This window comes from Borostomias antarcticus (genome assembly GCF_949987555.1).
Source record: "Borostomias antarcticus genome assembly, chromosome: 23".
NCBI lineage: Eukaryota > Metazoa > Chordata > Actinopteri > Stomiiformes > Stomiidae > Borostomias > Borostomias antarcticus.
In genome coordinates this window covers 1,410,836-1,523,335 of record NC_140256.1, presented here as the reverse complement: position 1 = coordinate 1,523,335, position 112,500 = coordinate 1,410,836, and the positions used below count along the sequence as shown (strand labels likewise).

At 47.1% G+C, this 112,500-nt stretch overlaps 8 protein-coding genes across 9 annotated transcripts in view; 4 read left to right on the top strand and 4 right to left on the bottom strand.

Annotated features, from left to right (window-relative positions):
• Nucleotides 1–22,610: 22,610 nt before the first annotated feature.
• On the bottom strand, nucleotides 22,611–25,852 carry tmem127 (transmembrane protein 127). Its single transcript, XM_084457174.1, has 3 exons — nucleotides 25,191–25,852; nucleotides 24,658–24,822; nucleotides 22,611–24,132 (listed from the first exon to the last, which is right to left on the bottom strand). Exons 1-3 carry the CDS (start codon nucleotides 25,426–25,428, stop codon nucleotides 23,822–23,824), a joined length of 714 nt encoding a protein of 237 aa, XP_084313300.1. The 5' UTR covers nucleotides 25,429–25,852; the 3' UTR covers nucleotides 22,611–23,821.
• A 311-nt stretch (nucleotides 25,853–26,163) lies between these two features.
• Nucleotides 26,164–32,716, top strand: ciao1 (cytosolic iron-sulfur assembly component 1). 2 transcript variants are annotated; one of them, XM_084457172.1, is made up of 8 exons: nucleotides 26,164–26,382; nucleotides 26,423–26,759; nucleotides 27,922–28,070; nucleotides 28,379–28,490; nucleotides 29,537–29,625; nucleotides 30,283–30,475; nucleotides 31,826–31,910; nucleotides 32,021–32,716. In XM_084457172.1, the coding sequence occupies exons 2-8, from the start codon at nucleotides 26,624–26,626 to the stop codon at nucleotides 32,253–32,255; spliced, it is 999 nt and encodes a 332-aa protein (XP_084313298.1). In that variant the 5' UTR covers nucleotides 26,164–26,382; nucleotides 26,423–26,623; the 3' UTR covers nucleotides 32,256–32,716. The 2 variants fall into 2 exon arrangements, with proteins under 2 accessions (XP_084313298.1, XP_084313297.1); XM_084457171.1 differs by having other exon boundaries at nucleotides 26,164–26,759.
• Nucleotides 32,717–32,941: 225 nt separating this feature from the next.
• snrnp200 (small nuclear ribonucleoprotein 200 (U5)) lies at nucleotides 32,942–54,014 on the bottom strand. The gene is made up of 44 exons (XM_084456799.1): nucleotides 53,801–54,014; nucleotides 52,879–53,042; nucleotides 52,618–52,789; nucleotides 52,301–52,493; nucleotides 51,865–51,920; nucleotides 51,679–51,777; nucleotides 50,882–51,034; nucleotides 50,676–50,775; nucleotides 50,168–50,304; nucleotides 49,950–50,030; nucleotides 49,561–49,734; nucleotides 49,010–49,147; nucleotides 48,546–48,701; nucleotides 47,757–47,927; nucleotides 47,055–47,248; nucleotides 46,235–46,508; nucleotides 45,831–45,941; nucleotides 45,326–45,457; nucleotides 44,521–44,709; nucleotides 44,060–44,257; nucleotides 43,406–43,558; nucleotides 42,817–42,897; nucleotides 42,435–42,518; nucleotides 42,240–42,346; nucleotides 41,949–42,067; nucleotides 41,653–41,807; nucleotides 40,960–41,149; nucleotides 40,665–40,838; nucleotides 40,196–40,356; nucleotides 39,603–39,830; nucleotides 39,107–39,298; nucleotides 38,511–38,689; nucleotides 38,214–38,365; nucleotides 37,982–38,090; nucleotides 37,761–37,869; nucleotides 37,391–37,580; nucleotides 36,728–36,892; nucleotides 36,087–36,208; nucleotides 35,826–35,969; nucleotides 35,203–35,379; nucleotides 34,462–34,622; nucleotides 34,024–34,105; nucleotides 33,627–33,719; nucleotides 32,942–33,482 (listed from the first exon to the last, which is right to left on the bottom strand). The coding sequence occupies exons 1-44, from the start codon at nucleotides 53,843–53,845 to the stop codon at nucleotides 33,333–33,335; spliced, it is 6,414 nt and encodes a 2,137-aa protein (XP_084312925.1). The 5' UTR covers nucleotides 53,846–54,014; the 3' UTR covers nucleotides 32,942–33,332.
• A 1,501-nt stretch (nucleotides 54,015–55,515) lies between these two features.
• slc20a1a (solute carrier family 20 member 1a) lies at nucleotides 55,516–60,993 on the bottom strand (the record flags this gene model as incomplete). Its single annotated transcript, XM_084457532.1, has 10 exons — nucleotides 55,516–55,671; nucleotides 55,818–55,902; nucleotides 56,036–56,221; nucleotides 56,366–56,837; nucleotides 56,948–57,145; nucleotides 57,297–57,416; nucleotides 59,540–59,636; nucleotides 60,079–60,164; nucleotides 60,376–60,516; nucleotides 60,645–60,993. The coding sequence occupies 10 exons, from the start codon at nucleotides 60,991–60,993 to the stop codon at nucleotides 55,516–55,518; spliced, it is 1,890 nt and encodes a 629-aa protein (XP_084313658.1).
• A 6,031-nt stretch (nucleotides 60,994–67,024) lies between these two features.
• On the bottom strand, nucleotides 67,025–70,717 carry vgll4l (vestigial like 4 like; the record flags this gene model as incomplete). The annotated part of the gene is made up of 5 exons (XM_084457379.1): nucleotides 70,636–70,717; nucleotides 68,969–69,092; nucleotides 68,598–68,838; nucleotides 67,470–67,554; nucleotides 67,025–67,341 (listed from the first exon to the last, which is right to left on the bottom strand). Exons 1-5 carry the CDS (start codon nucleotides 70,700–70,702, stop codon nucleotides 67,025–67,027), a joined length of 834 nt encoding a protein of 277 aa, XP_084313505.1. The 5' UTR covers nucleotides 70,703–70,717.
• Nucleotides 70,718–73,155: 2,438 nt separating this feature from the next.
• Nucleotides 73,156–82,205, top strand: syn1 (synapsin I; the record flags this gene model as incomplete). The annotated part of the gene is made up of 13 exons (XM_084457534.1): nucleotides 73,156–73,454; nucleotides 74,265–74,322; nucleotides 75,450–75,541; nucleotides 75,730–75,886; nucleotides 76,379–76,468; nucleotides 78,426–78,488; nucleotides 78,594–78,736; nucleotides 79,097–79,171; nucleotides 79,255–79,357; nucleotides 79,441–79,590; nucleotides 79,779–79,848; nucleotides 79,932–80,514; nucleotides 82,070–82,205. 13 exons carry the CDS (start codon nucleotides 73,156–73,158, stop codon nucleotides 82,203–82,205), a joined length of 2,019 nt encoding a protein of 672 aa, XP_084313660.1.
• Nucleotides 82,206–95,089: 12,884 nt separating this feature from the next.
• Nucleotides 95,090–98,332, top strand: unm_hu7912 (un-named hu7912; the record flags this gene model as incomplete). Its single annotated transcript, XM_084457053.1, has 1 exon — nucleotides 95,090–98,332. The coding sequence occupies one exon, from the start codon at nucleotides 95,090–95,092 to the stop codon at nucleotides 98,330–98,332; it is 3,243 nt and encodes a 1,080-aa protein (XP_084313179.1).
• A 2,718-nt stretch (nucleotides 98,333–101,050) lies between these two features.
• Nucleotides 101,051–112,500, top strand: part of gapvd1 (GTPase activating protein and VPS9 domains 1) — a 27,330-nt gene continuing 15,880 nt past the window's right edge. Inside the window, exons 1-7 of the mRNA XM_084457664.1 lie at nucleotides 101,051–101,183; nucleotides 107,556–107,772; nucleotides 108,284–108,551; nucleotides 108,936–109,511; nucleotides 109,776–109,859; nucleotides 109,998–110,132; nucleotides 110,785–110,977. Of these exons, the coding sequence (XP_084313790.1) occupies nucleotides 107,588–107,772; nucleotides 108,284–108,551; nucleotides 108,936–109,511; nucleotides 109,776–109,859; nucleotides 109,998–110,132; nucleotides 110,785–110,977 (1,441 nt within the window). The 5' untranslated portion in view covers nucleotides 101,051–101,183; nucleotides 107,556–107,587. The remainder of the gene's footprint in view (nucleotides 101,184–107,555; nucleotides 107,773–108,283; nucleotides 108,552–108,935; nucleotides 109,512–109,775; nucleotides 109,860–109,997; nucleotides 110,133–110,784; nucleotides 110,978–112,500) is intronic.

Genomic DNA, 112,500 nt, shown 5'->3' with positions numbered 1-112,500 from the left:
TACACACACACACGCGCGCAAGCACACACACACACACACACACACACACAGACACACACACACACACACACACAGTCACACACACGCACGCACAGTCACACACACACAGTCACACACACGAGCACACACACACACACACTCATACACTCTTACACACAGTCACAGTCACACACACGCACAGTCGCACACTCTCACAAACACACACACCCACACACAGTCACACACACACTCTCTCTCACACACACACACACACACACACACACATACACACACACACACACACACACACTCTCTCACACACACACACTCATACACTCACACACACACACACACAGTCACAGTCACACACACACGCGCACAGTCACACACACACACACACACACACTGATCAGGTTGCAGGTGTGTGTTTGGACAGTGTGGGAGAGTAAGCAGGGATGTGTTTGGGTTAAAAACACGGTGTTGCTTCAGGTTACAGATGATTGTTGATTAGTCAGACGTGAGTCTTCAGTAGGAGGATGTGGGATCTGGAGACACGGAGCAGGTGTTCCTCATGAGGCAGGATGCTTCACACCGTGGATTCTGTTACATCTGAGGTCTAGTTACGCGACACTCAGACGCCTTAGATGTGGTTACTGGTTACATTCAACAACATGAAGAAGCACCAGCGTGAACCACAACTCAGTAACAATCTGATCATGTCGGAAGGAACGTAGCATCAACAGAAGTTCCAGATTGATCAGTGTCATATACAGGAAGTAAGTAAGTCCCTGGAACATACTAGCGTCATGTCCAGGGGGGTGGACTTGTACATCAAGCTGTCTCACGCTACAGAAACAGGAGATGGGCAGGAGCCTATCTCCTGTTTCTGTAGCGTGAGACAGCTTGAGTGTGTGTGTGTGTGTGTGTGTGTGTGTGTGTGTGTGTGTGTGTGTGTGTGTGTGTGTGTGTGTGTGTGTGTGTGTGTGAGTCTATGGGCCACTAGGCCAGAGAAACATTGGTTCTCAAAAGGCTTACTTACTTACTTATATACAGTAATGGTGCGTTCGTTTATAACTGGGAGGTGGCAAATTGCGACTTGCTACTAGGAATTATTAAATAAAACACCGCATGAACTCGCACTTCCTCGTCGCAAATTCTGATATGTTTCTCAGCCCCCAGTTGCTCGAATGCACTAGATATAACTAGGTAACTGTGATATAATGGTATATAGATATAACTAGGTAACTGTGATATAATGGTATATAGATATAACTAGGTAACTGTGATATAATGGTATATAGATATAACTAGGTAACTGATATAATGGTATATAGATATAACTAGGTAACTGTGATATAATGGTATATAGATATAACTAGGTCACTGTGATATAATGGTATATAGATATAACTAGGTAACTGTGATATAATGGTATATAGATATAACTAGGTAACTGTGATATAATGGTATATAGATATAACTAGGTAACTGTGATATAATGGTATATAGATATAACTAGGTAACTGATATAATGGTATATAGATATAACTAGGTAACTGTGATATAATGGTATATAGCTCGAATGCACACAGGTCGGAGGTAGGTATTTTGCAACTTGCGACTTGCCACCTCTGACCACAAACGAACACACCATAAGCACTGTTGGAACATGAACTTGTCTATAACATGAATGATCTTTCACCGGTCACTTTCTGCTCCAGCCCCTCCTGTGTTCATCAAGACCCCTCCTGGCTTCGTGGAGGTTCTGCAAGGAGACCCTTTGACCCTCAGCTGTGGGGCTCATGGGAATCCAAGACCGACGGTAGTCTGGATCAAAGATGACACCCCGATAGTGAAACATGAAAACATAAAGGTATTGGCTGGCGTGAGCGTTGGATAAAATATGTAGTTGTATGCAACTTTAACTTTAGTCTTGTGTTTAATGTTTCCTCTAAGTGTTACTTTACTGTATTAACCTTTCATGACCCCCCGTCCCTCTCTCTCTCTCTCCCTCTCTCTCTCTCTCTCTCTCTCTCTCTCTCTCTCTCTCTCAATCTCTCCCTCTCTCTCTCTCTCTCTCTCTCTCTCCCTCTCTCTCTCTCTCTCTCTCTCCCCCCCTCTCTCTCTCTCCCTCTCTCTCTCTCTATCTATCTCAATCTCTCTCTCTCTCTCTCTCTCTCTCTCTCTCTCAATCTCTCTCTCTCTTTCTCTCTCTCAATCTCTCTCTCTCAATCTCTCTCTCTCTCAATCTCTCTCTCTCAATCTTTCTCTCTCTCTCTCTTTCTCAATCTCTCTCTCTCTCTTTCTCAATCTCTCTCTCTCTCAATCTTTCTCTCTCTCTCGATCTTTCTCTCAATCTCTCTCTCTCGATCTTTCTCTCATTCTCTTTCTCTCAATCTCTCTCTCTCAATCATTCTCTCTCTCTCGATCTCTCTCTCTCTCTCTCTCTCTCTCAATCTCTCTCCCTCTCTCTCTCTCTCCCTCTCTCTCTCTCTCTCTCTCTCTCAATCTCTCTCCCTCTCTCTCTCTCTCCCTCTCTCTCTCTCTCTCTCTCTCTCCCTCCCAACAGGTGCTCAATGGCACCTTGTCTCTGGTGTCCGCCGATAGAGAGACATCAGGAATGTATACGTGCCACGTGTCTAACTCAGAGGGGAACCTCACCCATGTCACGCAGCTCCAGGTCAAAGGTCAGTGTTATACTGCCCTCTGACCTTCTGGGAGAGACAACCTCTCCCATCTCACCTTAAGAATCTTCAAGGGTTTTGTCTTATCTTCACATGCATTAGTCCCTGAGCTCTAAGCATGGGCTTAACAAGACTAGCACTTAATTACAGAGCAACAAACCCATATGCTTTGCAGGAACAGATCTATCTTGGATTATTAAAGGGTAGATTCTCCTAGTCTGACCTGCTCAAGGGCTTAAAGATCACGCCTTTTATCGCTGCAACAGTTTGATCGTCTGGTTTCCTGGTTCGACCACCATATACTGCTATAGGCAATGGGTACCATTTTTATAGTCTTTGGTGTGACTCGGCCAGGGGATCGAACTCCCGACCTCCCAGTCTCAGGGCGGACACTCTAACCACAAGGCCACTGAGCTGAGATCTTCAGACCAGTCTATCTTTGATGTAGATCAGTGTGACTCACATTTGTTACATCACAGCCTGTAGGCCGAACGCAAACATATGAAGTAACCCACAATCTCCCCGTGTGAAAACAGGTCCTCCAATCATCATCCTCTCTCCCGAGGACACGACCCTCAACATATCCCAGGATGCCCTGCTGCAGTGCCAGGCCGACGCCTACCCCTCCAACCTGACCTACGAGTGGTGGAAACGGGGGGAGAACGTCTATCATATAGAGTGAGTCGAGTCCTGTGAATCCCACCTCCAAACTCACGCTTCAGTGGGCCTGCTAATGAAGGCAGGGATAGTTTATTTGTATAGCACATTTCAGCAACAAGGCCATTCAAAGTGCTTTACATGAGACATTAAACGCATCAAGACAAAGTGCAACACATAAAAGGTCATATAACACAAAATGCAAAAAAAAAAAGACATTAAAAAACAAAATACAGGAAAAATAAAATACAGGAATAAAAGTTACAGTGCAGTGTATGAATGAATAATTATTTGATTAAATAAAAATATATTTGTGTGAATATTAGAAACAGATTAATTTCAAATTGGGCGCTTTATACCGTCTGCCCGAGGGCAAAAGCTCAAATTCAGCGTATAGGATATGAGATGGGTCAGACTATTCCCTGTGTCTGCCTGGAAACAGACTTCTCGTATATAGACTGGAGGGTCTGGTGCTCCTCCCTCCCCATGACTTTCATAGCAGTCTGTACCAGACGAGCAAGCTTAGATTTGAGCTTGACAGTGGGATTGCCATACCATGCAGTCATCCCATACCTAACTATGCTCTCTACTACATCCTGGTACTGGGCTAGAGCAGCCTATCAGAGCCTTAGTGCTTAGACCTATCCTTCTACACTCTTCTCTGTGAGAGACAGACTCTCAGGGGGAGAAAAAGGGATAGATTTTTTTTTACTGTAATTTTCTACTCTAATTGCAGAATGGTTGGAGAGAGAATAGATGGGTCGGTCGATCTCGCCCGCCCTACCATCAGCCTGTCCGCCTACGCGCCGTCATCCAATTCTTTCAGCAATAAAGATGTCTTCTTTGTGGGGATTTTTTTAGCACTAAATTATGTCATTAGTCACTTGTTTAGAAGGGGGATGCACTTGTGGGTTCTGGCGAGTAGAAGTACACTGACTACCTACATTAAATGTAATTATTTCAAGATGTGAGACTTTGGATAAAAGTGTCTGCTATGATTGTAATGTAATGAGTTTGTTGAGTCTTTGTCGAATAATAGTCTTTGAATTTCTTTGTGTCTTCGTGGAGATCGTTGAATCTTTGTGACTACAGTGTGGTGGAGACTGGGGAACTCTGTCCTAAAGTTGAGAGGATGTTTGGTCTACAGTATCTGGGCATTCAGGCCAGCAAGTCCCATACTTTTTGTTGGAATGGCTCTTGACCTCTGACCTTTGAGGCTGACACCCTGGTGGTAATAATGCAACTTAGCTGCAGGGGGAGCAGTCTTCACTTGCCCCTTCTTACCAAGGCTGAGCCTCAAGTCTTGGGTATCTCATGAGTCAGTCTCACAACACTGCGCTCAACTAGAGACATTCATCCAGGTTTCATTGCTAAAAGTGGGTTGAAACAATTTGAGAGAAAACTGCATTGCAGAACCAATCTAACGTCTTTAGGTCCTTCCTAATGGGGCGGTGAATGTTTTGTTTTGATTCTCCATTCTTGTTTGGAGGACATCATTTCCGGTATGATGGGTCTTTCACCCAACTGGAGATGTTGTCAGGGCCTCTGATTGGTAACATCGGCTTTCAGCACTGTTCTAGCAACAATTTCCAGTGGAGATGTCTCCAGATTTTCAGAGGTGATCTCCAAAGTCTGGCATCACAAGACTAAGATTGAAAGTCTGGTGTTTTGGGAACTTTTGGGTGAGCAGGTCACATTGGTTTGGCTCTGCTCTTCCTTGGGCTTCCTCAATGCCTCATTTGACCTTCTCGCCTTCCTGGTGGACGAGGAGACCAACAGTCAGTCCTCCCCTCCTTATATCCTTATAGCTCCCTACAGGCTCAGAGTGGCCGGTGCTACTAGCGCTCTTAACATAAGTACTTTGCTCTTGTCTGCTTTGATCGTAGGCGTCGGTTGGACCCAGGTCTACCACTAACATTAGTGAGTTTGGGACCATCACTTATTTCTGATAACCTCTCTCCCATGGGGCACAAGTGGCATCTTCTCAGGAGACCTCATTGTTTTGACAACACATGTAATCCTTAGACAAAGGAGCCGATTGGCATAAAGACTACAGGTCAACCGTAGCTAAGCCAAGGTCAACCGTAGCTGGTATGTGTGTAATGCAACTAACCGCTTATTCACCTGTCTAAAAATGCTCTACTGAAACATGATCCTTCACACTTGACTACTACTACAAAGAAATCTTCCAACTGAAACCGTGTTGTTCATTTGGTTCTGTTCTGTTCCTCAGGCATCTCAAGGCGCGTGTAAAGATCCTAGTCGATGGCACACTCCTTATCCCCAACATCATCCCAGAGGACGCTGGGAATTATACCTGCACACCAACCAATGGGATACTGACCCCGCCCTCTGCCTCCGCCCACCTCAAAGTGAAGCGTAAGAGCTTAATTGCTACATTATCCTTTTATCTTCCGGGAAGTCTGGTGAAATTAGAAAGTAACAAAGCTTGTGTGTTTCCTGTCTGTTCTAGACCCTGCCCGGGTGGGTAGGATGCCCAGGGAGACGTATTTACCGACGGGCATGGGGGGGGTCATCGTCTGCCCTGTCCAAGCCGAACCCGCCATGCTCTACGTCAACTGGACCAGAGATGGAGACGTCCTGAACCTTGACAGTGTAAGTTCTCTCAGGGAAACGTCGGCCCCCCTCACCAGGAATGTGTCTCACCTGGTCTGCCTCACCTGGTCTGTCTCACCTGGTCTGTCTGTCTCACCTGGTCTGCCTCACCTGGTCTGTCTCACCTGGTCTGCCTCACCTGGTCTGTCTGTCTCACCTGGTCTGTCTCACCTGATCAGTCTCACCTGGTCTGTCTGTCTCACCTGGTCTGACTCACCTGGTCTGCCTCACCTGGTCTGCCTCACCTGGTCTGTCTCACCTGGTCTTCCTCACCTGGTCTGTCTCACCTGGTCAGTCTCACCTGGTCAGTCTCACCTGGTCTGTCTCACCTGGTCTGCCTCACCTGGTCTGTCTCACCTGGTCTTCCTCACCTGGTCTGTCTCACCTGGTCAGTCTCACCTGGTCAGTCTCACCTGGTCTGTCTCACCTGGTCTGTCTCATCTGGTCTGTCTCACTTGGTCTTCCTCACCTGGTCTGTCTCACCTGGTCTGCCTCACCTGGTCAGTCTCACCTGGTCTGTCTCACCTGGTCTGCCTCACCTGGTCTGTCTCACCAGGAATCTGTCTCACTTGGTCTGTCTCACCTGGTCTGCCTCACCTGATCTGTCTCACCTGGTCTGTCTCACCATGTCTGCCTCACCTGATCAGTCTCACCAGGAATCTGTCTCACCTGGTCTGTCTCACCTGGTCTGTCTCACCTGGTATGTCTCACCTGGTCTGTCTCACCTGGTCTGTCTCACCAGGAATCTGTCTCACCTGGTCTGCCTCACCTGGCCTGTCTCACCTGGTCTGTCTCACCTGGTCTGTCTCACCCGGTCTGTCTCACCAGGAATCTGTCTCACCTGATCAGTCTCACCAGGAATCTGTCTCACCTGGTCTGTCTCACCTGGTCTGTCTCACCTGGTCTGTCTCACCAGGAATCTGTCTCACCTGGTCTGTCTCACCTGGTCTGTCTCACCTGGTCTGTCTCACCTGGTCTGTCTCACCTGGTCTGTCTCACCAGGAATCTGTCTCACCTGGTCTGTCTCACCTGGTCTGTCTCACCTGGTCTGTCTCACCTGGTCTGTCTCACCAGGTCGTCTCATCTCACGTTGTCTCTCCTCTCCTCAGTTCCCTGGCTGGGTGGTGACCAGCGAAGGCTCGGTGTTGATCGCCACAGCCAATGACGACGCAGTGGGCGTGTACACCTGCACGGCCTATAACAGCTACGGCTCCATGGGCCCGTCGGACCCCACCCAGGTGCTCCTGCAGGTAGGGCTCCTCCTCACACCCCGGCCTCACACACACTATATACACTCACACACACTATATACACTCACACACACTATATACACTCACACACACTATATACACTCACACACACTATATACACTCACACACACTATATACACTCACACTATATACAGTACACTCACTCACACTACACACACTCATACTATATACACTCACACACACTATATACACTCACACACTATATACACTCACACACACTATATACACTCACACACTATACACACTCACACACACTTCATACACTCACTCACACTACATACACTCACACACACTATATACACTCACACACACTACATACACTCACATACACTAGATACACTCACACACACTATATACACTCACACACACTATATACACTCACACTATATACACTCACACACACTATATACACTCACACACACTATATACACTCACACACACTATATACACTCACACACACTATGTACACTCACACACACTATATACACTCACACACACTATATACACTCACACTATATACACTCACACACACTATATACACTCACACACACTACATACACTCACACACACTACATACACTCACACACCCTATATACACTCACACACACACACTATATACACTCACACACACTATATACACTCACACACACTATATACACTCACACACACTATATACACTCATTCACACACTATATACACTCACACTATATACACTCACACACACTATATACACTCACACACACTATATACACTCACACACACACTATATACACTCACACACTATATACACTCACACACTATATACACTCACACTATATACACTCACACACACTATATACACTCACACACACTATATACACTCACACTCACTACATACACTCACACACACTATATACACTCACACACACTATATACACTCACACACACACTATATACACACTCATACTATATAAACTCACACTCAGACTACACACACTTCCACGTCTCTCCCCTGCAGGACCCCCCCTCGTTCCGGGTCTCTCCCCTGGCTGAGTATCTCCAGGAGGTGGGCCGAGAGCTGCTCCTCCCCTGTGAGGGCAGCGGAGATCCCGCCCCCAACATCACCTGGAGCAAGGTGAGGACAGGAGGACACACCTTTTCAGACTGACATTCAAACACTTGTGCTGAATAATATATATTTTTTAATCTCTACTTTTTTTACTGACCTTTTTATGTTTTTTAAACATATTTTATGATATTATGATTTTATGATGTTTCTTCTTTTTTTGTACGGCGCTTTGGGTTCAAGAAATTAGCTTAATAAATCTGATTTATTATTATTATTATTATTATTATTAATAATTATAATAATAATAAACATGACTAATATTAATAATTATAATAATAAACATGAGTAATAATAATTATAATAATAATAAACATGATTAATAATAATAATTATAATAATAAACATGAGTAATAATAATAATAATAATAATAATAAACATGAGTAATAATAATAATAATAATAATAAACATGAGTAATAATAATTATTATAATAATAAACATGAGTAATAATATTTATAATAATAATAAACATGAGTAATAATAATTATAATAATAATAAACATGAGTAATAATAATTATAATAATAATAACCATGAGCCTCCAGACGCGTCAGCTGTGTGGAGCCTCTCCCCTGTGTCTGGTCACGTGTTTCCCTGACCCCCGCGCTCTCTCTTCCCCTCAGATCGGACGGTCTCCCCGCTCCGCGTACACGGTGCTGTCCAACGGCTCGCTGCTCCTCCGGCCCCTCGGGAAAGACCACCAGGGAGGCTGGGAGTGCTACGCCACCAACCGCGTGGCCACCGTCAGCACGGCCACCGTGGTCCTGGTGTTGGGTGAGTCCCCCTGGACCCCCGTCATGGGGACACCCTGACCTCTAGACTAGCTGCTCTGGACCCCCGTCATGGGGACACCCTGACCTCCTGACCTCTAGACTAGCTGCTCTGGACCCCCGTCATGGGGACACCCCCACCTCTAGACTGGCTGCTCTGTTTAAAGTCGCACTGAAATGAAAAAAGCATTCTGTCCCATTTTGGTTCACATAATTGGTCATAGTGTTCACCTATTTAACGATGTATGCCAAAACAATTACAAAATTCTACTTTTGTTGTAATCTTATATCAAAGTATATAATTTCTTACTTCCTGGAAAACGGTAGGTCACGTGCAATGAAGACAACAGGTACCTTAGATTTTAGGCCAATAATCTCACGACATCCACCCGTCAATCAACGCTATCCTTCTATCGGATCTGTCTAAAGTTCTTAAAACCCGTCCACTTGTCAATGTTCCAATCAAATTCCTCTAAACATTATGTTTGACGGAAATACGTCAAACTACGGAAGTTAGATGATCTCAAACGTCCGTTTCAGTGTGACTTTAAGTGTGAAGTCTCTTTCTTCCATGCAGGCACAAGTCCTCATGCGGTGTCGTCGGTGTCGGTCAGTACTGGGCTGAACCAGGCTAATGTCTCCTGGGAGCCCGGCTTTGATGGAGGATATTCACAGAAGTTCACCGTCTGGTTAGTAGTACATCTCGCTGTTTCTCACAGTGATAACGAATTCACTTTATCAGAATCAAATCAAATCAAACTATAGTGCATTTCATACACAGAGGCAACACAATGTGCTTTACAGAGAGCAATGGGAGGGTGGGCATTGGTCCCCCCCTACATATTCCAGAGGGAAGCAAAAAAAAAAACAGTTTCACCCGGGGGCCAGAAAAGTGAGCTGTAAAAATTCTTCCCTGACCTCTCTCAACGAGACGATCGAGCTCCTGGAAAATATTTGTCTATTGGCTAAGAACATATGCAGAGCAGTAAACATGGGCTAAATACTACATAAGAGAGACACGGAATCTGTGGTTTATTAAAACTATTCTTTCTTTCTTTCTTTCTTTCTTTCTCTCTCTCTCTCTCTCTCTCTTGCTCTCTCTCTCTCTCTTTCTCTCTCTCTCTCTCTTTCTCTCTCTCTCTCTCTCTCCCTCTCTCTCTCTCTCTCTCTCTCTCTCCAGGGTGAAGCAGGCGTCCCGAGGGAAGCATGAGTGGTCATCTCTGGCCGTGCCCCCGTCAGCGGTCCACCTCCTGGTGACCGGGCTTCTCTCCGGAACCAGCTATCAGATCAGCGTCCTCCCTCAGAACAAGATGGGCTCCGGACCCTTCAGCGAGATCACCACCGTCAGGACGCAGGGTCAGTAGCAGCGCGACCACACCCACTGACCTCTGACCGGTCTGCCCTCTGACCGGTCTGCCCTCTCACCCACTGCCCTCTCACCCACTGCCCCCTCACCCTCTGACCTCTCACCCACTGACCTCTCACCCACTACCCTCTCACTGGTCTGATCAGACTCATTCAGTTTGATTGTACCGTGCGAGTCTAGACTTACCTAATCTACCTACCTACCTAATCAAGACTGAAGATGTTTCTTTTTGCCGCTGCTTTTTATTACTCATCATCTCTGGAAATGAGGGAAACCTCAGAGATTTTTCGAGTCTAAATAAAGTTTAAAAAATATATATATATAAAAAAATAAATATTCATTCATATAATGCACTGCAACTTTTATTCCTGTGTTTTATATTTCCTGCATTTTGTTTTAAATGTCCTTTTTTGCATTTGGTTTTATATGACCTTTTATGTGTAGCACTTTGTCTTGATGCTTTTTAATGTCTCATATAAAGCACTTTGAATGGCGTTGTTGCTGAAATGTGCTGTATAAATAAACTAGCCTTGCCCTGCCTGTCCTCTCCAGCTGTACCCACGGAGCCACCCACCGTCGTGACAACCCTCCCCATCCTGGACCCTCCCCTCACCCTGTCAGCCAATAGGACTCTGCTGGGCGTCCTGCTGCAGTGGGCTCCGCCCCTGTCCCTGACCACGCCCCTCACTGGATACGTCCTCCAGGCGCGGAGGGACCTGGGCCCGTGGGTCATCCTCAACGCTTCTGTGGGAGCCAATCACAGTCAGCTCCTGGTGCGAGGGCTGCTGAGGGTGAGAGACTACTAATGTGAATGGAAAACACTCGTTACCTGACGCCAACGACCTCACAACATGTAGATGTTTAATGAACCCAGTTTTATTTTTTTGTGCCGTTTTATTTTCAGTCATTTATTCTACTAATGATTATGTTCCAATGATTTAGAGGTGACATGGATTTTATCTATTTGGATTTTATTCTACATGTTCACCTGCACAATCTCTTTACTTTCTGTTGTTATTGTTGTTCTCTGTTATACAAACGTGCAAATAAATAAATAAATCTTAAATCTCCTCTCCGCCCTCCAGGACTCCATGTATGACCTGAGACTGATGACTCGCAGTAACGAGCTACTGAGCGCGCCCAGTGAGTCTGTCAACGTGTCAACTACAGGTTAGTATCATTACCGAGACCGTTCTAAGCAGCCATGCCGATGCCCTTCGAGAGACAGAAGCTTGCCTCTCTCCCGGGCTGAGACACGTCTTCGCTGACGCACTGCGCCCAGTCTCGGGCTGAGAGACGTCTTCGCTGACGCGCCGCGCCCGGTCTCGTTGCAGGGATGGAGATGTACCCGCTGAGACCCGGCTTCCTGGAGTTCGTCCCTGAGCCCCTATTGGCCGGCGTGCTTGGCGGAGTGTGCTTCCTGTTCGTGGCCATCATCCTGTCCTTGGTGACGGCTTGTTTCATGAGTCACAGGAGACAACGCCGGCGCAGGAAGAGGAGAGGAGGTACAGAGAGAGAGAGAGAGAGAGAGGGGGGAGAGGGAGGAGAGAGAGAGGGAGAGGGAGGAGAGAGAGAGAGAGAGAGAGGGAGGCGGGGGGGAGAGAGAGAGAGAGGCGGGGGGGGAGAGAGGGAGAGAGGGGGGAGAGAGGGAGGAGAGAGAGAGGGAGGAGAGAGAGAGAGAGAGAGAGGCGGGGGAGAGGGGGGAGAGGGAGGAGAGAGAGGAGAGAGAGAGAGGGAGGAGAAAGAGAGAGGGAGAGAGGGAGGAGAGAGAGAGAGAGGGAGAGAGAGAGAGAGATGGGGAGAGAGAGAGAGTGTGGATAAAGACTGTGATTAACGTTGATCCTAAGGGTTATTCAAGTCCTTCCTACGCCTGCTAAGTTAATGTATATCACTCCATCTTTTTGTTCATTGGAGTCGTGCCGTTGTTTGATCTTATCCCCCTCCCCCATCTTTCCAGATCTTCCCTCTGCTTTCCAGAAGAGTCCGTCATCAGAGTAAGTGTCCCTCCCTACCTCACCTGTCCGCTCTCACCAATACCTCCCTCATACCTCGGCTACTCTGGTCTGTTTCAAACCACCAAATATGAGTAAAACAATCGCTGTGTCTCAAGCTCATCTGAATCTGTTTTGTTCATCGTCTCTCTCTCTCCCTCCCTCTCTCTCTCTCTCTCCCTCTCCCTCTCTCTCTCTCCCTCTCCCTCTCCCTCTCCCTCTCCCTCTCCCTCTCCCTCTCTCTCTCTCTCTCTCTCTCCTCTCTCCCTCTCTCTCTCTCTCTCCTTCTCTCTCTCTCTCCCTCCCTCTCTCTCTCTCTCTCTCTCCCTCTCTCTCTCTCTCCAGAGCTCGCTCGGCCTCCGACAGCCCCGACAGCGTCCTGAAGCTCAAGCTGTGCCCTCCGCTCTCCTTCTTCCCCCACGCCTCCTCCTCCCAGTCCGACCGCTCCTCCTTCGATAAGGGCAGTCGAGGAGAGTACCAGGATCAGAGGAGGCAGCTCCTGTCCAGCTCCTCCCCCCCGCCCCACTACACCCTGTTCGAGAGCCACCTGGGAGGCCACGCCCCCTCGCCGTCCGCCCTGGAGTCCATATCCAGAGGTCCAGACGGACGCTTCCTCGTTCAGCCGTCGCCGGAGGGTTCGAGTCCCACCGACAAGAAAGGCTCGAAGAAAGACTTCCTGCAAACCGGCGGGGTAGGAAGTGTCGCCGGGAGTAACCGGACGTCGTTCAGGGATTCTCCCAAGTCTAGCACCCTGAGCTCTGACGGAGGGGGGCAGAGGGACTCCCCCCTGGTAGCGGACAGCGGGGACCACGGCAAGCTGCCCGCATCCCCAGGGCGGGTCAAGGCCATGGCCAGGAACCTGTCCCGCGGCTGCTTCTACTCGGACGACGAGCAAGGCTCCGAGGCCCTGCTGGAGAGAGCTAGCTTCTACTCCGATAACAGCGAGAAGAGACCGGGAGATTCGGCAAGAAGGTACCACAAGCCCCGTGAAGACGACCCCCGCCCCGGCGTGGGCTGGAGAGTCCGGCCAGCGGTCAGGGAGAGAGACCGGCCTCGACACTCGCACTACCAGCCTGTGGAGAGAGAGAGCCGGCTGACCAACGCCAGCACGCTGATGTCACAGCTGGACAGCAGCGAGCTGGAGAGGGACAGCCTGAGTAAGTGTGTCCAGCTGGCCCAGGAGAGGGAGGAGATGGAGAGGGAGCTGGAGAAATACACGGCCGGTCAGAGGCGGACCGAGCAGGCGGTCAGCCCTCACGGGGATCTGGACCGGGCCGGGGCGGAGTCGCCTGCCAGGAACCCTCACGGCGTCCCGTTGCGCCCCCGCCCCTCCGGGCGGACCAACCGTGTGTCCGACTACAGGAGAGCCTGTTACTTCGGGAGCACCAGCAGTCCGATGGACCGCCCCCCGTCCGGCCACATCCAGTGGGACATCAGTCCGGTAGCGTCCATCACCAGCCTTGTCCCCGCTCAGCGCCCGCTAGAGAGCACCACGCCCCGACGCCAACACCCTCACACCCAGCGCGCCGGGCCCACGCCGGAGGACTCGCCGCCCGCTGACTCCTCACGCTCGCCGGTCACTCAATGCACCTCGCTGTCCCTCCTCTCCCCGAACGCTAGCGCGGAAAGCCCGCCTCTCGGCGCCGGAACGCCCGGACAGCTCAGCAGAACCAGGTCCAGGAGCCCGGAGAGAGAGCCAGAGGTGTGTCGGGGTCGGTCCACGCCGGACGAGGCCAGGAGGGAGAGGGCGGGGCCGGGGGGCGGCCCCTATTCTCGCGGCACACAGCAGCTGGTGGAAGGTGTTACTACCAGAGAGAGGGATGCTAGTCGGGGTCAGTTGTACCAAGACGGTCGGTCAGAGAACAGAGAGACCAGCGAGAGAGACGACCCTAGAGAGAGAGAGAACCCGAGTCCGTCTAGCTATGCTACTTTGCCCTACGAGCTTCACAGAGGGGCGAAAGCGCAAAGGCAAGACGACAAGTGTGGGGACGACCGTCACAGTCTTTCCTACGGCGAGATGGAGAGAGAGGGTGTGCGAGCGCGCTCCCGGAGGAGCGATAAGTGTCTGTTCGGCGACAGTCCCAGCAGCATCTCACCCTTGACCCTTCTGGAAGAGTGCGATAGCGACCAGTTTCATTTCTCCGTCAGCAGGATGTCAGAGTCGTTCAGGAACAAACCGGCCGCCCCGCCGACCAGGATGTCCCCGATGCAGACGAGCGCCATCCTGGAGTACCTGAGCCTCCCAGGGTTCATAGAGATGAGCGTAGACGACCCTGGCGATGAGAGCGAGCTTACGGACGCTACCTGCCGGAGCGCAGAGTTACATCCAGGGAGATCTCCGGTCGCTAAGCTAGACGAGGTTCTGGAAAACTGGGATGTTCATGTTCGAGAGAAACGAGAAACTCCCTCAAGCCAAAAGTCTGTTTCTTTCGAGGTAACCCCCTCAAGTTCAACTAAAAGCTATGAAAAGCAAGAGTACAGTCATACTCTCCAAGGGGATGCGAGAGATTCACGCCTCAAAGTAGCATATCCAGACAAACAACCTGTTTTTGGTCAGAAGGCTGTGAGCTCAGAGAGAGCTCAGTCCAGAACGGGTCCAGGTTCAGCCCAGACATTGTTTAGCGCGGCTAAAGGCGCGGCCGACCGTTTTGAAGACAGACCGGAGTCACCCTCAGAACATTCCCAAAGATATTACGCTCAGGGCAACAGGACACATCAAAAAACCTCACAGATCTACCAAGCCCCTGTTCCGTTCATGAGGAAGTCTCTCAGCATCGGCCCCTGTCGAACCCTGTCAGGTTTGGGACAGCCACGCCCTTACCTGAAGAAATCCATCAGCTTGGGCTCGCAGAAATGGGAACACTTTGAGAGCCTGTATCCTATTAGGACTTATATCTCTGAGAAATGCTACTGGGACCAGTTCCCATACCCGGACGTCCGGGTCAAGTCCTACAGTCTGGGTCGCAGCCCGTGTTCCTTCCCCAGGCCCGGGTTCTCCTGGAGGGAGTCGGGTCCGGCCCAGCAGCCCGGCGCCGGCAGCTTGGAGAGGCCTCAGCGTATGGACAGATCCCAGACCAGCCCTCCCTACCTCACCACGTCCATGTACCCTCCCAGGCAGATCTCAGGCTCTGGTAGACGAGAACTCGCCGACCCGCGTCGACAGGCCGCCGCCTTCCCTGACCCCTCTAGGTGGCCCGCTACGTACCATGAGGTCCTGAGGTCTGCGCAGCACAAGTATGTCCCCATGGACTCAATACCCCACTACCCACCCAGGCCAGGTTCCAGGGGCCCCCCAGACACGTCGATACCCCACTATCCACCCAGGCCAAGCTCCAGGGGCCCCCCAGACACATCGATACCCCACTATCCACCCAGGCCAAGCTCCAGGGGCCCCCCGGACTCGTTGATACCCCTCTATCCACCCAGGCCAAGCTCCAGGGGCCCCCCAGACTCGTCGATACCCCACTATCCACCCAGGCCAAGCTCCAGGGGCCCCCCAGACACGTTGATACCCCACTATCCACCCAGGCCAAGTTCCAGGGGCCCCCCAGACACGTCGATACCCCACTATCCACCCAGGCCAAGCTCCAGGGGCCCCCCAGACACATCGATACCCCACTATCCACCCAGGCCAAGCTCCAGGGGCCCCCCAGACTCGTTGATACCCCTCTATCCACCCAGGCCAAGCTCCAGGGGCCCCCCAGACACATCGATACCCCACTATCCACCCAGGCCAAGCTCCAGGGGCCCCCCAGACACATCGATACCCCACTATCCACCCAGGCCAAGCTCCAGGGGGCCCCCGGACTCCCGAGAGCCTCCCAGGGTCCCTCCGAGGTCCTACCTGCCCAGGATGTACAGCTGGCCCTCCCCCTACCACGCCTCCATCCCCCCCAGAGACGTGGAGACTCAGAGGGAGGGGGAGAGGGGGCCGGGGAGGGGGGCGGACCCGGAGGTCCGGGACAGCAGGGAGGGGGGCCGGGCCAGCTACGCCAGCCAGAGCAGCGGCAGAGGCAGCGTGGGCCTCCTCCGACAGTCCCTCTCCATCACCCCCACCCTCCTCAGCTCCCCAGAGACCACCGAGGAGGGCGAGAGACACCGAGCCGGAGCGGAGCTACGAGAGGGGAGAGCGAAAAGGTGACACCCCCGCCTCACTGGCCACAACCGTCACAATCACAACAGAGGGATTTGAGGAAGCCATTTTGTCATTCATTGATTTCACTGATCATTCATTTATTTATTTATCGCCATTTGTCCTGTGCTTGTTTGACGCTTGTTTTGTGTGTCTGTCATTAGAAGGAACACATCAGTAGATGAGAGTTATGAGTGGGATTCTGCTGATGTCTGTGTGGACTCGGAAGTCCTGGAGGTCACTAGTCTGGGTCAGACACAAGCAGGGGGGGGGAGGGGCAAGGGGGAGCTTAGACACGACCGACCCCGCTCTGCGGCTGACCTCCAGGACCCTCACAGGAAAGGTGAGACCAGACTCCTCCCTCACCTCACCTCACCTCACCTCGCTTCCGTCTTTGATATCGTGCGTGACCGTGGATGCATCTGGTGCTCTGTGTTGTGGTTGATGTGAGCTTGACTCATGACTCCTCCCCCCCCCTCTCAGGCCCCTCCCCCTCGGTCAGTCCTCCAGCCCCCACCCCTCCTCGCTGCCACTACGGCCGCTCGCTCAGCGAGGCGCGCTTCAACGCCCTCCGCCTGGAGTACTGGGAGTACCAGCGGAGTCAGGAGCCACGCCCTCCTCCTCCTCTTCCTCCCGACAGCGACTCTGACTGCAGCTCCGCTCTGCTGTAGACCCGGTCCGTTCCTCCATCTCTCCCCTGCTCTGTGACCCCCTCCTGACCTCTCACCTCCCGCTCTGTGACCCGTCCCTGACCTCTCACCACCCTGCGCTCTACCTGCTTGCTGTCATCTCTGTGGTGTTACGTTCTCAACGGACGTTTAGCGTGTCACTACATTTTCTTCTTCCTTTTTTCTCTTTTTTTTTCCAGAAAACAAGTTTATAACATCTTTGTACATTTTGGGTGCATTAAGTAGCTGAGCGCTCACTCTTAGAACGCTCACTCTTAGAACGCTCACTCTTAGAACGCTCACTCTTAGAACGCTCACTCTTAGAACGCTCACTCTTAGAACGCTCACTCTTAGAACCCTCACTCTTAGAACGCTCACTCTTAGAACCCTCACTCTTAGAACGCTCACTCTTAGAATGCTCACTCTTAGAACGCTCACTCTTAGAACGCTCACTCTTAGAACGCTCACTCTTAGAATGCTCACTCTTAGAACGCTCACTCTTAGAACGCTCACTCTTAGAACGCTCACTCTTAGAATGCTCACTCTTAGAACGCTCACTCTGAACGCCGAGCGGTTTTTAAAACCACTTAACCGTCTGCTCTAACCCAGCGCTGAGTTGCTAGGAGACGAGAACTTTTCACCTGTTGTCAATCATGTGTGATTAGCGAGCAGCGTCCCGACGATTCCCAAGACAAAACACACCCCTTGTTTTTTTTCTGCTCAGATGATGATGATGATGATGACGTGGTGTTTGACTCAAACAGGTCATAGTTCAAAACTGCCCACTTGTGCTCTGAGCAGATCAGTCTGAGCGTAACTGAGCAACCCGTTAAGTGTGTTCTGATCACTGATCGCTGACTGAGCGTTCAGCTACTTAACGCGCCCGTTGTCTCGCCTGCACACAGAGTGCGTTCTAACAGTGTGCTGCTGTTTACCTTTCTGTGTTCCAGGCATTTCAAAGAAAAGAACCAAATAGTTCCCCCTCATATGTCCAGATGACGCAGATCTGCACCTGTGCTGTCGAACCTCACTGGATCTGGTTGACCGAGACACCTCATCTTCTACAGAAGTCCAAGTTCTCTGAGCAGCTCTCTCATAAGACGACAGTGTGTAAGTGTGAGCGAGAAAGAGACAGCCTAGCTGCTCATGTTTCACACATCATAACGGCATGCCATATGCTTTTATACCCTGGTGTTGTGCCATGATTGTTTACACAGAAGTTCTTGTCCCTCATGTGAGCCTGTTATCTCATGCTGGATGTGTTTATTTCATGGAAGTATTCATGTGTTTAGGGCAAAACTGATAAGGGACAGCTTTTGATATGAATCTGATGAAGTGAGTTTAGACTTTTGGTACGCCTAGACAATCAAACACAGAATGCTTTCTCCACAAACGTCTTGTGGCTCGCATCTGTATTTGAAGGACTCAATATAATCTACCCAAGGGACGTTACTGTCTATTCCTTGAACCACTGGTCTTTTATTGAAAGTGGATGAAAACATTGGGGTGATTCTTTTCAAGCAGCTCCTCGGTCTAAGTAAAACCAGTAAAACCAGTAAAACCAGTGTGTGACAGTGGTTGGCTCTGTCTGTGTTCCTGGTCCAAACCGCAGATCCCAACAGTGAGGATGTGCTTCCCTCTATCGCCCCCTCCAGGTGAATGTCATGTACTGCAGTGTGAGCCTATATGGTTCTATCTGCATTGTTTATTATATACAGTAGGTAGCTGAGATTTTCTCTTTATTCTTAATAGAACAACTTGCAAATACAAATGGGCTGAAATAAATGACAAGAATGATTAAGGCAAATTCCCTGGCGCCGGCACTGTAATGAACCATAAACACTAGTGAAATCATTCACCCCCCACCTCTGTTTCTGCTTTCTTATGTAGATTCTCCTTATTTCAGTCTCCTCCTTCTTTGTTTCTCTTTAGATGATCACATAATGTACTAACACACATATGTACATTTTACTTACTCTCAATATTTTTCAGATCATACTAGTTTTTCAGTGGACATAATATCTGCATGTTTTTATGATGTCAGGCGACCCTTCAATCTACTGTGGGAATTATTTCATCACCTGAAACCTGTCGGATCAGATTTATCTCTTGTATATTTAGATCATAAGTATTGTCCTGTGTGAATGCCAATACAGTTGATGTTACACACGGCCTCGAATAACAAATATTTGAAGTTAAACAATGAAATTATTGTGTGAGATCATGATCATCTGTACTTTTGTTTGTGTTTTAAACTTTGGTATTGCAGGCATATCTGAGCATTTGTGTATATTTATTAAGGTGGGTTTTAATACACGACAATGTTTACAAGATCACATTATCGATGTGAACACAACACTGTGAATATATTCCATTAAGATGACTTTTAATGTTTGAATTAGGAGTCTCTTTTTATTGTTGTAAATGCCCAGATTTTTTTGCGTACTGACAAATACTGTACTTTTGTACTTACACTGGTGGGCTGTTCTACAGTGACCAAGAGAGATCTTTTTTAATACACTTTCGTAAAAGTGCAGAAACAAAGCCTGTATTATATTGATATTGCAGCTGTAAATCTTCACTTGGAGTAAGATTGCATTTTCAAAGATGTATTTTGATGTTTTGTACAAACTGGAAATTTTTATATCCTGTCATTTGGGTGTTTGTTTTCTGTCATTTTTATATGTTTGTACTGAATAAATTGATTTATTCTGAATGTTCCAGGAATTGTCTCATAATTTGACATGGATCTTGTATTGCATTGAAAACAACAAGTCTTTGTAATCTTGAACGAATATGTTTTCATTCATGTCTTCTTTCTTACGCGTCTCACTAAGTAGTGGAATCATACAGGTCATCCTATCGACTTACAGGACTCCTTCTTTGGGCTCAAACTCACTCAGTTTTATTCATCCACAGAGGCCTCATGATGCCAACAAGAATGGCAACAAAAATGTTTTCATTGGTATTCAGCTTATTAGAAAGTATCTCAGGGCCCTGAGGTTTAGTTGTTGACATACTGTTTGGCTGAGAAGAGATCTCTCTCTTTCTCATATCGTCCATCACGTGTATCTGCTGCTGGTTTGGAGCAAAGATCTGGAAGCAAGCCCCATTTCGGCTGAGATGATACATGGTGCTGAAAACAAACCTTGAACATATAATAATATTCAAGTCCTGTTGGCACTGCAGCTCTATTGCTTTCCATCTCCACGGTCCAAGTGATATGTAAAATAGGACTTTCCACAACAGAACCATACTTGCTATGCTGCCTGGTGGTTATCGGTTCCATTCCCCTAGCCTGAGAACACCTGGGGTGGCCAGGGGGCTCGCTGACATCATCAAGGCTACTTTGAACACGGCTACTTCACAGAATGATTCTTGGCGCCAAACATGGGACCATCTGCCAGTTCTTCTCCCCTGCCTGCCTTATGATTGAGCCTGTAGAGTGATTGAATTTCACTTACCACTGCAGTGTTAGTGTGTCCCCAGTTGTCCCAGTCTCCCCCACAGCCTGCCGGGCAGAGGGGCTGATGGGAGGGGAACAGCTGCCGTGTGCTTCCCAAGCAAACTCCTCCTCTCCTCGATGCCAGCATGATTCAAGTCTGATGAGGAATGCATGTGTCTCTCAAGTGATGCATTCCATTAACATTCCAGTCATTTAGTTGAGGCTTTTATTCAAAGCGACTAACAATAATTGCACTTTACGTAGGAAAAGCCAATGTACAACTTGTCAGAACTGAAAGTGCATCTCCTTTCTAAAACAACTAAGAGCATAATCTAGTGCTGAAGGCAAAGTGCAAGAATAGCAATCTAAAATACAATAGGTGCTTGAGAGGGAGGATCGTGGTAGTACTTCTTGACGAGATGAGTTTTGAGCCTGCGGCGAAACTCTGCTGACCTGATTCAACCAGTCCCGAGGTAGCAGAGCGTAGTGGTCAGGGGGGGGTCTAGGGTTTGACCATGGCCTGGAGGTAGGAGGGAGCTGTTCCCTTCATTGCCCTGTAGGCTAGTACCAGAGTTTTAAGGAGAACTTGGGGTGGTTGAACACCAGGCGAGCAGCATCTTTCTGGACAAGTTCCAGGGGTTTAATGGCTGACGCCGGGGCCCCAGCGAGGAGGGAGTTGCAGTAGTCCAGGCGGGAGATGACCAGGGCCTGGATGAGCACCTGCGCCGTTTCATCAGTGAGGAAAGAGTGAACCCTCCTGATGTAGAGCAGGAATCTGCAGGAGCGTGTGACGGATGTGATATGTGTGGAGAACGACAGCTGGTTGTCCAGGGTCACACCCAGATTCCTTAGGTCAGAGGAAGGACCCGATGGCCCGATCCTGGCGCGGGAACAGCCCTGCATGCAGCTGCTCGGCCATGGAAACCCGGAAACCCACAACATTCAGCTCCCGGCACACAGTTCTTGTGCTGATGTTTATGACAGAGGAGGTTTGGAACTCTGCAGTTATCGAGTCAGCAGAGCGGTGGAGATTTTTACGCACCATGCATGATCGTAGGGTCGGTGGTTCGAATCCCGGCTCCTCCTGACTACCTGTCGAAGAGTCCTTGGGCGAGACACTGAACCCCAAATTGCTCCCAATGAGCAGGCAAGCGCCTTGCATGGCAGCTGCCACCATTGGTGTGTGAATGGCGCTCCGGGCCAATGTAACAACTGGATGGGGAGCGCGTTACAAATGCAGTACCTATACCTATGCGCCTCAGCACTCAGCGACCTCACTCTAACTTTACCTGGTCTGACACTCTGGGACTGAGTTGCTGTGGTTCCTAAACCCTTCAACTGTGCAATAATACCACTTAGAGCTGATCATGGAATAGCTAGGAGGGAAGACATTTCATGAATTGACTTGTTGCAACGGTGGCATCCTATTACAGCACCACTCTGGAATTCAGTGAGCTCTTTAGAACCACCCATTCTTTCACTAATGTTTGTGAGGCAGAGTGCATGGCTAGGTTCTAGATTTTATACACCTGTGGCAATGGGACTGAATTAGATACCTGAATTCAATGATTAGGTTTGACCCAATACTTTTGTGCATATAGTGTGCGTATACACACACACACACACACACGTGTAAAAACACAATTAGTAACAAAAGTTAAAATAGACTGACATTCAATTGAGACATGTAGGCTAGCATCTGGAACTATAGGACATTGTGGGTAGTGAGGGAGATCCTCATTCATTCACCACAGCTCTAGAACCTCACAGTCTTTTGAGAGACTTTCTTGAGAGACTCTTTGAACGCTCCTCGACAATCTCATCCCAAGACTCGGTGCCTTAGATGGATTTGCATTTCTGCTTTAGATATAAAAAGATACAAGGCAAAAATGGACATATCTTTTTATTTTGAATATGACCAGCTTTATATATAAACAGTGCACAATATCTTACATAACATCTTAACACAATGATGAAAGTACAGCAAAATTTTGAGGGAAAAATTAGACATAAAAAACATAAGAATGAGAATATGAAATTAACAATAGGACAAATTATCAACTACTATTACAATTACATTATCTTTAAAAAAAGAAGAATATGGACTGGTTCCCAACTTGCAATGCTTCCATGTAGAAATCATCCAAAATGATTAATCCGACTCACCATCCAGAACAGGAGAAGACTCAAGCACAGATAACACCCCTGATAAATCACTGATCACGACTAACAATCATCATTTAAGTGGGAGATTTGGCCTCTAAGCCCAATTCAAGTGAATCAACGATGACTTTATACTTTATGCATTTCTCACATAACCTGGTAAACCTATTTATTTCCATCCCAAATGCAAATCTCTTAAAAATCCAAATGAAATCAAAGCCTTACACACACACAGCAAAGGAAGAACACATGTTTACATACCACACAAGGGACACAACAGTTAATAAATAAAGGTCAATTTAAATGAAAATAAATGTTTAAAAACAACAGTGTCAGTGTACTCTCAGCACTTGTGTTACTGATAAAATCAAATCATATTCAAATGACCATAAAAACAGCACTTCACTGAAATTAACCATACATGAAACCGTTTGATGTTCTGTGGTCATTCAACTAACAGCCCACTTTGTTCAAAATTTGGCATCTGTCAAGCTGTGACTTTCACACTGTTATTGGACATTGAGTCTTAAACCACTATTTTTCAGTAAACCAGAAGACTTATTTCGTACAGCAAAGCATGAAACAACGCCCAACATAGTTTAGATTGCTTTACATGTAAGGATCGGATCCTAATTGCCATTCACATGCAAATTACTAAACGCAAAGCTTCAGTGGTGAAAATAAGAAACGTGTGTAGATTCTCTGCCACCACAGAAGAAGAACGCTTTCATGCACTCAAGCACCAACAATGACAGACAGGTGTGGTCATTGTGTTGGTTATGGAAAGAGGAGGATTTGCGGAGAATATCCATTTTGGTAGTTACTGGATCATGTTTTTTTATGTGTTTATGTATGCTTGATGAGAGGCCAATAGTGGTGCTCGTAGAGAAGCATGGATGTGTGTGTGTGTGTGTGTGTGTGTGAGAGAGAGAGAGAGAGAGAGAGAGAGAGACAAGGCCAAGCTGTCTTACATTAGGGCGTGTACGCAGGTGGGGGCTGGAATTGGTTGGCAATGTCATAATCGGCAGGATATGTCTCACTGCTCTCCTCCATCTCGGAGAGCAGCTCCAGGGCCTGCTCCTCCTCCTCCGTGGGGTAATGGCGCAGGAGGTTGGCGGCCGTGGCGAGAATGGAGGCCCCGCCCGCTCCCGCCACCAGGTAGAAGCTGATGGCGAAGGTGACGTATATGAAGGAACCGTGGTACTTCTTGTGCTGCTGCTGTAGTGAGAGGATGAGCTCCGAGGCCCAGTAGCAGAACCCGATCACAGTGGCGCACTGGAGAACTGGAGAACCGATGAGAACGCAGACGTTAGACCTCCACGGAAACGACCACCAGCTACACAAAACATTCAAACTCATTAGACGTTTTTAGCTTTAATTTTAAAAAAAATCTACTACTGCTACTTTTTCCAATTCATTATTTCACCATAACAGGGGATTATTTGTTCATTTTCGCTCCCTAATAAAATGTTCCATCTTTGTGTCTAATTATTATTATTAGGAGAGAAAATGCCATCTTTGTACAACTATAAAAAAAAAAAAATACCATGCTTGGGGGGTTGGGGGAGCTAAAATATTTCAAATTACCCAAGAGGGGGTTGACTGAACATGTTTGGGAGCCGCTGTTCTAATCTATTCATACCAGTGAGACCAGTGAGATTCATACCAGTGAGACCAGTGAGATTCATACCAGTGAGACCAGTGAGATCATACCAGTGAGACCAGTGAGATCATACCAGTGAGACCAGTGAGATTCATACCAGTGAGACCAGTGAGATTCATACCAGTGAGACCAGTGAGATTCATACCAGTGAGAATGTGGGCGAAGGCGTATCTGCGTGTGATCTTGAGCGCCGGGTGCTTGGGTCCAAACACGTCCAGCAGGAAGGCCGTCAGGCTGCACAGAATGCCCAGGAAACAGAAGGCAGCGATGACCCTCAGCAACAAGATGGTCTGGGAGTTCACACAGTAATCTGAGGAACAAAAGAAGAACAAAGGTTGATTCTGACACCTGGTGGCGTTCACAGCAGATCTCGGCAGCCGTTTATCCCACTGAGCAAAGACACGTCTAAAAGACGTCTTTTAGACGTCTTTTTTGTCTTTTTCGGACGTCCAAAGACATCCAATTAGGATCCAGAATGAATGTTTTTTTTAACGTTCAGATATTGAACCCGTTTTGCACGTCCACAGACGTCTTAGAGGGGTCCAAGCCAGACGTGTGAATATTGAGGGGTCCAGCAGACGAACACACGGGGTTCAGGACCTACGGACGTTATTAAGACATGATCTGAACGTCTCCCTGACGTTGCGTGTTTGCTGGGATGTTGCTGATGATACTCACCTTCCAGGAGTTTGGGGTCGATGTAACCCAGAACATCAGCCACTCCCAGCTCCTGTCTGGGGCAGGTCCCCCCATGGACCCTCAGCCAGGCCGGCTCGGCCAGGGCGGTGCACAGGGCCGTGATGGAGAGGGCCCCGGGGAGGGCCGAGGCCAGGCTCCGCTCCGGCTGCTTGGGCAGGGGGGCCCCCGCTCTCCTCCGCCGGGTCCCAGGGACAGCAGTACCCGGGGGTGCATACATGGTTATCCAATCTCCTCTCTCACTATCAGGGTTGAGCTGTTACAGTGGGTCAGCTATCACCTTTGAGCTGGATACAGACTCTGAAACACTCAAATAAATAATAAATAAATAGACTAGCTAGACCAGCTAACTGTTTTCCATTCACAATCCTGCGTGATTTAAAAATGACACAGATAAAAGCGTGAATGTAAGAAGAGTGTTAGCTTGTAGCTTGCTAGCCGGGCCTGCTGTTGTCTGTCTAACTCGCTCTGGAACTAAAATATACGGTTTTATCCGCAAACTAGTTAACTTTGATACAAAGATGAGTTGTCCACGTCCATGATCAATCAAACATAGTGGTACAGTTCCAAAAATACCAGTTAAAAATACCAAAATGAAGATTTGGTAAAAACACAAACACAAAAGCTCAGCTCAGCTTCCTGGATTTCCTTGTTCATCCTCTTTCTTCTTCTTCTGCTCTGCACCACTGTGCGCATGCGTGTTCCGGTTGTGATTTACTGCCCCCTAGTGGTGAGAAATACAGAATCACGTGACCGGTACAATAACCGCGTGATTTTTTTTTCCCAACCCACTTCTGCCATAACCACGCCCCCGCGAGTTTTCATTGGGTTAGGGTTAGGGTTAGGGTTAGGGTTGTCCAATGAAAACTCGCGGGGGCGTGGTTATGGCAGAAGTTGGTTGGGGAAAAAAAATGACGCACAACAATAACCAAAGAAGAAGAACTGAATCAGGAAGTGATGAACTCGCTAGACCGCTTCTGAAAAAAACACACAAAAAACATCCTCATTCTCATAAGATTTCATATTAGTTGGATTAGTGACTGGTGGCAATTCTCGTTGTTGTTGTTGTGCATCTTAATCGAAGGAGATAAATTGTTAACCCAATCTTAGCAGCACATTGTGCCTGATTTCTACCAGTTGTGATTAGCCTGCTAGGCTAGGCTAGGCTAGCTAGGTAGGACAGACAGGTGGCTAGGCTAGGCTAGGCTAGCTAGGACAGACAGGTGGCTAGGCTAGGCTAGGCTAGGCTAGCTAGGACAGACAGGTGGCTAGGGTAGGCTAGGCTAGCTAGGACAGACAGGTGGCTAGGGTAGGCTAGGCTAGCTAGGACAGACAGGTGGCTAGGGTAGGCTAGGCTAGGCTAGGACAGACAGGTGGCTAGGCTAGGCTAGGCTAGCTAGGACAGACAGGTAGCCATGACGTCATTAGCCCTGGTTCAGAGATTCATCGCCCATCCAGACTCCAGCTGCTGGTATGTGTCCTGGAACACCAGGGGAACCCTGCTGGCCTCCTGTGGGGGGGACCGGGCCATTAGGATCTGGGGGAAAGAAGGTAACTATGGCCTTAATGTACCAGGGGATCTAACTAGTACCAGGGGATCTATCTAATACCAGGGGATCTATCTAATACCAGGGGATCTGGCTAATACCAGGGGATCTAACTAATACCAGGGGATCTATCTAATACCAGGGGATCTATCTAATACCAGGGGATCTGGCTAATACCAGGGGACCTAACTAATACCAGGGGATCTAACTAATACCAGGGGATATATCTAATACCAGGGGATCTATCTAATACCAGGGGATCTATCTAATACCAGGGGATCTATCTAATACCAGGGGATCTAACTAATACCAGGGGATCTATCTAATACCAGGGGATCTATCTAATACCAGGGGATCTAACTAATACCAGGGGATCTATCTAATACCAGGGGATCTATCTAATACCAGGGGATCTATCTAATACCAGGGGGTCTATCTAATACCAGGGGGTCTATCTAATACCAGGGGAGCTAGCTAATACCAGGGGATCTGGCTAATACCAGGGGATCTAACTAATACCAGGGGATCTGGCCTAAATGTACCAGGGGATCTATCTAATACCAGGGGATCTAACTAATACCAGGGGATCTGGCCTAAATGTACCAGGGGATCTGGCCTAAATGTACCAGGGGATCTAACTAATACCAGGGGATCTATCTAATACCAGGGGATCTATCTAATACCAGGGGATCTGGCCTAAATGTACCAGGGGATCTATCTAATACCAGGGGATCTATCTAATACCAGGGGATCTAGCTAATACCAGGGGATCTATCTAATACCAGGGGATCTATCTAATACCAGGGGATCTAGCTAATACCAGGGGATCTGGCCTGAATGTACCAGGGGATCTGGCCTGAATGTACCAGGGGATCTGGCCTAAATGTACCAGGGGATCTGGTGTAAATGTACCAGGGGATCTATCTAACATACTGTATGTTGTAGTTATGGCTTCATATGCAGTTCATTGTTTAGCCTAAGTTGTGAAATTGAAAGATCTAACTGTTTTATAATGATGACTAGGACAACCAGTGACATTGCCCACAATTGTGGAAACACTGGTATTGTTGCCTTTTTTAATTTTTGTTGTATGTGTTTTGTAATGGACCATGAGTCTGCATAATAAAAGTTGATTGATTGATTGATTGATTGAATTATGTGCGTAGGTGACTCGTGGGAGTGTAAAAGTGTGCTCCAGGACGGACACACGCGGACGGTCAGAAAGGTCGCATGGTCACCGTGTGGGAAGTACCTGGCCTCGGCCAGCTTCGACGCAACGACCTGCATCTGGAAGAAGAAAGAGAATGATTTTGAGGTGAGTAGATTGAGCATGAGCTTGAATCCTGCAGGCTACAGTAACTGCCTTGTACTGTATTTTGTAACTGCCTTGTAATGTATTTTGTATGTCGTAATTGCCTTGTATTTTGTATGTATTGTATTTTGTATGTCGCTCTTTCTTCCCTTTTTATGTGTTATTTGTATTGTAAAGCGCTTTGTGCATTCGTGCTGTGAAAGGCGCTATATAAATAAAACTTACTTACTTACTTACTACAGTGTATCACGTGGATAGGGGAGCAGTCCCAGGTTTGCGTGGTTGTTGTTAAACGTGTGTGTGTCTTCCAGTGCTTGACTGTGTTGGAGGGCCATGAGAACGAGGTGAAGTGCGTGGCCTGGGCCCCGTCCGGGAACATGCTGGCCACATGTAGCAGAGACAAGAGTGTCTGGGTCTGGGAAGGTCAGTGTTTCATCAACATCACATTATCACATTCATCACATTATCACTAATGGCTGGAGGGTAGGAATCACCTGCACCTACATTGCATACCAGAAAACTCACAATCTAGTAGTAGGCCAATGCTACCTAATTATACACGGCAAAGTTTGGTTTATACTAGTCATTCCACATGAGGCGCACACATCGATATCATTAGTAATATTATGCTTATTTTTAATGATTCCCTGTGCTGGTTTTAGGAATGTACTGTATGTTGTGTTGTGCTAACTTGTGTTGATTGTTGAGCCAGTCTAAGATGATTTTCTGTCACGTGTTTTCTGAATCTTAACCTGAATCTGAATAATTGTTAGGCCGTGGGCCGTGGCTATACAGTATGTACGGCAGCAAGTGAAAATACCAACATGCACACTCTCACACTGTTGTGGTGCTGGGAGTAAATCCCCTTCAAAGTGTCAAATGAACAATAACATACTCCCACACACACTTTTTCACTGCTTTTTAATCAGTCAACGTTTCGGTTTCTACCTTCATCAGGACAGATTTTTATATGTACGGCAGCAGCGGCACCTTTTAGCTTTTGCACTCAAATAGCACATATGCATCTCTATCCACTCATGGAGCTGTTATGGTATCCACAAGCCTGGCATTGCAACCCTTATCACGTGATCTCACAGGCTGTTTCTGTATCGTGGAGAGAGATCACATGATTCCACCCCACTCCCCCCCCCCCCCCCCCCCCCCTCTTCCTCCCCCCCTCCCTCTTCCTCCCCCCCTCCCTCTTCCTCCCCCCCCCTCCCTTGCCCTCCTCCTCTTTACTCACCCAGCAAGCAATCGCTCCGTTGCTAATTACATTCTGACAATGATGTAGAACTCTACACCAGGCAATCGAACAACTTCACCACAGCATCAGTTAAACCGGCACCATGCTACTATTCCAGATCCCTTTTGTGTTCAGTTAGACAACACAGTTCATCGGCCTCATCCGCTATGTTGTATGGCACTTCATCCATTCACATATCGGCTGGCTCTTTTTTTTGTCTTCACAGTGGATGAGGACGATGAATATGAGTGCGTTAGTGTGATGAACTCACACACACAGGATGTCAAACATGTGGTTTGGCACCCGACCCAGGAGGTATGGCGTCCTACTTTGATTTGAAGATTTGATTTGATGAACTCGATTCATGTTTTTTGTGTGTGTTGCGTTTCTTGTTGAGTTGATTGCTGTGCTAAATGATGCTCCTTATACCTGGAATACTCTACAACACACTCTAAAGCTTGAGGTACTTCAATCAATCAATCAATCAATCAAAACTTTATTTGTATAGCGCATTTCATACCCAGATGCAACACAATGCGCTTTACAGAGAACAAGGGAGGTGGGCATACGACCCACCTCTACATATTCCAGAGGGAAGCAAAAAATCTGTATCACCCGGGGGCCAGATAAGTGAGCTGTAAAAATTCTTCCCTGACCCCTCTCAACAAGGCGATCGAGCAAGCTCCAGAGCAATCGAGTTTAAATCCATAGCTCTTGACATTTGTACTTCGACCTGTAACTGTTTTTAATAATAATAATAATAATAATTATTACAATTATCATTATTATTGTGTATTGCATTTATTCTTTTGTTATTTATGTATTTGTGTGAACCCGTCAACACTGTAAATGAGGGAGACCTCAAGTGCTTTACAAGTATAAATAAAGGTTTGAAATGAAATGAACATCTTCCCCCCCTCAGACTGCTGTATTTAATGTATGTACTGTATTTACTGTATGTTCTCTCTGCAGCTCCTGGCCTCGGCCAGCTATGACAACACCGTGTGTGTTTACAAGGAGGAGGACGATGACTGGGAGTGCAAGGCCACTCTGAAGGGACACACCTCCACCGTCTGGAGCTTAACCTTTGACCCCAGCGGCCAGAGACTGGCCTCCTGCAGTGACGACCGCACGGTGAAGATCTGGAAAGAGTGTCAGCCTGAGGGTGAGCTGGTGGTCATGGTTCAGCCTGAGGGTGAGCTGGGGGTCATGGGTCAGCCTGAGGGTGAGCTGGTGGTCATGGTTCAGCCTGAGGGTGAGCTGGTCGTCATGGGTCAGCCTGAGGGTGAGCTGGGAGTCATGGTTCAGCCTGAGGGTGAGCTGGTAGTCATGGTTCTGAGGGTGAGCTGGTGGGCATGGTTCAGCCTGAGGGTGAGCTGGTAGTCATGGTTCTGAGGGTGAGCTGGTGGGCATGGTTCAGCCTGAGGGTGAGCTGGTCGTCATGGTTCTGAGGGTGAGCTGGTAGTCATGGTTCAGCCTGAGGGTGAGCTGGTAGTCATGGTTCAGCCTGAGGGTGAGCTGGTAGTCATGTTTCAGCCTGAGGGTGAGCTGGTAGTCATGGTTCAGCCTGAGGGTGAGCTGGTAGTCATGGTTCAGTCTGAGGGTGAGCTGGTAGTCATGGTTCAGCCTGAGGGTGAGCTGGTGGTCATGGTTCAGCCTGAGGGTGAGCTGGTAGTCATGGTTCAGCCTGAGGGTGAGCTGGTGGTCATGGTTCAGCCTGAGGGTGAGCTGGTGGTCATGGTTCAGCCTGAGGGTGAGCTGGTAGTCATGGTTCAGGCTACATGTGAATGGAGATGAGACTAGATAGATAGATAGATAGATAGATAGATAGATAGATAGATAGATAGATAGAGTAGATAGATATAGATAGATAGATACAGTAGATAGATAGATAGATAGATACAGTAGATAGATAGATAGATAGATACAGTAGATAGATAGATAGATACTGTACTTTATTAATTCCCTTGGAGAAATAGATAGATAGATAGATAGATAGATAGATAGATAGATAGATAGATAGATAGATAGATACAGTAGATGGATAGATAGATAGATAGATAGATAGATATACTTTATTAATCCCCTTGGAGAAATTCAATGTATCTAACTATGAAGGGATTGATATAGCACAGGGGTTCTCAACTTTTTGTAGCTTAAGGCCCATTTTTTAATGTTAAAATAATTCCAAGGACCACCTTCCCAAATACATGAGGTCCGTGGGAATGTCTGCTTGCTACGTTAGCTGAACACATCGTCTCAATGGATGTCATTGGTGCGGTGATATTCAAATGTACCAGGTGATTTATTTATATGTGAATTCTTGAATACATTTAGATATAAACATAACTAGCTTTGTAAATTACCAAACTTTTATTATATTTTTTTCTAAGCATTTGGCAGTAGGCTACCACTACCTCTGCGGCCCACTAGAGGGCGCTCTGCGGACCACTGGTTGAGTGGCTGGTGTAGCATGTCCATCCCTAAGCAAAACCCTCATGCGGATGTTTTCCAGATGACAGTAGCAGCACAGACGGGTCGTGGAAGTGTGTGTGCACCCTGTCTGGGTTTCACGGACGTGCGGTGTACGACATCGCCTGGTGAGTGCATCGTCCTCCTGCCTCACGAGCGTTTGAGAAGCTGAAAACACAGTTACAACACACCCCCCCCCATGTCAACTTAACTAAGTCAGTGTTTTAATTGCCCTCAGGTGTCCACTGACCGGCGCCCTGGCGACTGCGTGCGGTGACGATGGCGTGCGCGTGTTTAAGGAGGACGACGCCACCGACCCAGACCAGCCCTTGTTCTCCCTGTCGGCCCACGTGGCCAAGGCCCACAGCCAGGACGTGAACTGCGTGACGTGGCACCCCAGCGAGGCGGGGCTCCTGGCCTCCTGCAGTGATAACGGGGAGATAGCGGTGTGGAGATACCAGCCAGAGGCCTGAAGAGAGACCAGTATTACTGACCTGCTAGGATAGACTTGACCAGCGGATTAACCTTAGACTGAACTAGTACTACGTTCAAGGGAGCCACCAGCACTCATTTAGTTACTCTTGGAGATGGAGACTAGATAAATAGATAGACAGATACAGAAGATGGATAGACAGACAGATACAGTAGATACATACAGTATCTATCTAATAATTACAGGCTCATCCCTGTAACAACCAGTGCTGAGTCTAGGTGAGGAGATACATGTTTTATATCAAACTGGTAATGGGATAGAGCTGCATGGATTCCTGCCTCAGTCTAATTTTGTATTCAATTGAATGTAATCTGTGATTGGGCTTGTTTGAATTTCATAACATGTTTGCTTAATACCATTGATGTGCTTTGCTAATGTGGATATTCCAATAATGATACAATTTCACAAACCTGTCATTAAATATTAAATCGGCTGGGTACATTAATAAAACACATCTGCTCCTTTATTTGGGTGCATTCAAACCTTAAATTCTGTCTGATTATTATTTTTATAAAGTGTTTAACCCTTATTTTACCAGGGGAGCCCATTGCCTGGTAATATTCCATTGAAAGCAGTCATGTACAGTAACAGTATTGTGGTTTTCAATGTCTCAAATTACACGTTACTTATTTATAGTCCAATGACTCGATCAGGTTTATTTTTTTATTGCAAAACAGTCAAAACAGCAAATTACATTGAATAAAATTCTATTAGACCAATCTTATCTAATAGTTGTTTTTGTTTGTTGCAGATGTTGGAACAGTTAAAGTATACTAAGTGGTGACAAAACTTTGATATTCAATCCAGTTATTGTCTATAATAGTAAGCAGACTGTCATACATGTTATGTACATTATAACCCCAGACTGACGGACAGTACACACGTGATTTAAACGCAGAAAAAACAATTCTAGCCTTACAAAATAGTGGACTTGCCAAAAGCTAATAATAATAATGATGGCCCAAATAACCACAAATAAACATGACTCCATTCCTTATCTACAGTCACAATGTTGTACTGATCCCTGTTCATATGTAGACATCAGGTGACCGTCTGCTCAGTCCGAGTCGCTGTCCCCTTCGCTGTCGGCCTCCTTCACATCCACGCTGAACTTGTACTCCTGGTCGCAGCCCATGTAGGCGTCGCTCATGAAGTACAGGGTGTAGTTATGAACCCCCAACACCGGCGCCACAAAGTCCAGCTTCACCTACAAGAGAGACCAGAACAGAGTGATACTAAGACACTGGGTTCATTCACAGATTTAGATTTCTTTTTATATCCACTGCTTTGTCTGAGAGGTGAGAGGTCAAAGCGATGTGTGTATCAGAGCCTGGGTTGAGAGGTCACTGACCTTGGCCTTCTGCTGCAGGGTCAGCCTCTTGATGGAGATCAGGCTGTTGGACTTGGGGTCCCCGATCACCACCCACCAGCCCTCCTCACGTTTCTAAAACACCACCAGCCAACCGGTAAACATCAACAAAGAGGCTCCACACCTCCAAATTTAAAAGATACAAATCTTTGGTTGAAGATTTCATATGTATGCATGTATATGTTGTTTGTATGTGTTGTTTTGGTATGTTGTCTTATGTTTTAATTATGTGTGTAATGGTTGTTTTCTTTGTATTTGTGTAATATATATTTTTTTTTAATTTTATTTATTATTTTTATTTTATTTTATTTTATTTTATTTATTTATAAATAAATAAAAATAAGCCACAACTCTTGATAATGACCAGAACTCTACATACCTGTGGGAACAGGGGAGCGATGACTGGACCAGTCACCTCCTCCTCTCTCTCCAACTGGACCAGAACCAGAACCGGACCACCACTGAGAACACAGAGTCAACACATTATATATCAGCACATCAGAATCTAACCATGAATGATTCCCTGCTATGGTAAATGGACGGCACTTATATAGCGCTTTTCCACCTTAGCGGCACTCAAAGCGCTTTACAATGACCTCTCATTCACCCATTCACACACATTCACACACCAATGGCGGTAGCTGCCATGCAAGGCGCTAACCTGCTCATTGGGAGCAATTTGGGGTTAGGTGTCTTGCTCAAGGACACTTCGACATGTGGACAGTCGGAGCTGGGGTTCGAACCGCTGACCCTTCGATCATTGAACGACCCGCTCTACCAACTGAGCTACAGCCTCCCGGTCAGACGGCTGGATTACCTCTTGATGTTGTCCTTCTCGGACACCTCGTAGGACAGCTCGATGTTGGGGTAGCGGTTACAGAAGCGCGCCACGTCGGCGATCTGGGGGTCGGAGAGCTGCAGCAGGGCGCTCCGCTCGTCGTCCTCCATCTCCATGATGTCGAAGATGCTCTCCACTCCCTACGAGGGGGCAGGCCGGGTTTAAACACACAACATCCTCACTGGATCCCTCTGGAATATGTAGGGGGGGGACCTATGCCCACCCTCCCATTGCTCTCTGTAAAGCGTGTTGCGTTTAGGGCTGGGTTTAAAAAATCATTGATTCTGAAGCGATTCTGAATCAAATGATTCAGAATCGATTCATGAATCCCAAAATCGATCTTTTATTTAATGAATGAATGAATAAATGAAGGAATGAATAGTTAATTCATTCATTCAATGATTCATTTTTGGAAATCAGTATCGATACCCAGCCCTAGTATTGATGTGTTGCATAACTTGGCAGTCATGTAATTAAGGTTACAGAAAAAAAAAAAAAGTTTTTAGTAACACTAACCGAATCGATATTGAATCGAATCGAATCAAATCGTGATAATCGATTCTGAACCTTGTAAATCGTAATCAAATCGATATCCAGCCCTAGTTGTGTTGTCTCTGTGTTTGAAATGCACTATACAAATAAAGTTTGATTTGATTTGTAGCAGCACCATACACAATACAACAGCCATGGGCGTGATGGAAACAGACTGGTTGGCCTCACCTTGTCTGTGCAGCGCTTGATGTGTTCCGAGGTGAAGAAGGGCAGCTGTTTGAGGTACGAGTCCTTGGACCACATGGCCTGGGTGACCATCTGGGCCAGCTCCATGGCCGCCAGCGCCGGGCTCAACCAGCCGTTACTGGACAGCACGTCCACACACGCCTGGATCAGACGCACCGCCTGCACACACACAAAACACACACAAAATTCGGGGTTCAGTGTCTTTGCCCAAGGACACCTCGACATGTGGACAGGAGGAGCTGGGATTTGAACCGCCGACCCTGCGATCATTGGACGACCCGCTCTACCAACTGAGCTACAGCCGCCCCACATTCACCCCTCTCAGACACGCAGAGTACACCCATCCACCCACCCACCCACCCATCCCTCCCTCCCTCCCTCCCTCCCTCCCTCCATCCACCCACCCATCCATCCCTCCATCCCTCCATCCATCCCTCCATCCACCCACCCACCCATCCCTCCATCCATCCATCCCTCCATCCATCCCTCCATCCATCCCTCCATCCATCCCTCCATCCATCCCTCCATCCATCCCTCCCTCCATCCATCCCTCCATCCCTCCCTCCCTCCCTCCCTCCCTCCATCCATCCGGCCTCCTCGCTCACCTTCCCCAGGATCTCCTCAGTGTCAGACTGGAGCTCAGCGCTCAGCTGCATCCTGGACAGGTGGGCCTGGAGCAGCAGGTTGGTCTTCACGTGGGGGTCGTTGAACTTGGGGTTGTTCAGTTTGTGGGGCACCTTCTGGGCCAGCTGAAACAGAACCCCCCCACACCCAACTTCATTACTATCCAGTACCCGGTGTGTGTGGAATAATCTTGCGTGAGAGTGGATATCAGGTTGTGTGTGAAGGCGGAGGCGTGTGTTCACCTGTCTGAGCAGAGTGTCCTCGTGGTGACGGATGGGGATGTTGTTGTACTCTGCGGCGTTGGAGATGATCTCAATCAACCCGCGGATCTTCGTCTTGGCGTTCAGCGACATGCTGAACAGCTCTGTCGTGCAACGGAAAAGAAAACAGCGTTGGTTACGGCGTGTTAAGTGGCGGATGGCGGTGTGGTAGGACGGGCGCACCAGTAGGGATGCACCGATTGCGATGGCTGATGCCGATGGCCGATGTTTATTTAATTTAATTTTTATTCCCCCTTTTGTGGCAGGGAAACAAAGAAATTAAGTGTTTGGTTCCAAAACGCCGATTTTTATTTCACTTTAATTTGAAAGCAAACTACACGTGCGTTTGTGGCGTTACGTCACGGATCTTCTCCGAATCTGCAGCTGGGTAGGCTACGTTTTGCAACAAAAAAGACGTAATTGTTGCGACAGAACATCGGCCACTACCATCGGCGAATGTCATTTTATTTGCCGATGGGCCGATGGCAGTCAACAAGGCCAACATCGGCCGATGCCGATGTTCGGCCGATGCATCGGTGCATCCCTAGTGTTAAGTGGCTCTACATCCTGGTACGACGGACGGCGGTGTGGTAGGACGGGCGCCGCGCTGGAGCGGTCCTCACCGATGGTGGTGTAGTTGATGTAGTAGTACGCTGCGATCATGCCCAGATTGAGCGGAGCCACGTCCATCTCGTCCTCGATGCTGATGCACTTGGACTGCTCCAGGTCATGCAGGGTGTGCTCCACCAGCTCAGACAGGTGGTCCGACAGGTGACGATGAGACATGCCTGGAGGGAGGGAGGGGGGGGGGGGGGAGGGAGAGAGAGAGAGGGAGGGAGGGACGGAGGGAGAGAGAGAGAGAGGGAGAGAGAGAGAGAGAGAGGGAGAGAGGGAGAGAGGGAGAGAGAGAGAGAGAGGGAGAGAGGGAGAGAGAGAGAGGGAGGGAAGGAGGGAGGGAGAGAGAGAGAGAGGGAGGGAGGGAAGGAGGGAGGGAGAGAGGGAGGGAGGGAAGGAGGGAGGGAGAGAGGGACAGAGAGAGAGGGGGAGAGAGAGGGAGGGACAGAGGGAGGAACAGAAGGAGGGAGGGAGAGAGAAGCAGCCAGATTTAAGACTCCAACAATATACATCCTTCGTGTCCAGAAACGTCATGGAAGTACTAGTGGCCGATCCCTCCCCCTCGTTTCCCGGGGAGTGGGGGTGGTATGGTGGGGTGGTATGGTGGGGGTGGTATGGTGGGGTGGTATGATGGGGTGGTATGGTGGCTAGCGGTGTGCGTGGCGACTGACCCTGCAGGTTGTAGTAGTTGGGGTTCTGAGTCATGCGGCGGTAGAGGAACGTCCAGGTCAGGTAGTCCACGGCGTCCTGCTTGTTCTCCACCGTCTTGGTGACGATCTCGGCGTTGAAGTGGTCGTGGAGGCAGTGGTCCAGATGGGACTCCACGGGCAGAGGCTCGTACAGGAACTTCTTGAAGAAATCCTGGAGGAGAGGACAGACTCAGTCTCAGACGGGGCAGTGACAGACTCAGATGGAGAGTGAGACAGAGAGGGGAAAGTAGGACACTTCGACAGGAGGAGCCGGGATTCGAACCGCCGACCCTACGGTCATTGGACGACCCACTCTACCACTGAGCCACAGCCGCCCAAAGTGTGTTGCTACCTTCTTGGAGCCCTGGCACATGATGACGCAGCGCCCCTCGTCGTCTTGGAGAGGCCGGTTGGCCTTTCCCACCATCTGGAGCACGTCATAGATGGGATAGTCCACGTACCTGGAGGACGGGGGGGGGGGGGACAGCGTCACTCACAGGCATTGTTATGTAGTCGTCAACAAACGGCGTTTATCGGCAGGATACCGCCTCTAAGTCCAGGAAGAGAACGTACGCGTGGATCTTGCCGTTGTAGTACTGGGTATCCATGACGACGACCAGGTGAGCGGAGATGTTGGTGCCCCAGCAGAGAGAGCGTGACGCCACGACGACCTGGACCGCACCTGCACACACACAGAGGACCGGACACAGGAAGTGAGCCGAGGTGACCGTTACGCCACAGAACCGGACTTCCGGTTACCAAGCAGCAGCGACCGCTCTTAAAACCCTGGAGGGGCCAGTCGTACCAGAGTTGAAGAGCTGTTCCACTATCTTGCGCTCCATGGTGGACAGGCCCTCGTGCAGGTAGCCCACGCCGTTGGCCAGCGTCTCCTTCAGGGTGGGGTCGCCCACCTTCTCCAGGAACGGCGCCAGGTCCTTATCTGTGCAGTGCAGGAACCTGAGGAGATTTAAATAAAAACATCCGTTAACAGCTTTGAAAACCGGTCACCGCTCAACCTCCCGTGACTCAAGACTCGGCGTCGGGGTTTTCGGCGAGTCGGTAGCGCTACTCTGGGCGGGTCGGGCGAAGGTCAAGCGCTGACCTTTGGGGGACCACGTCGGCGGCGCAGAAGGTGAGGATGTCGATGGCGGTGAGGCGCGTCTGCCGGCGGGAGGGCACGAACACCACGGCGGGTTTGGAGGGCGAGTGCTTCATGATGGCGTGGTACACCGGCTTGGCCATGGACAGCAGGCGCGTCTGGGTGTGACTCACGTTGAAGCCCTGGCAAATGAGAGGAGGCGGTTAGACGGACGTTTCGGGACATAAACATGGTGATAACGGTGGATGTGGTTGGGGACCAGGTGGTTTGGATCTTGTTGGGGACCAGGTGGTTTGGATCTGGTTGGGGACCGGGTGGTTTGGATCTGGTTGGGGACCGGGTGGTTTGGATCTGGTTGGGGACCGGGTGGTTTGGATCTGGTTGGGGACCGGGTGGTTTGGATCTGGTTGGGGACCAGGTGGTTCTGAGCCCAGTTGGGGACCAGGTGGTTTGGATGTGGTTGGGGACCGGGTGGTTTGGATGTGGTTGGGGACCGGGTGGTTCTGAGCCCTGTTGGGGACCGGGTGGTTCTGAGCCCAGTTGGGGGCCGGCTGGTTCTGAGCCCGGTCACGCCGGGGGGGGAGGAGTGGGTCACGGACCTGGATGTGCAGCTCCAGAGGAACGGGCCGGACGTTGGGGTGGAAGTTGAAGGTGGCCGTGGTGCTGCAGCCCAGCCAGTGGGCCACGTCCTTGGCGTTGGACAGGGACGAGCTGAGCGCCACGATGCGGATGGGCCGCTCGATCTGGGACGAGATGTACCTCATCCTGGAGCAGATCACCTCCAGCACGGGCTGGGGGGGGAGAGAGGAGACATGGATGTATAAGCATCGACTACAGACGACTTCACCGGAATATTCCTATCAAGCACAATAGTTATATTGCTTCAATGGAAGTTTACTTTGTTTATTTTGACGGGACAATAATAATGATAAACACAGATACATGAAATGGATGCATTAAAAACATCTATACATGACAATGTGTAAAAAAAGCGGGATTTAGCACAAGGCTATATTCCCTCAGTAGTCCCCGACATGGAAGCACTAAAAATGGAGGGAAAAACGGTTCTCTCTGCATGTGAACGCGTGGCCGTACCCCGTTATCTCCTCCGATGAGGTGGGTCTCGTCCACGATGAACAGGCTGACGTTCTGCACGTTCTTCCTCTGCTTCCAGCGGCGGGACAGGATGTCCCACTTGTCCGGGGTGCTGACGATGATGTCGCCCTTCCCCAGCAGCTTCAGGTCCGTGCTCGTCTCTCCGGTCAGCAGAACCACCTTCTTGTTCAGAGCGTCCTGGAACTTCTGGTGCCAGTCCACGAACACCTGGACGGACAGGACTTCTGCTTAAGTGGCGAAGTACTAAAAACTAAAATACATAGGGAACTGGAAAAGCCAGCTAGTTAAAGCTAACTGTGCTAATGCTAACTGTGCTAACGCTAACTGTGCTAACGCTAACTGTGCTAACGCTAACTGTGCTAACGCTAACTGTGCTAACGCTAACTGTGCTAAAGCTAACTGTGCTAACGCTAACTGTGCTAAAGCTAACTGTGCTAAAGCTAACTGTGCTAACGCTAACTGTGCTAACGCTAACTGTGCTAAAGCTAACTGTGCCAATGCTAACTGTGCTAACGCTAACTGTGCTAACGCTAACTGTGCTAACGCTAACTGTTCGCTCCCACAGTCAGTACCTGTTCAGCCAGGGCCTCCATGGGGGTGATGTAGACACAGCGGCCCTCCACGTTGTGCAGAAGCATCCTGAGGATGGCGAACTCGGCGCAGATGGTCTTCCCACTGCCGGTGGGGGCGCCCACAAACACGTTGTCGTCGCTGTTGTACAAGGCGTTAAACACTGGAGGAGCAAAGCACAGTCCGAACCGTTAGTTCATCTGACAATCAAGGCCGCCATCATGTTTACATTACAGTCATTTAGCAGACGCTTTTATCCAAAGCGACTAACAATAATTGCATTTAATGTAGGAAAAGCTAATGTGCTACTACTTGCCAGAACTCACAATTGCATCTTCTTTCTAAAACGAGTGACTAAGAGCATCATCTAGTGCTGAAGGTTGATTAGAGATTCTTGAACAAGTATGTTCAAGGTACATGACCTTAAGGGAGGGGCGTGGCGAGTGCGTTTGAAATGGTGTGTCTCTTTACCCTGCGTCTGGATGGGGTTAAAGAACGGGAACTTGTTCTGGTAGAGGGTCTCGAAGGCGGCGTTCCGGAGGGCGGTGACGGGCAGGGGCTGCAGGTCCAGCAGCTCCGTGGGGGGGGGGTACTTCTCGGGCAGGATCAGGTGACGGAAGGACACCGGCAGCTGGGTCTCACAGGCTGGGAGGAGGAGGAGGAGAAGAGGAGGAGGAGGAGGAGAAGAGGAGGAGGAGGGTGAGATGGAGGCAGACCACATGCAGGACCATCCTAGTCGGACGTTTCTAACGAGGACGTCACTCACAGAGCCAGCGATCGGACGCCACGCGGATGAAGTACTGCGGCGGCAGAGGCTCGAACACGGGTACGAAGAAGGTGACCAGGTGTTCGTCCTGGGCGTACTTGGCCTTGAGCAGGAAGTACTCGTGGTGGAGGATGACCTCGCTGTCCACGTCCTCCACCAGGATCCAGAAGGCCTCTGACGAGCCATGCACCTGCGGGAGGAGAGAGAGAAAACCAGAGAGGCTCATGGGAACGCTCATGTGACTCAGTAAACAGGTACAAACCCTTAAAGGACCATACCGGTCTAAATAGGATTTGATCTACTTAAACTAGTCACCCAACGTATATCACATAACCGCAATCCATAATCCATTTCCTAAGTAAAGCTCAGGTTAAAAGATTATTTTCGTGTTTTACTTACATTTCAAAAGCTGAAAATTATTTGAAACTGAGATGAGTTTGTCAGCACAACAAGGGAACAATTTAAAAATAAGTTTTGAAGCCATCACGTTCAACTTTTGAAATGTAAGTAAAACGTGAAAATGCAAACATCTTTGAGCGTAAGCTTTACTTCGGAAAATGGATTGCGGTAATGTGATAAACGTTGGGTGAGTAGTTGTAGGTAGATCACATCATATTTAGACTGGTATGGTTCTTTTAAGACTAGACTACGACGACCGGTATTCTGATTCCCGGCTTTCGGCGTTTCGCTGACCTTGTCGTCCCACTGGAAGTCGGGAGTGATGGTGAGCTCCACCTTCAGCGTGGAGCGCGTGATTGGCTGCAGGTGCACGGCCAGGTCCAGCTTGGGGAACTGGTGCACGTACTTATGGATGGTCTTCCCCATCTTTGGCATTCGGATCAGCTCACCTGGGGAGGCGGGGGGGGGGGGGGGCAGAGGGACTGTCAATCACCAGCAAAGCTAGGAAACCAACAGGGAAAGGATGGTGTAGTGGTGTTGGGGGGGGCGGTCGGCGTAGAGGGGTAGAATATTCGGGGGAGCTTGCTGACCGATCTCGTTGTGGTTGAGGTCGTAGAGGCGCTCGAAGGGGAAGTTTTTCTTCTCGATCTTCTTGATGACCTCCTCTGGCAGCTTCCTGAACTGGCGCAGAGGAGACATGGACTGCCACCTGAGGGGGAGCGAGACACGAAACTAAAGACGGAGAAGACCAGCGAACCTCCCGTTCCCGACACGCCGTTAGCATAACGCAACACACGGCGTTACGCGGGTGGTTAGAAAAAGCATCGCAGAGGACGTTTGTGAATTTAACCGGGCGAAAACAAAAGCCATGGCTGACTCACATCCTCTTGTCAATCATCTTGCAGAGGTTCATGGTCTTGTCTGTGAGCTGGGCCCACCCCCGGCTCAAGACGATCTCAAAGATGGCCCTCATCAGCCGCCCGGCGCTCTGAGGACAGGAGAGGACGGTCAGCTTTACGAGGACACAACGACGCTGTGAGGCACACGGGAAAACGACGGACGCCATTTTGAATTACCTGTGTGACGTAGACCATGTCGGCCATGAGGGCGAAGCCCTCCAGCTTGAGCTGGGAGATGTAAGCCTGGAGCAGGACGTTGATCTGGAACGACAGCACGCAAATCTCAGGGATACAGAAGTACTATGGTACTAATGATACAGAAGTACTATGGTACTAACGCGTCACGGCGTTGTCTTTAATAACTACACGTGACCTTTAAAAGGAATGAGCACAGGCATACTCACTATCATTTTGGAATTTTTAAATTGATATTTATAACTGTTTTGTTATTGTTGTAACTTTGTAAATATTGTGTCTGTGTTTACTTGTTTTTAACCATGAACGGTGGGTGTTATGAAAGGCACCTTGAAAAAAAATGCATTATTATTATTGTTGTTACCTTAGCGCTGGGCTCCTCGATGCTCTCCTTCACGGGGATGGGAACTCGTTCCAGAAGCTTCTGCAGCTCCAGCTTCTCCTCCTGGGAGAAGAACCCACACATCAGTGTTAACGGTCACAATGTATGGATGTGCTGAGTAGGGCTGGGTATCGAGTCCAATTTCAAGAATCGATTTGATTCCGATTCACAAGGTTCAGAATCGATTATCACGATTCAATTCGATTTCGATTCGGTTAGTGTTACTAAAACCAGTTTTTTTTTTTTTGCTGTAACCTTAATTACATGACTGCTAAGTTATGCAACACATTAATACTAGGGCTGGGTATCGATACTGATTTCCAAAAATGAATGAATGAATGAATCATTGAATGAATTAATGAACTATTCATTCCTTCATTTATTCATTCATTCATTAAATAAAAAATCGATTTTGGGATTCATTAATCGATTTCTGAATCATTTGATTCAGAATCGATTCAGAATCGATTTTTTAAACCCAGCCCTAGTGCTGAGTGTTTCCGCTGCAGTTATTTTGGCGTGGCCCCGAATACCCGCCCCCTGCCCCCCTGCCCCCCGCCCCCCCGCCCACCTCTCTGACGGTGATGTTCCTGAACTCGGAGGACAGGGAGAAGACGCGGAAGAGCTCGATCTCGCTGAGCGTGGGCTTCAGCAGCTGGTTGTAGGTCTGGATGGAGTCGTGGGTGATGTAGAAGTGGCTGGCGATGCGTCCCAGGTCTGTCACCTGCAGGGCGGAGAACCAATCAAACAGAGCCCAGGGGGTGCAAACCCAACGCTGCTGTAGCCTCATCTAGCTTCTGGCCGTAGATTAGATTAGGATTTATTTTTCTAATTATTTGTCTTGGGCATAGAAGAGTCGTGGCATAACAGCAACATATACACATAAAATACATATAGAACAAAACATTGTTCAGCATCACACAGAACTCACTATATATTGTATACACACACAAAATAAGTGTCTCATAGATCTATCCATTAGGGAGCTTAATTGAAGCTTGATTGGAGCTTACAAATGAGATTTTATACATATTTAGTCTACATGGTGTCAGCCTCTATCTTCTACCTGAGGACATCAGCTCAAATCCCTTGTGGAGGACATGGTTAAGGACATCAGCTCAAATCCCTTGTGGAGGACATGGTTGGGGTCCCCAACTATTCTGAGGCCCCGCCTCCTCGCCGTCTCATCAAACAGAGAGAGTACAGAGTGTTGAGGTCGGTGTACCTGGAAGCTTCCGGTCCTCTTGTCGTACTTGACCAGGCTGTTCTTGTCCAGCACGTTGGCCGCCGTGTGGACCAGGTCCATCCTGCGCCTCTCCAGCAGGGGGTCGGCGCTGCGGTCATCGTGGGAGACCCCGTACAGGGTGGGGTTGCGGAGCATGCGCACGTACAGGTAGGTGTATCCCAGCCAGTTCACCGCATCCTGGCGCCAAGCAAGAGAGAAAACACCAGGGATGAGTTTCCCAGAGGCATCGTAGCGCTACGATGAACGCCGTAGCTTACGATGAACGCCGTAGCTTACGATGAACGTAGCGCTACGATGAACGCCGTAGCTTACGATGAACGTAGCGCTGCGATGCCTCTGGGAAACTCAGACCAGAGTTCTTGCGGGTCTGTGTGCGGTTGGTGTGTGTAATAATCGTGTTTTGTGTTCTTGGCGGCGTGCGCGGGGTTCCGCCCACCCACCTTGGCGTTCTGCACGTTGCCCAGCACGATCTCGGCGTTGAGCATGTCGGGCAGCTTGGACACCATCTGGCTCTCGATGGGCAGCTGCTGGTTGAGCAGGGACAGGTAGTACTGCAGCTCGCCGTGGGACGTGATCAGGATGCCCTCGCCCTTGGTGTCATACTGAGGACGCCCCGCTCGCCCCAGCATCTGAGACACGGGACAAGGACCAATGACCTTTTCAATATTTTTCGATTTTTATTATATTAGTTCTAAAATGTCTTTCTATATGATGCATTTGACCAGGCTTTAACGTCTAGCCCAGGGACTGCAGCTGAACATTATCAACCCTGTTAATGCATATTTACAGTTGTATTCATGCTTCATGTCTATCACAGTGGATTGGTATGGACTGTCCCTGCTCAAATAAACTCAATAAAGTCAAGTAAAGTACTTTTCTTTATAACTGTGAGTGACAGCGGTCACACACACAGAATAACACTTTTAATGTCTTTTTCTTTTTCTGTCTTACTTTATTTTATTGTGCCGTTTTATTTTCAGTCATTTATTCTACTAATGATTATGTACCAATGATTTAGAGGTCACATGGATTTTATAACCCTTTGGGGTTTTCTACATGTTCACCTGCACAATCTCTTTACTCTCTGTTGTTATTGTTGTTCTCCGTTATACAAACGTGCAAATAAATAAATCTAAATCTAAATAAAATAACTGGAAGGAGAAAACTCTAGTCTCTACTAGGAATAGTTGTGCATGGAGGCTGACTCTGTAGTTCTGTGTCCAGCGGGTCCAGAATCTGACTGACCTGGAGGATGTCCAGGGCTCCGAGCTCGGTCCACCTGCCCTTCTCAGGGCTGTACACCTGTGTGCCTTTGATGATGACCGTGTGGGCGGGCAGGTTCACGCCCCAGGCCAGGGTGGCCGTGGACACCAGCACCTGAAAACAGAACGGACTCCTGCGTCATACTTGGTAAATATATATAATGGTAAATAGACTACACTTTTATAGCGCTTTACAATGGCCTCTCATTCACACACACATTCACACACCAATGGTGGCAGCTGCCATGCAAGGTGCTAGCCTGCTCACTGGGAGCTATTTGGGGTTCAGTGTCTTGCCCGAGAACACTTCGACATGTGGACAGGAGGAGGCGGGATTCGAACCGCAGACGCTACGATCATTGGACGACCCGCTCTACCACTGAGCCACAGCCGCCGTCACTTACTTCTCGACCGCGGCAAAGCGAGCTGAGAGAGAACAGCCGAGAGAGAGAGAGAGAGAGAGAGAGAGAGAGAGAGAGGAGACTGACCTGAATGTGGCGATCGGCAAAGAGATCCTCCACCAGCGTACGGTCGACTCTGGTCATCCCGGCGTGGTGGATCGCAAAACCGTAGGGGAGCAGGTCCTTCAGCTCCAGGTTCTGCCCAAATTAATCAGAAAAACTGGATTTATTTCTAAAGCACGTTTAAAACGACAGCAGTCGACCAAAGTGCTGTACAAAGGTGGATCCTGGGTAAAAACATCTCTCAACAAAACAAGGACATTTCTCAGCCCTTCTCAAAGACAGGGACGCCAGCGTTGTGGGCATGACTCAGGTCCCAGGGTCGGTGGCGCTCACGCCAGCGTTGTGGGCGGAGCGTTGGGTCCCAGGGTCGGTGGCGCTCACGCCAGCGTTGTGGGCGGAGCTTGGGTCCCAGGGTCGGTGGCGCTCACCTTGCACTGCTCCGCCTCTGTCCTCAGGACCTCGGTGGAGGCGGAGCCCTCGCGGAGGAACAGGCCCAGGGTGTCCTTCTCCAGGCACATGTCCCTGATGGCCCGCGCCGTCTTCCCCGTCTCCTTCCTGGAGTGGACGAACACCAGCACCTGGTTCTTCCCCGCGTGCTCCATGATCTTCTCGTAGACGATCTCGTTCATGATCTGGAAGCGCTTGATGGCCTTCTTCTCCGTGATGCCCACGTAGGTCTGCTCCAGGGGCACGGGGCGGAAGCTACCGGGGTCAAACCGGGGTCAAACAGAGGTCAGCACTGGGGAGGCACCCATATGAACATTTTGGCCGATACCGATAACAGATATTAACATTGCTGTCATGGCCAATAACCGATATTTACCGATGTTGATATGATCTGTATAAAAAAACATTTCTTTGAAATGTTAAATTGTTTTGTGCGTGTCATGTGAAGAACATAAATAAAATTTAAAAAACATTTGATCACAAAAAACAAATTTCTTTGATAATCAAATATTATATACTGTAGAAAAACACATGGAAACACTGTCTCTATTTCCAAAACATTCGGAAAACCCAATAAAAATACTGCATTGTTTCCTCTCAACAACACACACAACAGCAGCTAGACACAAATAATTATCGGTTGTTCACATCGGCCCTGTTTTGCACATCGGACCGATACCGATATACTAAAAAACGACTAACATCGGCCGATACCAATACGATAGCGGATCTATCGTGCATCCCTAGTAAGCACATTCTGAATGAACCACGCACGAGCGGAAAAAAGTCTGAAGGACCGACCTGTTGTCGAAGTAGAAGAGTCCCTTGGCGGGGTCGACGCGCAGGCAGGTGGCCACGTCCTCGTAGTTGGGCAGGGTGGCGCTGAGGCCCAGCAGACGCACGTCCTCCTGGGTCAGCTCCACGTTGCGGATGGTCCGGGCCACCAGCGACTCCAGAACCGGCCCGCGGTCGTCGTGCAGCAGGTGGATTTCATCCTGAACCGCACACAGCCGAGCGCATGCTTACAACTTAGTTACGTTTAGATTAAATCAAATAATTATTCATTCATACACTGCACTGGAACTTTTATTCCTTACTGATTACTAGTGGTCCAAACCATGGACAATGCAAGAAAGAGGGATGGGCTGCACTTGAAACAAGCTATCAAACACATTTGGAGAGGTTTTGAATTGCTATTTTTATTCTCAAATTTTAGCATTTTAGCACTAGTAATTTTCCTTTGGCTCTGACTAAAATCTCTTTGGGGGCCAAAAAATCCTCTATGCAGGACAAACCCTGGGCGTGTGTGTGCTTAGTGTGTACTTGCTCGAGTGTGTACTTGCTCGAGTGTGTACTTGCTCGGGCGTGTACTTGCTCGGGCGTGTACTTGCTCGGGCGTGTACTTGCTCGGGCGTGTACTTGCTCGGGCGTGTACTTGCTCGGGCGTGTACTTGCTCGGGCGTGTACTTGCTCGGGTGTGTACTTGCTCAGGCGTGTACTTACGATGATGATGAGGCGCACTAGCTGCGTGTACGTGCGCTCGCCACCCTTGCGCGTGATGATGTCCCACTTCTCTGGCGTGCAGACGATGATCTGCGTGGCGTTGATCTCCTCCTTGCACAGCTGGTGGTCTCCGGTGAGCTCGGACACCGTGATGCCGTAGCTCGCCAAGCGCTGGGGGGAGGGGCGGGGACACACATGGGGAGTAGCAGTTTTTTTTACAGCTCACTTATCTGACCCCCGGTTGATTACTGTTTTTTTGCTTCCCTCTGGAATATGTAGAGAGTGGGTCGTATGCCCACCTCCCTTGTTCTCTGTAAAGCGCATTGTGTTGCCTCTGGGTATGAAATGCGCTATACAAATAAAGCTTTGATTGATTGATTTGAGCAGTATTATTAGTTATATGTTGTATATTGTGTCCACCCTATTTATCATGTATTCTTATTCTGCATATTTTATTAACCTTTTATTAAGATTACTCTCTTAATCTACAATGAAACAGAAATTTCCCCACAAGGATAAATAAAGAGCTATCTATCTACCACAGCATCCTGCCATACAGAGCACACTCAGATCCACAGCATCCTGCCATACAGAGCACACTCAGATCCACAGCATCCTGCCATACAGAGCACACTCAGATCCACAGCATACTACCATACAGAGCACACTCAGATCCACAGCATACTACCATACAGAGCACACTCAGATCCACGCTGTCCACAGAACCGTCTCCGTTCGAATACCGATGCGTCGGGACGTCCTGTCCGGCTACGGATCCAGAAGTCTCACCTTGCTGAAGCTGCCCACCATCTCCTGGACCAGGGAGCGCATGGGGGCCACGTAGATGATCTTGAAGTCGTCCAGGTTGATGGTTCCATCCAGGTTGATGTGCTTGCCGATCTCTCTCAGCATGGCCATCAGGGCCACGTTGGTCTTTCCTGCTCCCTGGAGACGGAGAGGAGAGACCACAGGATTAGGGCAGAAGAAATATCTGCCATTAACCCTTTTAATATGACCACGTCACCGGCAACATTTAAAAAAATATCTAACAAATATTTAATAATATTAAAAAAAATATCTAACAAATCTAAAATATTCCTCACTCCAACACTTGCTGAAAGCTGAGAAACTGCGCTTTCTAGTATTATAGGGAAAATCCAATTAATATTCGAAATGTTGTCACTTTATTTTCAGGGTTCAAAGGGTAAACACCACGGTAGGACTAGGATATACCCTGAGGGAAACTCACTGACCGTGGGAGCGCAGACCAGCAGGTTCTCGTCCGTCTCCAGGGCGGTCTTGAACAGCTTGCTCTGGATGCGGTTCAGGGTCTTGAACCCTTCAAACCCAGCCTGAGCATACTTGGGCAGCTTCTCAATGCCCACTAGCACCTAATGAGGCAAGACAGGCATGTGATAAGAGGGCGGGGCACATTCCACTAACATCTCTGGCTTCTTAGTTCAGAACGCTTGGCTGAAAGTGAAGGACAAGAAGACTAGACACAAATGGTAAACGGACTGCACTTACATAGCGCTTTTCCACCTTAGCGGCACTCAAAGCGCTTTACAATGGCCTCTCATTCACCCATTCACACACACATTCACACACCAATGGCGGCAGCTGACATGCAAGGTGCTAACCTGCTCATTGTGAGCAATTTGGGGTTAGATGTCTTGCTCAAGGACACTTCGACATGTGGACAGTCAGAGCTGGGATTCGAACCACTGACCCTTCGATCACTGAACGACCCACTCTACCAACTGAGCTACAGCCGCCCCTACACAAACAAGCCCCCTACACACACCTCGTCTTCAGCGAAGGGCTTGGGCTTGAGGGCGGGCACGTGCACTTCCTCGTAGCCTTTGCGCTGTTTCCGGAAGGATCCGTCGGGCAGTTGGCACCTCTTGTTGGCCATGAAGTGACTTCCCTGTGTGAAGGCCAGGTCCTCCAGATCCAGCAGCTGACGAGGGGCCAGTGACTGTAGCGTGGGGGGGGGGCAGACATTTTACATGTAAGTTATATATGTATGTGTGTGTGTGTGTGTGTATATATGTATATACACACACACAATTTGGTTGATGCATTGCAACAAGCATTCATTATGCTTTTAGACATACTCAGTCAGAACATATTCATTTAACAATACTAATAATGTCATTGAGCGGGGTGGGATATGTGCTCGTTAGTCCTTACCTCTCCATGGGAAACGTCCATGGACTCCAGGTCATTGTCCATGCGAGACTTCCTTAGTCTCTCCCTGCGAGATCGCTCCTCCTAAAGCCAAAATAAATAGCTCATAATAATTATTTTTTTTAAGAACTGCAAGATTTGTTTGATTATGTTCACACGTACTAACATGAACTGATAGTGTTTTATGAGAAGCGAACCCTATGGCAAACAGGAGGCCGTACCCTAATAATATCCTCCTTCTCCGTCTCCTGCAACTGGTAGAGGATTTTGGACAGGTCCTGATCAGCCTCCATCTTCCCGATGATCTTCTCCTTCTCTGCCTCGCTCTGGGCGCTGGCCAGCATGGTGCAATACTGGACTGGAGGGGAGAGTTGGACCACTTATTATTACCAACATTGACAACAGACCTATCTCAAATGGTAAATGAACTGCACTTGTATAGCGCTTTTCCACCTTAGCGGCACTCAAAGCGCTTTACAATTCACACATTCACACACCAATGGCGGTAGCTGCCATGCAAGGTGCTAACCTGCTCATTGGGAGCAATTTGGGGTTAGGTGTCTTGCTCAAGGACACTTCGACATGTGGACAGTCGGAGCTGGGATTCGAACCACTGACCCTTCGATCACTGAACGACCCGCTCTACCAACTGAGCTACAGCCGCCCCCTCTCAACTTTAAAAAGCAAGCTTTAACAGTCCCTGTTGGTAGTAATGTGAGCAGAACTCACTCATGCGTCGATGCTGCCGGAGGATCTTGATGAAGTCAAAGGTGTTGAAGCCCAGCAGTAAGACCAGCTGGTTCTCACACTCTCGATCGTCACTGGCCGTCTGCGCAGCCGAGAAACAACGAGTCAGACAGGCTGACGGTCAACAGCAGGAACCAAAATATAGAAACACCAAAACTAAAAAACGCCACTCAAAGACCCTCACTCACCTTAAGGATCTCAAGAACCTCGTCTGCCTTCTTCTGGGAGACGATGGCGTCGTCATAGAAGCGGCTGAGCTGACGCTGGAGCCAGAAGGCGTCGATGTCACGAGGGTGCAGGTCCTTTTTCTTGGCGGTCATGACATCACCTGTGGCACCCAGCTACAGTGGAGGAGAGACGGACAAGCCGGTCTGATTACTGAGGCAGTCACAGTTCACACAGCAGTTTAGTACAACTAAAGGCCTTCGTGTACGTTTGGTTGGAGGTGCCTCAAACTAGACTTAAGTCTCGAGGCGACAGGGCGTTTGTGGCGGCTGCCCCCAGGCTATGGAACAACCTGCCCCTTCAGGGGTCAGGGAAGAATTTTTACAGCTCACTTATCTGGCCCCCGGGTGATTACTGTTTTTTTTACTTCCCTCTGGAATATGTAGGGGTGGGTCGTATGCCCACCTCCCTTGTTCTCTGTAAAGCGCATTGTGTTGCCTCTGGGTATGAAATGCGCTATACAAATAAAGCTTTGATTGATTGATTGATTCATATTAGATCCTCCCAGACCCTTGAGTTTTTAAATCCTCCCTAAAAACCTCCTTTCCTCCCTGGCGTTTTAACCAGTCTGTGCTCAAGCCTTGTTTATGTTTAATGTCTGTATTGTTTTCTGAAGTCCTTGTTTTGTTGAGAGATGTTTTTACGCAGAACGAAACTTTGTAGAGGAATTTGGTCGTCTGCTGTCGTTTTAAACGTGCTTTAGAAACACATTTTGATGTGATGATTTGTTCATATTGGTGCGTGTGAATACAACACTTACGTTGGCGGTGAGAGTGGAACCAACTTCTGCTTCCTCTCCCTCACTGTCTTCGTCGGAGCCTTCCTCTCGTACCTCCCCAAACTGGTCCTCATCCCCCTCCTTCAACAGCAAGAACACAAGGTCAACGTTTATCCTCCACCGACGCCGTCCGCTCATCCTTGTCTCTGATCAAACCCAACCACTCACCTCCTCGTCAGATTCAAACTGGACGTTCACTCCGTACGTCTCATCGATGTTGTCGTCTGTGTGTGAAGACAGATGCATTTTAGTGCCCTGCTGCAGCCAGAAACTAAAGCATCGCCATGTTGTGTACGTAGGTTTCATTAACACTGTGCACAGACGGGGCTTGGTATCCTGTGCGGCGTGCGAGTGTGGCGCCGAGGAACAAACCGCAGACCACGTCATCCAGGACTGTCCGATATACCGGACACCCAACGAAATGCGTGGCCTGGCGGTTTTGGATGACGAAACGGTGACGTGGCTCCTGGAGGTGTGCCCGGATATATAGCCCGGGTGACCCCTCACCCAGGCTCGGGGTGGTAAAAGAATAGCCCCTCGGGGGGGGAGGACACAACACCTAACCCGCACGACAAAGAAGAAGATTAACAGTGTGTGTCCATACCCATATTCTGGAGCTCTTTATCCCCTCCGTAGTCTGAGATCTTCTTGCCCAGGTTGACCAGCACGTGGTAGCGCGTGTCGTCAGCAGGACCCAGCAGCTGCTCCACCTCACGCCGTCTCTCCTTGTCCCTCATCTTATCGTTCTTCAGCACGGCCAGAACCTCGTCGGCCGCCCCGCACAGGATGTCCCGCGGCTGCAGGTTCAGAACCAGAACCAAGCCGTGAGAAAACACGACAGAGCGCAGAGAGGGACTCTCACAAGATGTCAGCCATTTTACTTGTACGGCTTTTAATTGATGCAAATGTGTTTTCACTGACCTGGTCTCCTAAGGCGGCCTGGATGAAACTGAGCAAGACTTCATAGGTCTCCCTGGTTTCCTTGGTCTTGGGCTTGTAAACGATGCCCACCATCTCATCGATCCCCTCCGACAGAAGAGTGAAACCCTTCATCTTGTTGATATCATGCCTGTCCTCGTCTCTCTTTCTTCTCCTGCAGACATAATGAAGTTTACGTTTCAGTCAGTCAAATAAGACACAACACAAAGGGTAAATATGCAAAGGGATATGTAATAAAATTACTTTGCACGTCTCTCTTCGAGCATTTGAGGCTTGGTCCTTTGGGATTTATCCCCCATCTTGGTCCCTTCCAGCTTCCCCACCAGTGACAGCACTTCTCCCGTGGGCTCATCACGCCGGGTGCGGTCAATCAGCGAGCGGTCAGCTTGCAACACCAAGTTGGAGTTCTGCAATGAAAAATAGCAAAAAAATAATGCAAAAAGTCATAATAATAAATAAATAATAAATAATAAATAATGCAAAATGGCAAAAAATAATGCAAAAAGTCATAATAATAAATAAACAATAAATAATAAATAATGCAAAACGGCAAAAAAATAATGCAAAAAGTCATAATAATAAATAAATAATAAATAATGCAAAATAGCAAAGAATAATGCAAAAAGTCATAATAATAAATAAATAATAAATAATGCAAAATGGCAAAAAATAAAAGACCAACGTACTACCAACGTTTGATAGCTATCCTGCTAAGTCACTGAATCGTTGAGTTTAAATCAACTAGGGAACTATAGATAACGATAATTAACCTTATCTAGTTATCTTGCATCCATTGGTAAGTTAGGCAAGGCAAGTTTATTTATATAGTTTATTTATATAGTTTATTTATATAGCACATTTCAGCCACAGGGCAATTCAAGGTGCTTTACATGAGACATTAAAAGCATTAAAACAAAAAGCAAGACATTAAAGACATTTAAAACAAAAGACAGGACAAATTAAAAGCATTATAAATTAAGTGAGTTAGCATGCTAGCCCCAGATAGCTCATGCTAGGCTAACCTAGCTAGCAGCTAAGCTAGCAAGGAACTAAACACAACACAGATCAGACAGACTAGTGCACTAGCTTCTCCAGCAAGTTTATAAACACCGAGCCAACAAAACAGGACAGGAGCTTCTGTGATCTTATTCATGTTCCTACTCACCGCTTTATACTCGTACTGCAGGCTGCGCGCAGTCACGTCCGCCATGTTGGATTCTCCTTATCTAACCCACTTTAGTATTAGTACCTTACTGGACCTGGTTGTGGATAGAACAGGTATACACACTAAATCAATATTTTATAAAAGTGTAAAGTTGTGGAGGCGATAGTTCTTGGAGGATAAGCGATGCTGAGACGTAGTTCGTAACATGCTCCTTCCACACAACAACGGGGGCGCAATTTCCGCTTCCGGGTCATATGTGGCATCATCAAGTTCAGATGTTGTACAGCGCTCTCTATCGGCTGACAATGAAGCTGCAGATAGATAGGAGCCAGGAGCCAGGAGCCAGGAGCCAGGAGCCAGGAGCCAGGAGCCAGGAGCCAGGAGCCAGGAGCCAGGAGCCAAACACATTTGTGCCCAATGCCCATGCCGTTGAATGTTTCTGTACTGTGCTGCTGAATACAATACATCCTCCAATTATTTGGTTGGTTTTACACAGCTTTTTTATGGATATCTATATGTGGCTATCTTTTAGCCTATTTTATTGCAGGTCCTTGTAGGCTACCCTCCGTCCAATCGTTATTTCTCTTGACTCTGTAAAAAGGAAAAGCAAATTTACTGCTTTTTCGCTTTCTCTTCTTACGGTAAAAATGGGTAAACTGAACACGTGATAATCCGTTTTATCCATTGCCAGTATGTGTTTTGTGTTTTGAGTATGAATTAAACAAAAGACAAACATAATATTGCTTGTTAAATTTTTCCACATGCCTACTAAATAAGAGCAATTACATTTTAAGTCTTGAATGTATGAATGAAATGCCTTGGTAAATGTATGGAACATAGTGAGATTCATGTGTTCCTGGGATATTTACTTCACACATTCATCTGATTTTTGATTTAAAGACCAGTTGTGTAATTTACAGTACTACTACTAGTAAAAAAAAACACTGCAATTGCTACTGATGTAGCCTAGAGTATCATATTCTCTGATGTAGCCTAGAGTATCATATTCTCTGATGTAGCCTAGAGTATCTCATATTCTCTGATGTAGCCTAGAGTATCTCATATTCTCTGATGTAGCCTAGAGTATCTCATATTCTCTGATGTAGCCTAGAGTATCTCATATTCTGTGATGTAGCCTAGAGTATCTCATATTCTCTGATGTAGCCTACTTTATCTCATATTCAATGACATTTCAAGTACATAGCATCAACATTGTGTAATAATCCTGTAACCACAACAATATTTTGTTCATGCATAATATTTATTTCATATCAGATTTGAATAAAAAAAAAGTGATTGTAACAATATCAAACATGCTTTGTTTACTGAATTTGAACATCTATTATGATTTGACAATAGCAACAATGAGCACATTATAATGAATTTAAATGATGTGTGTTCAATATACTGTATTTTACAATGATCATTCAATACCAATGTGTATAACAAACGGTCTTGACTTGGAATGTACAGATAACTTAAACATGGTGGAACAGAGGTGTTCTAGATTGTGACACAAAAACGTTATAACTATAACTATGAGTTATAACTATAACTATGAGTTATAACGATGAGTGGATCGAAAGCCCCTTAGGGGGGCGTCGTCCTATTGGTTTAAGGGGCGGAGCTCCACGACAAAAACATAACTCCTGCACAGCGCCGAGCCAGAAGAAGAAGCGAGTCGCGGTGCTCAAATCCAGTCTGGAGTCGGCGGCTCACAGGATGACGAAGGTGAAGAGGGCCATGATGCCGGCGCTGATGAGGCCTGAGATGGGGACGGTCACGAACCAGGCGATGAAGATGTTCCTGAAGAGACGCCAGTCCACCGCCTTCCTGGAGCGCAGCCAACCCACCGCCACGACCGAGCCCACCTGCGGGGGCACACAAGCAGGCTGAGTCACACCGCTTACTGACTCCGGATCATTTTTGACCGCTTATTCTCACTAAAGGATTATGTTGAACGTTTTTAACTGAGCTCAAGGGATTTGGCCGTGTATAAACGCTTCATCTTAATTACCTTGCAGTGGGTTGTGCTCACGGGGAGACCGATGTTTGAGGCCACGACCACGGTGAGCGCTGAGGCCAGTTCAATGCTGAATCCACTGATGGAAAAAAAAGGTTGAAATTAAGTTATGTACTAAGTAATACGTCATAAAATGTTATAGTGAGATCACATGTTATAGTGAGATCACATGTTATAGTGAGATCCCAGGCTGGTGTTGTTGATCGGGGTACCTGGAAGGGGTGATGGGAGTGAGGTCTTTGCCCATGGTCTGGATGACCCTACGACCCCACACCCAGAGCCCGGCGCAGATGCCCACGCCCCCGTAGAGCAGCAGCCAGATGGGCGTGGGGGCAGAGGACACGACGGAGCCGCTCTCAAAGACCAGCCACAGCGCCACCAGGGGGCCGATCGCATTACTGATGGGAGGGAAACAGACCGCACACATGAACAAGCAACTTTGGTTGTTAAAAGTGCTATATAAATAAAGTTGGCCTTGACCTTAACCGTCGTATAAGCATGAAAACAAACACATTTGCGGCGTTACTGCGACCCCTGTTTACCTGACGTCATTTCCTCCGTGGGCGAAGGAGCCGAAACAGGCAGTTAGGATCTGGAGGAACCGGAAGAGCATTGAGACCTCGGGCTTGTCCACCTCCAGCTCGTCCTCCTCCAGCGGCGACTCCCCCCCGGCCTCCAGCCCTCGCTCCCCCTCCTGCTCCGACGCCGGCGTCCCGTCGGTCACTGTGGAGCGGTAGCTGCTGGAGCTGTCCAGCCTGGACCGCCTCCGCTGGCCGTCGTCCGCTTCCTTGTACCTGGGGTCTCCCTGGATGCCGTAGATGGCCATGGTGTAGGAGGTGTAGCTGTTGTTTCTGCGCATGGGCCGCTCCTCGATCTCGCCGATGCAGTCCCCCACTTTGGCCAGGTGCAGACGGTGCAGCAGGTCCTTGTAGAGGCCAGAGTCCTTGCTGACGACGTGGGACTGACCGCTGTGTGGGTCGGTGATGGTCATGGGGCTAATGCTGCCGTTAGGCCCTAATAGGGACGAACAACAACATTGCATTCGGTTCAAACACATTGATGAGTGGCAATCGACATTTTCTAAGTATTTGTTTAGGACTTCGTATCAGAGTATCGTGTCTTACCGTTGGAGGTGTCCAAGTCTTTGGTGTCCAGATCGGCGTCCTCCGAGCCGATGTCGAACGCTACCCTTTGCTCCTCCACCGGTGGGGGCTGGGGTTCTGGGTCACATGGTTCTGGTGGGGGAGGCAGCTCCTCTGGGGCCGGTTTGGATGGGATCTTCTCCACCAGTGGGGTCTCACAGGCGCTGGTAGCGGTCTGACCTGATAAACAAAAGGCCACACTAGACCATTAACAGGCAAGGCAGTAGAGAAATGATGTGAAAAAAGTATGATGTGAAGCGATAGGGAGGCTTACAACAGCTGAACAGTACTAAGTATTCTGAAACTCAGGCAACACCGAAGAGAGACTTACGTCTGATCTTCTTCTTAAGGCGAGGACAGACGATGAACCAGACCACCAAGGCTGTAACCAGGCCGAAGCCCAAAGAGATGAGTAGGGTGCCCCACCACGGTATTCTGTCGAATCCCAGCACTGTGAACAGGACACAGAACATAACTCTTAGAGGGAAGGAAATTGAGTACTACAATAGCACAAGAAAAAAATCCACACAATCCAGGACTTCCATTTATCTTCTGAGGGGAAGAACTACTTTTCAGTAGCAGATGTTCTGTTTGGATCTGTGTACAGTAAGCTATTTTTATAACAACAGTATCAAGCACTAAATTATGGGCTTGTCCTCACACCCACTATGTTTAGTCACAATTTAGGTCACTGACACTCAACCAAAACAGCCTTCAGTTCTCAAGCTCATAATACTGTAGATACTAGTACTGGGAATGTAAACATCTCATTTTACAGTGAAAACAAAGCTACTTCCTGTCTCATGATCACATGACCGAGGAGGCGGGAATCAATGTTCTAATCCCCTTGTAAGATACTTCGTATGACCTTGGAGATGCGCATGTTCCTCACATCAGATAATGGCCGACAGGCACCATGGCACAGTGATTATGCTCTTTAAGACTAAAGACATTGGATCCGTCAAGGTCACAAGTAAGCTCACCGATAGAGGGTTAGTTACACAATATCAAAACAGGAATTACATACTTAGTTCGTCCTGGAGGCGATTACAGACCCATACAAAAGCTCATGTTACAATCGCTGAAAAAGGACAAGTGCTTTCTGATCATGTGCTACCTCAGTACTCAACTGCCCCTTTAAGTGGAATGAATAAGAGGTTAGGGAACGCAACTATCATCCTCTATATCAGTTAAGGCTTAACAGAGGTGGGAGACATGAGGAAAAACATCAGTCACAGGAGTCAAATATGTCAACAGACAAGAAAAAAGCTTTTGGACAACTGGGAAATGGCAAGAGGAAGCCAGGGGCCCCTGTACTGAGAAATGCTCCCGCACGCTTTCCACTCATGCAAATAAACGTTACTCACAACATTTCGGTCAAAAGACATTCTTCAGGTGAATTTTACAAAATATTGGGGAGGACAACTATATATAGGTAGGTAGACCCGTGTGGACCAATCGGGTCTGACAGCAATTGACATTCTGTAGGTTACTGGCATAATTTGGACAAGATAACAAGGAAAAGCATCCTCCCCCATGTTTTGTAAAGTTCACCTGAAGAAGGTTGTTGGACGGAAATGTTGTTTTGCATGAGTAGACGGTGTGCGGGAGCATTTTTTCTCAAATATGTGAACAGAAAATATACAAACGCTGGGAAATGTTGTAGTACAACAATGACGATGATAGTCAAACTGCAAGGGGAGCGGGCTCCAAAATGAACATTTCACATTTTCTAAACATTCACAAGATGGTGGCTTCTGGAAGATATAGTGTGCCTGTGGTTCTTTTCCATTTTAATCATTTCGCAAATGCTTTTATCCAAAGCAACAGAGTGTGTGTGTGTGTGTGTGTGTGTGTGTGTGTGTGTGTGTGTTTGTGCGTGTCTGCGCGTGTGGGTGGGTGTCTGTGGAAGTGTGAAAAGAGTGTGATAAAAAAAAAAGGGTGTGGTGTTTTTTCCTGGGCAGTACAAAACAGTTAGCAGTTAACATACTGTGGTGGTGTGTATTCACATGTTTACACTGCATACTGCCGTGTAATCTGAGTAGGGGGGTTATGGTGTTCACTACTGTACTCCTCACACACACCGGCCTGCAGCCTTCAGTGAAGGACCCAGGCCAGTTCACTTCTTGAAAAGTTCAATCCTGCAAGTGAAACAAAAAGGAACGGAAATGTCCCATTTAATACCCATAATTCTCTGAGTGGACTTTCAGCTTCAAAAGAAATCGGAACTCTGAAACAGCTCAAGAGATGACACCTCACAGATGAGGCTCGTAGCAGACACTTCCTCTTACAGCTAAGGGACTTTATACATTCAATCACCAAACACGGAAATGTAATATTCACAAGGTTCGATATTTAAACCTCTGTTATATCCACCTGCTGTTAAGATGATGTCACCAAAAATAAGAGGGACCAGCGCTCCATGGCATCTCCAGTGTCACTTTTTAACCAGATATCACTCCTGTCAAACTCGTGTCCCAGTGGTGTCAATAGCAGATGTGTTAGTGCTGAGCTGTGTGAGAGGTGTGTTTGTTTTGAGAGGGCGGGCGTGCCGCGTGAGGGCGCTGTACTCACTGGGAGCTCCCGTGAACATGATGGAGAACAGGTTGATGCCCAGGGTGACGGCGTAGAAGAGGGGAAGGGCTCTCAGACCGTTGGGTACAGGGTCATCCTGAGGAAAGACGAGGGCTGAGATCTGGACACTAATGATCATATTACAAACCAAGATGACTCATATTTAATCTGATGCTTTTTAACCCTTTTAACCCTGAAAATACAGTGACAACATTTCGAATATTAATTGGATTTTCTCTATAATACTAGAAAGCGCAGTTTCTCAGCTTTCAGCAAGTGTTGGAGTGAGGAATTTTTTTGATTTGTTAGATATTTTTTTTGTATTATTAAATATTTGTTAGATATTTTTAAAATGTTGCCGGTGACGTGGCCGTATTCAAAGGGTTAAATGGACTGAGAACAAGGCATTGGATAATACCCAGTTATCCATGTACATACGTTTGCACTACAAGCACAAACAGTCACAAACAATCACAAGATTCAGAATTCAGAATATACACTAGCAAAATCATTTATGTCCTCCTCCATCTCTCCTGTACCTTGTTCAGGATGAACTTGCGAACAAAGTAGAAGAGAACAGCTGACATGATGCCGGAGAGTAGAGGAGAGAGGAACCAGGAAGCCACTATTGAGAGAAAAAACTCATTCAAAACTGCATGTTTTCACCGTGTATTTAAATGTGTTATTAGAGAGAGCATTTCCAACATGGTGTCCTGTTTTGCTTTTTTAGAAGCTCTTCTGTTTTTGAAATAACAGCTCATAACCGTGATAACATATTTCTCCATAGAAGAAATATACCTATGAAGTTTGAGATGACATATTGGTATTTTACACACCGATTCGTAGAAGCTCCATCCATTTGACCCCTTGGTGACCTTTGGCTACCATGGAGTAACCAATTGTAGCTCCGACAATACAGTGGGTTCCCGATATGGGGAGCTTCAAAAATGAAGCCAGCAGCTGCCACACAGCGGAACCTGCAACATAAAAACCATGAACTCTGACCTCCTTTTTCAACTTACGTCAGCGTTCACCATTCATCTTAGTAAACATTTCATGATAAAGTGTGATAACACACGTCGTGATACGAGCAGTGCGCACTCACCAAACATGGCGCTGATGGAGCCGGCCATCAGCACGTGTTCAGAGCCGTTGTACATGTTTACGTCGATGATGCCCTGGCGGATAGTCTCGCTGACTTTGGCCCCGAGGAGTATGGAGCCCACGGTTTCAAAGATGGTGGCCAGGATGCAGGCTTGCCTTAGAGTGACTACACCGGAACCCACGGCCGTACCAAAAGAGTTAGCCACGTCGTTGGCCCCCACCGAGAAGGCCAGGATGAAGGCAATGATGAAGCCCAGTACTAGTAGCCACAAATAGCCGGACATATCCGCCTGATAAGCCACGGCCATAGTGGTGGCTGCCGCTATAGTGGCTAAAGTCGTAGATTCCATGCTGAGAAATGATCTACTTGATGTCTCAGTGTAAAAATATAAATATGAGGAAGGTCTCTCTATCCTACCGATCCAATTGAGATGAAACTATGAGCAATAATGCGCTGTCTAAATGATGAATGTGTATTAATGTACTGCCTTTGCAGACAGAAAGATAGAACTGTAGAAGTGTTTCTATTTTCCTAGCTCAATTCGAAAAGTGGCTACTGGGAAGGACAGTAATTGCTATCTAAGTCTAGAGGTTGTGTTTGTGGGTTTGTTTGAGGGCTGGGATAACAGGCAGAACTGAAGGGCATCCATTGTGTCAGCCTTGGCAGCCAACTGTTGATGAATCTGCGAAAACAGGAACAGAATCAACCACGAAGTCAGAGCTAATTGACTCTGCAGCGTCAATATATACAACATTGATCTGTGGGGTTTCCAGTAGCCTACTATATATAAATAATATATAAACTATAATAAATAATTTGATGACAGTTACCCATTGTATCAAAATATGTTAAAAGTTGCCTGGTGTGAACACGAGAGCATCCAGGCATGGAGGGTTAACCATGTTGTGACTGATTACCCAAATGAATCCCGTGGTTTAACGACCCTTGTTCATCTAACAACATGAGAACATGCCCGCTATCTCAGTTTATCTCATCTGAACAACATGAGCATATATACCCGCTATATCTCATATTTAACAGTGACATCACATCAACAAAAGCACAACAGGTGTGGTTCTATAGGATAATATATATAAATCCCTGGATGTTCGCTGCCTGTCCTCAAATCGCACTTGTGTAACTTGTCTAGCTTGTGTAAGTGTATAGGCACACAGAGAAAGTTACATGAGGTGAGGTAGAACTTAACAGCCCATAATTTCGCAAGAACATCTGTCTCTGTTAAAAGGTAGGCTATTGCTATCCCTGATCCAGGTCGGTATAGTATTCGAGGCTCTAACCCGGGATAGTAGGTTATATATAACCCCGGGATAGTAGGCTATACCGACCTGGATCAGGGCTAGGCTGCTGACACTGAAATAAAAGAAGGCTATTCGTCTTTTCAGTCACTCTACAAAACAGTAAAAAATAATATTAAAAAAACAACAACATCTAAGTCACAGTAGCCTATGCATGTTAAGCGTCTTTATACAAGACTTGCATAAGTTAGATGCTTTATCTGGAACCAGCTGGTCATTCACGTGCCCGCGCCCCGCGTGCGTGTGAGAGATAGCGGACTAAACGCTCCCACGTGATGGATGAAAACTTAACTAAAACGGGAATGATGAGATGTTGATACTCACCAACAAGGTCAAAATGAATTTTCGCAGATAAATTCGTGGTCTGCCGTAGGCTACGTCTTCTTGAACGCTTTCGGAGTGTGCTGTCAATAGCGGCTACTGCCTAGACTACTGACAGAAGAAGTTGTGTGATGATAGTTATGATTGGTCTGTCTTGGAGGGGGTGAACATTTTTAGTGGGTTTATATATTCCGACAGTGGGTGGAGAATAACGACATGCGCACGCAGTCCCACAATCATGAGACCCGCTAAAGGCGGCAGAGCTTAATATTTAGCTTGTTTACAGGAAACATTAATTAGCTCCTATTTTAGACAGGCACACCTTGTCCCGACAAGCTGATCATCTTGCCCGGGCGTTGTAGTAATGCCTCTAAATAAGTCTGTAGCAGGCAATGGCTGGAGATTGCTTAGACTACGAGTTTAGTGTCTATTAAATAACTTGAAACACATAACACCTGCAGAAGGCTACACCCCCCCCCTTCTCTCTCTCCCCCTCTCTCTCTCTCTTCCTCTCTCACTCTCTCTCTCTCTCTCTCTCTCTTTCTCTCTCTCTGTCTTTTTTTTATTTATACAAAAATTGTATGAATACAAAAACGTTCTCCAAGTTTATCATAATTGTAAAGTATCTGTGATAGAGTGAGTCAAACTGAAAGCAGAGCCAGTGTCTCCTAGAGGCGGAGAAGACAAACACCTTGGGCCTTCAGTCTTGAAAAACTTTTTTTGTTTGTTTTAAACTGTCTTAACATTCTCATTGGACACAGTACAGTACGGTACAGTACAGTATGCGCCAGTGATCATAAAACACAGTTTTCCAGGAGCCCCCCTCCCCCATCAATAGATTGATCTGATTGGCTGAGGCCCCCAACCTGTGATACTCAAGTGCGTCATCGCTGCTGATGATAGCCTAAAGTGACGGCCCAAAGTTACATGACGATGAAATGATGGTGCCTCAGTCTTTATTGCTTGATGGTGGGTAGGGTTTATTTCAAAAGGGGGCCTACACAGAAAATTATGCCTAGGGCCTCCAAAAGTCTAGAGCCGGCCCTGGCTGAAAGTCCTGGTCAGTGATCAACTCCCAATTGACCATTAATCACCTTTTCTGTGAAATTTCCATGAAGTCTGCACACCCTGGCTAGTCAGCAGAACCAGGCCGACTCTGTGCTGCTACCTTGCCCTCAAAACTGCTGATCACTTCCCTTTAAACATAACTCATTATAAATGATCTGTTGTAAGATGAGGTGGATCCATGACAACATTTTAGTTAGCTCTCATGGGACTCACGTGCCCCCTTGATGGGTGTTTTTTTTTTGACCTTGTGTTTGAGGAGGAGGGCCAAGTACAAGCACAGTGAATCTCTTAACTCCCTAGCCTGCTGTATCGTCTAAGATGTTTGATTAAAGTGTTAAACATACTGTAATCACACAAAGCAGCTTAAATGATTAATGCCAGGGACGAGATAAACAAAGGAAGATCTGTGGTCCGTATTTTGTTTGATGAGGACAATATGAGGGCAGGTGGGAAAAGCTTTGAGGAGAAAAACCGAGTATAAACAAAGGTTTGAAATAAAAAAGTTGTACTATAACTGATCAAATGCCTACGTTTGTTACACAAAACAGGAGTGACACATATGTGTCTTTAAAGCAGAGTAAACCAATAACTGATTCGAGAGGTCATTTTTCATTATTAATTTAAAGCACAGAAAGGAATGGGTGGATATTAATGAAGCACATACATTTATAAAAAATGCATTAGCCTATATTGAGTTTGGTTCGGCAGTAGAATGGTTAAATTAACTACTAAAAGCATGCTACAGCACCTCTTAGTCACATGAACACTGCCATGGAATTCAACAATGTTTTAAGTGTGAACATGTGCCCAGCATGTGGGTGTGTTGTCTTTATTGACTGTACACTCAGATTAATTTCAAAAGGCATTAAGGGTGTAATTTACTTACTTATCCACACACAGTTCACAATTCACAGTTATGATCCCCTGTAATTCTTAGATTACCATTCTGATTTACTGTATAAACAAGGAATCATGATGCTAAACACTGTGAAGATCTAATTACTACTCACAGACAATGAGAGGTCTATGCTGGGGCCGTGGAGGCAAACAATACTTTTTGTTTACTTGATGAGAAGTTTTTTGGGGGGGTGTGTCTCAGTCCACTTGTTGCCTATGATTTGGCTTTGAGCACCTGTAACTAATTACACACAACATTCTTTGGTTTTGATCTTTCCCATAGTTATTCTTAGTGGAGCTTTAATACCTTGAATCTCAGTTTTGTTTTCGGGGATCTTACTGAGATGCAATTTAGAGTTCTGCAACATAGTCCATCATTAAGTATAGAGATAACATAATGATGAGTGTGTTGGTAAAGCTCTCACAATGAACAGGCTGTGTTGTGTTGTTTGAACAACACTGACACAAAAGCACCACTTATTATGTACATCACAGCTATAAGAGAAACCTGTGGGAGAGAATGCCATGAGGAGGATCTGTCTTGATCAAAGACAGACAAACCTAGAGGACATGTGAAACCTCCGTTCGCACAAACAGACATGCATACACACGCACACACACACACATATACACACACATGCACACAAACACACACACACACACACACATACACACGCACACATACACACGCACACACACACGCACACACAACACCACACACACACATACACACGCACACACACACACACACATACACACACACACACACACACACACACATACATACACACACACTCACGCAAACTGATTAAGCTGACAGTGGAGTTTAGATCTTGAGTATTACATTCTTAGTGGTATTGTTACAATAGGTCATTGAAGAATCACCCATTAGTGGTTAGTGAAAGCAGAAAGATGAAATACTCTATGTTGAAACTTGTATTATGGTAGGACCTACACATGCATCCTCAGGTGTGTGTGTGTGTGTGTGGAATATATTACATTGCACAATCCTCTCTACATTTAAAATGTGACCTTTATTGCAATTCTCCCCACATCCTCTAGATGGCACTAGCACCTCTTTAGGGAATAGAACACTGGGAGTGATCGGAGTTCCAATTGTCAACTGTAGTCAGTTTAAAAGATACAAAATGGCAATAAAGTTTGTCATGAGTCGTGTACTCAGAAAAGACATTCCTTCAAAACATGTTTAGAACAGATCCAACCTGACATCTGGAGATCCACCAGGTTACTTTGGAGGGGGTTCTGTTAGAGTTTTCAAGTGATCCCCATGTGCATGAATACTATAGAAAACTAAGTTCAACAAAGCAGATTCAAAGCGTTCATTTCTGAAACACCCTGCAGATCATTTAGGAGGTCAGGCAAGATGGAGCATGCAAATAAGCAACTGAAGAGAAAGATCAGTTGTCAAGCTGGGGCCTATATTGGCCCTACCCTTCCCCTTTTCCCTCCCTCTTTTTCCTTGCCAAACAGGATCTGTAAGATCTTTCAGAATCATTTTCTCAGGAGACAGGAATGTCAGAGCCCTGCTGCCTGCTGGGACATGCTCCATGCATTCTCCCAATCTCCCCAAGACACAAATCCCGTACAGATCTGCTCGGCTTTCCTACACTGTAGTGTTTGATTAAGCCGCAGCAGGAAGGTTTCAAACCACATAAACGTTGCAGCCTGTTGCTCACTGACCTGAGGAATTACAGACCTGCCCGTCTTGATTGAATGTATGACAGGATGTCTGATCAATCTCACGACCAGGTGTACAGGTAGAGGATGTGGTACTGACACATCGTGACTCACCTCTGGAAACGGGCTGTCTGGAGAGCTACACAGCTACGTTACCAGACCACATCCGTGGGCATGTCTTTATTCAGAAATACTGTCTCTCTATCACAGGAAGTGACACGTTCTGCGATCATCTTCTCACATCACTGTTTTCTAGACTTGAAGGAAAGGTTTTTCGGGCATGTCGCTAAGGTGTGAAGCGCAGCTCAATTTGAAATGATTCAACAAATAGGCACGATAAATCCACAAACAGTTTGAATTTTTGTATTTCATCATTTTTAAAGCAATACATATTCTTTTGTGGAAATGTATGAATATTCTCAACTCCTGGTTTTGGTATAATCAATGCACACCTGGTCATAAATAAATTCACACTTTTTTTTAGTTTTTTAAGCTGACAGTGTACCTCTACGAACATATAATGCACTCTACAGAATTTGTAGCATTAAGAGGATTTGATCACCGATATATACAGCAGATAACTCATTAGACTGAAAGTAAGGACCCAGGTATGTTGAAATATAAATACACAGAAATGAACACAATGCTACTGCATCCTCACCACATGAAATGAACAGTTGATGAAATATTTGTACATGAGATACTTGTACGTATTTGTACATGAAGTATTGGAAATATTTCCCATCATCCCACATCACCATCTATTTCAGAGATAGATATGCTATTGACAAGCAATTATATGGGACAAAATTGAAGAGAAATAAAAACACAACATCAGCGTGAGATTAGTTTTCTCCTGGACCTCAGACCCATCACTCCTGGTGCGAACCGGGTCGGACGGTGCGCTGAACACTTCAACCCAACAGTAACCAGCATTACTGCATCTGTCCCTCAGTCCGTCCTATCTCAAATATGTACGCCGTGTCGTTTTGGCACTATTATTCCTCGAAAAGCATGGACCTGCCTTTGTGTGACTGTTGTCTTGTTCGTTCTTTCGCTCAGAGAAAAGGGTCTTTCTGCTTATTTGGCGGAGCGGTAGCAGCGCGCCGGAGTGGTGGTGCTTGGGGACTCTTTGGGGGTGTGGGGGTGGGGGGGGCTGAGGCTATAGCAGGGGGAGTGAGTCACACTGGGGCTACTGGGTGGAGAGGACGTGGACGAGGAGCACGAGGACGACTGGGATTTGATCTGAGTCCACTTCTCTCCCAAGGCCTTGGCAAAGTGCTCGTCCACCGAGACGCTGATGGAGAGTTGTCGGGAGCTGGCCCTCTGATAGTCCGTCCCCAGGCTCCGCTGGAAATGCTCGTCCACCACATGGTCGCAGGGGCTCCTGGACATCACTGTAGTGAAGACGGTTCGTTGACGGTTAGATAAACACTTCATGACGGTTCAATAACAGCAGCTGAGATGTAGCATGATAATTCCCATTGGGAGGGTCTGTGTTCACAAAAAGTAATATGACCCTCACCTGTAGAGGAGTGGCTGCTTCGCAGCTCTGGTCGGCAGGAAGCGTTTCTCACGGAGGGGACACAGGTGATCACCGACGGACGCATCTGTCAGGAGGAAAAAGAATCAATGAAGTGGAACTTAGAACTTGACTCACAGCAAATACAGAAAAGGTGTTTTTTGGGGGTAACAGCATGATTAGCTTCCCTAGTGTCCCTCGAGCACAAGAACTGACATTTCTAGAGTCAAAAAGTTCCGTTTATGAAAAGTGAATCAACAGGTTTTGGATGGGGATTATTGTCTGTAGCTTCCCATCAGGGTGGCATAAACAGGTCAGAGACAGAGCAGTCTGTTTGGTCTTGTTGATGACATTCCTACCACCATTGCTCACATTTTACCGAATCCGGCTGGATTGCATATCTTGGACAAGCAGAGGCTTGCAAAGGATCTTGGGAAGTGAGTACCTGAGCGGTTGGGATCACTAACTACAGACAGTGGAGTGATAAAAAGGCTCTGCTTGCCCTGGGGCTACACTAAGACCTTACAGAGACACACACAATGGACTGAACTGCTTCACTAAAGGCCGAAGCAACAGTTACAACCCAGTTATCTGAATCTCACTTTCAGCTGAATGTACCTGTATCTGACTGGCTGAATGTACCTGTATCTAATTGGCTGAATGTACCTGTATCTGATTGGCTGAATGTACCTGTATCTGATTTGGCTGAATGTACCTGTATCTGACTAGCTGAATGTACCTGTATCTGATTGGCTGAATGTACCTGTATCTGACTGGCTGAATGTACCTGTATCTGACTGGCTGAATGTACCTGAATCTGACTGGCTGAATGTACCTGTATCTGATTGGCTGACTGGCTGAATGTACCTGTATCTGATTGGCTGACTGGCTGAATGTACCTGTATCTGATTGGCTGAATGTACCTGTATCTGACTGGCTGAATGTACCTGTATCTGACTGACTGAATGTACCTGTATCTGACTGGCTGAATGTACCTGTATCTGACTGGCTGAATGTACCTGTATCTGATTGGCTGACTGGCTGAATGTACCTGTATCTGATTGGCTGAATGTACCTGAATCTGATTGGCTGACTGGCTGAATGTACCTGTATCTGACTGGCTGAATGTACCTGAATCTGATTGGCTGCAGGGGTCTTGCTCTTCTCGTCGTTCCTGTCACGTTCCTTCCTGGGTTTCTTGATGAGGTCTAGCGGTTGGTCCATGGACGGCGTGGCGTACACATGGCTGGGCAGGGGGCCGGTGGGGCTGGGGGAGGAGCTCCAGGAGGAGGTGGGGCTCTGGGGAAGGCTGAACACGGCAGCGGGTCTCTGGGCACCTCTGGTACCGGTCCGGCTCAGAATCCTCTCTCTCCTGGAACACAACGTCACAAACACTGAATCTCCGTATCACCACATGGGACGTGGCGACCTTCAATCAGACCGAGGTCGGTCGATGTTTAGGTTGAAGAGGGGAGTTAGGGGTGAGAGAGGACTTCACGAACCTTTCCTCCAAGGTGAGCCCGCGCTCGGAGCTGTGCTTGCGCTTGATTGGGTGCACCGGCGGCACTCGGACACGCTCATTGGTCATATGTCTGTATCTGTCCTCGCTTCTGAGATTGGGCTGACCTATAAGAGGAGAGATACAACAAACATTAACATGGCGGCTCTCAAATGGGACAATAGATGAGTAGGCATACAGTCAGCATCCGTTGAGGTGAAATCACCTCAGAACTAATGCTCAGTGCTTAGCAGGCTTTAGGTGTGGCAGTCTGGGGATCAGTTACTGGTTGTTGTGATCGTTGACATGCTTCATCACCTGTATGACTGAGTCGTGGGAAACACTTTCACGTCACCGTTAATTGTAAACTCCGTTAAACAGCCGAACTCGACATTCCAGATTAGTGAGTATTGCAACACTGCTGATCCAATGTTAACGGTCAACATTATTTTTTGTCTACATACCGTGATGGGATCCAACTTGTTTACATATTTATACAAGGGAGTTTATCTCCGATGCTGACTGAGATAGACAAACCCGTCTCTCAGGCCCTGACTGATGGAGCACCTCTCTCTATGGGAACCAGTCTCAACAGACATTACAATACAGGCGTCACACCTGGACTCTCAATGTGAAGAAACCCCAGTTGGAAGTCATTAGCAGACATTAACGTCCTTTGTGATGTTAAATAGGACAGATTTACCACGGCGAAGTTTACAGATGTTTATTTAGTAGTATTAAAATAATAGACTGAGACTTTCAGACACTTGAAATACACATATTGATCAGGACCAACGCACCTCGCTCCAACACTTAAAAACAACCTCATTGTCATTCATCTTCAAGCTACTCCGAGAACTGTATTCAAATTTAACCGTCACCATGCTGAATGCAAATAAATCACCATGATGTGTGCCACTGTATTACCACACGTCGATGTCATGGATGATTGGTTTGCATTGAAAAACAATTGTGTTACAGAATGTACAGATACCCTAACCTGGGCAGTCTACCCGTCCCTAATCCGCATGTCAATCCACACCTTGAACTATGTGACCCCTGACCTCCGAGCCAGACAGCGCAGTGTCAGTGTGGAGGCCTGTGGCGGGGGCCGGGGGAGAATCACACCTCTTGGGATTTCTAACGCCTGAGGCAGGGTTATTTTGTTCCCCATCAGTAGTGGAGACACGGGGGCAGAATCGTCAGATCTACCTCAAAATTAGGCTCATTTATCTGAGCTTAACATGATCCTCTATGAGGTTTCAGATCAGCTGATTTAGGTTGAAATATAAAGAGATGGTAAGAGATAAGAGAGATAAGAGATGAGAGATAATGGCCTCGCTATCAAGAGAAAATATGGACATTAGTTGTGTTTCACTCAAAATCCTTCAATCTAAGACATTCCTTTATACGTTTTTTTTTTGCATGGGGGAATCATTTTGTTGCATATTACATCGTGGTTGAAATAATTTCAAATTCAAACACACACACTTAAAGTTCCCCGGATACAGGAGAGAATTCAAGTATGATTCCGTTCATTGATTGATTTGTCAACACAAATGAGAAATTACACGTGTTTTGCATGCATGCACCGGTTAAGAAGATGCTGTTATAACACAGCTATACAGTTCTGTAATGTTTGATAACAAGGATAAAAAAAGAGTTGTTTACCTTCCAAGATGTACACTTTGAAACCACTGCTCATCCGCGTTATGTAGTGGAAATTTGCAACAGCCATGGCTACTTGTCTTTGTCTGTGAAGAGGACCACCTTGCCTAGTTTACAGAACACAATGAAGCTCCGTTGGACGAGGTAAGGTGAAGGTAATGAGATGCTCACCTGAGCCTCGCCAGGTAACCTATCAGGTGAGTGCAGAGGGCTGCTCTGTCTTCCACTAAGCTCTGGCCCTGCACCGTCATTGGTTGCTTTCAAGCCAATCGCCACCCTCCCTTTCAATGATGTTGTTATTGTGTTGCAGACAGTGTGATCACAGGTACATCAGAGAAGAGTGATCAACTGGTGGTATTGTGTATTGCCGTGGCTGTTCCAACACAATACACAATACCACCGCCCCCACTGACTTCTCAAGGAAATACCGGAGTCCGTCCGGTAGGATTGTAACATACAGTAGGTCACGTGTTCAATCACATGCATTACGCAAAGATAACAAGAAAAACTGACAATGTGAGGAAGCACTTTTTCCCATTTTGGGACCTCTCTCCCGGAGTCCATGGGGATGGATCCTTTGTCTCCTCTCTGGATGTCAGCACCTGTCCCTTCGCCCCTCCCTCGCTCCTAATCTACAATCTCACCAAACTGCATTCTTCCGTGCGCTTATCCCACCGGAGCCCCAGCGATCCGCTGACCTGCCCCTGCACGCACACAGCTGCTCTGAGATCAGCCGCACCAGGCATCCAGAGGCCTTTGTTGATGGCCAGACAAAGGTTCCTAAGTCCTTGAAATGCTCCTGGCATGAGAACAACCTTGCCCGAGCATGCTGGAGTCTGGACACAAGCAAGTCTCTATAGCCGACACGTGACACACACACTTCAGAGGAAGAACACATAGTAGGCTACGCTGGGGGTTTTTTTTCTTCTTTTTTGGGGGGGGGGGGGGCAGACTGTAGTTAGTTAAAAAATGAACACGTCTGGAGATCCAACACGAATTGAGTTCATCCTGATTTAACTAAAACATGTTAATGCAAGAGTAAAATGAAATGTGGCCAATTTGTGTAGCCTAGTCTACTTCATAAAATGACTTCTCACACCTGACAGAATGAACCCTAATCTCAATACGGATGCGGACCTGCATACCATAGGACTACGCATGCGTTCATGTGGTGTGGTGATAAGAACATTACCTTTTGGCCTAAACTTCTACCTGGTTCTTTGCGCTGATAAAGCCTGTGCGTTTCTATGGAAGTGTTCGGTAAACATGGAGACGGTGCTGCCACAGGTGCTTCATGGAGCAAGTTAAGCTCAACAGTGACCCCTTGGGACAAGTAGGCTACTGAACTAGCATTCTGTAGTTCCAGATGAGAAAGTAGGCTATCATTGCGTTGGATAGCCTGTTGGGGACACTCAATAATACCATCACATAGGCTATTATTAGATCTATGCACAAAATGTACAAATAAATAAATAAATAAAAATAAAGCATCATTAACTAAGCCTACTGATCATGCTATTATCCGACCATAGCCTATAAGCGCGGTCAGAAGATGATCATGTCCCATGTCCAGGCCTACTGCCCAGACAACTGATGGCGCATTTCCTGTATGCAAATTCTGTCCTTACACGACCTTTCTGGATGCCGGTGTTCTGAATAAAACTGGAGAGAAAAGACGTGGGAGAGCCGCCCACACGCATCACTCTGAAATAACCATGCCTGTCATGCTGTGTAGTGAACCCTTAGACTTTGAATGAGATCCGCGTGTTTTAGAATACATCATTCCAGTAACGGAGCGTCAGAGCGACGCCCCTCGACTCTCATCAGCACCACCCCGCATCCCATCAGCACCACCCCGCATCCCAACCAGGTCCGCTGCTCCGCATCTGGGATGAACGGGAGTGAGTGACGCAGGGCATGCACCAGGAAAAACTGCGCCGGAGATTAGAGAAAGGACTGAGTATCAGGTGATGCAATAACCAAATTCTAGGCACTCGATTACCGGCTTTTCGTAGATCCGTGACCGATATGGCCTGTCTGGTCAGAGGATGATCTGACTTAGCCCACAGTAGCCTGCCTGACATCTTGACTTTTAAATCGGAATCACCAGTCATTCTACTGACATCCTACGGATACGAATCTCTTTGGAGTTGAATGAGGTACGCTTTGGGGTGCGCAGACATTTGTGCTGAATCGAATTTGTTAAAGAAGACGATTTAATGTATATGCACCTGTCGCCACCCATTTTCTTCCAACGAAATTATGAATATTATGATTTGAAATGCCTTCGTTTGTCTTGAACCCCATATGTAAGCAGTCACGACAATCTGCATGCGATCAGGCTGTGTCGAAGGATCTGACAACTGACATCTCATTCGATTAAACATTATTTATTTTTTTACATTGAATATTTCTCTCCTCAGATGGCGGTAGTGTCAAGCTGAACCCCGGACGATCCTAGTGAATTTGCATTTACGGGAGGATTTATTTGACACGTTTATCGTCACATTTTTCATCTTCACCATGAATTTCCTGCGTCGCCGATTGTCGGACAGCAATTTTATGTCCAATCTGCCCAATGGGTACATGACTGATCTCCAACGCCCCGACGCGCCGCAGCAAGCACCCGCAGTGTCCCCCGGTCCCCCGGAGAGACGCCAGTCCACCAGCCAGATGTCCGGAGGCGCTGCCTTCTTCTCGTCCATCTCCAACGCGGTCAAACAGACCACAGCCGCCGCGGCTGCGACATTCAACGAGGCGACTGACAGAGCCGCGTCTGGTGCTAAAATACTGCTGGTTATAGATGAGCAACAGACCGACTGGTGAGTAGGCTAGTCGTAAAAACCACACCATACAATCCATGTGGACTCGAACGCGTAGCAGCAGCCTAGCTGACCTATCACACAGAATCAGGTAAGATTCATCCTTGCTAGAGACAACGTGGTCTGGATTTTGCAGGCCATGCATTTTTCCAGCCTAGAATAGTGATGCCATTCATAGGCCATTATACTGTAGCAGTGTCCATATCCAAGCAATGTGCACATTAATGTGCACTGTATCTCTCCACCTACCACATTCCCCTACCAAAGCTTTTCTTACCATATTCACCCGAAGATACAACCCAGATAGCAAGCGGATGTGAAATGATTCCGGGCCATATATGGGCCGGGAACTAAGCCACGAGGGCCAGATCTGGCCTGTATATGGCCCAGATCCGCTTGCTATCTGGGAATTGTATGATACATGCACATGACTTCATTCACTTTTGGGGTTTATTGTAGCGCCCCTGATAAGCTCAGGCCAGTACTTGCCCCAGCCCTACCCCCTAATGGGATACCCGTGTTTGGAGAGGTGGAAATATCCAGGCCAACATCAGTCACCTGCCCCTCCCCAATGCCATGTGGTGGGGGTGGTGGACCCGTGACAAGCCCCCTCCCCCAAAGGAATATCTCAATCTGGAGCAGAGTTTTACTGCAGATATAGATCAGTGGTTTTGAGTTGGGCCCCTGCCCAATGCTACAATAATCCACAGTATCTGTCAATAATCCACACTAGAGAGCGTATTATGTAATATTGATGATTGATGATCCCCTGACTGAACTGTTTGAAATGGTCTTGCTTCTCTCCCTCAGGGTAAAGGTCTTCAAAGGTAAAAAGGTTCATGGTGAATATGATATAAGGGTTGAACAGGTGAGTTACAGCCCAAGATTCTTAGATCATGCTTTTATAAATGAACACCTTCCACTCCAGTCATCATGTAACTCTACATGTTATCACTATTCATCCAGTCATCATGTAACTATGTTATCACTATTCATCCAGTCATCATGTAACTATGTTATCACTATTCATCCAGTCATCATGTAACATATCCAGAGAGAGGACTCTACATGTTATCACTATTCATCCAGTCATCATGTAACTCTACATGTTATCACTATTCATCCAGTCATCATGTAACTATGTTATCACTATTCATCCAGTCATCATGTAACTATGTTATCACTATTCATCCAGTCATCATGTAACATATCCAGAGAGAGACATGTTATACTATTCATCCAGTCATCATGTTGACATGTACACGCAGGCCTGTGATTGGCAGGGGGAGCTTTGATGGCAGGATTGGGGGAGGGGTGAACGTGACAGCAACATAAAGGAGGCTAAATGGAGAACAATGTGAGGTTTTACAATAGCTTGAGGGCTTGAGGGCACCTGGAGAGATGGATGTGACCTCAGGTCGGTGTTTCAGAGTTCCTCCTCCTCCTCCTCACACCCTGATCCCCTCTCTCACAGCTGCTGGGAGGCACTAGACTGTGTGTAGCGCTATACTGTATGCAAATGTGCCCTTTGGTTTCTGAGAACAATACAGCAGTATGCGACACTTGGTTTCATGGACCCCAAAAGCTATAACTTTAAGGGGGTAATCCAGATGAATGCTGACACGTCTGTCGATTGCAGATGACAGGAATATTCAGGGATTATTTTCTCCGTAGCAGCAGAGGAATGCACTTCAAACAGAGTGTGACAGGTGCTCGACAAAAAAGAAAAAACTTAAGACAGAGAGAATTATTTTATTAGAAGGTTATTTTCTCCCCCTTCTTTCCTCAAACTCCAACTCTTGTCCTCTTTTTATTCTATTCATCCTTTACTCTCCTCCACATTGTCTCTGTTGTAGGAAGCAAACAAAGCATATCATTATATGCAGATTTAAAAATGGCTTCACACTGTAGTTGAAGACAAACAACCATTATGTGTCCGTGTTATTAAGTGGCGTTCATGTGAAGTGTGACAGATTGTGTGTGATGTTCCTTCAGGCTGACTTCTCTGAGATCAACATGGTGGCTCATGCTACAGGGACCTATAGTGTGGATATTGATGCAATCAGGAATGGAAACAAGGTTACCAAGTAAGTGGAAATCGTTGAATCTAACGCTTGAAATTGCTTAATATAATGACGCAAAGCAATTGCAGATTATACTACAAGGTGCGATATAGTTTTGGTTTCCTGCATTGAAATATACAGATTTATTCCATTAGTCTAAATATATAATTTACGCTAATGATTAAGTCTAAGTTGTTTGACGTCTCTGTCAGGTGTTTTAAGCCAGACTTTGTGCTGGTGAGGCAGCACGCCTTCAGCATGGCCAAGAATGGAGACTTCCGGAACATAGTTATTGGCCTGCAGTACGCTGGTCTGCCAAGCGTTAACTCTTTGCACTCTGTCTACAACTTCTGTGACAAGCCATGGGTGGTGAGTATTACAGCAGCCCTGAAGCATGCCCTTCAGTTGATGAACAGTAAGCCCATCGCTCACAAGATACTCTTCACATGGTTGCTCCCAGAGAGAGAACTGAACTAGGACATAAAGCCTTTTAAATATGCTGCTCCATCGACGTGGAATGAGTTGCAAAATGACCTGAAATTGCCAGGATTGATCACACTGGGTGAATTTAAATCCATTTTAAAAGACTATGAAACCAGTTCTCCTGGTCAGTGCAACTGTGTTTGATAACCTTCCCTACAGTACAACTGATTCTTACTGTGAAAGTATGTCTCTCTGTATTGTCTGTTGTTATGTTTATTTTATTGCATTAACTTTGTTTCTGCTGCCTTCTTGGCCAGATCGCTCTTGAAAAAGAGATTTTAATCTCAATGAATCTCAAATTTGATTTGATTTGATTTGATTTGAACAGATGATTCTATATAGGATTTACCGCATGATCTGTGTTAAAATGTCTTTCAGTTTGCTCAGATGTCCAGATTGTTCAAGCAGCTGGGTCCGGAGGAGTTCCCCCTGATCCAGCAGGTTTACTACCCCAACCACAAGGAAATGGTGAGTGTGCTGCCATCTGCTGTCCCGTCCGTCTGTCTGTCTGTCCCTCCCTCCATGTCTCCCCCCCCCCCAGTCAGTCAGTCAGTCAGTCAGCCAGTCAGTCAATCAGTCAGTCAGTCAGCCAGTCAGTCAATCAGTCAGTCAGTCGTTCAGTCGGTCAGCCGGTCAGTCAGTCAGTCAGTCAGTTAGTCAGTCAGTCAGTCAGTCAGTCAGTCAGTCAGTCAGTCAGTCAGTCAGTCAGTCAGTCAGTCAGTCAACCAGTCAGTCAGTCAGTCAGTCAGTCAGTTAGTCAGTCAGTCAGTCAGTCAGTCAGTCAGTCAGTCAGTCAGTGTCAGTCAGCCAGTCAGTCAGTCAGTCAGTCAGTCAGTCAGTCAGTCAGTCAGTCAGTCAGTCAGTCAGTCCCCCGTAGTACCAGAACCCACCACAAAAGGGGCGCCTTTTCAATTCATTTTTCCATTGACAAGTACATTTCAATTTTTACCTAAAAACTTTGCTTGGTGTCTGAGTATTGTATAGTACAAGTTTACTTTCTACATTCGCAGAGAGCAGAGCTCAAGGTGTTTAGTAGCGCTAAATATGTCGGTATTGTCAAAATTCATTATATTGGATTTAACACCATACAGATGCCTGGACTTGTTTGCCCACTAGATGGAGACGTTGAGCTTTTGAAATCCAGCCACTGGACTTATTATGCATCAAATACACATTAGAATTCAGAATTAGAAATGCCCAGTCCACTTACACACTCATCATCTGTCCAGCCTGACGACATGCATCACGGGTAGGGGACGACAGGTTCACTCAACACCGGTTGGAGGAGAGGACAGAGGATCCATTCACATCAATATTCTCTCTCATATTTAATAAAGTTAACTCAAACTGAACTCTGACCCAGAAAGCTTTCAGTCCCAGAGAGTCTCAGCGTAGAGGGACATCTAAGTCCCTGTAGAGCCATCCGATTGGATTGTGTGTTTCATCCCAGCAGTGTACTGAAGCACCACAGTGAGAAGAGTGTTTTGGGGTGGGGGGGGGGGGGTGCAGTGCCACCCCCTCCACTTGCATCAGCGCTCAACTTGAGTCACCGCATAAACATTGAAGTTTTATAGTTTTATAGGCTGGCCTCAATACATTTCACCCTGTGAGAATATTATTAGATAGAGTTCCTGCCGATGTTTCTGGTTCAGTCAGAAAACACGTCTTTGGTTTAACCATTTGTTAACCATTTGTTGAAGCTAAATGATTAAAGCCTCTAGTCTTGGCGTTGATTGCTCTGCTCAATGAGACCTTCCCTTCCTTTGCTCCACTTGGCTCCATTTTATCTGAATAATTGGCAATTTTGATTAAATGACTTCTAGAAGTTGGACACCATCAACAACTGTTGGAATATCAATAACATTCACAAGTAGCACAAGACGCCCTGAAGAGGATGTGGTTAATGTGACATGGGGTGATGGGTTTTGGCGTTTCATTTCAATTCGTTTCATTTCAAAACTTTATTTATACTTGTAAAGCACTGAGGTTTCCCTCATTTACAGTGTTGACGAGTTCACACAGATACACAAATAACAACAGAACTAATACAATATACAACAATACCAATAACAACAACAACAATAATAAAGAGGTGGTTCGGGCATCTAGTGAGGATGCCTCCTGGGCGCCTCCCTAGGGAGGTGTTCCAGGCGTGTCCGGCTGGGAGGAGGCCGCGGGGTAGACCCAGGACTAGGTGGCGGGATTACATCTCCGCACTGGCCTGTGAGCGGCTAAAGATTCCCCAGGCAGAGCTGGTTGATGCTGCTAGGGAAAGGGATGTCTGGGGCCCCCTGCTGGAGCTGCTGCCTCCGCGACCCGACCCCGGATAAGCGGATGAAGATGGATGGATGGATGGACAATAATAATAATAATAATAATAATAATAATAAAAATAATAATTAAAAACATTGTGTGTTTGCCACAGATCACCACCCCTGGTTTCCCTGTGGTGGTGAAGATGGGCCACGCCCACTCGGGGATGGGGAAGGTAGGCCTGCTGTTTTCTTACTGGTTTACAGTAGACCATGTGTTCCCAAATCAGGATGTGAAATGTTAATTACTATTGTCTTCTAATTGCACCTTCCCCCCGTAGGTCAAAGTGGACAATCAGTACGACTTTCAAGATATCGCTAGTGTTGTTGCCCTGACAAAAACCTACGCCACGTCTGAACCTTTCATCGATGCAAAATATGACGTCCGCATCCAGAAGATCGGAAGCAATTACAAGGCGTATATGTGAGTGAAATAAGCAGCTACTATCGTGTGGACAAATCAAATGTTCATCTGGTTTCCAGGATTCTTACCGTGTAAATATCTAAGCTTGACATTTATACTTCTTGACATTGAGCTGTTTGAAGCCGACCATGCTCTCCTCATACCTGCCCTCTGCTGGTATGGAACGGTATTGGTCACTCCTGATTGGTCTAAATCTCATGCTACGAATGGACACACACACACACACACACCGGCACACACACAAACACACACACGTGTCACGTATAGAAGTGGCTGCACCGCTTAAAAACTCCCACAGCTGATCTGCGAACGCTAGGAGTCCTCAGAGCGTGACCTGCTGAAGGGTTGTCTCTTCCACAGGAGGACCTCCATTTCAGGAAACTGGAAAACCAACACTGGGTCGGCCATGTTGGAGCAGGTGGCCATGTCAGACAGGTGAGAGAGAGCTGAACCCTACCCCTAACCCTAACACAGGGCTGTGGCGTTGGCGGTACTAACAGCGTTCCTCGCCATGGCAGGTATCAGATGTGGGTGGACTCCTGCTCTGAGGTCTTCGGAGGTCTTGACATGTGCGCCGTGGAAGCTCTGCACGGGAAAGATGGGAAGGATCATATCATAGAGGTGAAGGGGGAAAGGGGAGGAGCTACTGGTAAACGAGGAGGAGCTCGTTAAGGAAACTGAGATTATATTCCGTTGACCTCCAGGTGGTCGGCTGCTCCATGCCTCTGATTGGCGACCAGCAGGACGAGGACCGCGCTCTCATCGCAGACCTGGTGGTCTCTAAGATGAACCAGACCCTTCCACGCGCAGCCAACCCCTCTCCTAGCCGCAGCAGCTCGGGACAGCCAGCACAGGTTAGTGATCACAAATCTATCAATTAGATCTGTACTATAGGACCAGCTTCCCTTTGATGTCTGAAAATCTGGCCCAGGATCATTTCGACCCAGGAGACCCAAGTCCCAGTCATTCTCTGTCCTTAAAACGTCCTTAAAATAAAACCTCATGTCCCCTCTCTTCTCCTAATCTCTACGTGGTCCATCAGAAAGCTCCATCTCCCCAGCCCATCTCCCAGCCCATGGTGCCACAGGCTCAACAGCGCCCCCCACCGCAAGGTAAGAGAACTGCAATGGTAGAAAACCAGAGAACAGAACAGAGCAGAACGTGTTTTTGTTTACGCTGTGTGCGTCCTCTTTAGGTGGCCCTCCGCAGGCAGGCCTTCGTCAAGGCCCCCCCTCTCAGCAGCGCCCCCCTCCCCAAGGCCAGCCCCCCGCCCAGGTCCAGCCCCCCGTCACCAGCCCCAGCTCCCAGCCCCCTCCCGCCCCGGCGGCCAGGCAGACTAGCCCGGGGCCAGGGGCCCAGCAGCGCCCACCGGGCCAGGGGGCCGCCCAGGCTCAGAGACCCCCTTCTGGCCATGGGTCACCCCAGCGCGGCCAGGGAGGCTCACCCCAGGCCCAGAGGGCCTCTCAGCAGTCAGGCCCCCAGCAGCAAAGACCCCCCTCTGGAGGTACGTCCCAGAAGCCCCCAGGGGGTCAGCCCCAGCAGAGACCCCCACAGCCGAGGCCCCCCCAGCCCCCCCGGCAGCAGTCCCTGGGGAGTCAGCAGCAGAGGGCTTCTGGGCAGCAAAGCCGCCCCTCGGGGCCTACTACCCAGCAGCCCCGCCCTGCTGCCCAGGGCCAGGGGGCCCCCGGAGAGGTGAGGCCCCCCCTGCAGCAGAAGCCCCAGCCCCCTCAGAAGCCCAGTCAGGACACCCCGGCCACCGGGGGCTCTCCTCAGCTGAAGTAAGTAAGACCGCTTCTACAGTCTAGTAATAGTCTAAAACATTCAATACCAGGGTAATATATACAACATATACACTTATATATAATATATACAAGTGTCTCTCAACCATATACCTCAAGTGTTTTTAAGACTTCAATTAGTCTATGTGTGTTTTCTAACTTACATTACATTTATTTGATCGGCTTCCATCCCAGTTATTTGGTCCACAGACCAGAGTGTGCATGAGTCACATAGACACTGAAGCGACCCAATCTTTTATGTGAAAAGCACCCAGTGTATCTCGTTTATCACATCTAGAGAGATTGGTTGGCTATAAATACATTTCAGCGGGAGATGATTCGTCAGCATGTGTATTTTCAGCCGATAGTCGTCGTCAAGCTGAACCGTTCTCTTCATCTCTGCACTCCGACATGCCTGATTCTGTGATGCATTCATATCAGCATGCATAGTTGTTAAAAATGACTTCTTTTTTTTATCCGATTAAATAACGGCAATTATGTTGATTGAAAACCTATATGTGAAATAATCACACCCAGGTGGTGAAGTAAACGATGCTTATAAGCAGTCTTTACTGCCCTCTGCTGGTGTGCAGTGGTATTCCTCCAGATTGGTCTCAATTTCACAAATTCACATGTTCACACGATTCTGCTGATTCATACAATGTAATTGTCTAAGCTGTGTGATTTATAGATTTTGAGTTATGACCATTGGATTGACAATCATGCTCACCAATGAAACGAATGACGCTCGCTTTAGCTTTTGGGTTCTAATTTATACCCGTTTTCTAACTTCGCCACTCCTCATGTTTTTAAGCTACACGGTCGATATTAGATACTGAAATGTCCATCTGGTTCCCAGGATTCCTACAGTGTAAATATCTAAGATAAGATAACATAAGACTTTATTTATCCCCCAGGGGGAAATTTGTGACATTTATATTTAGTGACATTTATACTTCTTGAGATAGAGCTGTCTGAAGACGGCCATGCTCTCCTCATGCCCTCAAGCCCTCTAGTGCTTTTCAGACACCGACATATATTTTGATTGTGATGCAATCATGATAAAAACACATTTTGCATTTCTACATTTCTAGTAGCTCTCTGGTGGTTAATGCAAAAGGCGGTTTAAAATATGAGTATAATTTAAAACCAGTGGACTCTGCCTCAACACATGGAATGGAGGGGCATAGATGTGTCCAGGCCTCTGGAAAGAGCTGTGTATTAAATCCTTATGACTCACTGGAGACAGTGAAGGCGTGAGACCGCTATCTCTCCATTCTTCTTCCATGTGTACCCGTAAGAACAAGGCTTACAGAAGTCTGCTTGAAAAACAGCATGCCCCTGCATCTAAAACAATCAACCCCTCTCTATATCAAATTCCAATCAATGTTGCACGTAAATTACAATGCTATGAATGACCATACCTGCATACTTATATAAGCCCTCTGTCATCAATGAATGTTCCCTTCCTGGCTGTACTCTGACCATCCCATCGGTTTGCTGCATGACTTTAATAGCCTCTTCCTCTCCTCTATCGCATCTCCTCTCCTTATAGCAAGTCCCAGTCTCTGACCAATGCCTTCAACATTCCAGACACTCCGGCTCCGAGGGCCAGCCTTAGCCAGGACGAGGTGAAGGCCGAGACCATACGCAACCTGCGCAAATCTTTTGCCAGTCTCTTCTCAGATTGAGAAGCAACCCCCCCCCCTCCCGACCCCTCACTCCGCCCCCTCGCCTCCCTCCGACACAGACAGAGACAGACAGACCGAAGGACACACCCACCCCCTCTCCCCCCGATGCACAATGGACGAACGAGACATCACCTCCCTCTCATGGACCTTCATGTATTCCGAAAAGAAAAATATCTACTGCCTATATACACACTAGGACCACAAGTAGCCTCCAGAATAGTACAGACACGCCTGTAGCTGTCTGTTTGAAACATTCCCGGCCACCTTTTCAACGTCAAATGTTTCACATGCAAAAACACGTATGTGTGCGTGTTTGTGAGTGTGAAACAATTGCTTTTCATATTATGAGAGCACACACGCATACACACGCGAACAAAATCACACATTCCTGGTGCAATGTGGTGTCATTCAATTTCTGGAAGAAAAAAAAAAGTAAGTGAAAATCTTTAACAATTTAATTCACTCCACTTTAGAATATGTCAATTTACTGTACAAATGTGTGATTTATTGATTTCAGTATATAAAATCAGTGAAATGTAACGGCTCTTTTGGAGACCTCTTTTGGTCTCATCCTGATCACTTTGAATGGTGGTAGAGATACCGTCTCTGGTGGTCTGTGTATTAACCCTGAGCCTCCTGGTACTCCCACGTCTGGTCTCTCTATAGTGGATTTATAGTGTCACTTTAGTCCTCACTCTGATTGGTCCTCCTGAACCATGATGCACACGTTCTCACAACCTCTGTTCAGCACGAATCAGTGGCAGAGCTGTTTGAGCCGTCCACTAAATGTGATGTTTTAGCTGCATGGCAACATACAGTAGGAGACAATTTTCAGTCACTCGATGGCGCTTGTATCTTTGATGTCGCGATGTTGAAGTGGCTAGTACAGTATGCAGTAGTAGAAGTAGGTGTTGTCTTTGTGAGAATGCTGTCGCCGCCTCCCCCCCCCCTCTTCTGTTGCGTCGCCGCCTCCCCCTCCCCCCTCTTCTGTTGCATTGGCCTACAGTGAGAAAGGTCCTACGGTAAGAAACCCCTAACGCTCTCAACCTGGAAAACATGCCTTAAAAAGACAACGTGTTGAGTCAGATCTAGTGGAGTCTCAGGGATAGTCCTGGTGACGGTGACAATCTGGTGTCAGGGGTCGGGTCTTCCATTGCACTGTTAGGATGGGGATTTACTCAAAGTGAAAGCAAAAGCATGAGGTTTTTTTTATTTTATTTTTTATTTTCAGCTAGAATGTATTTGTTGTTTGACATGTATTTGCACACGGAATATAGCAAAGTCGTAGGCTACTTGAATACACAGAACACGCGATATGTCAAGATATGTTTTGCTGTTGGTTTGTCTGACTGCAGAACCACAGCTCAGAGCTGTGAACACCAGCCATCACGTGGCCAGGCTAGGGTTCTGCAGGGTTCTGCAGGGTTCTGCAGGGTTCTGTTGTGTGTGGTCCAGTCCAGTACAGGGGGGGTCTCTGGGTGTTGGTCTCTCCTAGCTCCCAGAAGCGGTTCTACCCCTAAGAATGTTCAGCCAAGAATGTTAAACGGTTCATGTGACAACAAAAAAGCAAATGAAAAGTACCGGCATGTCAACTGGGATATGGAGCAGTAGATTTCTGCTCATCTGATTTTCTCCTAAACACATTTTTATCCCATCAACCACTTATTGGTTGTTCGACCATTATAGTTCAGAACCCTAGGCGTTCAGTCCATCCTAGGAACAATCTATTTTTGGGCACTGATAAAGTCTTCCAGAAGAGAGCGAGTGCCATCAACGTTGATCTGTATACTGTACGGCAATAGGTTGATCATATTTTTAGAACCGATTTGGAAAATCCCAATGTGGCTGCAGATCCTGTTCTTCCTTTGCACAATGTCCCTTTGTATATCCACAGTGAGCCCTTGTGATAGATGGTGCATAAGTGTGTAAATGTTGTTGCGTAAAGTGTGAAACCCAATAGTAGTGTTGTATAGTAGTGTTCATAGTGTTGTATGGACCTACAATTGAAGCAGATGTGTCATGTTTCCTTGCTGCTGGCTGTGTTGTGATATTTTGTGTCTAAATGAATGTATGCATTTTGGTCAATTTCTGTTGTTATTTCTCATTCATTTTTTATTCATTATCTTTTAGATCAAGTCTTTTTCAATACTTTTGTAATGGCTCTTGCATCATTTTTACAAGTCAGTTATATTCAGAGCACCGATAATAGTACTTATATCATATGACTTGATATTGGTATCATCATTCAATGGCAATACATACAGTATGACAGAAATATTAGTTTTTTTCCTGATCAATTCTTTCAAATGTGGACTTAAACACATACTGAGTATATGTTTAAGTCCACATTTGAAAGAATTGATCAGGAAAAACAAATGTTTCTGTTATACAGTGGAATCTGAAGTTTACCTCAATTGATCTTAATGGACACTCAACCGACCTGCATTCACAGTAAATGGTTTTACTTATCTAATCTAGATCATGGAAATAAAACATGTATTTATATGATCTAGATTGTCACAGTTTTGATATCAACAGACATGTTTCTGGTTATTTTTGATGGATGTGAATGAACAATTACAATTCCTACTCTTTCTTTAACGTGTTCCTGTTTTTAGATGTAGATTTCAGCGTTCTTATTTTAGAAACGTTTTATCTCTTATCTACACTATGGACTTCTGTGAAATTAATATAAGTTGATGCCTGCCAGATGTATAAATAAAGAAATATGTATGTATCTAAGACAAAAGAAAGATCAATATGAAATATTGTAAATCATGGTGGAGTATTGAGTTAAATGTAGAAAATATATTTGATGTAATTTGCATTGCAGCTAAATAATTATGTGAAACTGACTATGCTATCAAATTAATGCGCACCTACTCAATAAACTATGACCAAAACAGACAACTGTTTTTTCTATTTGCTGATCTTAAAATGTCTGAGTCTCTCTCTCTCTCTCTGTCTCCCTCTCCCTCTCTCTCTCCCCCCCCTCTCTCTCTCCCCCCTCTCTCTCTCTGCCTCTCTCTCTCTCTCTCCCCCCTCTCTCTGTCTCTCTCTCTCTCCCTCTCTCCCCCCCCCCCCCCCCTCTCTCTCTCTCTCCACGTCCGGTATCAAAACCATATCTTCCCAGAATGCAGTAGGATAATGACTGGAAGACCGTGGGATGCTCTGGCTCTTTCTTCTGTGGGTGATAGAGGAGCAGGAAGCAAACGCTCATCCATATTTCAGTAGCCCTTAAGAGGAGGAAGTAGGAGGATACATAGTGCTGTGACCACCAGGTGGTGCAGAGATGCAATCTGGTCAACCCAGACCCCGAGCTCTCCATCAAAGGGGTATATTATGTAATTACCATAATTTTTGTTGGGATGATAAGTGCCAACTCATCAAATTTGCTGCCCTTTATTTGGCATTTTGCCTATCCTATTCTACCCTGGAATAATTGCTGTAATGACATAGCTCATGCATCTCAATTGTGAACTGGCGAAAATCCGATGAAGCATGAAGCAATCAGTATAGCAGCATGTCCATATGGCAGTGACCTGCCCATCCATGGGACAAAACATGCATAAGGTAACGCAATCTAGTGAGACAGATTTAGCACCAGTAAATTACTTGTAAAGTGTGACCAAACACAGAGACCAACGTTTGAATGATCCTATAAAATATATCTATCTATCTATCTATCTATCTATCTATCTATCTATCTATCTATCTATCTATCTATCTATCTATCTATCTATCTATCTATCTATCTATCTATCTATCTATCTATCTATCTATCTATCTATCTATCTATCTATCTATCTATCTATCTATCTATCTATCTATCTGTCTGCCCGTGTCTGTCTGTCTGTCTGTCTGTCTGTCTGTCTGTCTGTCTGTCTGCCTAAATATTACATCAACTTACCTCAACACCACATCCTTTGATTTCTTCCCGCCAGTAAAATGATTTTGATACAAGATTAGCAAGGCCACTACCATCCAAGAAAAGATTTCACATGAAAACAGGTTATATCTGTTGTTCTGGAGGGGATTTACAGCGGTCGTACCCCACTCTACTCTACCATAACATAAAAATAACTTGAGAACAATTGATTTTTATCCATATGTTGCTTTGTTTATCCCACTAGCCTACAGTGGGCGCTCTGTTACAACAACTACAGTCTTACAAGTTCTGATGCTCTTTCAAAACTCAATGTTGGCAAAGCGACAAATCACTTTTGGTAAGGATGAAAGAATTAAATTCTAATTACAGAATGGATCAATATCTGTTTCCCTTTAAAATTTCATTTCATTACACACCCGGGGGTCTGGAGTACAAAATCCAATTTGTACAGGAGGTTAGTACTGTATCTTACTGTAGCTAACAGCCTGCTAACTGCTTCTGAAAGCACAGAGCGGTGCCTCTCTGTGACTTCGGCATTATTCCAGATGATCAGAGGTTTGAAGGATTCAAACCAATACTAAATCTGCACACATATCTGAGCTGTTGGTTTTCCTGATTGGGAGGAGGAGATTGGGAGTTCCATGTTGAACACGTAGGCCTCAAAGAATCATCCTTTCCTCTCCAGGCAAACTATTTGCTTATTGCACTTCACAAATCCAGTTCAAACTGAGTGACACGTGTTACCTGTATGATTGATCGCATTAATGTTTTCAACAACTGACTGCTTGGTATGTCAAATCCTACGGAAGAGCATTAGGGCCAACAACTGAGTTTATAATTTTTTTAAGCTTCTGAGTTTAAAGTCAGAATTTCTGACTTTAAAGTCAGAATTTCTGAGAAAAAAGTCAGAAATAACTTCTGAGATTAAAAGTCAGAATTTCTGAGATTAAAGTCAGAATTTCTGAGAAAAAAACTCAAAATTCAACTCAAATTTCTGAGATTAAAGTCAGAATTTCTGAGAAAAAAACTCAAAACTTTAAAGTCAGAATTTCTGAGAAAAAAGTCAGAAATAACTTCTGAGATTAAAGTCAGAATTTCTGAGATTTAAGTCAGAATTTCTGAGAAAAAAACTCGGAATTTCTGAGAAAAAAAGTCTGAAATAACTTCTGAGAAAAAAGTCAGAATTTTTGACTTAAAACTCAGAAGCTTAAAAAACAAAACAACTCTGCTGTTGGCCTTAATGCTCTTCCGTACAAATCCTGCCTCTGCCAATGAGACAGGAAATGGGTTGAGCATCCGCGTGTCCAGCAAACCAGCGATTTACACCTGCGGTCCCGACCACGTGGCGAGGCAGCACCGAGGGAGATGTTTGAGATGGATTCAGCTCTCATTATCCGAGTGTGTGGGGATGAAACCGGGGATGTCTCTGATAGGGCGGCCATTGCTGTGTCACAGACAGACAGAAGGAGAAGAGGAGGGGGGGGGGGGGTATGTGACGTCCTCTGAGCCGAGGTATTTCTAGAGCTGACCCAGTTTACCAGCCCCAATATGCTGCAGGTCTGGGAACAGGTGTATCTGGGCGAGACCGTCGCTGATATTCAGGGAAATATTAATTTAAAAGTAAACTTTTAATAAGAGAACACACACGTGGGAGGAGTGTTTGCTTTAGCCGCTCAGTTACTGCTTAATTAATGTTGACAATGTTGACAATGTGTTAATAGAGATCGCTTAAGTCCATTGCTATGAAAAAGATCAAGGATTAGCAAGAGAGATAAGCTGTATACTATGCTAACGTTTGAGTAAATGTCTTGAGGTTGAATTGGAGATTATCTTGCAAGAGCAAGCTATGAATAGCATATCATCTATGAATAGGAGAATTGTGCTTGGGTAGTATTTAGTGTAGATTCCAGTGTGCTATACTAAGGAATATCATATCCATGATTAGAAAGACCTCATTGATTCTTCCCAACTGAATCATTGAGGATTTGTATGTTGTCAGTTCTGGGCCTGTTCAACATCATGACATGAATGACCTCCCATTGACAAACCCCATTGTAAATCAATAGCTGAAACAAACGACATGTTAAAAGGGCAAACCTATTAATCTTAAAATCTCTGATGAGATGTCTGTCAAACTAGACAGTAATGCATTTGGCTTTATCACACAAGTCTCCTCAGCAGAGGGAAACCAGGAAACCAGTGTGTGACGTAGGTGCTGTCCCTCTAGTGAACATACGGGTCACTTTTGCACACATGATCTGTGTTCGGAATCGCTCTCTCGTTCCCTCACTCCCTATTCCCTATAAAGGGTTCACCATGTAGTGAACTACTTAGGGAATGGAGAAAATGTAGGGTACATGCGCTGTTCCCTGCAAATCAAGGTGAATTGTGGGTAATAAATAGTGGACTATATAGGGAACTAAAATTCCGTGGAGAATTCGGACACTACAAACAAAATGGCTGACGCCCTATATAGTGCACTATATAGTGAATAGGGAGCGATTCCGAACACAGCTATGGACTAAGCCCACTGACCGTCTCCCTGGACAAGATGGCCGCTGATGAGAGACGAGACACTCGGCCTGCTACCTGGGATGCCTCCCTGCAACTGAGGACACTAGTAGAGTAGTTTCTCTGACTGTGTTTGTTTGTTTGTATCTATTGTGTATGTGTGTCTATTATGTGTAGGTCTATGTGTGATATATTGTGTGCATGTATTGATTGTTACTTTTTTGATTGCTATTGTAAAGCACTTTGGCAAACCTCTGGTTTTTAAATGCGCTATGAATAAACTTGACATTGACATAGAGAAGCATTTGAGTTTGCTACTGTAAATGTAACCAGAATAGAACTACATGTTCTTACAGTCACCTGTAAGAATAAATCCACGAGTCTAATTCCTCCTGTACAGTAATTACCTCCGATTTTCCTCTCAGTGTTGGAGGGGTCATGTAAGTACAGCATGATATTCATCAGTGTTGCTCAGAATCAGGCACAAAAGACACCAACAATCACCCCAGATAGCAAGCGGATATGGGCCATATATGGGCCAGAACTAAACCACAAGGGCCAGATCTGGCCTGTATATGGCCCAGATCCGCTTGCTATCTAGGACTGATTACAGTGGATATTCCCTATCAGTCCAACCCAAAATGTGTTAGGAATGTTTGTCCTTCAGTACGAGCTCCACAGCACACTCATGGACTATGATACTTATTTACAATAACTATTTGTATATATATATATATATATTTGCCAGGATCTGTCTCAGCCCCTATAAAAGCGTTTTATGGCCTCCATGCACGGAGCCCATCAGCACTTTCTTCCCTTTATAGCAGTTCAGCTTCTTCTGCTTCTAGTCAGGATGGGTTACCATGGAGACAGCTCCCCCTGGCTCAGCATCATATATGTTTACTTGTGAGCGTTAATGCTGCTCAGTGTGGAATGAAACCCAATACTGCATGATGTAAACAATATTTTATTCTTCCTTTTTTTTTTTTTTACCTAATATTCTTACTCACAAGCTCTGATAAGACAAAACAATATGTCAAACTCTGCAAGACAAAATCCATTTCAAATTTAATTAAAGTTAGCAAAGTGATAAGCAGTCGAAAGCTGTTGTTCAATAACGTATTGTACATCATGATAACGGGAATTACACTTGGAGCAAAGGAGCTCATAAGAAAAGGGGATATAGAGAGGAACTCTATATCCTCACTCATGAAAAAGCCCAAATCTTCCATTAAGGTGATATATAGACTGGGCCATGACTGTGCTTCAGGTCTGACCACAGACTGAGCAGAGAAGGGTAGGTGAGGCTGACTGTTTCTGCTACTGTATGATCCAAACCACGGCCATGTGAGGCCAGCAGCCATGTGAGGCCAGCAGCCATGTGAGGCTAGCAGCCATGAGGCCAGCAGCCATGTGAGGCCAGCAGCCATGTGAGGCCAGCAGCTATGTGAGGCCAGCAGCCATGAGGCCAGCAGCCATGTGAGGCTAGCAGCCATGTGAGGCTAGCCGCCATGTGAGGCTAGCCGCCATGTGAGGCTAGCCGCCATGTGAGGCTAGCCGCCATGTGAGGCTAGCAGCCATTAGGCCAGCAGCCATGTGAGGCTAGCCGCCATGTGAGGCCAGCAGCCATGTGAGGCTAGCAGCCATGAGGCCAGCAGCCATGAGGCCAGCAGCCATGTGAGGCTAGCCGCCATGTGAGGCCAGCAGCTATCTGAGGCCAGCAGCTATGTGAGGCCAGCAGCCATGTGAGGCCAGCAGGTATCTGAGGCCAGCAGCTATGTGAGGCCAGCAGCCATGTGAGGCCAGCAGGTATCTGAGGCCAGCAGCCATGTGAGGCCAGCAGCCATGTGAGGCCAGCAGCTATCTGAGGCCAGCAGCCTTGTGAGACCAGCAGCCGATAGCAGATATGGACCTTTGAGACATACATGGTTATATTAATGTGTTACATGTTTGATTTGGTTTTTATCGATGGGATTCGGCAAAGACCGGCTTTAGATCCAAAGGATTCCTAAGCACCATAGCACCATCTCTAGCTCAAACCCACACGGAAAGCAATCTCAAGCATCTACATATTTCATAATGACATTGCAGGACCTGTGAGGAATCCAAGAAACACCCACATTCCAGCACTAAGACTTTTATGTGCTTGTATCTTAAAATATTCACCACCAAAGGGAGTTTCAACAGCATCCTCGGATTCTCCAGAAGAATTTCATTTGAGACAGTCATACAATTTTCACCTCATAGGCTTCCGTACAGTGTGCCATGGCAACCCCCTCCATTTTCAGAGTGAAATGTTTTACTATTGATGAAGGAGCTACATTTGCTAGTGTTGTCTAGGAATAAGATGGATCTTCTGTCTACCTCATATGCAGTTGCCACTATGGAAGACCACATCAGAAAGAAGAGCTACTTGTACAGTATACTTACCCACAAGTTTTGAAAACAAGTAATATAGTACATCAATATCATGGAAGAATGTCAGGCCTATTTCTTCAACATGGCGCCACTACTGAGAACTGTGGGTAACAAAGCCAATACCCTCATGTGTTTAGTCTTCATGGGCACAGGGTATAATCATTCTGTTAAGTTTCATGTTGTTACTGTATGTGGTGTCGATCTCAGATCTGATTGAGCCCTTCGAATGGAACCTCTAATCAAGCTGACGTCATCGACGCAGATCAATCACGCTGGCAGGTACGCTACGCTACTGACGTAACCAACAGGTACGCTACGCTACTGACGTAACCAACAGGTACGCTACGCTACTGACGTAACCAAGAGGTAGGCTACGCTACTGACGTAACCAACAGACGGAATTAACTGATGCCAGCGCAAAAGTGCTATGGCGGGTGAGTCATCCATGTCAGCTGTAGCTCCCACTCTCTGTCTGGGGTGGGGGACGAGGTGATAACACCTCACTGCTGCCATCCTGAATCGTATCTGATCTTGCTATGCCGCAGATGGTAGGGGGCTCGCCTGTGAATGCTGTTCTGCGTCACAGATTCAAGTCATCTTGCAGTCGAATAATAGGCTATATAAGTCAGATCCACGTGGTACAATGGCCTCTATTACAGTGGGGAAGATAGGCCTATTTCTGTACCGCACAAGTGCGAATGAGTAGGCTACAAGGCTCTCTTTGTCCTGCGACACAATGAGTTGATAATCACAAGTGAATATACAGCTGATGAGCTCTGTCCTACGCGTTGATTCGTCTCCTCTGCGAGGACACACCGCTTTAGTATGCGGCTTAACTTCCGCTCAGTCACTTCCCCCGGGCTCACAGACAGCTGTCACTATCATCCATCCCTGTAATGCAGAGACTGTCTGGATGAGATGGAGAGACAGTGTCTGGATGAGATGTAGAGCCACTCTGGATGTCAGCCACCACCACCTTCTGAGGTTGTTTTCCCGGCTGCTGAAGATTCACTTGACTATAATAACCCAACTGTGCGAGATGAGACGATCTGTGGTGTAGGAGGAACTCCAGGTGACAGGATGAGTGGGATGACAGGGTGGCAAAACAGTGGGTATCTTTTGTGTGGGTTATTTGAACGTGCTGTAACCGCTATGCAAAATAAAACACGGGGGATAGCCTAGCCTACTGCTATCTGTCTTTTTGTGGAGACCGTCATACGCCTACATGTTGTAGCCTACTAAGTTGACGAGGACAAAATGCTGCGTAGCCTAATCAATGAATTGTCCCAAGGAGGCCACGTCAGCAACATTATCACTACAATTGCAAACGAAATTGCAATTATTTTCGACTGATCTTATATCTATCAGGTCTTCCATAGCGACATCTAATTTTCAAGAGACAGAATCATCACTAGGCTATTTGGACAAAACCCAAAGCCTATTTGGACAATAAAAGCCTATTTGGACAATAACCAAAGCAACGCATCTTGGACACTAGCTATTTCGATTATATAACATTGATCACTTAATTGAAGACACCCCAATTACTCAGATATTGAAGTGTGAAAGTAGAGCCTACTCACAAATGCGTGCGCGCCTGCAGAACGCATCCATACGCACACGCGCGTGTGCTGCACGCCCACAAGCGCAGGCTCGGACACGCCCCCTGTGATTCCCTCAGTCACGCGTCTGGGCTCTGATAGTGATGAATAACATGGACATGTTATGGACAGTAGGATGACCCGATGGGTAAAACGAACAGGTGCCATGAACCTGCACCGTGTTGTAGAAACGGATTGACCATGTTAGCGATGGGGCCGAGTCATCGGCGAGAAGGTAAGGGACACTTTTATTGGCTAGATAATGGTATTAAATAACATGTAGTCATAGCTAAAGTTAACTCTTCGTTTTCCTCTATTTACGGCCATAATTAAGCGATTTTGAATGTGCGACTCTATTTCAATGATGTCATCTTGGCTCAAAGGCATCGGGTCAGCAGCGATGCGTTAGTTGCGCCGTGCCGCATCCATAAAATGAGGACAAAATGTACATCACATTTCTTCCCGGAGTATCAAGATTGTATTAGAACGAGTCTGTAGGCTTAAAACCATATCAGTAAGCACACAGTGCCGTTTCAGTGAGGTTGACGTAGGCTAGTCTTGAATTGTTTACTTTTTGTACATGGAGAATCTCTTCTATGGATTAGATGTAGGCTATAATGGTATTTAACAGACAGCACGCAGTCCTTTTATTTGAACCTACAGTAGGTATCGTTGAGGGACTGCAGCCCTTACACTGTGAAACTTCGTCTGTGTGTTTCAGTGTGTGCTGTTTCCAGGCGACAGTGTGTGGGGCCATTGGAATGTCAGGCTAGGCCACTATTTGCACTATAGAGTGATAAAGTATGAGTGCCCCCATGAAATACATAAGTGAATGGCAAAAATCATATCTGCCTCCATTCACCCCATGCACAATGGGTTTTGAATCTGGAATATTAGTTTGGTCGCTTGAAATGATCATTGTTGTTTGTCAAATAGCCCACACATTTCAACCTGCACTGTCCTGTGCAACCACTGGTGTTTAGACTAACCCTTCCCCAACCTGCACGAGACAAAACCAGCTCCCTCGTCTGGTTGGGCCTTCACAGAATGCAGATGTGAATTGATTTATATTTTTACAACATGTAGCCTACTTTAGGCCTACTGTAGACGTATTTATCAGCAGTGCCAATTAATGTACCTACTTTCAAAAGCACTACTGTATATTAATAAATAATCCCGTTCTCTTTGCTATTTTGGTAAGTTGTCTGACACATAATCAGTCTGATTAATGCTTTGATTAGAGAATAGTCATGATTCAATTACATTTTCAGAGGAGGCCATCAGTCAGACAACTGGACAACCAAGGGTGATTAAAAATAAATCTTCATACTTTATTTTTTTTTTTTTGTCAAAAACAATTGAGTTTGTTTACTCAGAGATTATATTATAAAGCAGTAATAACATAACAATAACCGAGTGAGCAGGTTCTGCTCACATGAGATGAGCCAGTAACAGCTGGTGAGATGGTGATGGGACTAGCTTGTGTTTGTGAGTGTTTACAGTGGAGCCATGATGGGGGAGACGTGGTCAGTCTCTCCTCCGGGGGAACAGATGGTGTCTCAGGGATGGTATCTCCGGCATGGTTCATGGGTGAGAGCCAATAAGAGCTTCTCTGTGTGCTGCTCGGTCATGAACGTGGAAGCATACGACCGTAAAACAACAAAAAACCTCCAACATAGAAATGAGTAAATGTTTGCAGTGTTTGAGAAAGCCCTGCCCACTTGTTAAACAGATAGGCCTGCTGGATATTAGGCTGCCTTCAGAACACTAGTTTCTTATTCCTTCTTTGTTTGTTTGTTATTTGTTTGTTTGTGTGTAGTGCTGTTCTATTATGGCTGTTTAACGGACATTCTACAGAAAGGCTTTGTGTCTTCATTGTTTTCTGTGTATAGGCCAAGGAATTGATTGTGTTTAAATTTAATCACCATGAATCAGTTTGAGAAATGAAGTGAAAGGATATATTGATGAATCTAACAATTAAACAAGTTATATGACTGCCCAAAGCAAGTATTGACTTTTGGCTGCTAGTTATTGCATTGCTTATTCATCAGTCTGTCAGGCGTTTTGCATCCTTAACACAATTCCGGGTGTGTTCTGCCTACATTTGACATCAGTGACTTCTTTTGTACATTTAACCCTATTGTGGATGATTATGCATGGTTATCATATTTTGTCCCTGGGCCTATGTTGTCGTGTAGAGAGAAACCTCATGGATTCAGATACTGTAAGAAATACTGGCAATGCAGTGTAGGATATAATTTGTATAATCATAACAATGCAGAACAAACACTCATTTTACTTAGTACATTTGAATTTCAGAGTTAGAATGACATCTTTGACATTATTTTAGTTTAGATTAAGATTAAACCCACAACTATGAATCTAAAATGTGTATCTTTTTGTTTTCCAGGTTCTATTGATCTTGAATCAATGTGAATGGGGAACGTAGAGGAGGTTCCTCTAAGATGACACGCACAGATCCCCCTGACATCCTGGTATCCACTCTGTATCAGGACATCCACCTCAACCCCATCACTGGCCACTCTCTTTCTCTCAGCACCTATCAACAATGTGACTCGCAAATGTTCGACAAACCGGAAATAAACAAAAGACACTGCCGTAGCTTTGACTTCATTGAGTCGCTGGACGACCCACAATCCTTTTCTGCCTCAATGGAGTACCCTTACAAGAGGCCTGACCACGAGGCAGTGAGCAAGCACGTGGACTGGAACGGGTTGGATCAGCCGGGGCATCTCCGCTTCTCCTCCCCTGACCTGTTCAATACTAGACAGCACCCACAGCATGCTAACTCCGACAAAACCAGCAAGATCACCAGGCCGGATTGTAGGAAGACTAGATCCAGAAGTGCTCCCAGAGTGAAGACCACCCTCACCCCCGTGCCCATCACCGTCTCCCCTCCGGCAGCCAGGAGGGGGAGAGGTGCGCCTCAGGCTGCGGCGGACCCTCTTCGGTCATCCGAAACACCTCGGGAACCCTTCTCTTCCAACCGAGCGTTTCTGAACGAGGTCCACCCTATCAAACTGCAACCGCACTCTCCTCTCTTTGTCTCTGACTGTTTTGATGAGAGCAAGCAAGCTCCACCAGCCCCGGCCATCACTCCACATGTCCGGTGTCGTGTGGACATCAAGCCCGACGCTGCGGTTCTGCAACACACAGCCAGGAGGGTTCCGAGCATGAGAACCGAGCATCCGTGGCAGAGGTTCTCCCAGACCATCGGGAACAGAGGGCTGTATGTTCCACGGCCGACAGCTGCGTCGCCCACACCCACACCCAGCGAGTGCTACAGTGGAGATACCAGTATCAGACAGGGATACCAGTACTCCCCCTCCTGCATTCCCCCTAACTACATCCAGCCTCTAGATATGCACAGGACACCATCTCCCACAATGCCGAGAGAGTACCTGGCGAGGGACCAGAGAGCGTACTCAAACCCTAATATACCAACCAAGTTTTTTTACACCGAGGATCCAGTTAGATACTCTGTCCACCCTTCCGCTAGAGCGTATTATCAGGATGACCGGTCCAGTGTGACCAGCCAAGCCAGTAGTCTGAATAGCCACTATATGCAGGATCCACGGACTCGCTGGGCGCACACACTCCCCGTCAGGCCCTATTACACAGACCATATGTCCAGCAAAGACTCTCTACAGGCGGTCTACGGCAGACCTTACTCCCCGGCAGAGGTAGGGCCGTACTTCGCTCAAACGCCACAGGCTAGATCATACTACGGAGAAGATAGCAATGCTTATCCATATCTCTCTAACCCCTCCAGGGTATACTACACCAAGCCATACAGCCCTTCCCCTGAGCAGTACACCCCACTGAGGGCCTATCACACCGAGGCGCCCCGGCGTCCACGCCTCTCGCAGGCGTACACAGACGACTGGTATCGCTCGAGTATATCGGGGTACTCCAACCAATCCTCTCAGCTCACGCCAGAGAGAGTGAGGCCGCACCCGGCGATGCCTCAGTGGTTTACAAACGGCTATGTGGAGCCAGCCAGGCTCGGCGCGGAGGTCAGGAACCACTCAAGATCATGGGATAACATTCTTTATCCCCGCCATGACAGGGAGCAGACAGTTCAGCGCGGTCGCAGCTATGAGAACCTGTTTTACCAGGGGAGGCATTCTAGGCCTCCTGCTGATACAGCAGAGCCACTTATAGTCAACCTCTCCAGCTCACCGAGGCGCTACGCTGCCTTGTCTCTCTCTGAGACCTCGTTAGAGAAAGGCGGCGCACATCATCCTGGGAGAAGCGCTAAGGGCGGGATCTGGTTTGTAACCCCCGAAATCACCATAACGGACAATGACATCCGCGCAGGCACCCATAAACAGAGAGACACGCCACGCCACGCCAGCTGGGACGCCCTGGATTGTGAAAAGACACAACCGCCCCAAGCTCTGCATCCAGAGCCGCCGTCTGACTCGGCAGCCATGACTAAAGACAGAAAACACAACAGCTACTCGTTGCAGCAGAGTCTAGAACAACTGGACGAGCTGCTAGCTGACCTTGTTATCGACTACAAACCACCGTCCAACAGGAAGCCGAGTGTAGATCTACTGGACCAACTAAAACAATTGATTAGTGAAGACGATGAAAAGGGAACGAGAGCATCTCCGGGCTTAGAGAGTCCAGGACTTCTGAACACTCAGATCCCCTCCGCGAAAACCAGCCCCGACGGCGTCAAAGACCCCGACAGTGGCTGCGATGCTTTACAGAGGAGCGCTGAGGAGTGCTCCCCTGACCACAGCACGGACGACGACGACACCATGGTGTGCGCCAACAGGAAGTGCAATCGGACAGAGACTCTGTTCAACGCCTGCCTGTACTTCAAATCCTGCCATAGCTGCTACACCTTCTACTGCTCTCGGAACTGCCGTCGGGATGACTGGGACTCCCACAAAGGGAACTGTCTGTATGGGCGCATTAGTAGCGTCTGCAGACACACGCTGAAGTACTGCAGAGAGAACTCGGAGATCCATAAAGCCTTCTCCCGCGTCGCCAAGGCTGGCTACCTGTCCAGGGGGAGAGGAGTCCTCTTCCTGGGTTTCGCAAATCCCGGGACCGCTGACAACTTCCTGCAGGTGGGGCTGGAGAGCCTCCTGATGTCCCCCACGTATTTGTCCCTGAGAGAGCTGGATGGCTTCAAGGACAACCTAGGAGAATACTGTAAGGAGTTGCAGCAAGCTGGTCATGAATATGACCCCAATGAATGCTTCCTATTGAATGTTTCCATCGCTGTCGGTGAACTAATGCCTAACAGACCCTCACCCCGAATCCAAACACCGACAATCCGAAAATATGCAAAGGTGTCCTTGGCCTCTTCCAGCCCAGACAAAAAGGTTATCAAGAAAGAGAGTGACATGGAGACTCTGATTCTTACCCCACCTCCCGGCACACCTGATATCGACAAGGAGGGAGAGGAGGGTAGGAAAGCGAGAGAGATATGCTTCATAAATATCCAACGCGAGCTCAGGATCAGGGGCGTCTTCCTTCGTCACGAGTATGCAAAGATCTACCGTCAGCTGTGTGAGTTTGTGGAGAGCAACAAGAGGTTCACCCCGACTACCATTTACCCCATCGATAAGAGAACAGGGAGACAGTTCATGTGTATGATCATGGCCGCCTCTGAGCCAAGAACACTGGGCTGGGTTGGAACACCACACCTCCTGGATGACATCATATAGATGCGCCTCTGTCCTCTGACATCATCAGCAGTGTATACATGTAGTGATTTGACCTGGGCTGCGTTCCGACCTTACCTACTATAGCTGCCCTTAGAAAGTACATACTTTGCAAGCAGTAGGCATCCAATTGGGACATACTACCTTGTCATAACATTGCACCTTGAAAATTGCCCTCATCCGTCGCTGTCCATAACACGACATTCGTCTACAGCTGTCATGACTCGCACATGTGACGCACATTTCCGCTGCGCACAGGATTGTGGGTCAGAATAGCCAGAAAAGCCTGCTGGCTTGCATACTGCAAAATACGACCGGATGTAGTAGGACATCCTGGTATTTTTGCCATACTGCATGTGGCATTACTATGTATTGGGACATACTACATCCTGTTTTGGCATACTATATAGTAGGGTAGTATGCGATTCGGAACGCAGCCCTGGTCATGATAATGAAATGGATACACACTGTAGTCTATACAGTATTAACTACGGAAAGGAAAATCAGTGATTAGATCAAGGTTTGAATGCTAATATAACACAGAATTTGCATTTCCAGCACAAGTTCAAGGATTTGCAGAAAAGGTTTGATTGACTTTTACGAGGCATCTATCTTGACGCTAACCCTTACAATGCTTGACCTTTACACACAACAATACACTTTAATGTATGCTCTCACTGTAGTTTTGGCTATTTAGTCTTGTTTTGACCCTGATGCATTGTAGTTATTAATATGCATGTGGACTGGACACAAGTACAAATAATATACAGTGTCTCACCATTGGTGTGCAGTGCAGAATGTTGAGTGCTCACCACGTGTGAGGTGTGTTCAGATGATTCAAAACAGGAACATACCACACACTCCTGCCTGTACATAGAGCCAGCACGGTCACGCAATCCTCTTTATAGTTAATGACAATAAAGCTTTTGTTGTCTCCATGCTTTACTAATGCTCTATATTTACAATGAGACTTGTCACAGTGCTTGTGATATTTTGAACAGTGCTACTAACAACTGCTGCTTTTGATGGGTATGGTTCCTGATAGCTGTAGTCAAAAGGTATGTGTTGTCATTTAACCTCAGCATTATTCTCCTTCAATATTTAAGTTGTTGATTTGGTTGTAGGCAGCCGCAACCTTTCGTCGCTTTATTACAATTCAACTCATTCTACTGTTACTCGCTTAGTTTGAAAGTGGCCTTCAGTAGAAAATGCATTTTGCAGAAAGCAATTTGTGGATTTGTTTGGCTTGAATCTTGACTATGATGAATAATCTGTCCGTAATTGTAAATAGACAATTATTTTGCTTAAAGCATGTTATTTATATTCAGGTATTTTAATATTGAATATGCTATGATACAGCTAATTATGGTAACAATACAATTACAGTACATTTAGTGCCCAGGAAATGTTTTAAAATGTATTGCATATGAGGACTGTTATTTGGTTTGAAGATTTTGTTTTCTTTTTTGCTTTGACACATAACGTATGATAGAGATAACGTATTTCATACCAGACGATATACAAACACATGATATAATGTTTATGCAATAAAGTACAACAAAAGAGCAACCTTATCATCTTAACAGCTACATTTTACGAATGGGATAATTCTTTGAAGCCTCAAACTGCAAAAACCATCTAATTGCACTGAAACCAATTATAGAGAATAAGAATGTTTCCTCGTCTTAGACAAGCATGGTGTTTTCCATTGACATACTGTAGCCTAATGAATCTAAGGTTGCTCTTTTAACTCAGTCAGTATGTTTCCCTGTTAAAGAAATGTTCCCCGGTTTTATATTTTGTGGTGTTTATAACCCATATATAATAAACAGAATAAAGACTGAAAATTTTGTTTTTTCTCTTCTGGTAATCACTTGTCAATGATGAGTAGGTGGGATGCTTGCATTCACCGTTCAATATAAATGGACATACTGTAGGTTTTATGAGGGTCAGACAATTTATGGCCTAGATTCATGAACAGTTCCCATAATCTTTTCAATCTACTCCCGGTCAAATAAAATGCCACTGATATGACATAATTATGACATATCCTCTTGTACTGACTTTATCTGAAGAGGAAAAAATAACGAGTCTGCAAGTACAACTCCCTACACACACAATAATTCGAATCATGAATCAAGTCTCGTCCAACATTTTACCAATAGCGCAATAGTCCACAAGGCAAAATGTAATATATTACAACATGTTCTCTTGAAGAATTCCATGTCCAAGTCCATGATAAGGAGAAAACCTCAACCAAACTCAGGAAATATTTAGCAAGAGCACCATCTACTGATACATTCTAAACATTACATGACATTTCATTATATTACATTACATTAGTTTGTACATTCTAAAATTGGAGGGAGTGACCATATTGTTCTATTTCATGGACAACACAGTTTTCTGGTTAATCTAATTCTAATGATCTTGGCAATATAATAAAATAATCTACAGGCAGATGGATAGTTTTGTTTATTACTAATCTCGATCAAATCAATTTTATTTGAGACTCAATTAAGACTCAAAAGGATTGATGACAACTGTGACACACACACACAGTTAGTGGGTCATACTTTTTCACTATAATCTACATTTTCACTACATCAGTCTCCATCCCACCGCTGCTCTCTGCGCATGCGTGTCTCCTCGGTCTCACTGCGCATGCGTGTCTCCTCGGTCTCACTGCGCATGCGTGTCTCCTCGTGATGACAGCGATGACAGCCAGCTCGCGCTGTCACCCTCAGAGATCCCAACGGCTCAGAAACCCAACGCCTTACCTCAGTCCTGAAATAGTCACATTATTTGGGAATTATTACCACAAACAACCGGTAAACTACTAACAATTCACTTGGTAAGTCGTCGAATTTGTATAATTTATAAGGTTCAACGCCCTCAACTTGCTTGGTTGCTATCTAGCTAATGCTAGCGTGCTGGTTAGCTATGCTAAGCTAGCTAGCTGTAGCTAGCGACTTTGATGTTCGATAACATAATAATAATAATAATAATAATCCTTGTCTGCTCCAGGTGCTTGTCTGGCTCAACCGTCTATATCCGACCTAGCTTGCTAGGAAGCTAACGTTAGCTTGTAAACGCGCTAGCACTATGCTAGCTAGCTAATCTAGAGTCACTCACAAACAATAGCTTGCTGGTTAGCTTAGCTATTCTACTGCATTACTAGCAAGCTAGCATTGTTTACATTATCTTACTAACTAAGTTAGCTATTCAGGTAATCCTATCTAGCTATCTTGCACTTACATGCTAACCAAGGTTAGCTGACTATCTAGTTAGCTAACCTTTCTAGTAGGTTCTGCCAAGGCAGGCTAGCTAGCTAGCTCGTATTGCTGTATAATGGTGTTAGCTAGCTATATGTTACCTCTCTAATATATGTATTAAGTGTTTTTAGCCTAGTTAACGTTGGTGTTCTTGTTTAACGTTAATGCATACAGTCATTTAGTGCTGCTAGCTAAAGGCCTCGTATAATATTTTAGCTAGACTAGACCTTGCTAACAGCTAACATATGTATTATACAATACATACAATATTATACATACAATATTACTGGTAACGTTATATCCACTAACGTTATAGCCACTTCGACACTAAGTTTCTTTGCTATTGGATTGGCCAATATCGTGGAAACTGGTTTCTAAGTGCAATTAGCCACAGTGAGTTGTGGGGACCCAGTAAGTCCCAGAGTGGGCAGCTGCTTTCTGGGGGTCACTGGTCCCCTCAGTCTGCCAAACCCGGGGGTCACTGGTCCCCTCAGTCTGCCAAACCCTGGGGTCACTGGTCCCCTCAGTCTGCCAAACCCTGGGGTCACTGGTCCCCTCAGTCTGCCAAACCCTGGGGTCACTGGTCCCCTCAGTCTGCCAAACCCTGGGGTCACTGGTCCCCTCAGTCTGCCAAACCCTGGGGTCACTGGTCCCCTCAGTCTGCCAAACCCGGGGGTCACTGGTCCCCTCAGTCTGCCAAACCCAAGCTCTTGTGATATTTCTTTAGACAGCTGCATGGTTGGCAGGATTAGACGAGTTTATTGCGAGCTACTTTCGCACCCATCTCTGACAGCTCTGTCTTGTCCTGTTGTCATTTTTTGTGAATTATATCGTGAATTATTAGAAAGTATTAGGAAAAAATATTGTGCTGGTCGGGCTGTCAGCAATCAATGCAGCCACTATTGACTATTTCATGAGGGGTTCAATACCAAACAATACCACAGTTTACAGTACAATTTAGCCCTAGTGACCGAAAGCGCCATTGGTTTAATTGAAAGGGTCTATACCTCTTGGAAATAGTCCGACGCTGACAGGAAATATTATTGCATCTCCACACATTTGCCTTTCCTCTGCCGCATTGGTTGGGAGGCAAGCTTGTGCTTTGGCGGGTCAGGAGTTAGGATGTGTGTCATTCACAGGATGTGGATGTCTCAGTCAGACTCCGAAATGCACAGTCAGGTGTTACCTTCCTGACAGTTGTTAACCCACTTTTAACTACATAAGATTGTGTAAAACGTGGCACTCAGCCTGCAGGAATTTTGAGAAACTCACCTAAACCATTTGCTTCCTTGATCAGACTGACTAAATTAAAACTAGCGTGGGCTCACTCAGTTATAGAAGGAGTTTTTCCCCACCATGACGATTCTTTGGCATGAATAAGTCGGCCCAGGTGGCTGCCTCTCTGAGGAGCAACACAAATTAAAGGCTGTTGCCTCTGCTGTAGCTGAGGCTCTTTTTATCCCAGCCGTTGCTTTCTCCTTGACCCATCCACCCCGGAAACAGCCTCGTCATAGATGAAGCAGCCTTGGCAGAGTATCTCACACAGTAAACCAGTCAGGCGAAGTGCAGGTTTTCCCTTCATAGAGGATTTTTTGGCCCCCAAAGAGATTTTAGCCAGAGCCAAGGGAAAATCACCAGTGCCAAAATGCTAAAAATTGAGAATAAAAATAGCAATTCAAAACCTCTCCAAATGTGTTTGAGGCTTGTTTCAAGTGCAGCCCATCCCTCTTCCTTGCATGGTCCATGGTTTGGACCACTAGTAATCGAGATAATTAATAGACAGGTTGTCAGTATCTCAAACATTTTGACTTCATATCCACTTTGTGTCATGTCAGGAGATTTCCCACGATTGTGAAAAGTGAGCTCAGTCACGACAGCAAAGAATACAGGCCTATATACGCTGGTAGGCTACTCGGCATAAAACTGAGGTTTCCCCCCAAAATTATGTGCGCACTGCGCATCACCCCCCAAAGACCCATTCTGAGCCAGGAACAACCCTGTAAGTGCAGTGTAGTGTACTGCAACATGGTCACGGAAAGCTGGGAGGCTTTTTCAAAGGCTTGTGAGTCGTTACATGTGACTAACAGCTCAATCATAGTTGATGGGGACAACGGTCCTTTACGAGATGCTCTTTACAGACCAGAACCTCAGACACCTCTACTCATGTGATAGGTTAGGTGTACCGCCAAATCAAGGTCCACTCCTTGTTCTTCACAGCATTGAATGTTGTCACTTTAAACAGATCCGTAGCCTGCTGTATATTGTCTATTTAAGCTATTGGGGCTATTATAGGATTAGAAAACTTGTCAAATCTAAATGGTTGAATTGGCGCTCTCGTTCTGACTCTTTTGCGGTTCTCATGCAGTGTTTGATCTGACGTGGAGGGGAAGTGAGAATGGGACTGATCTCTTAAATCCCAACTGCCTTTTAGAAAGTGATTCCTTCATGAGCGTCTATAAAAAGCTCTGGTTCGGCCGGCCTCTTGAGTGGACAGTTTCAGGCTGCGTTCCAAACACCTCCGCAACTCTGCAGGGAGGTGAGCTGCATCCTACTGCTTGCTTGTTGTGTACAGATGATCTGCTGTTCGTATCTCTAACTCATTGCTTATATCTCTAACTCGTAGCTTATATCTCTAACTCGTAGCTTATATCTCTAACTCGTAGCTTATATCTCTAACTCGTAGTTTATATCTCTAACTCGTAGCTTATATCTCTAACTCGTAGCTTATATCTCTAACTCGTAGCTTATATCTCTAACTCGTAGCTTATATCTCTAACTCGTAGCTTATATCTCTAACTCGTAGCTTATATCTCTAACTCGTTGCTTATATCTCTGACTCGTAGCTTATCGTGAGGATATCCAGTTAGACTGAAATGGTATCGGGCCGAACAGGAGTCAGGACATGGTTGTTGTTGGGCCTACCAGGGTTGTTCCTGGCTCAGTACGGGTCTTTGGGGGGTGATGCGCATGCAATATTTTACAGGGAAACCTCAGTTTTATGCTGAGTAGCCTACCAGCATAGGCCTATATTCTTCGCTGTCGTTCTGACTGAGCTCACTTTTCACAATCGCGAGAAATCTCCCGAAATGACCAAAATGACCAAAATGTTGAAGATACTGATAACCTGTCTGTTAATTATCTTGATTACTAGCGGTCCAAACCATGGACAGTGCAAGAAAGAGGGATGGGCTGCACTTGAAACCAGCTATCAAACACATTCGGAGAGGATTTGAATTGCTATTTTTATTCTCAATTTTTTATCATTTTGGCACTGGTTATCTTTCTTTGGCTCTGACTAAATCTCTATCTCTTTGGGGGGCGGCAAAAAAATCCTCTATGCAGGAAAAACCCTGGTCTACGATATCGCATATCGCACGTCCGCTTCTCTTATGCCTTTGTACAGTGTGATGCTGGGTGTGGAGGCTCATTACGTACACAGCCTATCAGGTTAGTCTAGTGAGCTTTACCCTGATAACCATGCTAATTATGCTCACCTGATGGGGTGGTTCTGTTCATTGTCTCTCGCCCATCTCTCTCTCTTATCTAGAACATGCCTGACTTAGTTTCGCTTCTGCTTAGGAGTTCCTCATTGTTTTCCATGACCTACTCACCAGGTAGCCTTGCCTGTACTCATCTGATCTCTGTTCTGGATCCTGGAGGCGTGTGGTACCTGTGGCCTGGCAGCCGGGCTAGCTAGCTGCAGCCTCTTTCAATTCCCCACCAGCCTGAGAAGAATTAACACGTTCAGCTTGTGGGTTCAGGCATACTGAACCCATACTTATCTGCCAGGCATCTGTCAATTACCTTAGCAGATCTACACGGCAACAAACACCCAACGTCATTCATCATCTGGGCATGTCTATTATACGGCTTTCTATCCCCCATGAGGTTCAGCTTGGTTATGGGGTGTGACAATGCCATTATAATGCTGCGTTCTGACTGCGTGTTTCAAATCGCAGACGCGTTCATTTTTAATGCTCTAGTGATGCAAGTTGTGCCCAGTAAGGTCTGTCCTCAGTCAGCCAAGCCCAGTCTGAGACAGGGTCCTCTGGGTCGCGCTCACACACACACGGGCCTCTCCCAGCCTGCGGTCGAGTGTGTTCGCCATGGTAGCAGCCAACCACAAAGAGGCTTTTGTGTCATGGGCTGCCCCAGGAAATCATTAAAATTTCATGCATTCTGTCTGGTGTGTGTTTGTATGTACGGCCTGTCTGGGGTGTGTTTGTATGTGCGGCCTGTCTGGGGTGTGTTTGTATGTGCGGCCTGTGTGTGTGTGTGTCTGTGTGTTTGTATTTGTATGTACGGCCTGTCTGGTGTGTGTGTGTTTGTACGGCCTGTCTGGTGTGTGTTTGTATGTCCAGCCTGTGTGTGGGTCTGTGACGAAAGGAGAAGGGAGACTAATGCTAATAATTTGCATATTCTCTTTCACTGTGAATAACTCCACCAGACGCTTGGGGCCTTGCTATTGTTCATAGGCTCGTAATCTATGTGGTGCTGGTAATCTATGTGGTGCTGGTAATTGGTGCTGGTAATCTATGTGGTGCTGGTAATTGGTGCTGGTAATCCATGTGGTGCTGGTAATCTATGTGGTGCTGGTAATTGGTGCTGGTAATCTATGTGGTGCTGGTAATTGGTGCTGGTAATCTATGTGGTGCTGGTAATCTATGTGGTGCTGGTAATCCATGTGGTGCTATTGGGCCTGTTGCTGAAGATGGTGTCCGTCAGATTTCCTCTCCCATCACTCAGCTCTAGCCCCGGTAGACGCAGTGTCCCTGGCCTAACATGACCCTGTCTTTCCCGGACAGTGTGAGACCATGTGTAGCCAGGATTCTGCCTTTACAGGAAACAGATCATCATCCTGCTCCTCCACTCCTACCTGAATCCAGTTAGTAGAATAAGAACATCGTATGTTCTAATGTATTCTGTGTTCTAATGCGGTGCCATGGATGCAAAACTAAGTTCAGCTTGCTGACAAAGTATTATCGTATCATATCGTCTCTTGTCCCTGATGTTAGACAGCGTAATATTGATCGGTTAGAGAAATCGAAGATATAGACTAGTCAGTGTGTTCAGGGAAATGTGGTGTGAATGTTTTCTGGATATACCAACACAGTGGCTAGCAGCGGTATCACCTGTGTTAATTCCCCCAGAGTGACTGGTCGTCTCTGCTCTCCCCCCCCCCCCCAGTGACTGGTCTCTTCTGCTCTCCCCCCCCCCCCCCAGTGACTGGTCTCTTCTGCTCTCTCCCACCTCCCCAGTGACTGGTCTCTTCTGCTCTCTCCCCCCCCCCCCCCAGTGACTGGTCTCTTCTGCTCTCTCCCACCTCCCCAGTGACTGGTCTCTTCTGCTCTCTCCCACCTCCCCAGTGACTGGTCTCTTCTGCTCTCTCCCACCCCCCCAGTGACTGGTCTCCTCTGCTCTCCCCCCCCCCCCCAGTGACTGGTCTCTTCTGCTCTCCCCCCCCCCCCCAGTGACTGGTCTCTTCTGCTCTCTCCCACCTCCCCAGTGACTGGTCTCTTCTGCTCTCTCCCCCCCCCCCCCCCAGTGACTGGTCTCCTCTGCTCTCTCTCCCACCTCCCTAGTGACTGATCTCCTCTGCTCTCTCCCACCTCCCCAGTGACTGGTCTCTTCTGCTCTCTCCCACCTCCCCAGTGACTGATCTCCGGTCTCCTCTGCTCTCCCCCCCCCCTCCCCAGTGACTGGTCTCTTCTGCTCTCTCCCACCTCCCCAGTGACTGATCTCCGGTCTCCTCTGCTCTCCCCCCCCCCTCCCCAGTGACTGGTCTTCTCTGCTCTCTCCCCCCCCCCCCCCAGTGACTGGTCTCCTCTGCTCTCTCCCACCCCCCCAGTGACTGGTCTCCGGTCTCCTCTGCTCTCTCCCCCCCAGTGACTGATCTCCTCTGCTCCCCCCCCCCCCAGTGACTGATCCTCCATCTCCTCTGCTCTCTCCAGCGCCCCCAGGCCGCGTGCTGGATCCGGGGAAGATGGTGAAGCCAGACATCCACACTCTGGCCCACCACCTGAAGCAGGAGCGTCTGTACGTGGCGTCGGAGAAGCAGCTGATCCAGCGCCTCAATGGCGACGTGCTGAAGACGGCTGAGCGTCTCTACCGGGCCGCCTGGATCGCCAAGCAGCAGAGGATCAACCTGGACCGCCTCATCCTCACCAGGTCTGACTCACACACACACACACATACACACACACACACACACACACACACACACATACACACACACACACACACACACACACACACACACACACACACACAGCAGAGGATCAACCTGGACCGCCTCATCCTCACCAGGTCTGACTCACACACACACACACACACACACACATACACACACACACACACACACACACACACACACACACACACACATACACACACACACACACACACACACACACACACACGGCTCACGCCCGAGTGTGGCACACCCCTGCCCAATAGAAACAGGGCTTTTGCCGAGTCACTGGGCTGCAATTTTAGATTACTGGCCGGTAGGGAAATTGCAAGGTATCATGGGAGCCCTGTGACCGGCGAGCATGTCATACAATTACCCCTCGCTCCCAACGACCAACCAATGACAGGCTGGTCTCTGAGCGCCTCCGTTGGGGCTTACCCCGCCCGGTTTGTTACGGTCGTAACGAGCGCTCCCCGTGTGCCCCCACAGTGCCGAGGCCTCCCCGGCAGAATGCTGCCAGCACGCCAAGGTCCTAGAGGACACCCAGTTCGTGGACGGCTACAAGACCCTGGGCTTCCAGGAGAGCATCTACGGGGAGTTCGTGAGCCGCGTGAGGGAGAACCCTCGTCTGGTGGCGTCCTGCCTGGTGGCGGGCGAACGTCTGAACCAGGAGCCCACGCTGGGCGTCATCCACACCGTCTTCACCTCCCTCTACGGGAACTGCATCATGCAGGAGGATGAGAGCTACCTGCTGCAGGTGAGGAGGCCGGGCCGCGCGTCCGTGCCAAGATCGCCGTCTCGCCGTCCCCTTTCTCGGGGTCAGAGGGCGTATTTTTGTCGCTTGTTGACGGGGGCCGAAGCAATATTGGGGACTCAGATTCTCAAACTATAGAGATTGTTCATTGTCTCAGTGTAAACAGTATTTAACACAAAAATCAACAAGCTGACATTTTCCAATGCAGGTCTTTTGAAGATCTTTCAAGGCTCAGTTTGCTGAATTGCTACTTTATTTTTATGACACTATCACTGTCTGGGATCGGCACAATTTGAAAATGAACAAGGCCTTTGAAAGCTATAGACGCATGTGGGGGGGGGGGGGGGGGGGGCGAAGCAGCCCTAAACGTTTTTGTCCGCTCTACAGGTGCTGCGCTACCTGATCGAGTTCGAGCTGAAGGAGAACGACAACCCTCGCAGGCTCCTGAGACGAGGCACCTGCGCCTTCAGCGTCCTCTTCAAGCTGTTCTCCGAGGGCCTGTACTCGGCCAAGCTGTTCCTCACCGCCACGCTCCACGAGCCCATCATGCAGCTGCTGGTGGAGGACGAGGACCACCTGGAGACGGACGTGGCCAAGGTGACGGAGCGCTTCACGCCGGCCCAGCAGGAGCGCCTGTTCGGGGAGAAGGGCTCCGAGGGGTACCGGCAGCGCGTGCAGGCGGCGGTGGAGTCCAACGAGGCCAAGCTGGTGGCGCTGGTCAACAAGTTTATCGGGTACCTGAAGCAGAACACCTACTGCTTCCCGCACAGTCTCCGCTGGGTGGTGTCGCAGATGTACAAGACGCTGTCGAGCGTGGAGCGCCTGGAGGTGGGCGAGGTGAGGGCCATGTGCACCGACCTGCTGCTCGCCTGCTTCATCTGCCCCGCCGTGGTCAACCCCGAGCAGTACGGCATCATCTCGGACGCCCCCATCAACGAGGTGGCCCGCTTCAACCTCATGCAGGTGAGAGAGGATTTTCGGGCGGCGCGCTCTGGTTTGTGATTCTGTCGCAGGAAGTGAATGCTGATGTCGCAGGAAGTGAATGTTGATGTCGCAGGAAGTGAATGCTGATGCCGCAGGAAGTGAATGCTGATGTCGCAGGAAGTGAACGCTGATGTCGCAGGAAGTGAATGCTGATGTCGCAGGAAGTGAATGTTGATGTCGCAGGAAGTGAATGCCGATGTCGCAGGAAGTGAACGCTGATGTCGTCGTGTGGTTGTCGCGCAGGTTGGGCAGCTTCTGCAACAGTTGGCGATGGCGGACGATGACGGTGATCCGAGGCGAAAAAACAGTTTGGCAAAATTCGACAAGGTAAGCTCATCATCTAGGATAAATGTTGATAGTTTTCCCAGTTGGGTTGGTATAATAATGAATTCTAATTATAATAATTCTCAAAAACATATTGTTCTCTCCATTTACTAAGTTGTCTTGTTCTTTGGTTCCCTTCAGAGCTGTGTAGCTGCCTTCCTGGACGTTGTGATTGGTGGGAGAGCTGTGGAGACTCCGCCCGTGTCCTCCATGAACCTTCTAGAAGGCCTCAGCAGGACGGTGGTCTACATGACCCATGCTCAGCTGCTGACCCTGGTAGGCTGCTTACTGGACCAGCTAGTGTGAACGAATGTGCTAGTGTGGCCCCACTGTATGTGTAGCAGGTTAAAGCACAGTATAGGCTACACCCTCATTTGAGACCTGCCACAGTTCAGCTGACATTCCTCGCGCCGCGGATGAATCACCTTGACAAGCTCAGACTCGTCCAGCCAGTAAAGGGAGTCATCCCGGAGGACGAGTGCGTCTTGTGATTGAAATTTCAGTCTCACTAATGTTACCCACACCATTTGTTCTTTTCTGTTTTCCTACCTGACTGTTCTAACTTTGTAGTTCGTTCCCCTAGAATCAGTCTGTTAAAACTACAAATTGTTTCTGTGTGACATCACTTCCCTGTCCTCTTCATCCTGAAACTGCATGCCACTTCCTTTCTCAAGTTATAAGGTATCACTCATGGATGTATTAATAGAACGGTATCAATTCAGAGCCAGAAACACCAAACTCTCGCGTAGGAACTTCCTGTGCAGAGTCCGCTTTGCAAACCGTAAACATCAGAATAAACCTATCGTCTTTGTTTGAAACCACCTTGACCGACCACTCAGCGTGTTCTTGAAATCTAAACTAAACCAAGTAAGATGTTTCATTCATAGTGTGTAGGGTTCTGTGGTAACCCCGCCCGCGTCTCTCCCAGGTGGACTTTGTGCGTAACGTGATGGCGGGGGACCACCTCCGGGAAGAGGAGCACATGGCCCTGGAGACCCTGCTGGCCAGCATCCCCCAGTCCCGCACGGTGAACAGCAACAGCCTGGAGCTCACCCCCTCCAACACCCCCCAGCTCAGCCCCGCTACCACCCCGGCCAACAAGAAGAACAGGCTTCCAATAGGTACCCCCCCCCCCCCCTAGCTGCACTACTCCACAACCTGCCCCCCTACTGGCTCCTCCCTCACTACTACTCCCTCACTACTACTCCCTCACTCTGGCTGTTCAGACAGGATCCCCATAACGTAGGAGGATGTCAGATCTGAGTTATGTCAGGGCTCTCATCTGCGCACAGGGCTGAAAATGAACACCTGCCACCGGCCAAATGAAGGTAACATTTCCAATTGGCGACTAGATTTGGGAAGGCTATCTGAAAAAAATATATACTTGGCCGGTAGATTTTGTCATCTACAGTCCCCTTGGCAGGTGACTCACCGTGAGCCAAAAAGTTAATTTTCACCCCTGTCTGCGCACTATAACAGATACCACCACCTGCTGCTAGAACCAGACTAAATACTAGGGCTGTCCCCGACTCTGAATTTCCTGAGTCGAATCAGATTCGCTTATTCAAACCAGAGATTCGACGATTCGTTCCTCCTTTTTTCCTCCATATTTCTAAATCAAACTCGCATGCAGCACAAAAGACGCTTGTTTTTCTTGCTGAATCATCCAGCCCACAGTGTCCATCTACTTCAGATTCCCCCATGTTTAGCAGTGTTTGCCCTAGTCTACATTAGGGTTGGGCGCTTTGAAGATATAGTCTCCTCAACTGTGCATTTGAAAGCGTGCGTGAATAGGCTGTCACAAGCATTTTCGCAGCTCAATCTGTCTATGGGAAAAAATATATTTTTCCATCGGATATCTTAGTTCATACAAGAAGATGGATCTAGGACAGCAGTTTCGTGTTGTGATATTCGGTTTGGGAAATGCAGGTGATTGCTGGCGCACAGTAGGCTAGGCGCACAGCAGAGGGGGAGAAGGATTCCCTGTCTTCACTCTGCTATATCAGACTTAAGTCTCCTTTTACTGCACAACTAACAGCTCCAGTAACAGACTAGATCTAAAACCAGTGATTGGCCTGTCCTTTTTAAATCACAAGGCAGGTGAATTGTCTCAGCCCACCAGCGCATCTTGACAGTGGAGCAAAAAACGACTGCTCAACTTCAAGAATCTCAGTCGACTTAAGGGGTCACCAACTGATGATTGGACTCGTGGACGTTCAGGGGACAGCCCTACAAAATAACCTTGCATTGTTTCCCTTACCACAACCCTCTTAGCTGGTTGAGTTGAGTGGTGATGGTGGAGAATGGGCCCTTGTTATATAGGAAGCTAATGAGCTTCTCTGCCTGTTTAAGAGAGGCAATTAGCAACATCTTGATTAGAGCTCTATTAGTGAAATGACAACCAATTAAGTTACCAAATAAATGAAGTTATTTTAATTGGTATGGATGGGAGATGTAATACCTTCGTTTGCTGTTTTAAGATGAAATGTGGAACCGAAGCGACGCCTCCCTCGTTAAGAACCAGCAACTCCGTTTTGTGCTGACATGTGACTCTCACACCGTGTCCTAACTGCTTGCGACGCGAGCAACAGAACGCGACATCGCGTGCTTGCTGTCCTAACTGAAACCGTTAAATGTCCTGTTC

What these genes read in the sequence shown, in the direction of transcription:
- tmem127 (XM_084457174.1), bottom strand. Translation starts at nt 25,428, where the DNA reads ATGTATGCACCCCCGGGTACTGCTGTCCCTGGGACCCGGCGGAGGAGA. An exon ending in CGACCCCAAACTCCTGGAAG is followed by an intron (nt 24,823 to 25,190) that starts GTGAGTATCATC and finishes TTTGTTCCTCAG; the next exon opens with ATTACTGTGTGAACTCCCAG. An exon ending in CTTCGCCCACATTCTCACTG is followed by an intron (nt 24,133 to 24,657) that starts GTATGAATCTCA and finishes TCGGTTCTCCAG; the next exon opens with TTCTCCAGTGCGCCACTGTG.
- ciao1 (XM_084457172.1), top strand. Translation starts at nt 26,624, where the DNA reads ATGACGTCATTAGCCCTGGTTCAGAGATTCATCGCCCATCCAGACTCC. An exon ending in TTTGGCACCCGACCCAGGAG is followed by an intron (nt 29,626 to 30,282) that starts GTATGGCGTCCT and finishes TTCTCTCTGCAG; the next exon opens with CTCCTGGCCTCGGCCAGCTA. An exon ending in GAAAGAGTGTCAGCCTGAGG is followed by an intron (nt 30,476 to 31,825) that starts GTGAGCTGGTGG and finishes GATGTTTTCCAG; the next exon opens with ATGACAGTAGCAGCACAGAC.
- snrnp200 (XM_084456799.1), bottom strand. Translation starts at nt 53,845, where the DNA reads ATGGCGGACGTGACTGCGCGCAGCCTGCAGTACGAGTATAAAGCG. An exon ending in TCGAGGAGCCCAGCGCTAAG is followed by an intron (nt 42,519 to 42,816) that starts GTAACAACAATA and finishes CTGTCGTTCCAG; the next exon opens with ATCAACGTCCTGCTCCAGGC. An exon ending in CTCTGGAGCTGCACATCCAG is followed by an intron (nt 38,690 to 39,106) that starts GTCCGTGACCCA and finishes CTCATTTGCCAG; the next exon opens with GGCTTCAACGTGAGTCACAC.